The 144,179-nt window shown below is 36.0% G+C and overlaps 4 protein-coding genes across 7 annotated transcripts in view; 2 read left to right on the forward strand and 2 right to left on the reverse strand.

The window, feature by feature from the left end:
• Positions 1–5,371: 5,371 nt before the first annotated feature.
• Positions 5,372–75,582, forward strand: LOC126823850 (nitric oxide synthase, brain). The gene is made up of 27 exons (XM_050552881.2): positions 5,372–5,907; positions 30,636–32,090; positions 33,412–33,554; positions 35,355–35,517; positions 36,464–36,555; positions 37,366–37,507; positions 38,063–38,202; positions 38,441–38,615; positions 52,804–52,905; positions 53,750–53,944; positions 54,975–55,072; positions 55,667–55,811; positions 56,415–56,519; positions 56,906–56,958; positions 57,235–57,381; positions 61,719–61,893; positions 62,438–62,582; positions 63,181–63,259; positions 64,628–64,821; positions 65,027–65,196; positions 69,817–70,027; positions 70,507–70,594; positions 71,446–71,579; positions 72,167–72,324; positions 72,922–73,113; positions 73,732–73,902; positions 74,485–75,582. The coding sequence occupies exons 2-27, from the start codon at positions 30,894–30,896 to the stop codon at positions 74,566–74,568; spliced, it is 4,698 nt and encodes a 1,565-aa protein (XP_050408838.1). The 5' UTR covers positions 5,372–5,907; positions 30,636–30,893; the 3' UTR covers positions 74,569–75,582.
• Positions 75,583–81,625: 6,043 nt separating this feature from the next.
• On the reverse strand, positions 81,626–92,994 carry LOC126823863 (1,5-anhydro-D-fructose reductase). Its single transcript, XM_050552917.2, has 9 exons — positions 92,786–92,994; positions 90,756–90,920; positions 90,264–90,380; positions 88,645–88,722; positions 87,430–87,546; positions 85,927–86,033; positions 85,197–85,272; positions 84,235–84,401; positions 81,626–82,628 (listed from the first exon to the last, which is right to left on the reverse strand). Exons 1-9 carry the CDS (start codon positions 92,870–92,872, stop codon positions 82,586–82,588), a joined length of 957 nt encoding a protein of 318 aa, XP_050408874.1. The 5' UTR covers positions 92,873–92,994; the 3' UTR covers positions 81,626–82,585.
• A 6,685-nt stretch (positions 92,995–99,679) lies between these two features.
• Positions 99,680–114,140, forward strand: LOC126823853 (uncharacterized). Its single transcript, XM_050552887.2, has 8 exons — positions 99,680–100,000; positions 106,006–106,052; positions 107,115–108,071; positions 108,939–109,092; positions 109,831–109,941; positions 110,424–110,561; positions 111,839–111,994; positions 112,607–114,140. Exons 1-8 carry the CDS (start codon positions 99,913–99,915, stop codon positions 112,765–112,767), a joined length of 1,812 nt encoding a protein of 603 aa, XP_050408844.1. The 5' UTR covers positions 99,680–99,912; the 3' UTR covers positions 112,768–114,140.
• A 610-nt stretch (positions 114,141–114,750) lies between these two features.
• The window catches only part of LOC126823849 (protein BCL9 homolog), a 123,853-nt gene continuing 94,424 nt past the window's right edge, over positions 114,751–144,179 (reverse strand). For all 4 annotated transcript variants that reach the window (XM_050552877.1, XM_050552878.1, XM_050552879.1 and 1 more), the window contains 5 exons: positions 124,641–124,828; positions 123,926–124,184; positions 122,280–122,342; positions 121,347–121,597; positions 114,751–120,457 (listed from right to left, as the gene is read on the reverse strand). In XM_050552877.1, coding sequence (XP_050408834.1) covers positions 116,969–120,457; positions 121,347–121,597; positions 122,280–122,342; positions 123,926–124,184; positions 124,641–124,828 — 4,250 coding nt within the window. In that variant the 3' untranslated portion in view covers positions 114,751–116,968. The remainder of the gene's footprint in view (positions 120,458–121,346; positions 121,598–122,279; positions 122,343–123,925; positions 124,185–124,640; positions 124,829–144,179) is intronic.

Genomic DNA, 144,179 nt, shown 5'->3' on the forward strand with positions numbered 1-144,179 from the left:
CGACAATCTTCAATTTATTGTCGTTCTACAAGTACCAATTACCAAAATACCATGATATGATGATGACAGAGCAAAAAATGGAAAGAAACTACCTTTAACAGGGAACTAACAATTAGAAAGGTTATGATGGATTTTCTCCGCCTTTTAGTTGTCAGTTCCGGGCGTTTCATAGTGAACGGATATAACGAAGCTAATAAATAATACATCAAATGTGAACACGGATGTAAAATATAGATTTTAAATTCGTACGAATTTATGAAATGGCTTCACTCTTAACCCTTTAGGCCAATTTTTTTAAGTTACTTCATTAAAATGAAATTTAAAAAAATTATAATTGTCACGAAAACCAAAGAGAAATTAGTTCCACGTTTCAAATGACGTAATGGTGTTAAAGCGATGACATAGTCAATAAGGCGCTGTGTCGCGAGATAAGAAGGTACGGACGATGTTGGCCGAACGTTTCCAGCGCCAGTATCATTTAACACAAAGTAGTACGCTGAGAGCAGATGGGCAGGAGTTATTTTAAACACCAACAGAAAGCACTTTCATTTTAGTGTTATCAATAATAATTATACATATTTATATATACAACTGTTAGATATTTGTGAAATGAATTTGGGTTCAGCGCCCTACATTCTTTTGCCCTCAATTAGGCTAATGAAAGCAGAATCTATGAACAGCTCAATCAAATATAAAGGAAGTGACTACACGACGCGGCATACTTAAGGCTGTGGAATTCATCAACTAGAAGATGCGTAACTAGGACAATGTCAAAATACAAAACGGTTGTTTGTGATTCTAAATAACGAGATACCGTACCCCTACATCGGCTCAGATACAATTGGGTTGAACACATTCTTCAGCATAAAAAACAAAAATACAAAACGGTTGTTAGGGACCCTAAATAACGGGGTAACGTTTCCCTTCGGTACAAATATAATCGGGTTGAACCCAATCTTCAGGAACAAATAAAAATACAAAACGGCTGTTGGTGACCCTAAATATTCAGATCACTACCTCGGCCCGGATACAATTGGCGTGAACCCAATGGCATCTTTATGAAAAAACAAAAACACAAAGCAGTTGTTAGCGACCCTAAATAACGTAGCGTATCCCTCCCTACCTCGCCGGGTGGTTGGATGGCTTAGTGGTTAGCACGTGCACGATGTATCATTAAGTCTGTCATTGAGTCAACTGGCGTGGTTTCCAATCCCCGGTTGTACGTGACAAGGAGTAGGGTCGCCTGTCCAACCTCGTGGGTTTTCTCCGGGTCCTCCGATTTCCTCCCACTGCTAAAGACCCCTACGCGCAAGCGAATTATGGAAATAAAATGGAACCATATGTTAGTCCCGAAATGACCTAGTTTGTGTCGAGTGGACGTTAAACCCCATTTCTCTCTCTCTCTCTCTCTCTCTCTCTCCCTACCTCGCCACACATGCAATCGGTTTGTTTCCTGAAAAAGAAAACAATGATCGGATTTACCGAATTCGTCAGATACAACTGTTTGTTGCTTTAATTGGCTTGATGAATTACAATTAGACTGTTCTTCTGATGTAAGTTTCTCGGGAGATTAATATTGATATACTGTCATTTTGCATGTTTTAACCAATTGATTATATCTGTATCTTCTATCCTCGGGTTAAATAGGTTAGTTCGCAAATGAAAAAAACAAACAATATTTCTTCAATATCTTTAGTAAATCTAGATGATGTTCTTGGATATCTTCATTTAACCTTGATGATGTTTATTCGGGACGTGGGGTTTTTTTTGGTCTTTTATTTGTCACTGTCGATCTATATCCATTTACGTGAAACAAGTATTATAATTTTCGATACATCTTTACTCTTGTACATCTTTATTTTTTCATATCTTCTGTATCTATTTACTCGTTTACTCATTTACTAGATATTTATTTACACATAATAATATAGTATGTATATACTTATATATTCGGTATATATTTACTCATTTATTCGGTGTCTATTTACTAATTAACTCGATATTTATTTACTTATAAACTCGATATTTATTTACTCATTAACTTGATATTTATTTACTCATATATTCAGTATCTATCTATTCATACATCCCATATTAATTTACTCAGAAACTTGATATTTATTTACTCATATACTCGATATTTATTTACTCATTAACTCATATGTTCGATATTTATTTACCCATTTACTCATATATTCGATATCAATTTACTCATATATTCGGTATTTATTTACTAATATTATATTTAATCATAAATTCGATATCTATTTACTCATATATTCGGTATTTATTTACTTATATTTAATCATAAATTCGATAGCCATTTACTCATATATTCGGTATTTGTTTACTTATGTTATATTTTGTATCTATTAACTCATATATTCGGTATTTATATACTCATATATTTGGTATTTATTTACTCATATACTCGATATTTAGAACTCATTTATTCATGTTCATGATATTCATTTACTCATATATTCGATATTAATTTACTCATACACTTGCTATTTATTTACTCACTTACACGATATTTTCGTATTCTCCGTATCGACCTAAAACAACTGCATTACAAGCGATATTGGAGAGAAAAACGGGGTTTAACAAACGGTAAAGTTTATTTCAATAATTCACGTGCGCGTAGGGGTCTTTTAGCAATGAGAGGAAACCGGAGGACATGAAGAAAATCCGTGGGGTTGGCCATGCGAACCTACAAAGATACGATTGGGATCGAAACTACGCCACTTGCCTCAGTGACATACCTTACTATTTTTTTTAAAAAGCGCGCGCGTTAGACCACTAGATCTATATTAACCCGATTGAGGTAGGACGTTACACCCAGTTTCATTTTAACCTAGAAATGAATGTGTAAAGTATCTGGTCTATTAGAAATACGCATGAATAGTAAGTAGACCATGATTTTTAATTGATAGGATATTCACATGCGATGTCCTTGGGTGCCATTATCAACTTCCGTGTGAAAGTATTCGCTTTAATTGGACGATAGTCATATCATCTATGCAGCGATATGAGATATTGTCATACATCATAAATACGATGTGATAGTGCCCTTTGGTTTGGCCTCCCCCATCATCGTAGAATGCGAAGGTGGGATTATTTAGCGATTTGCCGTCCATCTCCTATTAATTCAAGATAACCATCTGTGATGTACTTTTTTTTTTTTTTTTTTTGAAAATTAAGTTTTGTTTTATTATTTGATAGGTTTTTTGGGTCTTGCATTGTGGGGGTGTATTGAGTTGATTTTTTTTCCTTTTTGTTTCGGTTTTTTTTTGTGGGGTGGGGGTGGGGGAGGGGGGATTCATTTCATTTTCTGCATTTCTGTATTAAGATTTATTTATGTACGTGTTGGGTTGTTTTATTTTATTTTACATCTTTTGTTTTGGGTTTTTTTTTTTACTATTCATTTAGCGTCAACTAAATGATCTCAAGGAATTAGCCCGGGGACCTGTGATCAGTCAAAATAACATGCAATGACATATATCTGTTGCAATTACTTTATTAATTAATACTAGATTTTGTACTCAACATGCAATGACACAACCATCCATATTTCATCGTTTTATATATCAATAAATGAAATTACTTTTGCCATTGATATGCGGAGTGGTTTCGATCCCAAGATCGTACGTTAAAGGGATAGGGTAGACTCACTAGACTGCACACATGATTTTATATGGTTCGCTCCTACTTCTATAGATCCCTACGAGCATGCGAATTATTGAAATAAAATTGTACCATATGTTAGTCCTAGTTTGTATAGAGTGGACGTCTCTCTGCAATTGATATAATCCAATAAAAGAATTTACCTGTTCGTGCTACTGTTTCATTTGATCTCTCTTGTAAAACTAAAAAAACGTATATTATAGCAATAGTGATAACACAACCGGGGCCACGGTGGCTCGGTGAGTAAACCACTGGTTCACTAACTATTAGGCCACGGGTTCGATCCTGGTGTTGGCCGAGAGAATTCCTCGGGATTTTCCAGTCTGAGTTTCCCTTGTAAGTGGTTAAGGACGGAGAGAGAGAGAGAGAGAGAGAGAGAGATGGGTTTTAAAGTCCAATCGACACATTGGGGTCTTTAGCTGTGGGAGGAAACCGGAGCACCCGGAAAAACCCCACGAGGTTGGGCAAACGACCCTACTCCTTGCCACGTACAAACAGGAAATCAAAACCACTCCACCTGACTCAATGACAGACCTAGCAATCTAACACGCATGCATTAACCATTAGGCCACCCAATCCCCCATTTAGGACGGAGGTTCTGGTAAAGAACATCATCTAGTCGTTTTGACAATTGAAGAATGGGTGAAGACGCCACTGTCTGAGAAACTTTCCGTCAGAGCACATTGCATAGTGTATATGCCCGTCTTCAATAGCTCTAGATGATGGATATGTTACACAGTTATTGGTTATTTGTTAATGTATAGTAAAATACCTAGTTAGCTGACCCTGTATGCCAGGGCTTCTTCGAGTTATAGTGTTAAATTTCATGATAGAAAAGATGCTTTAGATTACCAATTATTATCGTTATTAATGTACACTAAAATACATAGTTGGTTGACCTGATACACGACAGCGTGTAAACAAACTTTATAATGTCTTTATAGCTGCTGTTAACCTGTTATGTCCTGCTTGAACTTATGAAATACGGCTGCATTGAAGAACGGTTTTTATAGTAATTCCTTATTCTATTCTATAATGGCGGGTGCTGTAATCCTGGCAGTGTGTACTTTATTACGCCACATGCACGGGGTTAATACAAGCTTTCTATTTTTAGTTCGGCCCGTCATGGTCTGTTTCTAATTTCTGTTTTGCATGAACGCGTCATCATTTATTGCATTTCCTTCAAATTGACCACATCCCTACGTCAGTGAATATGTATATCCGAGAACGAGGTTACGGGAGTGTTTATTTTATCGTGATTAAAATCATTAAATAACAACGCAGTCCATTTAAATAAACTATTTCCTCTACTTGATATAAAGTAGCATTTCCTATTTCAATCTCAGATTCTCTCAAGTTGGGTTCGAGAAAGAAGTCGTCAATGATCGGCTTAAACGTGTATGCTTTAAGTATTCAATTTTATTTTTGTAATGTTTATTAAAAAAAAAATCGTGAAAGTCCTTGAAAAGTTTTATATTTACTTTGGTCGGAGGAGCTTGATTATTTTATCGTCGATGGTCGTGTAAAGCTTTCTTGGTAAAGTTGGGTTGCAGAAAGAAATCGTCATTTTGTTTTTGAAATGTTAATAAAAAACAATAGTGAAAAGTTTTATGTTAACTAATGTTAACTATGGTCGCAGGAGCTGAGTATTTGCTTGACTATTTTATCGTTGATGGTCGTGTAAAGTTTTGTTTGTAAAGTGTTTGCTCGACTTAATACGTGTGTGTTCGTCTCTCTATAACTCTAGTATGAAATCTAGTGGACTATTTGTAGTACTTGTGTTTTGTAAGTTGTGATAATCGTATGGCTATTGTCGACTTGTTCTCCTAGCAATCAATGGTAAAACCCCATCGACGGCTACCAGCCTATTGTAGACTCGTTCAACGTCATTGATCAGCGGAACCACTAATTGAATGAGCGAAGAGGCGGATAAATTGTTATTACCATCTCCAAGTCAGTGTACAACAGTCGCTCATACGACTTCGGCAATGGATAGCCCGCCGTAGGGGGAATTAATGAAAACTTTTTAACAAGTTTATGCAACACTTTATCTATTCTCGGGATGTGAAACTAACTGTTGATACAAAGTCCACCAGAGTTTCTAAGGACGCTTTTAGCCATCTTCTATTGACTAATTTAACTTACTACAAAGAAAACGGAAAACTCGATATAGTCTTTATTGAATTTACTTGCGCTATTATCAGGAACTGCTCAAACAAGGTAGGTATTTATTATAACAATATACTATAATCTAAGGCATTGTCTTTTCATAGTCATTGTACTATAGTTTGTCAAAAGATAAGATCTATTGGGCTGATTTTTTTTCTAAACAATGTCTTAGTGTTGTTTTAGGAAACCGATAAACGCCTTCACTCTGACAATAAAATAGTCTACAGAGATATTAAACAAATACACCCAGTCGGATATTTAGAAATTATTTTTTTACACTTGTAATTATTTATAAGAAAAATATTTTGTCAGGGGTCTTCCTGGTTTCGTTGATGTATATATGAAGACTCGTGTATTTGTGAAATTGATTCCGATGTGGATATTAAAACATACGATTATATGTTTCCGATATGTTGTCACACTTGTCCACATTGATTCTGTATTTTTATATGTTTGAACAGAGGTGTCAAATGGTTATTCTTTTTATGTTCTTCGCCTTTAAGAAGATGATCGAACGTTATGTCTGGTTGCATGGGTTTGATCATTCTGTACATATAGCTGCATTTTTATCTTTGGAAGCACATGTATTCTCATTGATTTTTAGGAATATTATCATGCGATATGGCAATTTACAAGTGAATGTTCTTTGTCTCAATATGTCATATCCGATGATAACAAAACGGGTCTTATTGTCCTTTTTGGGGGGGTTAATCCCCTTGTATAATTCGGTATATTTATATCTATACTTCAGAAAAAGTTGGCGAAGATAGGAAACCCTATGTTCATTTTTAACAATTAGTTATTTTAAACGATGAAAGCGCCAGATAGTAAAACAATATTTGTATAATTATATAGGATATTTTCATATTAGATTGTTGGCTATGCAAAACTTGAGACAAATTGGCCGGATCATTCTTGAGATTAACCCGTTTTAACTTTCACTGCTTGAGTCATACATATACTCTAGTAGTTTTCACGGGGTTTGGCGAACGCTGATCCAAAATACAATACTTTAAGTAACACGGTGTTTGATTATGAATATTCTAGGAGAGTCTATGGTTATCTGAAATATGATATTAATCATAATTGATTATATTTATTTTCTTGGCGATAGTCATAATTCCACTTTAAAATTTTCGAATGTTGAATTAAAGTCCATGAACGTGCGGAGTTTGTTTCTTTATAATATATTTTGTGTATGACATAAACTAAGAATAGTGACGATCGCCAAAAAATACCCTTAAATCCTGAATCCCGTAGCTGGTTACGGTTTTCAGCGAGAGAAAGTAATGCCTCTTTCAGATTTGCCAAAGAGCTAAAACAAAGTCCACGAATTTCTATTTTTCGCTATATAATATCTTTAGTGTGTTACACATCAGTGACGATTTCTAAAGGAACTAAATCCTAAATCTGTTAAAGGGACAATAACACTCTTGCTGGCTTGACAGCTCCAGAAAATAAAAAATGGCCTTATTCTAAGTACTAGATGTGTTCGTGTCCTGCCTGTTGTGTAAATTATCTATTAAATCCTATTTTACTTGTCCAAAGGGTTCAAAAACATTGTTAAATCCAAGTCACATTTGAAAAGCTTTACGTCAAGCTTTTCAAATCATTTAGTTGAATTTTTCCAATTTTTTAAATTAGGTGCGTTAAGATGAAATTTGTATCATCAATTAATTAGAATATTGTAAAATAGTACACTTTGTTGACCAGAATAGAGCTGGGACATATTATTTAGTTACAACAAGGGTGGTATTGGGTATTTAACTGTTTATACTTTCCACTGAGGGATTGATAATGTTTCCTTAACATTTCTAATGACTGAAAACAAGGTTTGCACAATCTAAGAATCGTGACGACGCCCGAAGAAACTAAATGAATCTTTTAGTTATTTATGGTTTGCGATGATAAGAAACAATTTACTATTTGTGGAATATGTAAACTAAGTGACTTTTATATACTCCAGTTATTATTAGAATAAGGTTTTATCTAATTATGGTTATTTAATTTTGGAGCTAATACTTTCTGAATCTTTTGTTTTATTGGATTGTAGATGCTCTGGAAGCAAAGAGACGTCCACAGTGACTATAGGAATAGTTTTGCCTAATTATGATTATTTATTGCACTATTATGGAAATGTATTTCTTTTTTTACCCGAAGTCATCGCTTTAAAAACTTCATAAACTATTTTAGTATTGATTAATTGATCTTTTCATATTAATTTTTAGATTACAGTAACCTTTGCATTAAGTCCTCAATTCAACAAAGTATTAAGTATTAGATTTACTATTTGCTGAATGGATATATTATAAAATAAAAAAAAAAGTTTAATTCTGATTGAATTCAGCTATTTATTTCATTTTGTATATTAAACTGATATCACTTTTTTAATATCTTTATTTGAAATTGTGTCCAAAACACGTGTTTTTATACATGAAGATTAGCAATATTTCCATAATGGATTACTTTTCTAGATAAAACACGTTCTGTACAAAACGAGTAGAATAATTCACGGAGGTTATACAGTGTTTTACGGATTTTTTCCAATTAAATCAATATATAATTAACTAAGTCGAATATCATATGTACATGTGTTTAGGTTAGTTACATAGAGAGAGAGAGTAATGGGGTTTAACGTCCATTCGACATAAACCAGGTCATTTCTGGACTAACATATGGTTCAATTTTATTTCAATAATTCACTTGCGCGCATGGGTCTTTAGCAGTAAGGGGATGACCAGGAGAAAACCCACGAAGTTGGACAGGCAACCCTACTCCTTGTCACGTACAACCGGGGAATCAAAACCACGCCAGTTGACTTAATGACAGACCTTACGATACAGCGCACACGCGTTAAACATTCGGCCATCCAACCCCCCCGTGTTTTGATTAAGCGTGACTAATGTTTTCAAATGGATAAAACCAAGAGAGGTTTTCTTGGTTGTTTTTTATAACAATATTGTATTCAGAATTATATCTGAATTGGGATTGGGAAAAGGCTTTATTGTCTCTTATGGGTTAGATGATTTGAATGTGATGTCATATCCAGTCACCCAAGAATGTACTAGAGCCTCCGATAGACCGAAAGGGACACAGAAGGAAATCATTTTGTTTCCTCGTCAAAAGTACTGAAATAAATATTTTGTGGTTCAAAGATAACACGATGACTTAGTCAAGTTTGAAACCATGGAAACTCAAAAAATATTAACTCCAGAAATTTCGAATTAGTTCACAAAGTTTCCTAAAGATATCTTAAATGCTTATTTGGGATATATCCAATTGTCTCTTTAATTTGATAAATAAAAACAAAAACATCTTGATATAATAGCGACACCGAATTTATATTTCAAGTAGGCAGAAATGTACATATCCAATTAGTAAACAGTGAATTGGATAGTACCCGGAACGAATATTAACTATACTGCACACAGTGTGTGGCTATAAGTTATTCTATGGAGGTATCCATAGTAAAGTTTTAATTATCGAGCGTGTGCGACGGTTAACTAGTAATCTACACGAACCTACCCACAACTTACAGATGTCACTAATATAAATGAGCAACGTTAAAGATCAAACATTCCTACGAACAAATCAATTTGGTCAAGCTTACAATATTTCTTTTTCTCATTTCCCTCAAGACGGAATCTCAAAATGATAAACAAGGCGGAAATCGCAAAACAATCCGAATGAATAAAATGACAGTCGTTTCATTTATTTTCTAAATTTAGTTCACTTTATTCAAATTAATCTGACCCAAGACTTATTAAAACTTCACGATTACTATTCATTATAAGTTTCGATTTGTATAAGAAGAAATAATGATCCGGAATTGATATCTAAATCGAGTACTTTTATACAAGAAAGGTAACTCTGGTCAAAAATCATGTGACAAGTTTATAAGGGGATATTCCATGATGCCGAATCGGCAAGATTTACATTAACAGATTAATCAGAAATAGCATCTGAAAAGAATCACAATTCCCAAAGCATTTATTATAGTTAGTGGACCATATTATGCTCATATATAAAATGATATGAAATGAAATGGGATTTGACGTCCTACTTTTCTAAAGATAGGAATACGCTTTTAGGGTTCTATGATTGGAATTTTACCCAGACAGCGGCGCTACGATTTACTCTTATTCCGAACTCCAAATGCCAAGGGTTCTTTTACGCGCATATCAATGTGTACACAGTTTTCGTCCCATCAGAAACCTCGACGGAAAGTCTCGAGCAACTTTCTTGGCCAACACCGGAAGCGAATCCGAGACTTCCCGGTTAGCGAGCCAGTGGTTAACTCCCTGACCCACCATGGCTCCCGTTTATCTATAAACATATTGCAGCTGTATATTTTGAGTAGGTGGTATCAATATGTATTATTCAACCCGTGTAACTGTACCAGCTAAACTCATGTGATTGATTTAATATCAATTTTCTAAAAAAAAATTGTATCCACCTTTTCTTTTATGTAAATTTTTTATCGACGTAGTAAAAATATCTCAGCTGTCATTATTTTTTGGACATCGAGGGCTACGATCTGTAATTACATTTCACACTAATATTTCGCGTGGGCCAGTTTGGACTAACATGTGGAAATTTAATACCAATTTAAAAAAGAAAATGTATCCACTCCTTTTATGTAAATTTTTTTATCGACGTAGTAAAGATACTTCTGTTGCCATTGTTTTTGGACATCGGGCTGGCAGCGACGGAAAGATCTATGCGCGAATCTATATGAGCTGGTCAATACCCATTGTAACATGAATGTAGTATGGAGTAGAATACGCGTGGTTTAATATAGAATATAGCTCATTTAGGGGATGGGGGGATTGTGCCCTGGTAGCGACAGGGAGATCTATATATGCATCAATAGTATAGTAAGCTGGTCAATACTCATTATTACATGAATGTAGTATGAAGTAGAATACATGTGTTTTAATATAACTTATTTCATTGAACCTTTCGTTAATCGAAGATCCAATAAGTAGAGTACTTGTTGCATTGACTGTATATAACATTGCATCATGAGTAAATATGTATTTTTTTATTAAAAGAAAAAGTTTCCACTTCATAAGAGTTCATCTAGAATTAACAAACACATTTCTATATATTACCAAACATATTAAGAAAACATCAATATTGGATGTTGGTAAAGTGTGGTTGGGTGCAGATGTGTTAAATTTTAGTTGCGTATTAAACAGACCATGTGCTAAAATGAAAGTTAAAGGAAAATCTTTCCAGAATGAACGGAAGTTATGTCCAGTCATATCTCAGATTAGTTGCTATGGTTTCATGTTTGCCTCTGATGAGCATCTGAATTAATTTTAAATTCTGCCCCTTAAACATACATTATGCAAGAGCTAAATCTGTCTATTGCAGGTCTTTCTTTAGGCCTGAAATGTTATATAAACTATTAATCAGACATTAATTAACGTATCCAGACCATAATCAACTCTCGATGTCAACGCTAGCCTGCGATAATTGTTGGATTATGATCCGATTTGCTGCATAACTTTCCTTCTCGATTTAACGATTAAATGGATAATCGAGACTATGATTTTTGTCGTACCGACTTTAGTAATGATGACCGAGGCTATGCAGAACTTTCGATCGCTTATTTCTCGGTTCATAGTGGATCAATTAAATTGCCTTTACATCATCTAGTTTTTAACTATTATAGTGAGAACTGCCAACTCGTTATCTAATCTCCCATAATGTATCTTTAATATAGAAGCTATGACATGATAATGAGTTTAATGAATTCAATGGTTTAACCGGAAGTGATACTTTAATTCACCAGTTTAGTTATTTGGTTGATAACATGTGTATTCTCTTGTTGTAGTTGTACGCAAACATGGCTGTTGGCAAATTAAAATTTAAAGCTTGTGTACCCGACATTAACAAACATTATTATACGCTACATCACCTGGCACACATACGGTAGCCTCATTTTAATGGCTGTACAGATCAAATTTGTCACGATTATATGATAATGGAGAAGGTGTATGATGCAATGACGAATTGTCTATTCTGTTACGTACATACAAACATACATATAACAGGTGTTTTAAAACGATATAGCATACCCTGTTTCGTGCACGGCACCTGATAATTCCTATATAATAACAGAGAAATGACTGTTCTGTTACGTACATACACATTTACATACAATATTTTGTTAGCTACGTCCGCCCATGGGATAACAGGTGTTCTAGAATGATAAGTATATCCTGCTTCATGCACACACAACACCTTATAACTCCTATATGATAACGTAGAAGTTGTATGATGAAATGACTGTTCTGTTTACATACATTTTGTTAGCTGGGTTTTTGGGAGGTTTTTTTTTGGGGGGGGGGTGACCTGGATTTTATTTCTATGTTAAAATCCGCAGGATTTAAAGTCCACGCTAAAAACCTATATTAAAGGAGCTAAATCGCTATTCTTTGGCACCTAGAAATGGAAACAAATGGGACGCACTGCATATAATAATGTAATATGAATGTATATAAACCGATTTACATTCAATCTTTTTTTTTGCTTTTACTGTAATTTCTAATCAGTTATGTTCGGCGGAATACAAAACGAGTCCAACTTGAATGGCAGTCTTTAGCTTCTGGTTGTTCCAGTCTACACTGCTAGTATTCTCCCGTTGGTTATCTTAAGCCCCGTTCATCGAAACGCTTCATTCCCAATGGCGCTTGAAAGTATTCTGGCATGCGATTCGTGTACAAATTTTAAAATTTCCATTTTGTCTTTAATATTGGATAGAATCCCATCTTTTCACGGTAAGATAACAACGTCAATATTGCTTTATATTGATCAACAAGTCGTGTTTGCAATGTCGAAGACTCTAGATGATATTAAGTTAGAGATTTGGCACCTTTAATCGCTTACTATTTTGGTACTTTAACATAACACAATGGGGAATGGGTAGCCGAGTGGCCTAACGTGTGCGCTTTAGATCAAAAGACCTTGTCATTGAGTCAAAAGGTGTGGTTTCGATTCCCAACTTATACGTGACAACTAATCGGTTCGCCTGTCCAACACAACATAATGTGAAATATGTTTTTAGTATTACATATTTTGATCTTTACAAATGGGCGAATTTTATTACCTTCATCAATCATTGAAAAAAATAGACAAAACAAGTCAGAAAAGAATTTGAACAATTCTGCAGGTCAATATGGTTTGTCAATAGAGCACCATTCATAACGGTATAATGTAAGGGTACATTCGACATCTTGTAATGGATGACAATGGCGAGTATTGAACACTAATTGACTATATCCATCATTCCCTTTTACACCCTGAACTTTAACCCAGAGTGATCTTTGTCTTTTTGTATGTTTCACAAGTAGCCACCCGATCAGCTCGGCAACAATTAATTAAGTCTCTCAATCAAATAGCCTATTAGATGAAATGATGCCTGTATTTATTGGGTATTAAGTGTTGATCAAGTCGTTAAGAAGCGAAGACAGCCACAGAAAAGATTTCTTTTTTAATCTTTACTGATTTGTGATTAAATGAAAGACGTATTAATTGACCCATTAGAATTCTGGGCAAGGATCTGATGTAACCTCGTCGCTAATTATAATCAAATACCGTTTGGTCTCTGTGTCGCAACTAAGGAATTTAATGAATAGCAAATCGGCGCTTTATACCCTCAAAGCATAACAGTCGTCCGCCTATATTTTCAAAGAAAATCCTTGTTGGTGATAATAAATCGATGAAACATTTAATATCGGGTGGGTGGAATTAAATTCGTAACCCCGTGATCGAGTCCGAAAGACATAATAGCAGAAATCGGGGGAGTTGGACGCATCGATACAAAAACTATCCAGACAATACCTGATTGTGAAAAGGAAGTTGAACTTGTCTTTGTATCTAGCGTTTACGGTTTATTGGCAGTTTTGATTAAACCAGCATCTTTACACGGTTGATTTTTTTTCAAAGCCATAGAGATTTCATTAATACTATATTTTATATTTTTGTGGTATGTTACCCATCAGATATCTTATCTGATTTCAATTTTGATTAATCGGTTTGTCAAACCATTACACATAAAATACACATTTAAAATATTCGACTTCAACTTGTAAATTGAGTCATGAGTGTAGGTTGTTGGGTGCTCTCTGAAAAAGTGTAATTTTAAAATGTATAAAAAATCTGATATCACAAAAAACCAACTAGCATTGATAATATCCTTGACGTCTGACATTATGATCAGACTGATGAAAGAAACGGAAGAATGACTGTTTGAATCATGGTTAGCTATTTTATGGTAAGTCGTCAGAAGGCTACTACGTATCCTCGGAACTTAACCATAAATATACTCCATCTTAAAATGCAAAGACATTGATATTTAGCATCTGGTATGAATGTATGACTTTATTTTACAGACAAATAAAAATATCATACCTCCATGTTTTTATAATGTGTATAAAACATGTTGATCTATAAATATTTGAATATAAGATCATTTCAATGTCACGTGGACCATAATTATGGTCAAATTCAAGGTTAAAGTAAAAGTCAAAAGGTTAAAGTAAAAGTCAAAAGGTCATCAAAAATCCCCATGGAATTGACCAATCGGTTTCTGGGCTATGATCATATGAATATTGGCGCCTATGCCCATATTGGTCGAAAAGACCCAAATCGAATGGGCCATATATAATCAGTAACCGTTAGTCCGATTTAGCTAATACTTGGAATATCAGCACTATCTACCAACGCAACATATAAACACAATTTCATCCATGGGGTACGGTTTATCTCGTTGTGTGATTTGAGACGGATGACTAATTACTTAATCGATACGTTGTATTTATCTCAAAGGCTTTTAACAACCACATTAGTTTGTAACATCATCTTTGGTTTTAAAAACTCACCAAAATTTGTGAAAATTTATTAAAAACGTATAATTATAAATTACGGGAAGCTTTATAATTAGCTTATAGTCTGATACCGAGTATAGGTATCATTCTATAGACAATATTGAATAAAGTTACAGATATAAGCTACATGGTAGGGGAAGTGAATCCTATTCTTAATGGAATTCAGTTCATCAAAACTGTCTATCAAAGACGTGTGCTTTTAAAGAAAGGATACTGAAAATTTATACGTGAGATTTGATGTAGACACAGGTGTAGTGATATTCTAATAAGTAAATCATGGATCACGAGCTCTAAGAAAATTATTTTGCCCAAGTTTCCGAATTAGGTGACTTTGCTGATATACTTTGGACTCAAACCGGAATCAAAGCACGATGTGTTTACTCTTCCCAGATCATCTGATACACGTCATTTGTCTTCCTGTATCAAGCTAGTCACAAACCAGGAGATTATGGGTTCGATCGCAGTGTTGGCCCTTCTTAATATTTCAGCATGGTGCCCTAGTCGTTGGGATCGTGCGTAAAACCGAGGTCTCATTGGCAGCAGGTTTTATACTATCTGATAGTTGGAAATCGCAATAAGAGTATAGGCAGTCGATCGGATGTCAAGCTCAATTCAACCAACTGAGTACCATTCCAATGACTATTATTCTACTTTTGTGAGGGGGGGGGGATGGCTAAATGGTTAGCGTGTGCGTGTCTATATGATGAAGTCTGTCATTGAGTCAACTGGCGTGGTTTCGAATCCCCGGTTGTACGTGACAAGGAGTAGGGTCGCCTGTCCAACCTCGTGGGTTTTCTCCGGGTCCTCCGGTTTCCTCCCACTGCTAAAGGCCCCTACGCGCAAGCGAATTATTGAAATAAAATTAAACCATACGTTAGTCCCGAAATGACCTAGTTTGTGTCGAGTGGACGTTAAACCCCATTTCTCTCTCTCTCTACTTTTGTGCTGTACTCTATAACAGCTTCAATACAAGGAACCAATATGGTAATATTCCTAGAATAACAGCAGGAGCTGGCGGAATGGATCTATGATTCGTCCTAATACCCCAACGTCTATCCTTCTAGCAACTAGTTAGAGAGATGAGTCTAATGAATTGAAAGACGTCTGTCAAGGCGCTAATATCATCAATATGACATCCCTACAATCATCATTAGGACATACAACACAATCATACAATACACACCAAACACCAACTAAATCCTGACAAATTGAGCTTTAATACAGACCAACTTCTGGTTCCATACAGAGCTACTTCAGCTCAATGGCTTTAAAATGACTGCTTCTTTAAGTAGGTTCACTAACTGACGAAGGGTTTAGAGCGTATCACGTCAGCTTAATGTCGATTGGTCGTGTACCATCACAAGCCTAACATTTGTCAAAATTCTTTTGACATAAATCAAGATCATTAAGAAAAGAGATTCTGTTTTTATAAGCTTTCTTTTTATAACCCCATTGTTCACTGATATTATTGAGTACCGTAAAAATGAAATGAAATATGATTCAGCATGTTACGTTTTCTATACTAATGGGGCTAAATAAGACCGGTATTGTTCTATCGGGGAACCTTACGCCCGATAACGGCGTTGCTGTCTATTCTTTATCGAATTCCAACTGTCGGTGGTTCTTTTATGTGCACGCCAAAGACTACACGATCCAATCGACAATATCCCTTCCATTCTACACCAAGGATAAAGCCAGACACGAGGAACATTCCCGGACAACACCGAGATCGTACTTGGGACCCCTGGTTAAAGATCCATTGCCCTACTGAGCCACTGTGGCTTCCAGAAACTGTTTTCGTTATGAAGTATAACTGTTTAACAAGAACCCTAGTTCAGTACACAAGCGAGTCGATCGCCATTGAGTTAAAAGAAACGTTTGTCCATCGTTTACCATGTTTTTGCTCAAGTCGATGATCGTCTTTACATTTTCGGATAAATTCTAACCTTTGACGACTTAATAACCCTAAGATTGGTTTGGATTCAATTAGAATAAAACGAGGCCCATCAATATATTCTAACGAAGATCATCGGTGGCTTGTTTTGGCCATGACGTATGCCGAATGCTGACAAATTTTCACTTTATCTTATTAAATACTGAATTCAATTAAACCATTTTAAAAGAGATTTAAATCGCCTAAAGGCGGGGGGGGGGGCGGAGAGAGAGAGAGAGAGAAATGGGCTTTAACGTCCACTCGACACAAACTAGGTAATTTCGGGACTAACATATGGTTCAATTTTATTTCAATAAATCGCTAGCGCTTAGGGATCTTTAGCAGTGGGGGGGGGGACCGCAGGACACGGAGAAAACCCAATAGGTTGGACAGGCCACCCTTCTCCTTGTCACGTACTATCGGGGAATCAAAACCACTCCTTTTGACTCAATCAATAACCATTCGGTCACCCAACGCCAATTCCCTTATTGATGATCAGAGACTATAAGGCATCGATGATGGGATTCTTTGTTCATCTAAATTTCCGTGTCATACCAGTATAGAGAATATATGTGCGGCGTTATGGCTAATTTTTGTACTTTTGTTCTAGGTTATTTATGTACGAACCCAACTCAGTTAAGCACATTATGTCTGTCAATGCTTCATTTGGTAGACAAAAAGAATCTGTTTAAGAAATTATTTTACAAAAAGCCATATAATTTCTATTTTTAAAACCGAAATATCTGTACACCGCTTCTTATTTATTTTCTGTTTTGTAAATATAAACAAAATGGCCGATAATGATATGATACCATTTATAATCTATTTGGAATAAAATATAATACGAGCTATCCTACAGGGTAAATAATTTCGAATTAAATTATGTTCTAGGAGAGGCATTTTTGCCAGGATAGCGGCACTACCGTCTACTCTTATTCCGAATTCCATCTGCCGTGTTCTTTTACGTACACGTCAATGTGTACACAGGACCTCGTTTTTTCGGCTCATCCGAACGACAAGACACATTCCTTGTGAAGCCAACTGTACTGCACCACTGACAAGGGGAAACTGTACCAGAAAATCCCAAGGTACTTTCTCGGCCAACACCGGCAGGAAACCGGAGGCGGCCTTGTTAGCGAGAGTGTCTTACATATTGAACCACCGCGGCCACACAACTGGTGCAGTTGTAGCAAGTATTCCGGGAAGTCTAAGCATACTCTGCCTTAGTTTCAATTTTCCATAAGCTTTTATAACCATACATTTTTGTCGTCAAAAATAAAATAAAATATACAGTAATTTTTATTTCATTATTAATAACTATACAATTCCAAATTTCCCCATGAAATGATCAGCCAGACGAGAACAACTGGTAGTCTTTGAACAGTTGCGTGTAGACATATCTTTTTAAAATTTGACATTCTTCTGTTATCGGATGTTGAAGAAAACTTAATTTTTCGTCACAACCCATGGCATAATGTCCCCGTGCACGACAACCACTGCAACTATTTATGTTCATATAACAGGGAACTTGGGATTTATTTAATAGTTCGAACTTTCACGTACATTTTGTTGTATTTTTGTATTTGCACTGCTTTGCGACCATCTCCCATTTATCATCTATTCCAAATTAGCTAAAATTAGAGATGGGTGTCGCACACGAGGCGCTGTATGCTTACTGGGACGTCTGTTATCACTTCATATTCATGCCTGGGTATACTTACTCTTTCTAGAGTAAGGGACAGTATATAGTCGTTCGGGTGGGACGAAAAACGTGGTCGTTTGTACATATTGGAAGTTGCAATTCGATATAAGAGTAGACCGTAACGCCACTGTGTGGGTAAAATTTCCGTCGTAGCAAACCGTATGTCCGTTTTTATTAGCCCAGTCGGGACGGAACAGTCAGACTTTAAACCCCGTTTGATTTCATTTACTCTTTCTAGAACACCTGATACCACTTCTAACTTATGTGGGAAGTTCACTTAGGTAACATTATTTGCTGCACTTAAATATTATAGGAAGTAAAAATATTATTGACTTTCTATGTGCCATGTCGTCAAACAGGTACTAGAGGGTGGATGTGGATGACCGAATGGTTAGCGCGTGCGCGCTGTATCATAAGGTCGATCATTGAGTCAACTGGCGTGGTCTCGATTCCCCGGTTGTACGTGACAAGGAGTAGGGTCGCCTGTCCAACCTCGTTGGTTTTCCCCGGGTCCTCCGGTTTCCTCCCACTGCAAAAGAGCCCTACACACAAGAGAATTATTGAAATAAAATTGAACCATATGTTAGTCTCGAAACGACCTAGTTTGTATCGAGTGGACGTTAAACCTCTCTCTCTCTCTCTCTCTTTCTCTCTCAAACAGGTACTGTGTAATTTCTAGGTCGTAACTAGATCAGTAATTGAATGGCACTCTACCATTATGCGTGTATTGTGTTTCTTATTGCGGCTTAATTTCAGCCGTTATATGGACACATGCTGCAATGATTTGTTGTCTTTCATAACATATTGATAATTAGAGTAGGCTTTTCTACTAGATTTGTCTTTAGATGAAAGTCGTCTCTGTAATCCAATAGCTCAGAAATATATATATATATATATAGAGAGAGAGAGAGAGAGAGGGAGAGAGAGAGTGAGAGAGATGGGGTTTAACGTCCACTCGACACAAACTAGGTCATTTCGGGACTAACATATGGTTTAATTTCTTTTTATTTCAATAATTCGCTTGCGCGTAAGGGTCTTTAGCAGTGGGAGGAAACCGGAGGACCCGGGGAAAACCCACGAGGTTGGACAGGCGACCTTACTCCTTGTCACGTACAACCGGGGAATCGAAACCCCGCCAGCTGACTCAATGACAGACCGTATGATACAGCGTGCGCGTGCTAACCATTCGGCCATCCAACCCCCCCCCCCCCCCTCAGAAATATATCGCTGTCATTCTGTTCAGGCAGTATGTTAATATGTGGCAGTCATTGTTAGCAAAGTAACAGAAAGGAGATGAAATTTAATGGAATTTAAAGTTTTACTTTCCTGTAGTAGCCGGTCATGCAGTGTGCAATGGGGGAAACGTTTGTCCTGAATTCCAACTTTTGGATTATTGTCCCATCCGAACGATGAGATGATTTTCAATGCCTGTAAACTGACAAAGGCAAACATGTTGGAAAATTCTTGGTTAACACCAAAATCAAACCTTGTGGGCCAGATTGTGGGCCAGCACCATACTAACCCAGCCAGCACCATACTCGCCAAGCCAGCACCATACTCGCCCAGCCACGACGTCTCCCCAATGAAAATAAATCAGGCATCCAACATAATGTCAGTTTGAGATTTGTGTGAATCGTCATATCTTTAAATTACGAATTATTTTACGAAGAGGTGACTCAGTGAGTAAGAATTTGGTTCGATCACGGAGAAAGTTCATCGGAATTTTCCGGCGTGGTTCCACCTTGTCAGTGAAGCAGAACGGAGGGACGAAAAACCAAGGTCCGTTGTACACATTGTTGTGCATGTAAAATAACCTTTGACGGTTGGATTTCGAAATAAGAATAGGTCTCAGTGTCGCTGCTTGGGTGAAATGTCCCTCATATCACACCGTAAGGCGTATACCCGTCTTCATTAGCCCAGTCGGGGCAGATCAGTGGGACGTTATACCCCATTTCTTGGGATGCTACATTGTGTTGTTCAGGTCAGTCAACTTTGTCCATCCAACAGAGCAGTGGTTCTCAACCTTTTTTAGTCAACGGCACACCTCGGAACACATGAATAAATAGCGGCACACCTGTTTTTGCAAAATAAAAACATGGCAAGTCATAGACGGCATACAGCCGTACACTCAGACTAGTCATACACACATAGAATGGCTCAAACTAACTAAAGAAAAACACAGCGATGAACTTACTTTATTGCAGTGTTTCGAATTTCATCATTCAAATAGTTGGCTTTTTTAGTGAAAAATTTTCTTAGTGTGCCGTTCAAAATTTCGCGGCACAATAGAGCAATAAAAGATTTTTAATATAAAGTAACATTATTACTAAGAACCCATTGATACATAAAATAAAGGGCGTGTTTCCGTTATAGTACAATTATTATCCAACATGTGTTCATTGTTATTATATTGACTTGTTCATTTTACTTAAAAGATTATTTTTTGTCATTGTCTTTTGATTGAGTTATTAATGTCGATTTATTGTTTAAGAGGGTAAATTAACAGTGTCTTTTGTGTAAATAATGTTTTAAGAGACGACATCTTCAAACATTAATCTATATCGCTGAGGTTATTAAGTGAAAATGAAAAGTTAGTATAAACATAAATTCTACCAAATGAAACAGTAATTGTAACATCGAAAAAGTATGAATGAAATATAATACTAAGGAAAACGCAATCGAGATTGTCAAAATTGAGTGTGAATATTTAATTTACAATATATTTTGGTCATTTGTCTTATGTTTCTTTAGATTTGTTATTGACTTTGACTTTAAATAAAGTGTTTTATTTCAAAGAGTAATTGTTTTATTAATGAATCTGTTGTTCAAATTTCCAATTAAGAGAAAATGGTAGCATGATTACCTGGAGTGTGTATAGCTAACTTTTTAATTATTGTTTAACCAGCGTAGTTCTCGTGTGTCCTTGATTATATACTAACTCCATTTGGACTAACAAAGCCCCCATTCTATGTCCAATGAATGATGTATGATGTATTGTAATTAATGTAGATGTCTAAAGATCAAAGGACTCGCTCACGAAGAAGACAAATAGAAACAGGTTCGTGAAATGATCTTTCGGGAAGCTTCTGTTTTGTGTCAATGAACGGGCGCTGTTCAACTATGATTAGTCAAAGTTTTGACGAAACACAATGCGGTCGTGTTTAATTTCAATAAAGATGACAAAATGTATTTTTAGATAGCCATATTAATCACGTAAACCACACACATCATTTATATATTAAAGACGACGTTCAGTCGTTAACGTTTGTTTCTAATCGTTTCGATATTCATTTTTTTTTTTAAAAAATGCTGATCATTGTGTTCTCCTTTAACACTGTTATTAAGAGATGGTGTCAAAGGTCAGTATAAATTGCTGTGTCTCATGGAATAATTGATAATCAGAATTAAACATGGAAGTAGAACAATCAATAAGATGTGGTTTGATCATAGCTCCACTTTTTTATATACAAATTAATTTATTCACATTATACTTTATGATTAAATTAAGTTTGAAATTAAACCTCTGGGCCGGTTGCTCTAAACTAAGTTATTTTAACGATCCGTTAACGGATCGTTATTTTCCTAACATACCGTTTGTTAACGGTCCGTTAAATTTATGTTGGGATGGGCAGTGAGGATAATGGTCGAAATATGAACTAACCATAATTTATTTATTTGCACCTCAATTTGTTCTCTATGTGAAATCCACTAAGGCATCAGGTATTTAAGTCCGACTAAGCATACCCTGTCTGAGTCACAACACCAGACATTACTTATCGCCAAATTAATCAGGGTGTAATCCACGCCCTACTTTATCTGTGTTAATGTCAGTACTTATATAAAGAGATAATCAAACAGATGATGTAAATATCACCATCTCGTCTAGACTGTATACTGCATGCAATAGATTAAGTAATGAAAGTGATGATATTGACATCTAAAGAAATGTCATGTGTTCTCATGTACCACTCTGTCCATGTATTAAACTATTTATCTGTATACATACAGAAAGCTATTTACTGCAGCCACGTGTTGATGTGTCTATTTACACGATGACGTCATTGTTGCTCAAATTTAAAGGGACATACAATGTTATTATGATGGGTTTTCCCTTTTATTTATAACATAATAATGAACGAGAAAAAAAGTCACACACCTGAAAAATAAATATCAATCAAGAAGGGGGGGGGGGGGTTCTAAATGCTTCACAAGTATTTAAGGTTGCTGGTAACCTAGTAACTTCAAAGGCGATGACGTAAATTTTGTACTGATCAGGATTCACCCACGAGGTCCAACGTCTGGTGCTACCAAATAATCTTGCATAATCGTGGAATACCTTAGTGTGAACATTTTGTTACCAGACAATGCATATACGCGCACCAACAGCATTTCTGAACGCAACTGGGTTTCCAGATGGATTCACCTTAGCGACGCGTCTGTAGCGGGGGCAAAAAACAAAAAATCTGAATTCCGTTAGCAAATTTGAAAATCCCAGCAACTTTGGAGAAAAAAAATCCTAATGCTGTGATCCGTAGAGAGTTGATAACTTAGCATAGAATCAATGTATGTATGTTGCCCTCGATGACTAATGACTAGTGAAAGAGCCACAGCGAGTTTGAAACAAAATCTTAAATGCTTTTACATGTAGACCGTTTGCAAGAAAAGGTTGGAGGATAAAACAACATTTTTTAAATCGATTTGTTTCATTAAAATATTAGGAAATTGAGTGTAAGCATATTTTAGCGAAATAAGCATAAATCTCAACACTATTTAAAGCGACACTAGTACTCGACCGTTTACTTGAGTAAATCTCGATGGCTAGTCTCTGTCGGGCTCCTTCCGTAATTGATCAATGCCAAATATGCAGAGCAATTAAAACCGCTGACACAGAAAATAGTCCTAAGTTTTTTTTAATGTTCTAAGGCACAATAATAGACCATGTCATTATTAGAGATAATTGATGTATCCCGCATGTAAGTACTTTTCAAATTCTCATAGTGATGATCATGCGCATGTGTAGACATGTTATAGTCTCATCTACTGTATGAACTCAAAGATAATCACATGACTAATTTATTGAGCGGACGTCTATCCTGGTTAACAGTTTTAAACGGCTTTACAACTGTCAGTATGACCTTATATATATCTACGCTTAACGGTTGTGTCACGGAAACTGTGAGGAATCCCGAGTTAGTAGAAATGATGCCATGCAGTGTGCTATGAGGGAAATTTTGCCTGGACAGCGGCGCTACGGCCCGCTCTTATATCGAATTCCAACTCTCATGACTTAACAGAACACAGTTTTTATGGAATACAATCACAAGTTTCATTCTAAATGCACGACGTTTCGACAAGAATCATCGTATCGTTATCAAGCACGACGTTTCGACAAGTATCATCTTATCGTTACCAGATGATGCTTGATAACGATAAGGTGATACTTGTCGAAACGTCGTGCTTGATAACGATACGATGATTCTTGTCGAAACGTCGTGCTTTTAGAATAAAACTAGTGATTGTAGCCCATAAAAACTGTGTTCTGTTAATGTGTTTCCCGATCGCTAAATGCCACTCAAAGATTATGTCATGACTTACTTTACGTGAATGCCAAGAGATCTTGCTTTTATATCCCATCTGATCAACTGTACTTTGTCATTGTCCATGCCCCCCCCCCCCCCCGCCCTCCATTAATGACAATTGGGAACCACGCCAGAAAATCCAGAGGAACTTTCTCGGCCATCACCGGGAGTGAACCCTTGACCTGCTGAGCCGCTCGCAGCTCCCAGTTCTTAGAAAAAATGAAATGAAATGAAATGGGTTTTAACGTCCTACTGTTCTGCTCCTATACTGGGCTAATGAGGACGGGCATACGCCATACAGTGTGCTATGAGGGAAATTTTGCCCGGGCAGCGGCACTATCGCCTTCTCTTATATCAAATTCCAACTACCAAGGGATCTTTTACGTGCATTCCAATGTATACACGGAACCTCGGTTTTCGTCTCATCCGAACGACTAGACAGCTGTCCTTGTCATGCCCTCCGCCCTGCATCACTGACAAGGTGGTACCACGCCGGAAAATCTTGATGAACTTTCTCGGCCAATGCAGGAATCGAACACCCTACCTCCAGGCTAGCGAGCCAGCGTCTTACCCACTTAGCCACGTGATCCCCAGTTCTTAGTATAATGACTATCAGAAATAACCGGACTATATAACAGTTAAATTATGTATTGTTAAATAGCTTAGTTCAACTTGCCTTGTGGCTACTGCATTAATTAATTTATTATTAGTGACATAGAGACAGTCAAACGATAGTATTCACTTGTGTCAACTTTCTTTTTGACAATATATGCCCCTTCATCCGCTTATTAATTAGTAAAACCTGTTGCCCGGAAATCTATAACTATTCCTTTCCTGTGTACGATTTTTAATCAAAGCTAAATTAATATCAAACTGCAAACACATTGAACCCGGAACCGTTCTGTAGAATTCATAGTATTTTAAGTGTTTATAAATATTTAATGTTTTATAAATGTGTGTTTTAATTTAGAAGTGGTCCCAAGTAATATAAATATACGCCAGGAGGAACTTGGGTTAAGTTTCGAACGCAATGTCTAGGATTGTGCTTATTTGGGCGGTAGCTTGAGAATCATATCTATACTAATATTTGTGACTGTCGTTTGTCTGTCTGTTCGGGGTTGGCGGCTACACTAGGTCTGCCCCGAGTCTGAAAATGTGGGTATAGGGGTAGCTCGGACCGGGAAGTAACATAGGCCAGGTGGCGTTAGTCTACCACTTCCCGTTTCGGGGTTATGACACCCGAGCGAAGCCGGGCATTCTTCTAGTATTTTATATTTTTAAAATTTTTCAACAATTGCATGCCTTTAATATGTCTTTTTTATGGTGTTATTGAAAATGTTTAATTTATTTAATCAAAAAATAATCATATCAAGGTTTTGTGTTGTAGGCATCCATACTCTCAAAGACCCCATAGGACTTCTTGTCCAAATTGTCCCTCTATAGCTGTGAGTACTAATAGGTCTTGTAAATAGCTGTTCTGTCTTTTGTAAATTGAAGGAAACGTCTTTGTCTTTTTAGCAGTTATCAAACATAATTTATCGACATTCAGTTTAGTTATCGGCATTTTAAGTCATTGATTTTAATCATCATTGCCAGGTCGGGATCCATAGTTTATACATTAGCTCCTTTTATTACTCAAGTTCATCAATTAATGTTATAAGTGTTACGTTTAACTTCAATATAAATCAATTAAAATGCTGTACATCAGATCCACCTCCACCAAGAATTCCAGTTTATTAGGGTTACTGTGTCATTCTACACATTATGTATTTGAACCCATTTAGTTTTATTCCTAAGTTGTTACCTTTAAACTTTTTAACGTTTTCCGAAATTCTATCCGGATTATGAAGCTTAGTATTGTTAAATGATTTGATGTTTTAATTTATGACGTCAATTGAATGATAGACTTTCATACATTCGGCGACCCTCCCTGCCCCCCAAAAAACCAACGAAAAACAATAGCAATATAATAGTAAGTGGACTTCCTGATAATGAGTTAAGAATACTCTGCCATGTGTACGGCATTCGTAAAAATGAAAACTCCCAGGTTTTACAATCCTATATACAATACGGGCGTATTGGATTGGATTTTATAAATGTTATAACTGTTTTACACCAACGAAGTATCGAATACAACATGTCCCATTAAAACTTCCAGACAAATTGAATGTGCCCATCAGTCTAGATAGAAATCAACAGAATTTGACGGCACATCATCACCTCGATCCATAAAATGTTACACAACCGACGAACCAGGAGTGTGTGTAAGCGGACGTTACAAACAATCTGATTAAAATACAGATTTATATTTCGTTTCGTTTTTTTATACTTTCGATGGCCTACACTACATGAAGATCTGAAAGATGTACTATAAGGTTGTGTCAGGAGTCGTACGAGCGGCTTTTGACCTATGACGTCAGACATTGATTAATCTATCAGCGTTGGCGTTTCTAGTGGTTTACCCACACTTCCGTGCATGGCACGCCAAGAAGTCGCCGTAACACACTGTTTTATTGGCTTATCCCTCCCTTCAACCAAAGCGCCGATAATATAACAACTCTTCCAGGTCCTAGTGTAGTAAAGACAAGTAAAACGAAATTTTGAACTATAAAAAACGAAACGAAATAGGATCTGTGTTTTAATCAGATTGACACACAAGAATCAGGAGAAACCCAACTTGGTTAGGTATATGACCCTTGTCACGCGCAGTTGTAAATACCAGACCCAAACACCATTTGATGACAGACATTTGGAGTCTACCATAACACATTTTAACTTACAAATTACATTCGCAAAGAATCTCATTGCATAATAATAGTTAAATATACACACTGTGTATTCTGTAAATATCTATTTTAATCACCTTTCTAGTATCAAGGGCGATTTGTGGACCTTACTTTTAATTTATACAAAGCATTCCGCATAAAGACAAATATCAGCTTAGGATGATTAATAGTTCAGAGAGGAATAATAATAATAATAATAATAAGATTGAGAAACCTTCAAAAGATTAAAGACAAGATAATAATGATAAGAGATTGTGGCATTTTGTAATATTAAATCCTGAATTATTAATACTATGTGCTGTGATATTGGAATAGTGGTATAAACTTGAACGGGTGAAAACTCCAGCAAGAACTCTTAAAGATGCAATGCTTCATTTAAGATGAAGTTTTAAGTTAATTAATGGTCTTGTTTAATCAATAAATAATAAGCATTTGATGTGGGAGGATCAGTGTAGTCTATATCAGGAGAATTGGTTAGATCTATTTGATAAGGCCAGCTTCAAGTGTGGTCAAAGGTCACGAGATGTAAACAGCGCTGGCGCTAATCTCAACCCTAACACCAACCCTGGACCTAGCCCTAACGCTTACCTTAACTCTAACCTACAATCACGCCAACAATCAGGTGCCCTAATCTTATTTACATCTTAGCGACCTTGACGAAAATTGGGCTGACCTTAACAAATAGATCTAGTCCACGAGAATCGGTCTTTGAGTTTAAAACAGGGAAGCATTGTTGAAAGGAGGTTGGGCACCGGGCTATGAAACCTGTGTCATTTTGGCATTACATCCCTCGTTAGGAATAGAAGAAAACCCGAAGTCCCATTGACACATTGGTGTGCACGTTAAAAAAAAACCTATAGCAGTTGAAATTCAAAATAAGAGTAGACTGTAGCACCGCCGCTGTCCAGTCAAAAGATCCCTCGGTATGCCCGTCTTCATTACCCAGTCTATACAGAAAAGTTGGACGTTAAACCTAATAAACATTATAAAATATAATAAACGTAATAAAGTGTTTATTTTTCATCATGTGCAGAATATAATGTTCATAAACAACTCAATTTGTCCATCTGCTCGAACTTTTTTGTATAAATATGCAGTGTGTTACAAAAAAATAAACACTTATTATATCAAGCAAAATAAATTTTTACACAAATAATAAAATTATTAAAATTATTTACCGTGTTTTAAAAATAAAAAAAAAACCAAGCGCAATAGGAATACTGATATATGTATTATGATTTAATAAGTTTCATATTTTCACGATATTGACTTTATTATCTGTCATTAACAAACTATTAATAATTAATTTGCTGCGCTTGGGGTGTTTTCTAACCGAAGGCAAATAAACAAATAGATCGTATATCGTGTAATGTGTATAATGTTATAGGACAAAGACAGACTTGGGAATTGTGCAGGTGTTAAGCAGCTACCTGTGGGTTCAAAGAAATATGATGATCTTAGAATTCTGTTTGTTAGACAAAACCTAAACAATCGGTTGGATAAACATATCGACCACATTCCTCCATCATGGTCTATTCTTAAGATTATAATCTAGTTTATTCATTTTGTTCAGTTTGCTTATATTTCAGGAATTACTTGTTCTACTCTTAAGATTGCAATCTGATTCATATTATTCTATCTAGTTATGGGGGGGGATTTATTACACATTCTGTACATTATGCTTGTATCTCAGGAACTACTAGAACGAAAAGTTCAGAACTTTTCTATTGTATCTGTAATGTGGACCTCACTAAGAGATCAGAGCTGTTTTTAAAGCTCTGCGAATATTCAAATTGTTCGAAATCACCGAATTTGTCTATTTGTTATATATTGTCGCCATTTTAGAAATATTATAGTAATTGATACAAACGATTAATACGTTTGTACAAACGTGGCTATTGCATTTTTATTTTTATTTTTGGTGAGTTTTGTGACGTTCGACAAATTGTGAAATTATAAGACATTATACATGGTGTTGGCAGGTGGAAATTGCATGTCGTATGCCCGTCTTCATTTGCGCAGTTGGTCCTGAAAAGTAGAACTTTAAACTCCATTTTATTTCATCGTTCTTGATATATATATCTTGACCTTTATCAAAATTTGTTGGGGTAATTTGACTAAAGTCATAATCATAAATCTCATTAAAAGGCTTGCAATCGTCAAAGGTTTGGACAGTTTTTATACAGACATGTTGTGGGGTTTGACTCTCAAAGTTCAATGCTATTAAAATTCACATTCACACATAATTGTTTGTAGAGTTATTATTAAGTTTAACAAGATGACTCGGCCATCAAGTTCTCTCACTCTCTCGTGTGTTTTAGAAGACATAGAGATATAATTTGTGTGTTATTGGTATTTCGAGCAGTGTGTACATAAAAACTATTTTGCAAATAGCGTGAAGAATCTCAATAATGTCATGTGTTTATGATTGACGTGGTTTGAGTTAGATTACAAGATATCAAAAGACAGAAAACATAACTGTCCAGTTCTGGATGTATGACTGCTGCAAGAAGTAAAATTGTTAATTAATTCACACGAAAGTTGTTAATAGACAAAATGCAAAACTACTATAACAGTATGATATACAAGCACACTGTCTTCCTAAAGATATTACGAATGGTACAAATTTGTTAACATGAAATCACATAAATTATTCGTATGATGTCAGTATTTAATAGTCAAAATGAAGCGGGACGATTTACCCATTGCTACCTAATACCACCCAGTGCTAACTAAATATTAACAAATCCCACCACATACTACTTCAATATTAAGAAAAACTAACAGAATACCTTAATTGTATCAAACAAAACTTGAGCTGATTTGTGAAAAAACTTGCAAAAATGTTACAGATAGGATCTAATCAACAAACTGCAATGTCACTAGAAACCACAGTTTACACATTAGCGTGCATGTAAAAGACTCATGATAGTTGGAATTCAAAATAAGAGTAGACCACAGTGCCGCTGTCTGGGCACAACACAATGTCCCTCGTAGCACACAGTATGGCGTAAGCTAGCATTTCTTCATTCGTCCTGTTGGTGTGGAAAAGTAGGACGGTGAACCCCATTTCATCCACCAATTCATTTTGACCTCATAAACTTCTCCAGAGGGAAGTCCTAACCACATATATCATCTGCTCTACGAGTGTCCCAAGCGGAATAAGTTTACAGTTACCTGGCTGGTCACTGCTATTGGGCGCCATTCAAACGAGACAAATAAGATGGGCCGATAATATCAGAAATGATAACGTACAAGATCGACTGGTCAAATAGGTCATGGTCCTTACAATATTACATCTATTGTTTCAAAGGTGATGTTTATTTTGTATATTAAAATAGAGATCATATTGTTATATTATATATCAATATCAATATTATGCAAATAAAATTATTAATGCCAATAAAGGGGCTAACCCTATAATATTCGAAATCGAAAACACAAATTCAATATGGATGTTGCTGTATTACCGTGAAAATATACAATGCTACTATCCAATATTTAAGACACATTGGACATTTTAAAATCAGTACACTGCGTCGTGTACTCTTAGACGTCGTGTACTGGTTTCGAGCGCCATGTGATATGAGCAAATAAAAACATATGCCATAAGACAATGTAGAAGTATTTAAAAATTGACTGTTTTACAAACGACAAAATAATGTAAAACACGTATTTCACGAAAAAAAATTAATTAGTAGAAATTATAATAAAATTTTCAAAAATGTAATGGAAGGCACATTAAATTTAATCGTGTGTGGTTTTAGACCCATTTCGTCTATACGCCCAATTGTCCATTTCATCAATTATTAACGCATTTTAATTTGTTTAATTGACAATTGTATTTAACGTATAATGAATGATGTATTTTCTTTTTTTCAGGACGACACCAGCGACATAGAAACAATATCAGCGCAACGTTTATTGGAAAATTTCCAAATTGTTTAAATTGTAAAGCAAAAAATATAAATAACTTCAAACCATGTAGACTTTCACGTACAAGACAGTAGAGTTTTAAAAAGCCTTTTGGATTAATGAACGCGACATGTGACAGTGGACATCTTCAAGTCTGTTATAAGGAATAGGCGTCAGCTTTCTTTTCATTCTTTTGTTAATTAGTTCGAATAACACCTTTTCAAAATGCCATCGAATTCCGATCAACACGCAAATACCATCCGTGTTAAGCTAATCAAGCAGGAAAATGGTGGACTCGGGTTCCTGGTTAAACAAAGAATGAACAAACCTTTTGTTGTGGTCGCGGACTTGGTATCAGGTGGCATTGCTGAAGAAAGCGGCCTGGTCCAAGTCGGAGATGTTATCTTAAGGATCAATGATATAGATCTAACTGATATGAGCTATGAAAGCTCGGTGGAAATATTAAAAGCTGTGCCTGTCAACGCACCCGTTGTGCTCTTGCTGCGCGGTCCAGAAGGATTCTCATCTCATCTGGAGACAACTTTTCTGGAAAATGGAATGCCTACGTCTGCACGAGTGACTAAACCTATTGATAATACAATTGTAGGTCGAATACGAAGGACATTGGCGTCAACACCTTCTCCATTATCGTCGCCTGTGCGAACATTGAAACAATTGTGTAACGGTGATGATTCTGGTGGGAAGGGAGGCAGGAAGAATTCGAAAAAGAAAGCACAAGTTACTGAAAGTGTAGGGAATGATACGGAATTCAACATTGACTCTCATCAAAGGGATGCAAACACACAGACACTGGAACAACAAAAGACCTCTCTGGTTAACGGTGATGTAGTTCGTGCAAAAAACGATGACAATTTTGAGGAGACTGTTTTAGATAATGGATGTCAGGGTTCACCTAAGATAATTCTCTCTAGCCCAACACTGCTGTCAAACGGACCTCTAAAGAAAAGGTTTAATTCTGAAAACGGTGATATTAAAGCTAAGTGTCAAAGCCCTTCGCGGCGCGCAATAGAAATAATACAAGATAATGACGAAATAACTGTAGTGGTGAAAGGTGATATTAAAATTAAGAATGATAGTGACAATGGCAGTTATGATAATACCCCTAAACGTGTAGTCATTGGTGGGTCCTCAACGCGGGAAATAGAAGGTTCATCTAATGGTCAGTCACCTGAAAACGGCGAAAGTATCCGACCCGCTAGTTGCGACCACGTAGACGTGTCCGACGACGAAGGAAAAAAAATGCCGTCAGAAAAGCGAAAGAATGGGTCTTTGACCAACACCCCAAGACGTGGTGGAGAAAGAAGAGCATCTGCTACACCAAGTCCAAAGAAATACACCAAACTGAGGAACTTACTTGATGATAAAACAGACATGGATGTTCTTCACCACAAATCTGCTGAGGTACGCTTATAAAATTCATTATGGTTTTGTTTTTATGCGTATTTTAATAATAACTCATACAAATAAACCCGTAAATTGTCAGTTAATAACTCTGGCACCCTACTCCTTGCCACGTACAGGCCTGAGATTAGAACACGACACATGACTGGCTGAAAGACCTTATGGTGTAAAATTTACGGGTTAGATCTCTCGGTCACCCAAATCCCCATTGAGCCTAAGAAGATGGAGACACACTTAAAAATGCATTATGTAAGAGCTAAATATGCCTATTGTACGACTTTTTCTAGCTTCAAACGTTAGATGAATTGTTATTATAGAAAGAACGGTCAGTTATTTATTTATCTAAATCTTACATAATGCATCTTTTGGGGTGTAAATAATCCCTCTTTTCTCTTTAAGTGATGTTTGCTGTCCTTTTACACACTTGTGTTACCATAACCAGGAATCATGAATTTCAAAGGTTTTTCTAAGGGGGTCTGACTCCCACTTTAACATTTGGTTTTTGCGGTTAAGGGTTCCAGTACTGTAAACCGTTGTCTATTTTATGTACATTTTGGTCCTTTAATTTATTACCCCGCTTAACTCTTTGACCATCAAGGTTCCTGTGGCAGTTAAAGCCTAGGCGCCCAACGTCTTGACGTAAACAAGGAAAGAGAATCGAATCTGGGTTATCTCCAATGTTCGACCCAGAGATTCCAGTCGTACTGACAGTTTATGAACACTACAACTTCACTGTCATTCTATTTTCAATCTTATACTTTTATTGTTAAGATGTCCAACCGATATGTCATTCACCAACCAATCTGATTAAAACACAAATCCTATTTTGTTTCGTTTTTTATAGTTTAAAATTTCGTTTTATTTGTCTGTAAAACACTAGGATCTGGAAGAGTTGTTATATAACATACGTACTGGATGGCGTGAGGTATTAGCCTATGAAACCATCTGTTACGGCGACCTCTTGGCGTGCCATGCACGGAACTGTGGGTAAACCACTAGAAACAAACAACAACGCTGATTGATTAATCAATGCCTGACGTCACAGGGTCAAAAGCTGCTCGTATGACCACTGACACTGACCTTCCACTACAACCGGCCAGATTTTCATGTAGTGCAGGCCATCGAAAGAATAAAAAAAACGAAACGAAATATAGATCTGTATTTTAATCAGATTGGTCATTCACATTACAGGGTATGAAAAGGTTCTTTCATTAAGGGTTCGACAATTATTGAGAAAAATAAATCCAAAAGAAGAACAAAATGTAGTTTTTTAGGTGCAGAACCACGTGCATTTAAAAAGATATTATTATTATTATTAAAGCCCACACAGTGTACTCCTGAACGATGTATGGGTTCCTTAATGGACATGGCATCAAAAAGACCTCCAGGTATTCCTAGATCCAAAGAAGAATTAATTACACAAGCCAAGAGTTTCATTGAACAATATTACGCCTCTATTAAAAGGTATATACGTTTGCTAGTACATGGTCCTTTATTTATATCAAATATATCAACATAAAAGGGAATTTAAATAAAAACAACTATTTTCTAGATGAGTATGTAACTTTATGTATCACCGACTGTCGATTAAGCCATATTTACAATAAACAAATGGTATAATAATCTTATTTGATGATAAAATGTAGTCAGAGAAATCAGCTATACACAAGATCCATAACAGTTCAGAATTACAGTTTTCCTGTTTCTATGGATTGAAATGTTGGTCAATTTGGATTCCTTTTCCTATAGTGTAACCGTTTTCTAAGGACACTGTGGTTATGATTCGATATGAAATGAAATGATATTTCGCGGCCTACTTTTTCGGTGTGAAATGAAATGATATTTCGCGGCATACTTTTTTTCTACAGCAACCTGGCTAATGAAGACGGAAATGCGCAATGCAGAGTGCTCTGAGGACAATTTTGCCCTGACAGTGGCGTTTCCGCCTGTCAAGGGATCTTTTCCGTGCACGCCAACGTGTACACAGGACCCCAACGACTAGACGTTCTTCTTTGCCAGACACCCCCAGGGCCCCCTCACTACAATACTGAAAAATGGAAATCACTCTGTAATTTACTAAAGACCAGGATTCATCCCAGAGTTTGTTGAGGCAGAATGGATAAGTCGCTTCCTGTATAGTATTTAATTTTGACCCCAAACCAGCAAATGGTTGTAACATGAATGTCATAATATTCGGCAAATAGACAGCAATGTTTTACTCTGAGATATTATGTTCAACATTCTTTGTACATCTTTAGAATACGTAAGCTAAACTAAATATGTTTGAAATTAAAAGGGTGTTAATTGAATAATCGTAAACACGATGTTTTAATCTCACATTCTGATATCAACATAAGTTCTTATTCGTTCACACGTGTTTCTATCATAAAAATCAAACTTAATGCACCTTGGCATTTAATTCAAAATTATTAAAAACTAATTTTTCCTTCATGAATCAAAATTTTTGTTTGTAAAATAAAGGATTAAGATATATATTTGAGGTATTTCATAAGGCGTGTCAGTGTAGTACAAACACCCGCGCGCTTTATTCCATTTAACACTGGATTAACACGGAGAAAAACAAATTTTAAATGAAACGTTATGGTATTTAACGTCGTACTTTTCTCCACCGACAAGGGTAATGAAGACGGGAACAATTTTAAAAAGGATATTGACCGTTTGACTTCCTCCAGCTCAAGAAAACGAACAAGTAAATTGTTAAACAAAACTCTACATTATTTATTTGATTTAATATTTCGGGATTAACATATACTTATGCGAGTATTTAGATAGCTTACATGTTCCAGAAGAAAGGTTATTTGGATTTTTGATCTGCGTTACTTACACTCTCCGGCGCTAAACCTCCATGGGAAGCCACGTGGTTCAGCCTTGTCAGTGATGCAGGGGGGGGGGGGTGGCAATGGGCCACATCCAGTCGTTCGGATGGGACGAAAAACCGATGTCCGGTGTACATATTGGCGTACACGTTAAAGATACCTTGGTAGTTGGAATTCGATAAAAGAGTATGTCATAGCGCCGCTGTCGCGACAAAATTCCCTCATAGCACACTGTATGGCGTATGTCTGTCTTTATTAGCCCAGTTGGAGCAGAACAGTGGGACGTTAAACCTCGTTTCATTTCATTTCATTTCTAATCTACAGGGAATTATTCACGAAATTAAAACAATGAAAGGGACACATACTTAAAATATTATAATTTAAGTTTTTATGAATAATGATTCATTGAATAAATGTTATTATTTAGAATAAATACACCATCGCATCAAAAAAGATCTCAGGAGGTGCTGAGTTCTATAGAAAAGTCAGGAAGCTATGATTTAACTACCAGTGAATTAACCTTTGGTGCCAAAACTGCCTGGAGAAATGCTGCAAGATGTATTGGTCGAATTCAGTGGACGAAATTACAGGTAAGAGTTTTGGCCTCAAGGCTTGGCTAATAATATTCAACTTACACTGAATCTTTCATAAACATAATATGTTGATTTAACTCAGATTTGTTTAAACTTTGTGTCATATTATATAGATGATAACAAAGGTTTAGAAATAAAGAAATCTGGTAGACATAAAAAAGTATCCAAATACTTTTGCTTTCACTCAAAATTGCACGTGTAAACCCACTGTCTACCATCGTTGACTTCGTTTATAACTGCTTCGTTATAAAAGACCATTTGTTATCAAAGACTGTGTCTATCATTTGTGTCTAACATTTGTTTCTAATGTCTAATTGCGTCTAATGTCTAACATTAAATTGTGTCTATCATTTGTTATTAAAGACTGTGCCTATTATTTGTTTTTAAAGACTGTACCTAACATATGTTATTAAAGACAGTGTATAGCATATGTTATTAAAGACTGTACCTATTATTTGTTTTTAAAGACTGTACCTAACATCTGTTATTAAAGACTGTGTCTAGTAATATACTGTCAATGGCTAGGTCACTTGATTTGATAGTATTTTTTATTGTTTATTACCTAAAATATTCATGTGTTATGGGAGTTGTGTGTCGTGTCCGTGGGTTTGTCTTCTGTTTTTCTGTTTGTTTATATGGGTGGCGTGGTTCTTCTGTATGTACTATAAACTCTATGGTACATTTCCTTTAAAACAATGTGCGATTAATTATTTTATAACCACAAAATGTTGAAAATTTGTGTCAATGATTATGTTTTATGTTAAATATACTGGCAAAAACAATGTGCGATTAATTATTTTATAACCCCAAAATGTTAAAAAATATTATGTTACATATACTAAACAAATTTAATAATGATATATTATAATATATATACTTTTTATAATGATTATTAGTATTATTGGCAGCTGTGTAAAAGAAATTTGTATGTTTTATTTTTTAGGTATTCGATGCACGGCATATTACCACCGCACGTGGTATGTTCGAGGCTATTTGTAACCATATTAAATATGCCACTAATAAGGGAAACATTAGGTAAATTCATTTGTTAATCTACTTATTAATTGGTATGTTAATTAAATTAACCCTCTCACACACATCTATCCACCTACTCGTGTAGAAGGGAAAAACAGGTGGTGCAAAGAGTTAATATACATGGTTCATTCTTATAGAAAAGTAGACCACTTTAACATTTTTTTAGTAGAATAACTTTCTCTTTTTTATGTTGTTAATTTTACGGCTTATTTGTGTAACTTTGTCTCGTTTAGTTATATTATTCCTTCTAGAGGAATGGCTACAGTAATCAAAATGCATCCGTAAATATATATTTTTTGGAGTAGGTCATCGATTAACACGCAAAACGTATTAAATGTGTACTAATATGCTACAACAATGTGATAAAACGGCCACAATTAACACGCAAAATGTATTAAGTGTGTACCTAAATAATACAACTATTTGATAAGACGCTCTGTATTAATAACAACTTGAGTCAAATTGATTACACACATAAACAGGCAAGCATATTTGAAATGAGGAAGGAATATGAAAAACGGTGGTTGTTTTTATAGAGGATTTCCTAACGATCGCAATTTGTAAAAATTGCAACTGGAGTCAAGAAAACAGTCAATAAGATTTGAAATCAGGCATACAATTCTCGCTGTTTTCTAAAGAATTTCATATTAATATTTCTGCTTTTTGTTTATTGTTTTACTATTTCAGTATTTCATCTCTTGTGTCGTATCAAATATTGTTCTTTTTATTACATTGTTATACACAATAATGATCTTAATCCGGTCCTTGGTTAAATATGACATAAAGGATCATTGACGCTTTATTTTACAGATCAGCAATAACTATTTTCCCACAGAGAACTGTTGAGAAGAAAGATTTTAGAGTATGGAATGCCCAGTTAGTAAGATATGCTGGTTATAAACAACCTGATGGTAGTGTTATAGGTGATCCTTCAAACGTCGAATTTACTGAGGTGACTCCGCATATTTATTTAAGGGGGGATGCCGGAATAGTTAGTGCGTGTGAGTTGTATCATAAGGTCTGTCATTGAGTCAACTGGCGTGGTTTCGATACCCCAGTTGTACGTGACAAGGAGTAGGGTCGCCTGTCCAAACTAGTGGGTTTTCTCCGGTTCCTCCGGTTCCCTTCCACTACTAAAGACCCCTACGCGCAAGCGAGTTTTAGAAATAAAATTGAACCATATGTTAGTCTCGAAATGACCTAGTTTGTGTCGAATGGACGTTACAATCTCTCTCTCTCTCTTCTCTCTCTCTCTCTCTCTCTCTCTCTCCCAAAGATCGTATTGTGATTCATGTTGATGAGTAAATGGGCTTTAATCATCTGTTTGAGTATACATTAGTTATTTTAGGAGAAAATAAAACTGCTAATATCAAAAGTTCCGGATATCATTTTTGTTTTTCGGAATCAAAAACCACTTCTGAAGTCGATTCTTTTATAAATAAAGTGAATTTTCTAAATCAACAATGATGTTGTTGAAAGTTTTAAAAAAGATCTTTGTTTTTTCTAGATTTGTATCAAGATGGGTTGGAAACCTAAAGGAGGCATGTTTGATATTGTTCCCCTAATTCTCTCAGCTGGAGGACATGATCCAGAGATGTTTGAAGTACCCCCAGAACTTATTCTTGAAGTACAAATCAAACACCCCAAGTAAGCATTTTTTTTATCATTCCTTAAATGGGTTGAAAGTTACTTCGGATATAGATGTCTCTACTTAATGACGCTCCAGATCAAGAGAAATAAATACATTCAAAGATTTCCCTTAAGATTTTTTAAAAAATTATAATTAACAATTGATTAATCTGCTCGTCATATAAATTTCACCTTGTATCTTACGATAATTACATGCGTTATTTTAATTTCTGACTATATATTCTTATGGTATCAGATACCCTTGGTTCAGCGAGATGGGATTAAAGTGGTACGCCCTGCCGGCTGTGTCTGCTATGTTATTTGACTGCGGTGGTTTAGAGTTTACAGCCTGTCCCTTTAATGGATGGTATATGGGTACTGAGATCGGGGCCAGAGATTTCTGTGACGTAAATAGATATAACATTATTGAGGTAAGACTCAGTTTACTTTTGCTTTGGTAGAAAATATTCGTCGTCGTGTTTGTCGTACATGTAGTTGGATTGCCCAGCTGGATATTCTGGAATACCAATTTAATAGAAATTCACACCTGGATATTCTGGAATATTAGATTAATAAATATTTACACCTGGATACTAAATTAACATATACTTATACCTTAATGTTCTGGAATGCCAGATTAACAGATATTTACTTGTAGATACTAAATAAAAAGGGGTGTACACCTGGGTGTTTTTGAATCCTAAATTAATAGAGATTTACATCTGGATATTCTGGAATATCAAATTAACAGATATTTATACCTGGATATTCTGGAATACCAAATTAACAGACATTTATTCATACCTGGATATTCTGGAATACCAAATTAACAGACAAAATCACAACACAATTTCTATGGAAAAATATTACTGGCTTGTACAAAAATAGCACGAAGCTTCGACAGATGTTCTCTTGTGCATGAAAACAACAAGTGAACACTTGTCGAAAACCAGATAGTTTTCCATATAAGTTTTGTTGTGTTTTTTACCGTGCTTATTCGCTAAATGCCACTCAAATACTAAATTAACAGACATGCACACATGATTTCTGGAATAACAAATTAACAGAAAATGCGGGAAAACTGAATAACCAAAACGACAAAAGACAAAGCCGAGAACCATCATCAATAGTTGGTACTCATAGTTCCTCCCGGGTGTAATTCCGATCGGAGATCAATACTGATGGTCATCCTCAGAAAACCCGATGTAAGAACCGAAAGGCCACGAGACCCTAGTCGTTAGTCATATGCTCACAACAATAAACTTGTTGTCTGATGATGACACTACATAGAACAGTCGTCTATCGCGTATTATCTCCAATAACCGCCATTTGATTTAATCTAGTAGTGTAAACTATGATAGCTATCGATCAAGATGACCACTGGCAGTAACACTGATGTTTGACCACCACCTTAAGCCGAAAGTCTGTCGTATCATACATGACGACATACAGAAGGACCGGATTATGACCACAGAAAAAGTTAGATATGTGAAATTCAAAATAAAAATGATACTTAAACAAAATCTTCGAAATGAAACAAATTACTTTAATTAAAATAGATTTGTTTTCTGATTAATGAAGGGATTAAAATATTATTTGTAAATTTATTGCGGAACCCATATTGGCGGCCCTATTTCAGCTATATGGTTTTACACCTTGGTTAATCTGGCAGTAAAAAAACTCGGGATGCACCCCACCCTCACCCAACCCTCCCCATGATACCCTAATCTCGAAGTTTTTTATTGGGAATTTTACATATATTATACGAGCACAGGGGGGGGGGGCAATTGATATATTTACCCCTTTGGCTTATTTTTGTATCCCATTCATAATGTAAATCTTCTAAATAAACACTGTTTAAAAGAGCTAAATCGCTAATATTTCGGACCTACAAATTGACACACATGGGTTTCCAAACGTATATAATAATGTAATATGAATGTAAATAAACTGATTTACATTCAATCGTTTCCGTTTTTACTCTAATTTCAAAGCAGTTTTGTCCAGCGAAATACGCCAGAAGTCTCAACCGAATGGTAATCTCTAGCGACTGATTATTTCAATCTATACCGATAGTATTTATTGCGCATGCTCCCCAGATAAGAATATGGGGTCACCGTTTGACATGACTTGTGCAATATGTCTAACCTCGTTCTTCGGGTCGCTTGTTATAAATTGCGCTGAAACGCATTATGGTACACGATTCGTGTACCAATCGTAAAATGTTTATTTTGTCTTAAATATTGGATATCAGAAGCCCATCTTTTCCCGGTAAGATCACCACACCAATGTTGTTTAAAATTTACAAATAATTCGTGTTTTCAATCAATGTTGAAGGTTTTGGATGATACTGAATTAGAGGCTTAGCTACTTTAAGTAAACACCAGTAAACAATAACCAAACCGTATATAAACCAAATCTCAGGTACAGAACTATAGTCTGACCTTTGACATTTTAATCGACTCCACCAGGGATGATAAAATCACGGCATCTAACCTAGATTTTCATAACAAAATTATTGCGATTTTTATCTATATACATATTATAGGCCAGGACGCTCTTTTTTCCCGATTTATCATAGAATTTGGATACAATATTGATGAACTTTCTACGATTTCGTGACGATAAGTTGTCTATACCAATTAACACCCCCGGTTGACTTTCCTACACTTATTAAAACACACTATTGGATCTGGTGTATAATAATTTATTCACGGTATCTCACACTCAATGTGAAATATGATATATTTTCTTCTGATGCGTTTCGTCATTCTAATAAAGTATAAATCTTTAAGAGCCGTTCTTGATGAAAATTCAGATTAGTACTCCTGATATTCACACGGTTTTTAAATTAAAAAGAAAATTTTGATACCTTTTGTCTCATGTGATATTTTGATTACGTTCCCCAAGGTACCATTTACGAGTAGTCTCAAGATTGTTCTATATTTTTTAAGTTCCTGTAAATCAGAACCTAGTTTCCGGAACAGTAAGAGGACTTCCTTTTAACGCGGTCATATATTCTATTACAATAATTGAACTTTAAAATTGTGATACCTATTGTCTCATGTGACATTTTGCATTACGTTCCCCGTGGTACCATTTACGAGTAGTCTCAAGATTGTTCTATATTTTTTAAGTTCCTGTAAATCAGAACCTATTTTCCGGAACAGTAAGAGGACTTCCTTTTAACGCGGTCATATATTCTATTACAATAATTGAACTTTAAAATTGTGATACCTATTGTCTCATGTGACATTTTGCATTACGTTCCCCAAGGTACCATTTACGAGTAGTCTCAAGATTGTTCTATATTTTTTAAGTTCCTGTAAATCAGAACCTAGTTTCCGGAACAGTAAGAGGACTTCCTTTTAACGCGGTCATATATTCTATTACAATAATTGAACTTTAAAATTGTGATACCTATTGTCTCATGTGACATTTTGCATTACGTTCCCCAAGGTACCATTTACGAGTAGTCTCAAGATTGTTCTATATTTTTTAAGTTCCTGTAAATCAGAACCTAGTTTCCGGAACAGTAAGAGGACTTCCTTTTAACGCGGTCATATATTCTATTACAATAATTGAACTTTAAAATTGTGATACCTATTGTCTCATGTGACATTTTGCATTACGTTCCCCGTGGTACCATTTACGAGTAGTCTCAAGATTGTTCTATATTTTTTAAGTTCCTGTAAATCAGAACCTATTTTCCGGAACAGTAAGAGGACTTCCTTTTAACGCGGTCATATATTCTATTACAATAATTGAACTTTAAAATTGTGATACCTATTGTCTCATGTGACATTTTGCATTACGTTCCCCAAGGTACCATTTACGAGTAGTCTCAAGATTGTTCTATATTTTTTAAGTTCCTGTAAATCAGAACCTAGTTTCCGGAACAGTAAGAGGACTTCCTTTTAACGCGGTCATATATTCTATTACAATAATTGAACTTTAAAATTGTGATACCTATTGTCTCATGTGACATTTTGCATTACGTTCCCCAAGGTACCATTTACGAGTAGTCTCAAGATTGTTCTATATTTTTTAAGTTCCTGTAAATCAGAACCTAGTTTCCGGAACAGTAAGAGGACTTCCTTTTAACGCGGTCATATATTCTATTACAATAATTGAACTTTAAAATTGTGATACCTATTGTCTCATGTGACATTTTGCATTACGTTCCCCGTGGTACCATTTACGAGTAGTCTCAAGATTGTTCTATATTTTTTAAGTTCCTGTAAATCAGAACCTATTTTCCGGAACAGTAAGAGGACTTCCTTTTAACGCGGTCATATATTCTATTACAATAATTGAACTTTAAAATTGTGATACCTATTGTCTCATGTGACATTTTGCATTACGTTCCCCAAGGTACCATTTACGAGTAGTCTCAAGATTGTTCTATATTTTTTAAGTTCCTGTAAATCAGAACCTAGTTTCCGGAACAGTAAGAGGACTTCCTTTTAACGCGGTCATATATTCTATTACAATAATTGAACTTTAAAATTGTGATACCTATTGTCTCATGTGACATTTTGCATTACGTTCCCCAAGGTACCATTTACGAGTAGTCCCAAGATTGTTCTATATATATTTTTTAAGTTTCTCTAAATCAGAACCTAATTTCCGGAACACTAAGAGGACTTTCTTGTAACGCGGTCATATTTTCTATTACAATAATTGAACTTTAAATAAGCTTTCCAGTTATATTTTTTTTTAGATCCTTTCTTGTTTTATCTTTATTTTTAAATTTCTGAAGTTATCTATAATTATTGGTTAGTTTTTAAATAAAACTAGATACTGAGTTCGTTCGCATGCACGTAAAAGACGCCTTGACAGTTCAGATGGTGCAAGACGCCGAGGGTATACTTTGTACTCGTTCGCATGCGCGTGAAAGGATCCTTGACAGTTCGCTTGGTACAAAACCCCGAGGGTCTCCTTTGTATACGTTCGCATGCACGTAAAAGAACCCTTGATTGTTGGAATTCGACTAAGATGTTGTTGTTGTTTATTACAAATTTAACGTCCAATACATGATGATATGATATTATCGAAAGGTTAAATTAAATTTACATATATATAAAAAAAGGAATGGGTAAAAACATAGAGAAAAGAAAAAATAAGTTCTTGTATATCAAAATGTTAGTCCCGAAATGACTTAGTTTGTGTCGAGTGGACGTTAAACCCCATTTCTCTCTCTCTCTCTGTATATCAAAATGACACTTTAAAACACAGTGTTACAAGTTCACACGTGCAGTGGGTGAGTTATCTTCTCCCTTTGTCATAATAAAAACAAGTTAAAACATGAAGTCCAGCTGACTGATGTTTGGTGTCATCAGAGCGGATTAAAAAAAAAAACTCCGTGGGGAAAAGAATCCGACGAAGAGTAGATGGAATGTAGAAGTATGTCCTGTTTCATTATCCCGGTTCGTATAAATAATTTAGACGTTAAACCCCACTTCATTTCAAGTAGTGATGAGCGTCGTACACGAGGTAAGGTATGATAACACATTGAAGAACGCGTGATAATAATTTTATATAATTAACAAATGCTGTTGTAATATTGTATCAGTTAAGACTTTAGTTCTACTATAGAGACACGAGACGCAGTTTTCGAAAAATTGATTTTCGTAAAAGTTGACAAATTATCAATATTCGTAACACTCGTAAAAGAAAGGAGAGAAAGTTGATTTAAAACAGCCAATCCATTAAATATTTATATAATCAAGATCATTGATTTTTCATATTCCGTGTTTTAAGCTAGAAAAAATAAAACTTATTACAAGCCAATCTGATGTTCATTTTTCAATAGCTTTATTAATATCGTGAAGTGTTCAATGGCGGGACAGACTAACTTTCACATATAAATAATACTCTCTCCTCAATAAACACGAAACCAATTAAATACTAAATATAATTTGTGTATTATGTTACATGAAATTCATAAGAGACTGGAGGATGGTTATTTTTGACACAGAGATTAAACAAAAATAGAAAATAGCTGAAATTATATATTTATATTTAGGGATTCGAAGTTTCCTATTTTGTCAACTTTATTATGTTAAGGGGTTGTTTACGGTTAAGCATTTTCATTTAAGGTTTTTATATTATTTATGTTAAGGGGTTGTTTAAGGTTAAGCATTTTCATTTAAGGTTTTTATATTATTTATGTTTTAAAGTGCGTGTTTATCGCTTTGTAGTTCAGGCTTTGCTATGACTTTGAATGAAAAGGAGTGGGGTTGTGGTAGATGAGCGTTAGAGGACTTGGCTTTTGGATTTGAATATCACGGAATCCAATTTGAGTGTGGACCGAATAGAACCATCGGTATTTTTAAGCCTGGTTCTAACCCGTCAAAGATGGTGCCTGCTGTGCTGACAACCAAACTGCGCCTTGTCGTCCGGATGAGACGAAAAAACAAGCTCGCTCCGCCCACAGCCATGTAAACAACCTTAGGCATTTGAAATGTGAATAAAAGAAGACGGAAATGCTGTTCTTCTAACAATCCCCCCACCCCCGCATTGCACGTGTAACCATAAAAATGATATTTATTGTGTTGACGAGACTTTAAAGCCTCATTCTATTCCCTTTTGAATTAAGTATTTTTGTATTTATGAAATGAAATTAAATGGGTTTAACGTCCTACTGTTCTGATCCGACTGGGCTAATGAAGACGGGCATGCGTCATACAGTGTGCGATCAGGGAAATGTTGCCCGGACACCGGCGCTACGTTCTACGCGTATATCGAATTACAACTGCCAAGAGCTCTTTTACGTGCACGCCAATGTTTACACGAGACCTCGGTCTTTCGTACCACCCGAACGACTAGACAGTATGTCCTTGTCAAGCCCTCTGGAAACCACGCCGGAAAATTCCGATGAACTTTCTCGGCCACCACCGGGATCGAACCAGCGACCCCCAGGCTAGCGAGCCAGCGCCGTACTCCCTTAGCCACCATGGCTCCCTTTTGTATTTATGGTTTTAGAATATATGGTTGTGTTTTTTAAAGATGCATTATGTAAAACTAAAATCTGCGTATTACAGTATTTTGTTTTCGCTTCAAATGTTATATAAATTGTTACTTAGACATTTATTCACATGACAGGCCTATAATCAACTCTCTAGGTTATCAGATTGTGGAGATTTAAACGAATCGAAATACGATCGCCATTTAATGGTTTAATTTAAAAGGTAGAAGTCTCGATTAACAAGTGACATTGTTACGATAATAAACAATCTATGTCACATCTTGTCAAAACTTCAAACAGTGATAACTTCGCTCAGAATAAAATAATGTCAATGAAATTTTCAATATTATTCATTCTGAAGTATCTATTCTGCAACTATTATAGCAAGAAATGCTAGCTGTTTTATCTAAATCTTACATTGTTTTGGTGGTTTTGTATTTATGAGTACTTTTAAATACGTTCAATTGCATTAAACTCATATTAGAATCGTTCCTTTAATTTAAAAATAAAATCGCTTGACACCAGACATAGCAGGTCGTTGTGTTTCTTCAAATTCAATAAACGGAAGAAGATGGCTATCATGTATGGTAATAGAGATCTTCCTGTATTCTGCTTCTTCAAATCCCATCCTCTATTGCAACAAATTACCAACTGACCTAATTCACGTCTTCGTCAATGGACATTTAACCGTCCAAAGCTATCTCCAATTACTGTATCGTCTGTCTGCCATAGTTGTATAATAAACTCTATTTATTTATTTCAATATCTGACAATAAGATGCGGATTATAATGAGTGGACATCAGTTTGGTTAACTACCAGAGGTCATGAGACTCACCTTTGTTCTCTTGTTAACCCTTTAATAGCCTACAGACTGGACATCATTTAATCGTGTTAACTGGACATTCCCAATATCTTATAACTCTAAACGCCTACGTGACAGATGGTTACATCTGCATCAATGCGCCATTATCATTGAATTTTTCCGAAACTACATTTATTTCCGAATCGACAGGGCCCAATGATGATGTATGTTGTAATATTTCCACTTAGCAAAGGCCTGGGCCACCCGTTTTACGATACACTTTTAGTTTTCTCCTCACCCTGATGTAATTAGCGTTTGGACAAATCAGTTTTGTTTAGAAAAATAAAAGTGTTTAACGTATGTTGTCTCCTTCTGCTGTACCGATAGAGAAACAAGTTTTTTCCCATGCAGTATTCAGAATCACTACCCCCTCCCTACACATCCCACACCTCCCACATACTTAAACGCACCTTAGGTATCGACTCTTCGTGGATGTCTCTGGAAACTCACTTGATAGGTTTGATAGTTTTTGCCAGGTTTAAATTATCAGACCTTTCGATGCAGTCAAAAGACTACTCAGTTTTGTGTAAACTGCAATATTCTTTACTGTGACCGTTTCAACAAGTATAAAACGTCTTTTTTAAATAGATTTAACAAGAGTCAATCTCAAATCTCTATTTAATGTGCCATAAATATATTGGAACAAATCAAGTATTTTTTGTCATGAATGGACTGTTCTCGCCATCTTAATGGATGTGTAACAAAGAAACCCTTTATCGATGACAGAGGTAGTTTTTTTTTATGAATATTCTGACCCAGTTCTAAGTTTCAATGGTAGTAGTTCATAGCTATTAAACAGTTCTTCTTCTGTCCCCAGAGGCCATTAATGCTATATTCGTCCATTAATATTTTTCGTCCCATCCAAACAACTAGACACCAGCCGTGCCAGGCACTTCATCCTGCACCACATAACGTATCGTAGCTCGGTTTTTCGTCTCATTCGTACGACTACACACTGGCTTTTCCAGACCCTTCTCCCTACACCACTGAACAGGCGGAATTACGCCGAAAAATCGCAGGTAACTTTCTCGGCCAATACCCGGAGCGAACCCGAGACGGCCCGGTTAGCGAGCCAGCCACCGCGGCCATCACTTGTCCGGCTAAATCATTGCGTATTAGGGCGTTGATTTATATTGCTCTGTTAAAACACCTTTTGATTAGTATTACCGATTACTAGTTATAACACATACTAATTACTAATATTCTTGTATTCTCTCAACGGTATTCATTAACTCTGTTAATGAAGAAATATATGTTAAACTTCATAATATTAAGATAATACTCCTCCTCGAATTGTCGCCTGTATTAATCAATAATTGTTCTTCCATAAGAATGTGTTAGGGGTTACGCTAAGAATTGGGAACTTTTGATATTTGTCAATAAAATGTTTTAAATAAGTATAGTTTATTTGCTGTTCATTTACTATATAAGTGTCTCTAAATGATAAGTAATATGGATGTTTTTTCGATTGTCCGGTGGTACATTTGGATAAGACATAAGAAACATTGGGAAGGTACGGAGGTACATTTAGGTGACAGATAAGAAACATTTGGAAGGTACGGTGGTACATTTGAGTCTGTATGCCATCTTCTCTTTTGAAAGACTCCTGAATGGAAGTCAAGCTAGTAAAATCTGAAGGGATGCACCAAGGGTGCCTAATGACATGACTACCTCTGTGACAAGGATCTGTTGAAGATTAGTGTGGACATTAAGCAAGACTATATAAATCTTAAAGTTAATTAGATGTTTCCGTTAGACTAAACAATATCCAATATCCTTCTCCATAGAGAAACCATAAAAAACACAACAGTAAAACACACTATAATCACTCAACGCTATCAGAATATAGTTTAACGTCTACTCGACACAAACTCGGGACTAACGTATGGTTAAATTGTATTTCAATAATTCGTTTGCCCGTATATGTCTTAAGCAATGGAAGGAAACCTGAGGAACTGGGGAAAACTTAAACTAAGATACAATCGAAATTTTAAGAAATACTGCAATTCGATTGGCTGACCAGTAAAATCAATTTGCATATATCCAATGAAGTTGCAGTATTTCTTAAAATTTCGGTTGTAACTTAGTTTAAGTTTTCGTGAATAAGGGCCCGGGAGAAACCCACGAGGTTGGACAGGCGATGCTACTCCTTGTCACAGACTCAATGACAGACCTTGTGATCTAAAGCACAGGTGGTAGACCATTCGACCACCGATACTAAAACATTTAGAATTTAATTTAAAATATCAAAATCAGATAGGATGTTTTGCTTCTTGATTTTAAAACCGTTTGAAGGGAGTAGGACATCTTGGATTTTGACCTTGCTGTAATTGATGGAAATTGATTGCCTTTGGGGTTGAACTCTTATTTAAGTTTAGTAAGCGGAAGTCTGCCGCTGTAAAATCTGTAATGTGGTCATCTCGCAAAACACATTCAGTTTCACACCTTCAGTTTCCAATCGAAGCAAAAGCATAAACCGACAAGAGTCTCTAATTTGCATAAAGTTACAGATTTGACAAAAGAAAATATTTCGTAATTAAGGCACGAACATAAAGAAATCAAAACCAATTTATTTTATTGTCAGGATACAAAGTAAAAGTAAATTTTTACCATCGTAATTGGTTTTATTCTAAAAGCTGTACTAGATTTCTTGTAAATCTATTTCAAATTTCCAGCATTCCAAATTACGAATTTTGGCGGAAGATGGTAATGATGCGGTTGGTTGGCTCCGTCTTTAAGGTAGAATACAAGGACCGTATAATTATATACAATTGTGGATTCCCTTCCTTAACTTAACATGTGGGGAAGGTAATTCATCAGCCTACTTCTTTAAGGTAAAAGACAAGGACAGTATAGTTCCATGTAAGTGTTGAGTCCCCTTTTTACGGTAAAATATTAGGATCGTACAAATCTAAACAATTGTGGGTCCCCTTCTTTAAGGTAACATAAAAGGAAGATAGTTCATGAGCCCCCTTCTTTAAGGTAACATATAAGGAAGGTACAGTTCATGTGGCCACTTCTTTAAGGTAAAATATAAGGAAGGTAGTTCATGGGGCCCGTTCTTTAAGGTAAAATATAAGGATCGTATAATTCCGTACAAGTAGGTGATAAATCTTTGTATTAAGTAACGAGTATTATAGTCCACGTTATTGAATTGTACCATCTGGTGAGAGGCTGACATTAGACGTCAACACACACACACAGGGTGGATCGATACTTCCAACTTTTATCTAATTAATTAGAGAGAAAAAAGTGGGCAATCTCTGCCAATTTATAACAATGATTTATTGTGTTAGTTTTCCACTTTTTATCGTGAAAAACACTTTGTCGTAGTTAAGTAGTCCGGTGCTACATATGGTTCTGCTAAGTCTAGCAAACAGGGGCTTGACAAATTGAAAGTTCCTGATAAATCCTGTTATGTCTTATGGCACCATTGCTTGTGTAAAATAGTTTTATGTCTGCTTCCACCGAAGTGATATCGCCTAGTATTTTAAAAAAAGCAAAACAGATCAATGTTTGTGATAACCATGCGTATATATAATATATAATAAGAGTGAAATAAAATAACATTTGCCTAGGTCTAGTGGATTGAATAGCAGGACGGCGCAACCCATCATTGGAGTTTTTTTGGTCACTCAGTAATCTGTTCTACTCTTCCTTCTATTTTGTCGGCTCGTATTTTAGTACCTGGTTTTTGTCCTTTGTTTGTTTGTCCATTTCTTTGTTGATGGTTCGCTGAAGGTATTTTTATCAGTAGATATACCACATAAGTGGTGACCAGTGTTTTAGAAAAGTAAAGCTTATCAATGGATGGACGAATGGTTAGCGCGTGTGCGCTGCATCATAAGGTCTGTCCTTGAGTCAACTGGCCTGGTTTCGATTCTCCGATTGTGCGTGACAAGGAGTAGGGTCGCCTGTCCAACCTCGTGTGTTTTCTCCGGGTCCTCTGGTTTCTTCTCACTGCTAAAGACCCCTACGTGCAATTTTATTTTGAAATAAAAATTGAACCATTTGTCAGTCCCGAAATGACCTAGTTTGTGTCGAGTGGGCGTTAAACCCTCCCTCTCTCTCTCTCTCTCTCTCTCTCTCTCGCTCTCTTTAATTGAAATGAATCACTTTTTTTGAACATGTATATCATAATTGTACCGCTATTGGATAGAAGACATCGTCCAACAACATATTCCTCCATTGGTTTAAATACAATAACAGGTTTTTAAATGTCTGAAGTCTCGGGAGTAGTGGTGTTAGGTGTTTATCACGAGTCGATCAATCAAAATCTGGCTCAGTGTATAAGGCGATGGCTTACTAATGTAGCGGATTCCAACCCGATTTCGGCCGAGAGAGTTGGTTAAGTAGATCGTGGATTTGGCAACGTCAGTCAATATGTGATATTCTAAAGTATACAACAAAATTTTAGCGAGATGATGCTGATAGAAAAGTATATAATATATATTTTTAAAAATATGAACCCTGTTATAACTAACACCTTTACTTAAGCCGTTTGAAAGTTTGTCTATGCGTGATGTTTTAAAGATAATTTTCTGAAATTAACTATTGGTCTTCACAAACCTATACAATACTCAAACGGCGTCTTCTACTGCCAAACTCGCCTTTGAACATTCAATTTCGACTATGTTATAAATTTGTGCGCTTAGAGCATCAAGGAGGAATGTAATGAATTATCTTTAAAACAGCATTGAGGCTTCCGCTTAAATGAATAACTTGCAATATCCGTCAGAGAAACGGCGGGAATTGCACATAAACCCCATGTATCGTGGAATAAAAGTCCATGTTGCCGATGCTAGATATTGCGTACCAACGAAGTAACATGCTGGGTGCTACAGGTCAATCAAGAAAACCTATATATCCCCACACGAGACGACATAACGACCTCTTTTTTTTACTAATAAATTTGTGACATTGACATTTCAAGAAAACTTCATTACGAAAAAACTGTTCTAATTCCGTCTATAATTTTAAACAGACTATAAGTAATGTTATCTTCCTGGTTTTAAGTGTGTTGACAACCAGGAGATTTGTTGACAAAAGATATTCATTGCGCGTGTTCTAATGGTGCCGTAATGTGTTTATGCTATCTACTGGGTCAAAATCAGAGCACCTGGATACCTGCCTCGATCATTATGAAATTAATTTGTAGAATGTAGGCCGAACCCATGTAATGTGAATTATTGGGAGTTTTGATATCTAGTACTTAAGTGTTAATAGTAACAAAAGATATTGGGGTTTTGGCATTGGGGTTTTTGGCCTTGTGGTTAGTCCTAATAAAATACATTGGGGTTTTGTTCTAATACAAGACATTATTGGAACTAGTGTTCTAATGCAAGACATTGAGATTCGGATCACTGACTTTTATTTTAATACAAGATAATGGAGTTTTGTTCTTGGGTATTGGTCATTGGGTTTTGTTCTAACACAAGACACTGAAGTCATTCGAATTTGTTCTCATACAATACATTGGGGGTTTGGTATTGGGTTTTGCCCAAATGCAATACATTGGGGGTTTGGTATTGGGTTTTGTCCTAATACAATACATTGGGGGTTTGGAAATTGTTTTTTTTATCCGTTTACGGTCGGGTTCTAAAGAAACAAATACCCGAATCACTAAACACGTAGCATTAATGGTATTAACTCTGTAATTACCACAGTTTGGCTTGATTATTTACAATATTAAACACAGTGCGATTTTCAACTTTTCAAAAAGTCAATATTTTCGCGACTATATTTTCACATTACTGCAATTTATTGGCGTTTACGTTGAACATGGCATTCACGTCATTGACAATAACTTGAACCTTTGCTCTCTTATAACCAGAATACAAAGTAGAATTGAATTAGATTTGTAAGTCTAATTAAGAATGCATATCTACGACACCGCATTTTCGCTGTTTTGATTTTCGTGTGGTGATTTGCAGGTTATTTGTGACATAAATAGCAGATTTTAAAAGGTAGAATCCAGAGTTCGATTTTGATATTCTAGAAAAAACTTGTTGTGGGTGTTCGTGTGAAGAACTTTAATATGAATGGTAACACTCTTAAGTGTGTACCTCCAGAAAGTGTTAGCGATGTGAATAACGAGAGGCGTTCGGGGGATGAATACCTCACACAACTCTTTATACTTTAGTAAATTAACACTGTTAATTTTTAAAATTCCGTTGTAAAGTGTAAGGTCTTCCTGGATAATCAGATATTTGGGATAAAATCGCAAACTTCGTCATTTAACAATGGTAAATCATTGCTAATTGTATCAAGGTCCTGGATAATCAGGTATCTGAGATAAGATTGAAGTTCGGGACAGTATACTTTTTTTTAAATTGCTTGCTTCCTAGTTTCAGTTAGCAATATTTTCGTATTGGGCAAACTTTTTATGGGAGTATGGGCCTAACATAAACAATTTTGATTTTTTATTTCATATAGAGATAAAATTACTCATCAATTTTCAGATGTAGTTAAAGGCTCTGATTGGCTGGATGGGTTCATTCAGTCGTGGAAGTTGACGTACGCTTCCACCTTTCCAGATATCGCAGACAAAAGTGTGTGCTACGGACTGACTTGCCCTTTGTACTCGATTTTTCGTGAAGGTCTTGAACCTTAAGAGACGTTTTAGGACTAAAGTACAACCTCACTTCGCATGACAACACGTGTCAGCCGAACTGGTTTTGTTTTTTTGGGTTTTATTGTTTGTTTTTTTATGGGTTTTATTGGGGTGTTTTTATGGGTTTTATTGGGGTTTTTTTTCTTATTATGTCTGTATTTCTATTGTTACAGAATGTTGCTAAACAGATGGGATTAGATACCAGAAAAAGTTCTTCACTGTGGAAAGATCGAGCTCTTGTAGAAGTTAATATTGCCGTCTTACACAGTTTTCAGGTAAAAAAAAAGATTCATTTGCTTTAATAGTCGTATATAAAAGAAAAGGAATTTGCTCTATCATGATGATAATAGATTAATCTTGAGCAAACTTTCAAAGTATATTTCAGCTTGAACTATAATAGAATAATCGCCAGTATAAAACATAATAACATATTATTTTAACTGGCACAATGTATGATAATATGAATAGAGTCATTGTTCATATTGTCTTATTCTACAAAATCAATAGACGTATTAACAAGACTGCTAATATTTATAAATCTCTCATTTTTCTGGGTAAATAATCATTGAATAATAACCATGTATAATAGGATTATAAAAGAAGCTATAGGATTAATGTCTCTAGCCATGTTCATAATAAACAACAGTCCAGACACAAAAGTAAATTCAGACATCCTTGTTGCAACTTTTATTAATCCGTTATTGTTCAGACAGAGATTAGGATAGAAACATGTGCTGACGTACATATGACCTTTACTTAATTATCAGATATGGACGAACATTCATTTAACTAAAAGATATTATCATTTATCGACTAAAGATAACCAGCAAATAAAGTCAAGTAAATTAATAAAAGATATAAAATATCATAATTTGGTTTAAATAACAATATCTGATATTACTTACCCAAAAAAATACCAACTAATACCATCGTTTGATATTACTTATTTAAATTAATACCAACTAATGCCAAGAAATATCAAGTAATTTAACAAGTAATTTGTGAAATATCAAGTAATTTATGATAGATTACTTCATTAGCAAAATATCAAGTAATTACTGAAATATTGAATAATATCAATTAATTGGTGAAATATCATGTAAAATATTATTTTTACAGACTTCAGGAGCAACTATAACAGATCACCACTCTGCATCAGAATCGTTCATGAAACATCTTGAGAATGAACAGCGACTACGTGGTGGTTGTCCTGCTGACTGGGTCTGGGTTGTTCCCCCAATGAGCGGATCACTTACTCAAGTTTTTCACCAAGAAATGCTACTTTACAAACTGAAACCTTCGTATGAATATCAGGTAATCTCAAAAGTGTATCATAATTCTGAAGAAAACTAGCAATCTTGTATCTTTGAGAATTGCTGATTGTATACCAGCCAACTCGTACGCCCGGCATCAAGGCAATATTTGCATTCCATCATCTAAATTGAAACATTAGTACTCAAAGCACAATTAGAAACTCACCTGTTCAAGCAAACGTTAAGCGTCTATATAATTACTTACTTTTGAAAGCGGAGGGTTGGGCGGCCGAATGGTTAACGCGTGCTGTTTGGATCATAAGTTCTGCCATTGAACTAAGTGGTGTGGTTTCAATTCCCCACTTGTAGGTGACAAGGAATTGGGTCGCCTGACCAACCTCAATGGTTTTTTCAAGGTCCTCCGCCCCCCTCCCACCCACCGCTAAAGACCTAGTTTGTGCCGAGTGTACGTTAAACCCATCTCTCTCTCTCTCTCTCTCTCTCTCTCTCTCTCTCTCTCTCTCTCTCTCTCTCCCTCCCTCTCCTTTTAAAAGCGCTGTGAGCTGGCCAAAGGATGAACGTCTTCATTACTGGCCAACTCCCAAAACGAGAAGTAGGCTATGAGGTATTCTAGGAATATTAAATAGGAAGATTTCATGCTTCATGGATACTGTAATTTTACTTGATATTAGACACTCGTACAAATCATATCAATCCATTAGACTGTTAACAAAATAAATGTATTTTTTGAGAAAAAGCTATGATTTGAACTAAATTGGTTTTAATTTGTAGTCAGAAGTTTTACAAGAAGACACCAGATAAATTGTTTATGGGGCATATAGTAACTGGATGAGAATAACACATGCCACAATTATATGGAATACAGGTTACTTAAAGAGTTTATTAAGCGACGTTTCGACGAGGGTTCTCCCGTCTTGCTGGATAAAGACGGGAGAACCCTCGTCAAAACGTCGCTTAATAAACTCTTCAAGTAACTTGTTTTCCATATAATTGTGTCATGTGTTATAATACACCAGATGTTTGATGTATTTTCTTTTTAATGCCTAATATCCTGTTTTTGTTTTAATTAGGAGGAAGCATGGAAGACACATATATGGAAGAAAGACCGGGATAAAACCAAATCTTCAGACAGACCTAAACGGAAATTTGGATTTAAAGAATTAGCTAGGTAAAAGAATAATTGAAATAATTATTGTATCATAAATTATAAACCTTGAGAAACATTTAGCAATTGATTTATGATATAATACTAGAACACATTTTATATGGATACAATCATTTGGTTTATTATACTGCAACGTTTCAACACGATTTCACAAGTTGTTTTCAAGCAAATACCTAATGTACACGATTTCACAAGTTGTTTTCAAGCAAATACCTAATGTACCTAGGTATTTGCTTGAAAACAACTTGTGAAATCGTCTTGAAACGTTGCAGTATAATAAACCAAGTGATTGTATCCATAATAAGTGTTCTAGAATTATATCATAAATTAGTATGTTGATGTTAACTTTGGACATCATCGCTACATTAACTGATTTTTCACGATAGCCTAACGCTACTGTAAAAAAGTAAATTTTTGATTTTCAGAATTCTAAAATTCATTGTTTTATTTGGAAATAGTGTAAAGTCTTTAACTTTCTGCTATATTTGAAAAGAGCGCTTAAAAAGATGTAAAGTTTTAATTATCCAGAATTGATGACTTGTGTGCTACATTTTAACGTTAATTGTGTATAAAATAAGTAAATTCTTAATTTTTCAGGGCTGTGAAATTCTCTGCTAAGTTAATGGGCAAGGCTTTAGCTAGAAGAGTCAAGTGTACCATTCTTTATGCTACAGAAACCGGTAAATCAGAAAGATTTGCTCGAACTCTCTGTGAAATTTTCAAACATGCATTTGATGCAAAGGTGAGTATGTAGATTAACTTAGCTTTAGTAGATGTCATGGTGAGAAATTATCTAATTAAGGTAGAAAAAAAAGGGAACAGCTGTATATTTGGATCTGAATCTTTAATTTATTAAAATAACAAGAGAACGCAGCCATCAATATCTACCGCCATTGTGTACCGGAAACTCAAAACATTATTAAATCCAAGAGATTACTGAGATGAAATGAAATGGGATTTAACGTCCTACTGTTTTGCTCCTACAGGGCTAATGAAGACGGGCATACGCCATACAGTGTACTATGAGGATTATTCCCAGGCAGCGGCACTATGGCCTACTCTTATATCGAATTCCAACTGGCAAGGGATCTTTTTCGCACACGCCAATGTATACACGGGACCTTGGTTTTTCGTCCCATCCGTACGACTAGACTGCAGTCCTTGTCAGGCCCTCCGTCCTGCACCACTGACAAGGGAGGAACCACGACGGAAAATGTCTTATATTAAATGAATGCATAACGACTTATAAATACTGTTATTTAAGTGTACGACTTATAAATAATGCTATGTATTAAGTGAATCTATAACGACTTATAAATAATGTTTTGTATTAATTGTATTGTAGGTCGTATGCATGGATGAATATGACGTCACTGTGTTAGAACATGAAAATTTAGTATTAATTATAACCAGTACTTTTGGTAATGGTGATCCCCCAGAAAATGGAGAGGTACGACTTCTTTATAGATTTTTCAATATATATCTTACCACTTTTCATTATGAGAATTGTGTCAAATATCCTACCATTTTTCATTATGTAAATTTTTCATGTGATTTTGCAGAATTGGTCTAGTGAAATTTAAACATTGGCTAGTGGGTAGACAAAATCCATTGCGCTTTCAAGACGATATATCACAATATACAATTTGCAAGACCTTTAAATTTGGATTCAATATAATAAGAAAGAAACAAGATGGTGTCATGTGCCATTGTCATAGAATTTTGCCAATTGACATCACACTGAGAACAATATTTATGTGCTCTGAGCATACTTTTGTTACGAATATAAATATCATTAATTGATTTGTGAGGGTTTTTTTTTTATTTTATTTACAGATTTTTGCTAAAAGTTTATTTGAAATCAAGACTCATGATGAGTCATCTGCTGAGTAAGTTTAATATGCCTTACTTCCTTATTCCTTTGTACTTGTCGTTCTATTTCATTTGCCAATTGGTCTTTATTTTGTTTACGGCATTTAAAATATTCATACTTAATAGACTGGCTCTTGGAAAACATATTACAGAACTAAATACCTACTATTTGTAGGCTTATTAGTCGCAAAATTAACCTAAATAAAGAGTCAGTCCGACCATTTAAACTTTTTAAATTAATTAAGGAGCTTCTAATGTGTATAATGGGTTTTTTTATTGGTTTTTTTTTATAGAAGTGACTTCAAGTCATCGTCGTACATCAGAATGAGTTCTTCAAGTGATAAGAGCATAAAAACGGCACATGATAATAAAGGAGTGGACGAGAAGCACGGCGAAGATGATAATCTATATATGGAAACGGGGCCATTAGCAAATGTTAGGTAAGTTAATAAAAGAATTACTAGTTGTTTTTATTAACAACTTTGTAGACTGTAGGTGGTGCAGTTTCAGATGTTCTGTGATTTCAATACATTATATATTAAATTAAATTGCATTACATTATATATTAAATTAAATTGCATTACATTACACATTAAAATGTATTACACATTACATTATACATTAAATTACATTGTATTACGCATTTAATTGCATTGCATATGATATTGCACATTACCATTATATTACACATTAAATTTGATATTAGATTATACATTACTTTGGAATATGGTTTGGGGATCACGTGGCTAAGTGGGTAAGACGCTAGCTCGCTAGCCTGGAGGTCGGGTGTTCGATCCCTGCATTGGCCGAGAAAGTTCATCCAGATTTTCCGGCGTGGTTCTCCCTTGTCAGTGATGCAGGACGGAGGGGCTGACAAGGAAAGCTGTCTAGTCGTTCGGATGGGACGAAAAACCGAGGTCCCGTGTACACATTGGCGTGCACGTAAAAGATCCCTTGGCAGTTGGAATTCGATATAAGAGTAGGCCGTAGTGCCGCTGTCCGGGCAAAATTTCCCTCATAGTACACTGTATGGCGTATGCCCGTCTTCATTAGCCCAGGTTAGGAGCAGAACAGTAGGACGTTAAACTCCATTTCATTTCATTTCATTTTGGAATATGGTTGATGTCAGTTTCCCAGAGTCTTTCTGAGAATTCGTTTCACTGTGTTTTTGCTCTTAATAAGTGTGTTGATGACAATTTGTTTCTTTACTGAAACAATATGTTTAATTGCCTTCTATTTGATATCGTTATGTGTGTTTGTGATACTTCGTATATTATATATTTTAAATGCCGAATCTGGTCTCCATCCTTCGTCATGTTTAAAAAATTGAATTTCAATAGCACACCCTCAACACCAATTGTGAGTACATGCGTATTCGTTCAAGTTGTGACTAATTTATAAAAGAGAAGCCTTTTTATGTGCTGTCACATTTGATATTTATTACAATTTACAGAACACTCTTTTAAACATTTTCCATTTTTGTATTTACACATAATTGAATATCTTTAGTCTAAGTTTCTCTAGATATAGTTTGTATAATAAAAAGTACAAAAACAGAAAATAATTGTTTGGATATTTCCATAATTACTGGTATTATATTTGTAATAAACATCTAATGGGGTGGATATCTGGAATAGGTGGCGCCAATAATCGTGCGTAGTTTTTGTATAGAGTTTTCAATGAACCAGCGGAGCATTACTGGAAACATGAAACTCGCATATTATTTGTGAAACGGCTTAAGTCTGTTCTGTTGAACGAGGTTTGATAATCGTGCACCAGTTTAATGGAGAGGGTACTAGTCTCGATCGCTCCAGGCTAAATATTGTAGAAGCGAGGGCTATTTGAACTGGGTAATCGGGGCGAAAGTTATTTAACCTTAGAGGGTTAGGGGGTTGGGGGGGGGGGGCAGTAAAAACAGATGAGCCCCCAGATCCATTCACTTTATTTGATATTTGTTGTTTATTTCTTCCAATATATATGTATTCTGTCTTGTCCGCAGGTTTATCTTGTCGATTTTGTTTTGCGTTTAGTGCGGTTTTCCTGCACTTACTATGAGAGATATTTTCATTTTAGGCTACACGTAACTTCATTTCTGAAAGTGCGTTCCAGAATATATTAAATCGATGATTCAAATTCGTCAACTCCGTGCAATAGTGCTCAATTGAAATATTCCAATATTCCAGTAGTACTCAGAACTCGGGCAAAGCAATCCACTATCTTTAACTCCGACCGTTTTCAATTTATAACGTGTCCAATGCTTTATTCGGTCAAGCTCGTCCTGTGAATGGAAACGCCACGCTATTTCTCTGTGCTGGGAAAGTAATCAGCGCGATCTCAATGAATTGTTAAACGAGGCCATTTATGTGGATCAGTAGAGAAGTAATAATTATTTTATTTTCCCCGAAGGAGTTTGTGGTTTTTGTGTCTTTCAATGCAATGTCCAAGGCCAATATTACTAGATTTGTCAATACTTTAAGTAGTGGATTAGAAATTTGGAGCATTTTACATAAATCACACTGAATCTCTGTTGATATGTCGTGTTTTTTCTTGTAACAAATACCATTTTGTTTTTGCAAACATTTGCTGTATAGTAATATAGGATATTTAAAGTTAGTCGAATTGAGTTGGGATTTTTTACGTTACAAAACCAATCTGGGGGATGACATGTGTTGATTATTTTGTACATGGCCGCTGATTTGCAGTACTGTAGAGTACTATAGTGTCACCACGGCTCAAAAGATTTATCTATATCAACCACATCAATGCCCTAAAACCAGCAATGTCGTTCTATGAAAAGGCGTGGGATTGGTGTATTATAATTTTGCGATATCATCGCATTATTACAATTTAACTAAAGTTTCACCACGATTCCAAGAATTATCAACCGTATGCCCGAACAGCAGTAGAGAATTTCTGTGAAAACGTGTGGGATTTAGGGTATTGTAATTTTGCGGCATCGTCGCATACATGACAGATAATAAATAGGTCGGAGGTATTTCGTTGCTAAGTAACTACGCCCTTTGGGTTACTAAGTCGGTGTATCCACATCAAATGCACATTAGTCAAGGCAGATACGTCACTCTTGATTTCTCAATGTTCCATAACATTATATTGGACATAATACACACACTTACGTCACCATAACTACTTTTTGTATAATGAATATTGAGAAATCAAATTAACAGTGTAAACCTCACATTTATTTTCCCATAATATGTATCCTAATATTTTCATTAACAACAAACTCTACATTTCCCGGGTAAATTGATATTCCCAGCAGAGAACACATATCTACATGGTAACAAAACAATTCTATACAGTTGGGTAGAATCTTACAATAATGCCAACTCGGTTAACTTTGTCGTTTTCAACTTCTTCCGGTGAACGACTTAATAGATTTCAAGCAAATTTGGTAGGTATGGTACTTATTGCCTGGTGGTGCTTATTCAGAATGTGTCAAAGAAGTCAGTCGAACTGATCTAGACGAGGGCTTTCAAAAAGAGAAAATTTAGACATCTCAACTCATTTTCAAAATCTACTCCGTTCTCGGCGGCAATGACGCAGTGGGTGCACATTAAAAGTGAAAATTTAGACTTGATCGCAAATTTAGTAGATTTTTGTTTGTTTGTCGGTCCTCATTCAGATTTATTCAAATAAATTTGATTGGTCCCATAGGGGCGGAGCAGTGGTACATTAAAAGGGGCAATTTTGCTGCTAATCCAAGAACAAGCAAATGTTGACAGAGAAATTATTAAGATATTGATAGTTTAATTCCATTCTGTGATGGTCGATTTAACTTACTTGGGCTATTATTTTACACCCATTTCTCAATGTCAGAATATTCGAATGGTGTAGTATGGTGTCAATCACTGGATTTTTTGTCTGTGATATTGATAGTCATTCGGGTGGGTCGAAAAACAGGTCCTGTATACACATAGGCACGCACGTAAATAAATGATCCCTTGATGGTTGGAATTCGATATAAGAGGGGGTCATAGCGCTGCTGTCCGGGCATAATGTGCCTCATAACACACTGTATGGCGTATGTCGGTCTTCATTAGCCCAGTTGGAGCTGAATAGCAGAGCAGTAGGCCATCAAACCTCATTTCATTTTATTTGACTATGATATTACCGTCAGTGGAAGAGGGTGTTAAAGGACAATATTGGTGTCAGTCATTATTACATATGTGATAGAACTGGTTAAATAAATTCCAAATATAATTTCAACACAGAGATCATTGCTATGGGAGATGTGTAACAAGCACGTGAAGAAACGGGAAGTGACGCCAAACATGAGACAAACACGAGTTATCCTTCTATATAACTTACTGAAGTAACGAGCGATAACAGACAAACGATCGAATTTCATTTCATTGATAGTTCCGTTTAAGATGAAAAGTTATTATATGGGACGGCGAGAGGGAGGTTATCTCACAATTCAAAAATAGAATTGGCTGTCACTAGATAAGGGAAAACGAGAAAAATAGAAAAATCCCGTGCATTCCCCCGTTTTTATTCATTCTGTTCTTAATAAAAAACATGGTAATGCACGGAATTTTTCTAATTTATTCGTTATCTCCCGCAGCAATGATCTCTGTGTTAAAATTATATTTAGGAAGTATTTAACCAATTCTATCACATATTTTATAATGACTTCACCAATATTGTCCTTTAACCCTGCGGCATGAATCAACCAACTTCAACTGACGCAAATTATTGTGATATTTAGCTATAAAGTCCTATTCAATTAATTGATATCTTCCTTTTCTGTTTGTAGATTTTCTGTGTTTGGGCTAGGGTCTAGAGCCTATCCTAACTTCTGTGCCTTTGCTAATTACATGGACAAAATGTTGAGTGAATTGGGATCAGAGCGCATTTATAAAATGGGAGAAGGTGATGAACTCTGTGGCCAGGAAGAATCTTTTAGAAACTGGGCTCAAGAAGTGTTCAAGGTAATATAAATATCATTTTGTTTTTCAGTCTTGTACCAAAAGGCTCACAGGAAAAGTTCCATTTATGAATTTTGTGGTTTTGATTTTTGGATAAAACTCCATTTATTAAAATATTTTTGGCTTTGACTTTTGGGATAAAGTTCCATTTTGTACTATATTTAGTTTTGATTTTGGGATTAAGAGTGTAATTTGTCAGTTCCGGGGAGATGGTGGAGATGTCAGCTTTTCATACCCACTGAAAGCTTGACGGATCCAAAAGAGATGAGCACGTAAAGCATATCATAATATAATAACCAATGAATTGGACTTTAAAATTGTCAGAAGAATAGGGGTTGAATAAATCCCGTTTCATTTTATTTTAGTTAGGATCGTAATAAAGAATAACAACATAAAAATCCATTGTCCTATGACTTCCTTTATTCTGTTCATTTAATCCGTTTGTCTTAGACAAATCACTTCTCTTATTCCCAATTAACAAAATTATTTACGAGTGCTTCTTTTAAATTACGTCACAGCCTAATGACATCTCTGTCTTATAATTTAGTCTGCGTGTGAAGTATTTTGTCTGGGTGATGACGTCAATATGTCCGAGGCTACAGGAGCCTTGTCCAGCACAGATCATACATGGCAACCTGATAAATTCCGATTGACTCCCATGGATAATGAGAAGGAAATCGATTTATGTGAAGGTAATTTGGTTTATAATCATTTATCCTTCAAAGAATGATGAGTATTTTGAGAAACCGATTAATGTAATTGTATGTCTCAACTACGTTCGTCGTTAAGTTGGACAGAAAAGCAATGACCACATAGTCCGATTTCTAAATTACCTCGTATTGTTTACTTCGACAAGATTTTGAATACATAAATACAAAAACATGTGTTAGCTTTATAAACTGATACTCCAAAAATAGATGTTAGCTTTATAAATTTTAAATTGATAATCCAAAAACACGTGGTAACTTTATTGGTTTCTAAAATTGATGCCCCAAAATAAAAATAAAACAGAAAACAGGTTTTAGCTTTTTAAACTTCTAAAATGATACTCAAAAACATGTTTTAACTTTTAATATGATACTCAAAAAAAACCAACATATTTTACCATTATAAACTTCTAAATGGATACTCATATAATGGTTTTAGCTTTATACCTTTATGATATTTAATTCCACAATGGCCTTATCTTCTCGTCCTTAATCCCAATTTAAATTTCGCTCCAAGAAAATCACCGGAAGATTACAATATTATATTACATAATTTAATCTGAGTTATTTCCATATATTGTAGCATTGTCTAAACTACATAGTAAAACTATTCTACCCTGTAAAATGATGGAAAGAAAACAATTACAGTCTACAGAATCTAAGTAAGTATACCTGTTAATAACCACGAAATTCTTGAACATCCAGCCCAAAATCATATTTAACACAACGGTGCATGTATACTTTATTTGCATTGAGTAAAACCCTACCTAGTAACTTTAATATCCACGTAATTCTTGAACATCCAGACCAGAAATACAGAAGTAAACATATGCATTTCTGAGCGTGGATGTGTCAATATAGCGATGCATGCATACTTAATTTTCTTAGAGTAAACTCATAACATACGTTTACCGACAATTGCTTAATGTACTCAGTAGACTAACGTATCTCTGTTAGTTAATGACCATGAATTTTTTTTACATCCAGAAATAAGCAGACATTATGCAGTGTAGACGTGAATATAAAAGTACATGCATACTTTATTTGCATAGCGTAAAACCATACTATACCACCACAAACAATACGTTACCGTATTATATGAACTCTTACATCTGGTGCTACTTAGAGATAAACAAGAGATATTATACGAGAGGGTTGCGTGTCACAGAGCTATAACAGTTGGTGTCATTAAAAGCTGAATGATAGCTACAAATTATTTAGACTTGAATAGCGGATTGCTACTTTCGCTTCAATGTGTAATTTAGAAATTGGCGTTATCATAAATAAGGGGTCGGGGTTATTTTCAAAATATAACCGCCCGAAGTGAAGCATCAATGTTCTTTTAATCATGGAATCATCTTTTCTTAAATCATAATCAGTAATTGTAGTGTTTCATCCTGATCGAGAAATCCTGCATGATAGTTTCCTTTATTATAGTCACTGATCGTCGTTTGATTTTTTTCGGACAATATCTAATTCTCCATGACACAATCCACCCCAAGATATACTCAGATTGATAATTCATTATTTATTTATTTAATGAAGAAAATAAGAATATCTACGATAGAGAATCGGGTTGAAAAAAAGACCACTAAATATTGTATCTATGTGGTACTGGCTTGTTGAAATTGTTTACAGAAGCTGCTGAATGCTGCACAATTTTCTGTTCATCATATCTTTGTAACGTTAGGTCTAAATATTAAGGCCAACTGTCAAAGGTCACGGGATGTAAACAGGGCTAGCGCTAACCCTAGCACTAACCCTAGCCCACAATCTCGTCAACAATCACGTGCCGTAAACCCTATTGACAACTCGCTACCTTGACGAAATCTGCAGTTGTCCTTAATATTTAGACCTGACCTTTGTAATTACTTTAAGAACTGAACCACTTTTGAACAGTTGTTCCCTTTAAAGTCTCCGCTTTAACAATACAGTAGTTTGCAAACCCAAAGGATCCAAAATCAATGGCTTTATTGACCACATTTAACAATTCTACATACTTTATTTATGATATAATTATTTAATTGTAGTCGTGAAACTATTCTACTAAAGATGGACACCCAAGGAGCATCAGAATTATTATACATGCCTGGTGACCATGCTGGTATATTTCCCGCCAACAACCCAGAACTGGTGGCCGCCATCTTAGCTCGACTACACAATTCACCCCCACCAGATCAGTTAATACGTCTAGAATTCTTGACAGAAAAAAACATGCCTTTAGGTAAAGTAAAGTATTAATGTGGTTTAAAATATAGAAACCTAGAAAAAATAATCAAGGAACACATGCAGATCCCTAATCTTCATAAAAAACGTAATCTTTATGTCTGACATGAATGTTTCCAGGGCATTTGTACAAAAATCTCTAGAATAATATTAATAAAGAGATCAATTTTTGCTTAATCCATTTCATTTTCTTTTTTTCTTAGGAACAATAAAGAGTTGGGGACCATATGAAAAGATGCCAGTTTGTACACTAAAGACTGCCTTCACGCGCTTCCTTGACGTCACCACGCCACCGTCACAGTCTCTCCTTCAATCATTGGCTGCACAAGCATCACGTGACACAGACAGGGAACAATTAGAACTATTAGCGACTGTAAGTTGAGATTGAGAAATAACATAAACTTATATCATTACCTTTGATACCGAAGATTTATTTATAGAATACCCAGAGAAGGTCTAAGAACACGAAATGAAATAAAATGGGGTCCTATATTTCTTCACTGACTGGGCTAATAAAGATGAGCAAACACCAGGCAGTGTACCACGAGAGAAATGTTGCCCAGGTAGCGGCGCTACGGGCTACGGCCTACTCTTATATCGTCAAGGATCCTTTTTACTTACACAACAATATGTACACGGATCTCCATTTCTATTCCCCGGCGTGGTTCCCCTTTGTCAGTGATGCAGGACGGAGGGCCTGACAAGGACAGCTGTCTAGTCCTTCGGATGAAACGAAAAACCGAGGTCCCGTGTATACATTGGAATGCACGTAAAAGATCCATTGGCAGTTGGAATTCGATATAAGAGTAGGCGATAGTGCCGCTGCCCGGGCAAAATTTCCCTCATAGCACACTGCATGGTGCATGCCCATCTTCATTAGCCCGGCATAGGAGCAGAACAGTAGGTCGTTAAACCCCATTTCATTTCATTTCATTTCCATTTCTATTCCGATCCGAACGACTATGAACTTTCTCGGCCAACACAGGGATCCAACATAAAGTTTTACTCACTAGCCCAGTCGGAGCAAAAAATAAAATAGAAAACTAAACTCCATTTCATTTCATGTCTTACTCACTGAGACACCGCGACTACCTTTGTTATGTGAAAGAAACGTCAATAATCTGTGATGTATCAATTCTATGTCCCAATGAATATACTTTTGATATATTCTGAGTTCGTAAAAACCTACAATAGAACCGATATAAGTAGGTCAGTTCTTAGTTAGGCTATTATGGTATTGATAGTTAAAATAGAAATAGGTCTAATTAAGATTAATCAAGAATTAAAGGAAATGAAATGAAAATGAAATGGGGTTTTACGTCCTACTGTTCTACTCCGACTGGTCTAATGAAGACGGGCATACGCCATACAGTGAGCTATGAGGGGCATTCCAACTGCCAATAGATCTTTTACGTACATGCCAATGTATACACGGGACCTCGGTTTTTTGTCCCACCACCCGAACGACTAGACAGCTGTCCTTGCAAGGCCCCCCGTCCTGCACCACTGACAAAGGGAAACCACGTCCGAAAATCCCTATGAACTTTCTCGGGAATGCAGGGATCGAACACCCGACCTCCAGGATAGCGAGCGAGCGTTTTAGCCACCGTGGCTCCCGACTCTTAAAGGAGCTAAACTTCGACAAAGACAAAGCTTTCCATAATTTTCGAAATTAAATACACGAATCTGAATTCAATACGGGTCCATTTAAATCAATGTTGATGTTGTTATCTTGCTGTGAAAATATGAGGTCGTAATATACAATATTTAAGACACTTTGAACATTTATGATCAATCCACCAGGCATGTGTACTCTATGGTTTTTGTAATGAACAAAGTAGTGATGGCTGATTCACAAACAACAAAATAATATCAAAAATAACTTATACGACTGCCGTTCGATTTGGACTGTTCACGTATTTCACCAAGCATAACTGATCAGAAATTACAATAAAAAATTGATATACAAATCACTTTATATACATTAATATTTCATTAAGATGTACCTTTAGACCCATTTTTGTCTATTTTAAGAATCCAAGCAATAGAACCATATGCCCTTTAAATACGATGGGTTTTTGTTTCAAAGAATTAGCTACATTATAATCCTCTGTTGCAGTTAACCAATAAAGTAACGATTTAAATAGGAACCCTATATTGGAATTAGCTTCATATAATCGTCTGTTTTTGTATTTGTATAGATGTTTATAATCTGACCAAGCTAATTGATGAAATTTGTCAATAAATTATATAAATTAGCCAAGAACGAAATGGGCTTCCTGGTAATTTTCTGAAATAATACGACATTAATTGTTTATATTTTTAACATTTATTACAAGGTTAACTATGTTATGTATGTTTGGATTTAAGACAAGACCACCCATAGTGGGGTTGGTCGGCAATGCTAACATAACATTCTAATTATAATATTATAACATTATAAGTATATTCTAATTATAATATACTATTCAAAAAAAGTAGGGGATATTTGATTTTTAAGTGTTATTAAAGTCACCTAATGAAACTGACGAAGAAACAAATGACAAAATGAACTGAAGTTCACATTCATCGATTTATTCCAAATGATCGTTAGACTAAGTAAGGCACAGACTGACCATTATAAGGGTAAAATGATACCCGGGGTCAAACAGCAAAGTTACCACAGCATCACAACCAAGTCAGTAACGGGTAAATCCTCCTCTGTTTGCCAAACAAGCATTGATCCGACGTGGCATACTCCTAATGAGACGTCTAAGGTCATTTTGGTCCAGATTGTCCCATTCCTGTTGCAACGCAGCAGCAAGTTCTTGGACATTGGCAGGACGTTGTTGACGTTGACGTAACCCCTGTCCAAGCATGTCCCAGACATGCTCGATGGGGGAGAGGTCGGGACTCAGTGCTGGCCAAGGTAATGTGGTGATGTTCTGTTGTTGGAGGTAACCTGTAACGATCCTGGCCCTGTGACATCTTGCGTTGTCATCCTGGAAGATGAAACGGCGGCCATGACGTCGTGCAAACGGCACAACATGGACTGCCAAGATGTTGTCCCGGTAGTACTGGCCTGTAACACGCCCTGCAACAACATGTAAAGCCGTTCTTCCAGCAACAGTGATGCCTCCCCACACCATAACAGAACCACCCCCAAATCGATCATGTCTGATGACGTTAACGTCTTGGAAGCGCTCGTTTCGACGACGCCACACCCTCCTACGTCTGTCCAAAAAATCAACAGTCAACCTTGACTCATCTGAAAACATCACATTGCTCCAGCGTCGATTATCCCAGTGTTGACGATCCCTACACCAACGACGTCTTGCCTGAATGTGATGATCTCTCAAACAAGGGATCACGCGAGGACGTCGGGCGCGAAAGTGACCCCTATGCAGTCGATTCCGAATCGTCTGGCCACTCACTCTCACACCAGTGTCTGTTTGAAGACGAGCGCTGATCTGATTTGCTGTGATGACACGATTTCTCAAGGCCAAGGTACGGATAAATCGATCCTGGGCTTGAGTTGTCGCCCTTGGTCGACCTGAGCGTGGTCTGTCCTGTACAGATTGTGTATCACGGTATCTGGACCATAGCCTGCTTATGACAGACTGAGAAACATTCATCGTCCGCGCCACAACCGCCTGTGTTGTGCCGATCTGTAGCATGCCAAGGGCACGTAACCTTTCATTTTGGGTAAGCCGACGCATATCAAAATTTGTTTTCTGGTCACTAAAACAATTAAACTGATGTTTCCACCCTGGAATTCAATGCCACAATGACTGTAACATTCAAAGTCAGAGTCGTGCAAATCTTGGGTTGGAGCTCATGATGATCCCAAGCATCACCTGCATTCCATGCGGTAGCTATTGGTGCATTTGGGCGTCACATGTAACTGGAAATGTTTCTTCTGTTAGGTTCTATAGTGACTTATTTCGTAATCATTTGCATATTTTAGTATTATGCCCCCAAAATCAAATATCCCCTACTTTTTTTGAATAGTATATTATAACATTATAACTATCTACTAATTATAATATTATAACATTATAACTATATTCTAATTATAATATTATAACATTATAAGTATATTCTAATTATAATATTATAACATTATAACTATATTCTAATTATAATATTATTATAACTATATACTAATTATAATATTATAACATTATAAGTATATTCTTATTATAATATTATAACTATATACTAATTATAATATTATTATAACTATATTATAATTATAATATTATAACATTAAAACTACATTCTAATTATAATATTTATTTTTTCATGTCTTAAACTTAATAACAATTTTTTTCCATGCCTAAACCATTTTTTGTATCGTAACTATTTATTTTTTGTGCCATAGCATAATAAAAAAAAAAATTTCGCGTCATAACCTTTGTTTTCGTGTCATAACATCATAACGTTTTTATCTCGTCATAAATTTGGTTTTCGGGTCATAACATCTTAACCATTTTATTTTTGTGTCATAACATGAAAACTACTCTTTTTTTTCGTTTCATAACAGCATAACTATTTTTTGTTTTTTAATTTCTCTAATTATCTTTTGTCGTGACTCAAAGGTCTGGATAAATAGATTAGTTCATCATTCAAACAAGGGTTTGTAAATGGAGTTAGACATAATGTTTTTTTATTTGAAAGCAAAAGGCAAAATTGTTTTATTTTTACTGAAATAGATGTTTAATAATCGGGGGGGGGGGGGGCTATAGTGGTCTAGAGTATCGCACTCCTAGCTCTAGTTGGCCGGTCACCTTTGACATGTGGTCGTGGTTTCCATCCCTAGTTTGAGCGTATGTGGCTTAGAGATAGGGGGCACATTCTCAACCCCGAGTGTATACTCCGGTTTCCTCCCATAGGAAAGAGCTATGCGCGCACTAAGATAATAAAAATAAGACAACTCGTCTGCGATATCACCCTCGGTGGAAGCGGATGTTAAACCCTAAGAACGACAACATTAATTTATGTTTATTTCCAGGAATCTAATGCTTACGAAGATTGGAAGTATGATAGAATGCCTAATCTCTTGGAAGTTCTTGAAGAGTTTCCGTCATTAAGAGTCCCTCCCTCGCTGCTTATGACTCAACTCCCAAACTTACAGCAAAGGTTTTACAGTATTAGTTCTTCACCTAAAGTATATCCCGGTGAAATACATGCTACTATCGCCGTTGTTACATACAGAACACAAGGTAATGCGACTTTTGCATTTTACTAATGGTTTCAAATGAATTACACATTTCACATGTACACTATATGCCGGTTGAAAGACAGAAAATGCAAATTAAACATAGCCTTTAGGCCTGAAATGTTATCTAAATTATTAATTAGACATTAATTAACATACCCAGACCATAAGCAACAAGCGATGTCAACGCTAGCCAGCGATAATTATTGGATAATCCAATCTTTACTGGTGCTTTACCTTTCAGTTACTTTCAAATTTGTCAATATTTCGAAGTTGTCGATATTCTAGTATAATAAAATATTGTTTCGTTCGTAAAATTAAAGGTAAGCCAAATATTTCATTTTCCTGAAAATTTGATGTTTAAGACTGAAAATGTTTCATTAAAGACCAAATATTAATGAAAACATTATCTATGATACATGTATATAGTCAAATATTATCAAAAACCGTCTATAAAGTTGGAATCCCTTGTCTTTTTTCCAGATGGCGCTGGTCCAGTGCATGAAGGTGTCTGTTCATCGTGGTTGAATAGATGTGAACAAGGGGAAGTAATCCCCTGTGCTGTTAGAGGGTAGGTAATATTAAATCCATGTTAGACAGTTATCTGAGTGTTAGATTTGGTTTATTACCGAATTCCTTTCCGTTGCTATGAGAACCACGGTGGGATTTATCAATCTGGTTTTCCCGTTCCCCAGGTTTGAAAGCATGGCAAGGAAAAACGTCTAGTCGTTCGGATGGATCGAAATACCCATGATTTCAATTGGCGACACGTTAAAGAACCTCTGACAGCTGAAAATCGAAATAAGAAAAGGCCTTAAAATGATGTATGCGCCTATCTTCAATAGCCCCATTGGTTTAGAAAGAAAGACATAAACCCCAATTTCGTATAAATTCTCCATTATTCTATAATGTCAAAAATCAAGGAATTTTTGCTGTAGTTAGACATTATACGTTGTTATTCACTTATTGGGACCTGTGGAAAGCATTATCAAATGTTATCCCTTGACAGACAATAATTATAGCCATATAAATAAGTCAAAAACAACATAGATGACGTGGCACTGTCGTGGAATAACGAGGTCAGTCACTAATGGCACAACGTCTGCCACCGTCTTTCTTCCGTGGAACAATCACTCGACCTCTTAAAGATTGTAACCTCATTTCCTAAATGTACTTACTTATATAGTAAAATAGAAAAGTAATATAATTAGACGGCCATTTGTATAACTTGTACGTTTGCTCCGTATCTAGACATATTTTCCCGTCACTTTGTGTAAAACCTTTCTTTTTTTCCCCCGTAAAGAACTTAAACAGTAATGGCCGTCCATTTTGTCGTTAATTGGCACAGCACAGAGACCACTTTACGTTCTAAAACTGAATATTATTGATCTTTGGTAACATAAAATTTAATGCATTTTACAGAGCGCCAAGCTTCCGATTACCAGACGACAATACGCTACCAATTGTAATGGTAGGTCCTGGAACAGGTATAGCACCATTTAGAAGCTTCTGGCAGCAACGGAAAATTGATAGGGAAATGGAGGATATACCATGTCGTAAGTACTGCGTGTTTGTTACCTTGACAACCATACCTATTGAAAGAAATAAGATATTATGAAAATAATGGCTACATATAATCAGACTTTTGAAAGTGACGCCATTAAACCAGTTATTTAGGGAATAAATATATCCCAGAAAATGAATGGGTTAACTCAAAAATTTCCGTTCTGTGGTCCGCGCTTTGATATCGAAATTCAACGACCGATTTAAAGCATTTTGGTTTGATATTTTGTTACTTTCAGTGTTCCATATCCTTTATCTATAGCCATCTCGGTAATTCGTGGGTTGAAATGAACCCGACTTGTCGGGAAAGTTGCACCGATGCAGGTGTTGTTTTTTTTGTATAAAAGTCCGACTTACCATCACCAGCAGTTGTATCGACTATTTTAATTAGTCAACCTGCGAAACTATTAGACCAATACAAACAATTACCCATGATCGACATAAAATGCTCTTTACCGTTGCTTCCGTATTAATATGAATCATGTTCGTGACCTATAGTAAAGCGATGGTTCAGATGAAGTTACCATTGCAGCAATGGTAACTTTTATGGTGATATTTTATTTATGATTGTATGTTTCAGATGGTGATAAGAAGGGTTGGGGAGAAATGGAACTTTATTTCGGATGTCGCAACTCTAAAATAGATAATATATATAGTGATGAACTAACTCAAATGAAAGCTGAAAAAGTGCTGAATAATTTCTACGTGGCCTTGTCTAGAGAACCAGATGTACCTAAGGTATGATGTGCATGCATTACAATCCTCATTATCACCATCACCATCATCATCATCATTATCATCATCATCATCTTCTTCATCATCATCATTATCATCATCATCATCTTCTTCTTCATTTTAGTAGTAATTTTGTGCTGATTTTTCTCCCGGTTTTTAATACAGTGATACTATACTGTCACATGAAATCTATTAATTTTGTTGAATTCATAAAAAAGTAAACCCTGACCAAGAGAGACTGTCTTGACTCGAGTGTGTCATGGTCAATTACAACATACAAAGGAGATTACCTTCTTAGCCTACTGACTCTAGTGTGTCCTTGTCGTTATGAACATACAAATTAGGAGCTGCACAGGAGAGACAACCTTACCTGCCTGCTGACTCTGGTGTATTCTGGTCATGAAAGGTATATAATGTAGGTCCCGCACAAGTATACCTTAACAACCTGTTGACTCTAGTATTCCCGTGTCATTAAGAAAATACGAAATAGGTTCTAAACAATAGAGACTACTTTATCAATCTGCAGACTCTAGTGTACCCTGGTCATTAAGGATATTGTTTAACAATGGGAAATTGACTACTGTGTTTTTTATATTTTAGACGTATGTTCAAGATGATTTAAAGGTTCATAGTGAAAAGGTGTATCGTGCCATAGTTAAAGAAGGGGGTCATTTTTACGTCTGTGGTGACGTTTCAATGGCGTCAGATGTTACCACTACTTTAGAGAAGATTTTACAAGAATGTGGCGGAATGAAATCCGAAGTTGCCAAGAACTTTATCTTAAAACTTAGAGTAAGTCTTTTCTTAATTATTGTGTTTATTAACATACTAGTGATCAGTATTATTAAAATTTTAAAATGGAAGAGACACTACTAGTTAAAGGTGTAGCCTCAGAAATATTTTAGTAAATAGAACTGATTAATTCTTGGTGTGAGAAGTGATTAATTCTTGGTGTGAGAGAGAGAGAGAGAGAGAGAGAGAGAGAGACACTACTAGTTAAAGGTGTAGCCTCAGAAATATTTTAGTAAATAGAACTGATTAATTCTTGGTGTGAGAACTGATTAATTCGTGGTGTGAGAGAGAGAGAGAGGGAGAGAGAGAGAGAGAGAGAGGGGGTAACGTCCACGCGACACAAACTAAGTCATTTCGGGACTAACATATTGTTCAACTTTATTTTAATAATTAGAAGTGGTAGGAAACCGGGGGTACCGAGAGAGAGAGAGAGAGAGGGGGGGGGGGGTAGGGTAACGAGCTAGGTTATATTAACTAACATATTAATCAATTTTATGTCAATAATTAGCAGTAGGGGGAAACCCACGAGATTGGACAGGCGATCCTATTCGTTATCACACACAACCACACGAGATCACTATTCGGCTATTAATAAGGTATATTTGGTACTGCTTTCAGGATGCAAATAGGTTCCATGAAGATATATTTGGTGTTAGTATACAGAAACGCAGTACAGAGAGTGATAAACCACGTGATCAGGGCCAAAGAGCGTGGAAGTATATAAGTTCTGCTGGTAAACCTAATAAACCAGATACAGTTAAAGAAATTGCAACTCCTATACCCGCACCGGTAAGATTTACCATTGCTATCACAATATATATAATATGCAGAATCCATAAGAAGATTACGTTCACGTGATTGTGATGGACACTCAACATAATGATCTAGGATAAATAGATTGAAATTTTAAGACTTTTTCCCCAACACATCTAAAAACTATCGCCAAAAATTATCGCAAAATCAAATTTTAATTGGCAATTTGTTTTTATTGCACATTGCGACCGACAATGTGGGCCCTGCGTTCAGGTGAAATCCAAAGGAATTTTGTGTTGGCATTTCCCAAAAACAAACCAACTCCAGATTTCGTCAAGGTCGCCTAGATGTAAATAAGGTTAGGGTACGTAATTGTTGACGAGATTGTTTGTTAGGGTTTGGGTAAGGGTTAGGGCTACAGTCCAGAGTTAGGGTTGGGATTGGGGTTAGCGCTAGCCCTGTTTACATCTCGTGACCTTTGAACAAATCTGGGGGTGGCCTTAAGAAATAGATCTAATCGTGATAGTGACTTAAGCTGTGACACTTCGAATAAGAGAATTGAGCAAATTATTGATACTTTACATACATCATTCTCAGGGTTTTTATTCTTATTTTCAGGCAAACAGAGCACCAACTACAAAACCAAAGGCACCGCCTAAAAACGTGTTTCAGAAAAATAACATTGATACTGATGTCACATAATCAAGAAAGCCCTTTGTTCAACAGTTTTCTCTTAAATTTCTTATTTCTGTTTTTAATGAAAGTTTGAATCGATGGTATGTTGATATATTCAGCTTTTTCACTTTTTATGTAAATAATATTTCTTATATTTAAATGGATTATTCAATAATTAAATTATTCTCTTTCTCACATTTTCTCATTGCTAAATCATCCATTTTTGTTGATTCCTCTGTTTCATCCACATTACATTTAATCAAAACTGATTATGTATCGTTTAATATTATTGGTTATTAATTATAGTCTTGCATTATGTCTCGTTTAATATCATTGGTTATTAATTGTAGTGTTGCATTATGTCTCGGTTAATATTATTGGTTACTATAGTGCTTCATTATGTCTCGTTTAATATGATTGGTTATTATAGTGCTGCATTATGTCTCGTTTAATATTATTGGTTACTATAGTGCTTCATTATGTCTCGTTTAATATTATTGGTTATTATAGTGCTTCATTATGTCTCGTTTAATATGATTGTTTACTATAGTGCTTCATTGTATTATTGGGATATAGTTATGTTGTTATCGTTGTCATTTTATTTATTAAATTCATTGTATAGGCTAGTATTATAACCATAAATATTTTATCTAGAAAGCAAGGCTTGGGTGTGATTACATAGGGCTGAAGCTTATATTTGAAAGACGTAATCCTATATATCATCTCCAAATCCCAGATTAGTATGTTGGAAACATAGTGCTAAATATATATGTAATATGCTGTGGAACAGAAACATCACTGAAATTTATTTTTTATCAAAACACCGACCGGTTTAAGATGATATTTTCTACATTTTCCTTCGAGACATGATGCCACGTTATAAAACCAATTTGAACCCTAAAGTGCTATTGTATTTTAATATTTTATATTAACGTCATACATGTTTAGCTGTTTTTATTATATGTTTAAACTAAATACGAATGCAAAAACTTGGTTTTTACGTGGTGAGGGTTCCAGTTAGGTTGTTTTGTTTTGGTTTTTTTTTTTTGGGGGGGGGGGATTTTATTCATGGAATTCTTATTATTATAATTGTTTTTTTTTACATTTCTGCAATTACAATCATATTAATTCCTCGAATACTAATTGCTTCTTTTCTTATGATTTCTGAAATTAGAATTGCTTTTCTTGATTCATTTGAATTTCTGGAATTACTATTCTAATTACTAAAATTATAATTGTTTTACGTGTAGATGATCAATTGTTATTAGTTTGTTCAATTTAAATTTTATATTCGTACTGTGCACCTAATTTTGAAAAATCACAATCAACCAATAAAGACCTACAAGCTAATAATGTAAATAAAAAGACTACTAGATATTGCTTAGACGATATAATAGATATACAGCACAAAATTTGCTGAGGCATATAAAGAATGGTGTCTGATTTGCGCCGCAGGGCAGCTTTACAAACTGGATTTTGACGCTATTCCAATTCAGTACATTTATTATATTACTTTTGTGATTTAAAGATTCATTATGTAAGATTTAGATAAAGAGATTACAGTCCTCGCTATAGTAGTTAAGAATAGATAATGAAAAGGGAATCTATTGAAAATTTTAGTCAAATTACTTCATTCTTGTCGGCCGTCTTCATTAGCCCAGTCGGAGCAGAACAGTAGGACGTTAAACACCATTTCATTTCATTTCATTTTGGGCGGAGTTATCATCGTTTGCAGAACAGTGTAATCTCGATTGTCATTACTACCGTTGTTACGATGATAAACAAAGTCTCGGTTATCTATTAACTGCCAGTCGTATTTACATTTGTTGAAAATCAAAACCATCCGAAGTTCTAGAGAGTTGATTATGGGCCTGGCATGTAAACAAATGTCTAACTAATGATTTGTGTAACTTTTAGGCCAAACGAAAGATCTGCATTGGGCAGAATTATCTCTTGAATAATGCATCTTTAAACGGCTTCGGACCGTTGTGTCAAGTCGTTTTTTGGGGGGCCTTAAATGAAAAATCGTGCAACGTTGAGCACCAAAATTTAGTTAGTAGTAGGGATATTAGCTCGCTCTTATTTCATAGCAAAACAAGCCGATTTTTCGATTTCGGGTCAGTGAGTCACGGTTGCCAGGGGGTTCTTTGTTCGATCCCGGTTGTAACTGAGAACGTTCCTCTGGATTTATCAGTCTGGGTTCGCCTTGTTATTTGCAAATTAAGATAACAGAGGCGCGTTCTTATTTCATAACGAAACAATCCAATGTTTTGATTTGGACTAAACAAAATAAGATCCAAAATGTGTTCTTTAGATAGGCCTGGTAATTAAACGATTTATTGTTGGGTTGTTTTGGGGGTGGGGGGGCGGGGCATGAACAGCGCCCCAACCACTGCTCATATTGTTCTTGTTGTTCTACTTCTTCTTTTTCTTGGGGGTGGCGCTCTTAAAAATACATAAGGGGTTGTCAATTCTAGCACAATCGACACGCAACGTGACATACTTGCTTTTTTGCACAATTGCGCATCGGTTGACGGACTTACGCCACAAGTCCAAAATGGTGGTTATGACGTCATGTTCAGTTCCTTAGACATAATACACTCGTGCTTGTTTCATACCATCTTGGCCTCGATGCTTGTGGATAGAAATGTGCGATCGCTCCGACGTCGACAGATTCACAAGAAATAAACTCAGTGAAAAGTAATGTGAACTTCAGATGAAATAATTTACGTTGCTCGCTTTAAATAATTTTGGGTGGTTATGTGTTAAAAATTCGACCGAGTAGTTTTCTTGTGGGAAAACAGCGCAATGAAAATGTAAACATTTGAAACGAAACAGAAGTATTGCTTAATGGCATGGTGGGTCCCTTGTATTAACGTTAAAATTAAATATTTGTATATGTACTTTAATTATTTATATGAAATCTCTGTTAACTTAATGCCCATTACTTGTTTATTATACATACAGTTTGGCAGTGTTTATATATATATATTACTATTATTCGCTAATTCATTGTACATATATATATGTGGACAATTTCTCTTTTAATTTTAGTACATGATTAATGGAATCTACTTTATTCATTACTTATGGCCATGGAAATTTTCTCTTTATTTGTTTTTGGATCAGTTTTCTTTTCGCCTGTAAATCTTGCCTTTCATTCATCTGGAGCCGTATTCACGAAAACTTAAACTAAAATATTATGAATGCAGCAATTTCATTGGTTGAAAGTTAAAACCCTAGTTCAAGCTTTAGCTCTTTGTCAATGAAAGGGCCGAATTCATGAAATATTTAGAGTTATCACGAATAAGGCCCCTGTAAACTTATTTTATGATTTTAATCTCTTTAAGTTACGGTTCTAATATGTGTAGGCTAGCGTCTTGTATCGGTGAAATTTAAATTTATCTTTAATCAAATATACAATTATTGACAACTTATGATTTTGTCTTTTCTCTATATATCTTAAATCGTTACTGTTATTTTTAACTGTTAACAATAAAAAAAATCTTTCTTTTTTCGACGATTTGTGTTTCTTTTCCAAGACTTTTTATCTGAGGGGAGCGGACAAAATGAAACGAAATTGGTATAACTTTCTGGTTTCTGTACCGACTGGGCTAAAGAAGACGGGCTTACGCCATACAGTGTGCTATGGCCTACTCTTGTATCGAATTCCAACTGTCAAGAAATCATTTGCGTGCACGACAATGTGTACACGAGACCTCGGGTTTTCGGTCCATCTGAACGATTAGATACTGTTCCTTCCCAGGCCTTCCGCCCTGCAACACTGACAAGGAAACCATGCCGGAAAATCCCGTGAAATCTTTTCCAGCCAACACAGCCTGGTTAGCGAGCCAGCGTCTTACTCACTGAGCCACCGCGACTCCCCTACCGGTTTAACTGTTATGTATTCCAAATCTACATTATTGAGTACGACACCTACATGTAGTGGTTTAACTAATCTAAATCTACACGCTTTTGAAAGAAAGAGTGTGGACTTTGTTAAAATGTGAATTTTCCAAAACTAGACCGGGGCTGGGAGCGAATCGATAGCACATGCGCGCTGTATCATAAGGTCTGGCGTGGTTTCCGCTTCCCCGGTTGCTCGGGGTTTGGAATTTACGTCGTTTTTTGATGAATTGATAGGCAAAGCTGTCCCAGGGGGTATTGTAGCCTACTTGGGAGAGGCCTATCTGTCTATATAAATAAAACCAAATATTGTGTATGTATGTCCGCCCATCACGCTTCGTCGCCGCAGTCCACCTGCATGTGGTATCAAATGAACCAACATGGCCCTATGAATGTTTGAAGTCACGATTTATGAAGGTCAAGATCATTTATAGTTTAACACAGCCAAAACTCAATGTTGAACTGTACCAGTTCAGCCGAACTGTTTTACTTCAGTTAACGGGAGGTAACTCTGTTTATCATAGTGGGATGCAAACCACCATTGTTAATTTCCCCATTGACTTTAATGTTAATTCTGGTCTCTTTGCCCGGCTCCAACTTTCGTTGGGCTGAATGCTTTTTACTACAAAGAAATGAATGGTCATGTCTTTGCACCAAAATGTGTAGGAGGTTGACCACCAAAATTTTGAGTTAAACAAACTTGAAGAAGCATAGTAAAAACATTTAACTGTTCGCCGTACATATTACCGTAACCAACCTGATAACTCTGTTATCCTTCCGCCTCTAAATAATGAATATTTACCAAAACCTGGCAGAAAATGTTAATTCAAACCCTCTTCGTCCATTCTACACCAAAAAATCAACAAAAATGGCCATGCAAAAGGGGAGAAATGAGACAGAGAGAATTGCTGAAATTTAATGGTGGTCTGCTTCCAGTAATTAAGTTTAATAATACATGTAGTAACAGATGATATGGCCACAGATCACTAAAGATTTGCCCATTGACTTTAATGTTAATTCTCGTATCTTAGACCGGTGTGATAGTTTGAGTTGACTCCTGGTGTGTGTTTTCTCCTGGGTACTTGCGCATGTCCGAAACTGATGTTTGCCTTAACAACGAAACTATACCTACCTCCTGCGGTGTGAGTTGGTTCCTGATCACTGGTCAGTACAGGAAAAAGTATATCATGTACTTGATTAGAGTTTTGTCATTAATAAACATACTTGCTATCGTGATTAGCTGTTGTTTTAGTGATCAGTAGTTACACGATCAACGGATCTAAGTTGATTGGCTTGAAATTGATACTTCTATCGTTCGTGATTTGTTGCCGTTGGGTTTTTTTTAGTGATTAGTCGTTCTACACACGTACGATCAGTGGAAATCATACAAATTGATGATTGGCTTGAAATTATCAATTAATTCACCTCCAAAGGAAGATTAAGGCCTTTGATATTTCGTGGCTTCATTTATCACAAATATAAAAGTATGGAATTTCTTATTCCGATTTCTTTAACATAAATATAGATTTATTATACCATCCCATACATTCAAACATGCATGTAGACTGCCCAAATACAAGAGAGAATGTTCGCATTGTGGACGGGTATATATACTAAATAATAATAATAAAGATCGTCAATTTGCATCCTCTCGTGGTGGTAATACTGTAAATATCGGTAGATAATAGTCTATGATTTGACCGTAAGAAAATCTTAGGGCAAATCCTATCACGAGGAGTCAATGCACACCGCGACTGTAACGGTGTGAGTTGACTCCTACAACTGCGCATGCGCCAAATGGTAATCACACACCAGGAACCATCTGAAACTGCCACACCGGCTCTAACTTGTTCCCAAATTTCCGTTGGATAGAACGCTCTCTACCACAGATGGAGCAACATGTGGCAACATCTTGCCCAAAAGCACGTATGATGTTCACCATGGAAAACTTGAGATACACAAGCTGAAAGTAGAGACAAAAAAAAATGCAACTTTGGACCCTACATTTCAACCTAACCAACCTCTCAACTCTTGGATTCTACACCAAAAAGTCAACAAAAAGGGGGCAAAAGGGAAAGGGAGAGAAAGACTAAAAATAACTTTCGCCGGTGACGGCGTAGAAATATTTGGTGAGCTGTGTCCATATAAGCTAACAGAAAGAGTGCAAGAAATGAAGATGGCGAGTAAGCCGATCCTGGGCAGTATTTATAGTTCTCCAAATAGAAATAGCTCGGTGGAGAGAACGCCTACTACCACAGTACACCTCTGCACTAATCAAACTGTTCAAGTGATCTAAATGTAGGCTCTATTTGGTGTTTTTTTTTATAGTTTTAAAGAGGGCTAGAGTTATCATACATACAGATATAAGTCAAGGGGTGCAGAATTCGTCCATTTAAAATAATGGTAAGCGTTACACGTTGTGACTAGCGAGGATAATTAGCTCGCTTGTACAGGTGCTTGGATTGTTGGCGATATCACTTAGGAAGTAGTGTACGTTAGATAAAGCTATTTCATACACCGGGCCCCGTTTCTCGAAATCTTAACTAAAGATAAAATCCAAATTTTACTAGATACTTCAATTTTGATTGGCTAAGCACTAAAATCAATCTAATATTATCCAATCAAATTACTAAAATTTGGATTTTATCATAGTTAAAATTTCGTGTCTGGATTATGGACCCACCCTAGATCTCTTCCTCCTTGTAAACGGGGATAGTTAATATTCAGCCCTATACATACAAATACAATCCACTGTATGATAATTTAGCTTTATTTATTAATTACCAACAAATGCTTAAATAGCCATCAATCAGATAATATCGTTTATAATGTATGTACATATAAGAGTAGAATCAATATAAACTATGGCACATTGAAATTGATTATGTTTCATTATGATTTATTAAAGTCATTATTGCCTTTTCCGCTACCAGCTTTAAGTCACATGTATTCAGGGGGGTGTCCAGAGACCCACGCCTTCCTGCTAGCCAAGGCATATTTGTTTCTCCTACATTTATCGAGAAATAACTTCGGACAAGCAAACGTGCGAAGCATATTGCCGTCGTTTTAGCCTCTCCCCACTTAATCTAATCCTGTATATGTAAGGACCTGAATGAGCAGAAATATTGTTTCAGATTTTCTAACTTTATTAAATTCCCTACCCTTGACGATTCCCCCCCCCCCCCCGACCGCCTCCTTACTAGAATTCCAGAATACATCCCATTTATTATTTACCTTTTTTGTTAATAAAATCTCTTATTACAATTTAAAAACAGTGGATCCATTCACTCCATTTGATAAACATTTGTTATTACTTGCTGTGTCTATGTAGTGTGTATATCTTGTCCTCGGGCTTGTCTTGTGGGGTTTTATGGTGTCTGGTGCAGTCATCCTGCACTTACAATTATTCAACTAACACTCGGTATTTACATTAATAAACACTCGGTATTTACATTAATAAACAAATTTAACAAATACTATACTGGCCAAAATATTTTTGTGACTGCTCTGTTGAACTTTTACTCACATTGCAATAACCTGTAGTCAGAAGTATCAAAGAAAAAAAAAGGTTTTAAAAAAGTAACAATTTCTCTTCTTCCTTTGGTCCACCCAGTACCAAACAAATATTATGTTTTATCACAGAGAGTGTTTACAATTTGAATAAAAACTGGACAACGCAGATGTATAAGATTAATGATAATTTTCTGAGCAATGTCCGATCTTTGTATTTCATAATTTATAAATAACTTTTCTGATAATAAAAAAATCCTCATTCCCTCAACACATAGCGCTTCAATTAACGAAAAACATTTAATTTAATAGGCAGCAGTTATCAAACCTCGGGTCATTGCTTATTTAATAGGCACCGGTAATCAAACCTCGTGGCATTGCTTATTTAATAGGCAGCGGTAATTAAACCTCACGGCATTGCTTATTTAATAGGCAGCGGTAATCAAACCTCGCGGAATTGCTTATTTAATAGGCAGCGGTAACCAAACCGCATTACATTGCTTTATTTAATAAAACCCATGACATTGCTTTATTTATAGATATATGATTTAAAAACATAATCTTAATGCTGACAATACAAACGTTAAATAATACCAATACACAGACTTGTCAATAACATATCGCCATTTTAAAACTCTTCGTGAAAAGGATAGTGTGGATGGTCCTTTGCGCTGAAATAAATAAATATCAATGCTATAATAAGCAGTGTTTAAAGCTAACTACCTAACAATCAATCTGATTACACTAGGATCTGGAAGAGTTGTTATATTACCGGCGTTTTGCTTGAAGTGAGGGATAAGCCAATGAAACAGTCTGTTACGGCAACTTCTTGATGTGTCATGCACGGAACTGTGGGAAAACCACTAGAAACGCCAACGCTGATTGATTAATCAAAGTCTGACGTCATAAGGTCAAACGCCGCTCGTACGACCCCTAACAGTATAACTTGTCAGATCTTCATGTAGTGTAGACCATCGAAAGTATAAAAAAACGAAACGAAATATAGATCAGGGCCCTTATTCACGAAAACTTAAACTAAGATACAATCGAAATTTTAAGAAATACTGCAATTCGATTGGCTGACCAATATGCAAATTGGATATATGCAAATTGATTTTCGTGAATAAGGGCCCTGTATTTTAATCAGATTGCCTAACAAGTAACCAACCTCAATAATATATAGAAATCTCAATAAACTATATAGAAATCTCAATTAACTATATAGAAATCTCAATAAACTATATAGAAATCTCAATTAACTATATAGAAATCTCAATTAACTATATAGAAATCTCAATTAACTATATAGAAATCTCAATAAAGAAATCTCAATAAACTAAATAGAAATCTCAATAAACTATATAGAAATCTCAATTAACTATATATCATATAATTCGCAGTTTACTGACGCCGACAAACTGAATGCATGGATGTTCATATGTTGGATAAGCTCTTATTTCAAATCCATAAGGTTAACAATAAGAGTAACATTCAGGCTACAGGCGCTACAGCAATAATTTCTAGTAGTAAACATACCATTGTCCAATACCCTCTAACATCCAGTACCATCACGATTATATATACTGGACAATCCGAGTCATGCTGTTTTGGGTTGCCAATAAATGGGCTTTTGGAGTTAGTCTTAGCATCATCTGGTCTCTTTTGAACATTGTTGGGAACTTGAGTTTACATTTTACACTCACAACGACTGTTTACACTCAATTACTACTTTAAGTTAAGTCCATACTGAAGATAACAAACTGCCAAACTCGTGAGCTGGAACATTGTCGTAAATGGTCGCCGAGGACATCTTTCACTTGGGGTTTATTTATTTGTTTATACCCGTTATCTAGAGCAACTGTGGCCATGTTAGCATTTGTCTTTTAGTCGAATATATGCTAGATAGGGTTTAACGTCCTACAATTCTGCGCCAATTGGGCTAATTAAGACCGGCTATGCCATACAGTGTGCTTTATGGACATTTTGACCGGACAGCGGTAATACGGCCTACTCTTATTTCCAGTTCCAACTGTCAAGTGTTTGCATGCCAATGTGTACACTATGCCCTGTTTTTCGCCCCATCCGAACGACTAGGTACTGTTCCTTGTCACACCCTACGTTCTGCCGCACTGACAATTGGAAACCACAACAGAAAATCCCGAGGAACTTTTCGGCCAACACTGTGAAAGAACCCGGGACCTCCTGTTTAGCGAGTCGGCGTCTTACTCACTGAGCCACTGCGGCTCCCTTGGTTAATAAAAATACCCCTGTACTTACAATTCATCTAAGTATGCTCTAACATTTTTATTTAAGGACACCAATTGTTGTTTATCACTGTCAGATAATGAGAAGTCAAACAGGTCAAAGTTTTCTCGTATTCTGGAAGCCGTGACACTTTTAGGCAGGACCCCGATACCTTGCTGTATTAAAAATCTTAATGCAACCTGTAAAATATGATATACAGAAATGAAATGAAATGTGGTTTAACGTCCTAGTTGGATCGCCTGAGATACATACAGATCGGTGGTCCATCATATTCCTGAAGCAATGGCCCGAGAAATCACTCTCTGGGCATTGCTGGATTTTCTTTCGATCCTTCAGTTTTGAGGGAGTGTGTCTATTCTTCTCGTTCAATCAAATCTATCCCAAGTACAGCAACATGACAGCCCTTCGTTTAATCCGGGGTCTTCCCTAAAACTTTGGACAGTGATTTAAGGTATTAAAAACGGTGGAAGTATTGTTCGTCTCCAAACAGTATTGTTTACATTGTATCCGTATTGATAGCCTCGTTTGTCACGCAATTAGTTTGTCTGCAATATTCTGTTATAGTGCATAATAAAATCGTGAGTCATGAAGTAACGTTATGTAAACATATTTGGTCCAATTTCGAGCCCTGTTTAAAACTTAATGATATTGTTACGCAGTTAGCTATTGGTTGCTAATCGGACTATTGACCAGTCATAATTTGGAACAAAAATTTGCTTCCTTTACAGCAGTGTTAAGTGGGATTAGCTCTAATCAAACGAAGCACTGCGAGGAGTATGGGGGTCCATAAATTGGGAACACTCAAAAATGAGAAATGTGCAGTAGAACCAAATAGCCACCTATCAATTGGTCCAGAGCAGAAATTCACAGCTGTGATTAACAATAATTTGGCCAGGAATAGCATCTGATTGCAAACTGAAAACAAAATTCTGTTACAAAACACACATACACTGTTAAACAAATATCTTACTTACTTGAGCCGGGGATTTTTTATATCTAGCAGCAATATCCAATAATACTGGATCTTTTAATAACGTTACATACCCTTCTCTGTAACATATAGAAATATTTATATTAATTAATTTAATACTTAAATATTAATACATTCTATACGGGTATAGGTTAAACGTTCATTATTTCTATAAAAACACTGGTGCAACCATGAAGAAAACAGTTTTGCCTCGAAATTATGCTTCATTCGCCCTTGGACTAGTGGTTCCGGGTGGTGTCGAAAATGAAACCTTAAAACTAAAAAGTTAACATGTAATGGTAGATTATCTTAAAAAACTGATATCGATATGGTTGCCTGGGTTATACTAAATATTTATGACTATTGTACTGTGAACTATTATTGTAGACCACGTTCAGAATTTGGAATTTAAGCAACATTCTTACACACAAACCTGGTTTCATAAAGCTGCCCCCCCCCCCCCACCCCAGGTCTTCATTAGCCCGTTTGGTGCAGTAAAGTAGAACGTTAAAGCCATCTAATTTCAACATTGTGACGAGATCAAAGAACGATTGATTTTGTTTATAATCTATAAATATGTGTTATATTATAACATTTACAGTAGCAATCTGATTTCTGGCTGCAAAAGACGTCTTTATTCAACTCAGGACTTGTGATTAGGACTGAGCAATAAAGTATTAGGATATCTCTGTTATATAATACGGTGCTGACTAGAGAGAAAGAAATACTCGTACCTGATATTTCCAGGAGAACCAAGAGGAGATGATGCTGTTACTACAATACCATTAGCTTTACAAAAATCTATTAGTTTTTTATTACTATTATATACATTTACCTCTGCCTGTAGAAAACATACACAAATATTAACAAACATATATAAAACATGAAAATATACACAATATTCACATATCAATATTTATTTAAATAATGTATATTCTGGATGAGTGGGTGGGTTTATTTACAACTGAATTCGATACTATCCTATCTGTATGTATTCAACTTTGCGTTTTCGAATGTATAAGTACTATTTGGGAAATTTTTCTCGGATAGCGGTGTTCCCAACAGATAAAAATTAATTTACGTACGCCAATGTGTACATGGGATGTCGGGGTATTTGGTATCATCCGAACGGTGAGACGCTATTCGTGGCTCTTTCTGGTCATGCCATCCATCCTACAACACTGGAAACAAGTGAAAACCACACTGGATTAGCGAGTCACCATGGCCCTACCACCTCTAGGAATACTTTCCTTATCATGCCAAAGGTGGGAACAACCGATGTTAACAAGATACTAGTATCAAGGTAGTAACTTACCCAGTTGTTAACCTAATGGTTGTTAACCGGTTTAATTCTAGCTATATATAATTTAACTTACCTGGTTAATAACGGGATTAATTCTATCTATATCTAATATTATCTGTAACAGGTTTAATTCTAGCTATTTATATGATAACTTAAATGGTTATTAACAGGTTTAATTTTATCTATATCTAATATAACTTACCTGTTAATTAAACCAGTTAACAACCATTAGGTTATAATTGATATAGCTAGAATTAAACCGGTTTAATTCTACCTATATATAATATAACTTACCTGGTTATACACGGGGTTAATTATATATATATATATATATATATATATATATATATAATATTATCTGTAACTGGTTTAATTCTAGCTATGTATAATATACCTTACCCGGTTATTAACCGTTTTAATTCTAACTTAATATAATATAACTTTTCTGGTTATTTCTAGCTATATCTAATATAATATATCTGGTTATTAACCCGTTTAATTCTAGCTATAATACAACTTACCTGGTTATTAACCGGTTTAATTCTAGCTATATATAATTTAACATACCTGGTTATTAACGAGGTTAATTCTTGCTATATCTAATATAACATAGCTGTTTATTAACAGGTTTAATTCGAGCTATATATAATATAACTTAAAAGGTTATTAACCGGTTTAATTCTAGTTATGAATAATATAACTTACATGGTTATTAACAGGTTTAATTCTAGCAATATCTATTATAACTTACATGGTTATTAACAGGTTTAATTCTAGCTATATCTATTATAACTTACCTGGTTATTAACAGGTTTAATTCTAGCTATGAATAATATAACTTACCTGGTTATTAACAGGTTTAATTCTATCAATATCTATAAAACTTACCTGGCTATTAACAGGTTTTATTCTAGCTATATCTAATATAACTTACCTGGTTATTAACTGGTTTCATTCTAGCTATATCTAATATTCTCTGTAACTGTTTACTATTAAAATTACTACATCCGATACTCATTGTTAACCCCAGATCAACACAGTCTTCTAATGCCTAAAATAACAAAACACATTATATACAATCTATAACCAAGAATAAAAAAATTGATGAGAACTTCTCTTCAATATAATATTTCGGTAATTGGTAGAATAACATATGGTAATTTTTCTATGGCCATGTGGTTTATTCCAGAAAGTTGGCAGTTGACCCCATCAGAAAATTATGGAAAAAAATATGTTATAGTACATACAAACTTATGTAAACCAGCAAAGTTATATAACTCTAGCATAAACATTCCCCGGACAGTGGCGTTTCGCTTATTTGTCAACGAATTCCAACTGTCAAGGGCACTGCAATGTGTTCACGTGTGGACTTTTTTTTGTCTCATCCGAACAACTAGGAAACACTGTCCTTGTCAGTCCCGTAGGCGTTACCCCTGAACAGTAACAAACGGGTTTGTCGGGAGTCCAACAAGGCAAACTACCTAACGGTTGATTTAAATAGATGTGTTTTTATACTTCACTCCGTCACCGGTTATCTTCGGAAGCGGGTTGTTTTACTTTCTGAATCATTAAACTTTTTGGGTCGTACACAAAACATTGTCCGTCAGCTTTATCCTGATGCTGAATCCAGAATACCGCCCCCAATGCCGATGGGATGGGAATCATGATGGTTAGATCATTTTATTTTTGTTATCCAAGGCTGTCCAACTCGCACTGACGCCAAAAGTTAGCTGTTACGCCTATTAGCAGCCTTTTAGCAGCATACATTTGACGAACGCGCGGTTCTAAATTGTCGACATCAATCATCATATAGTCGATATCAATACCCATATATAATCGATATTAATAACCATATATGGTCGATATCAATAACCATATATAATCGATACCAATAATCAAAGTGATATCAATAACCATAAATAGCCGATATCAATAACCATATATAGCCGATATCAATAACCATATATAGCCGATATCAATAACCATATATGGCCGATATCTAACCATATATAGTATAGCCGATATCAATAAACATAATTATAATCGATATCAATAATCATATCAATAACCATATATGGTAGATATCTATAGCCATGTGTAGTCGATATAATATCAATTGTCTATGATTACAGTGGCCTAACTCACTTACCTTCCAAGTATCTACATAATCTACATCTGAATATAAAACTTTACCATTTGCATCTTTTGGTATCATATCACCGCCTTCCTTTATATAAAAAACAAACGTCATACTATTATCCACAATACAATTTACATTATAGAATACTAGTGGGTCTCCATTGTATATAAGGGAGGTTGGGTGGTCGAATGGTTAGCACGTGCGCGCTGTATCATACGGCCTGTCATTGAGTGAACTGGCGTGGTTTCGATTCCTCGGCTGTACGTGACAAGGAGTAGGGTTGCATGTCTAGCCTCGTGGGTTTTCTCTGGGTCCTCTGGTTTCCTCCCACTGCTAAAGACCCCTAAGCGCAAACGAATAATGAAAAAAAAATTGAACCGTGTGTTAGTCCCGAAATGACCTAGTTTGGGTCGAGTGGACGTTAAACCCTATTACTCACTGTCCCTTTGTATATCAGTAAGTAAAGTTATGGCTTACTAAACAGGAGGTCCGGGGTTCTATCCCAGGGTTCGCCAAGAAAGTTCGCCGGGATTTCTCAGCGTGGTTTCTCGATTATCAGTGGGGGTCCTAACAAGGAAAAGCGTACAGTCCTTGGGGTGGGATGAAAAACCGATGTGCCGTGTACACGTTGGCGTGCATGTAAAAGAACCCTCGACAAATATAATTCAATTGCTGACGGTCATAATTTCCCTCATGATGTATGGCCAACTTCGTTCGCCCGGTAGGACGTTAAACCCCATTTCATTCATCCATTCATTCCTGTCTATAAAACTACTAAACAGTACATAATTCACTTAAAATTTAAAATTAATTACAAAGTAGTTAAAATCCATATAAAAATGGATGATATTGTTATAACCTTTTACCTCCTTCGCCTAAAGTTTATGTTCTTGCCGACTTGATGTAAATCGTGTTCTTTATTTGGGAAATATTTGTTTGTAAACGTTCACGTCACGTCATATATGTATAACAAGCGGTTGACACGGCGTAGCACGGGTATAGCCATGAACTGGAAGTAGCATAACTCCGAACCCGGAAGTGGTAGTCCATCGCCACAAGGCCTATGTTACTCCCAGGTCCGAGCAGCTTCAATAGAAGACTTGATGTCGCTTTAACTCCGTACATCTTATCAAGCCCTTACGTAATACCCTGCATATTTCGGCACTAATTTCGATTGGGTGCAAGTCCAGCTTGAGAGCCTATCAAATTCCTCGATCATCGCGAATACCAGGTCTCGCGCTTTCCAGCTAAAATGTCTACATGTGATAATTGAGTTAGAAAGTTCAAGGTACATTCAATATCAAGGTTTCCGTGGAGTACGCTTCGTTAGATTTGAGTGTGTTTGTATAACAACCTCTGATTGGACGCTGCTGTTCACTTATCTTCGGTCAAGGTAGATAATGTACCTATAAGGTCGGGAATTTCTGAGTACTCCAGCAACGGATAGATGCTGTAAAACTCACGCTCGTTGCTTTAGGAACACGAGGTCCGAGCTACCCCTATACACCAAATTTCATCCCTAGTGTACTCACCAAAACTGAACAGACAGGCAGACAAATAGACAGACAGCCAGACTGACAAACAGGCGACAGTCACAAATATTAGTATAGATATAAGGTCATACTAACCTTGAAAGCCATAGGCCAGTGAATAAGATATAAATCTACATATTCCAGTCCTAAATCTTCCAAGGATTTTCTAAGGTTGACTTCTACTATATCTGGTCTGTGACAAGTATTCCATAACTTAAATTAAAATAACATAAACAAATATCTAAACAAAAAACAAGTAAAGTACGGTAGGCAATAAAAAGTCCGCCATTTTTTTATATTTTTTTTTGCTGATAAATAGACTGATGAATGTGACAGCTGACGGGTGGTGATAAGACGTGAATAAAAATTGACTTATGACGTACATGGTGAAGTTGCCAGAATTATCAAGTGAAATCGGACCTTCCAGATAGCCAGGTTTATAATAACGGGGTTGAACTGCAGGCCTATTTACATATCGCTACTTTGTATACACGATAGAATTTTAAGATCCGAATCTGACGCATAAATGATTTTCACTTTTTTACTAAAAATATCATAAGACAAATTATTTTGATTTTTTTTCTTTACCTTACTAGTGACAAATAGATCTTCTCTTTTAACAACATCTTCTACAATAAGTTGTTTAATGGCGTGTCCAACTGCTCTCTCATTTCTATATATAGCCGCACAGTCTATATGTCTATAACCAGCTCGTACAGCTAATTTAACAGCAGCAATAACAGCATCGTCATCCTTTACAAAAATACAAGTTATAATTAATGGAGTGTCGGATTTGTTATCATTATATGATTAATACAGTGCCGGATTTGGATTTAGATGAAGATAGACTCTAGGCCAATCTCCCAAGCAGAGTTGTCTTCCCATGGAGTTCATAGCGAGACGTGTGTGGAGAATGGAGAGTGGCTCTAGGCTATTCACCTTCTAGTGTGCCTCCCAATCCCCCACCCTCACGATCTAGAGGAAGGTGAAGCGCGTTTTAAACACAAAGCCGCGGATGATGAACAGTGCGTTTAAGAAAGGCTTCTGACAGTGTGAAAAACATTATACACCTTGGCCGGAGGCTCGCTATATCTTGACGTCCTAGCCTTCAACCTACCAAGCTTACCGGATACATCCGGTACTGAATATAGAAGATTAATTTACAAGGCAAAGCAAACCGTGGAAATGTTCTTGACAACTATAAACCAGACAATTGCTTTCAGAATATGATTTATCCGGCCCTGCCCAGGATACAAGAAAATAGACCGGTGACCCTTAATGTTACACCCACGTACACCCCAAAGCTACCGATGCAAATCTCCCAGGAAAATGAGAATCTAATTGGCAGTTCCGAAGGGGTTGATTTCCTATCACATAGTGCAAGGTATAAGGGAGATAACTCGTTTCTATGAACCTTTCAGTTTTAGACGTTGTTTACAACAGATTGCTTTTAAAATTATACTTATTTTTTTAAATAGAAATTCATATCGTTATCTCATTTTTAAAAAAAAACAACACATCATGGGATACGGGCAAAGTTCACGTAGATGGTGAACTATTATTTTAATACAATTTCTTACACCCCTCGATGCCCGCTGTATCATAGTTCATATTTTATACGGTCTGTCATCGAGTCAACTGGCGTGGTTTCGATTTCCCGGTTGTACGTCGCCTGTCCAATCTCGTGGGGTTTTCCGGGTTCTCCGGTTTCATCCCACTGCTACAGACCCCTACGCGCAAGCGAATCATTTAAATAGAATTAAACCATATGTTAGTCCCGAAATTTGTGTCGAGTGGACCTTAACCCTCTCTCTCTCTCTCTTTCTCTCTCTACGCCCCTTGACCCACAACCAACATATGCAGCCTTGACCAGGGCATAAATAAAAGTGAGGCGTCCGACAGTATAAAGTAGGATCCATATAAATATGATCCGCATAGGTCTAATGGACTATCTCTTTCTCACATTTTGGGTATAGCATGCATGGGCCACATGAAGGCTCTTGTGGATTTAAAGGTCCACCCAGTACTTTTTTGTAAGGGTGTTTGTTTTAAGGCGGATTTCTTCGTTCAATTTTACTATTTTAAGCATAAATGAAGCACTGTGTTTTCCCACTTGAACAAAAAAGCAAACATTGGACAAATGTTTCACTGTAAATTATGGTATTTAATAGTAAGGAAAAAACTGAATCGGGTTGTTATACAGAATAACAACCTCATGCAGGGTTATTATTAATAATAATAAAGACCCTACACATCTGAAATAGCGTTATTATACGGATTGAATAACCTCTATTGGTCGAACGAATAGGCGATATCGATTTATATTCACAAGTAATGAAGAAAAACAGATTTATCTCCCCTATTACGGCTTAGAAAGAAAATGTATGATTCGACCCTTCTGAACTAAAGTTCAATAGCCAAAAGAGTCACTGAATCGCCGATACCCCCTCTTCTCTTCTTTTCATTTTCGGCGATGCAATCTCCAAAACACATAATGCAACAAAATTAGCGGGTTATATTTGTATTCTTCTCTAATTTACACGTCTGGAACGCGTGACTCAACAGAACACGCCGCTCACCTACTTTTTAAATAGCGATAATGTTTGACAAATACTTACTTGTTTTGGAGCGTAAGTGCCCAAACCAACTGATGGCATTGTGCGTCCATTATTCAGAGTCAAAACCGTACAATTTTTATCCGCCATCTTTTCATTAACACTGTTAATTGTTCTGTAATTGAGCCAAACCGATCTCTTTCACTGGGGCAGACTCAACTAAACACAAGCACTATGTAGGTCAGGGTCACAGAGCCAAGTCAGTCTTTGTTTGGCCCAGCTGATAACAGGAGCAAACTTACAAACTATTCAACCAAGCTTAAGATAAAATGCCACTTGTAAAAACTATTTTTATTTCTATCGCATTACAACCAACAACTGTCATAACCGTGTCTCATATTTTTCGTTATACTTCCAGGAATTCCTGAATGTGCCTATCTAGAAAACGTCCTCTTCCATCTTGGTTTCATGCATATCAAATGCAACAGAGAATTCAGTTGTCGAAGCCAGTTTCGGGGACAAATTAAGAAATGTTAAGTGTACATATTATAGAAGGGGTTGACGCAGGCACAAAACCTTAGGATTTATTTCATGTTATTTGACAGTTTCTTTTTAATCTTCATCTCCAAGCAATACGCCTACAAAGATGAATCACAGATTGGAATCTGCTGGGAGGACCTGACCTCTTTTGTAATTCTGTAAGTCTTGTTCTTCCAGTGTGTTCGTTGTTTTCTTTTACTTATAAAATAGTGCCCCACCCCATCTCGGCCGGGGGGGTTGGATGGCTGAATGGTTAGCGTGTGCGCGCTGTATCATACAGTCTGTCATTGAGTCTACTGGCGTGGTTTCGAATCCCCGGTTGTACGTGGCAAGGAGTAGGGTCGCCTGTCCAACCTCGTGGGTTTTCTCCGGGTCCTCCGGTTTCCTCCCACTGCTAAAGACCCCTACGCGCAAGCGAATTATGTAAATAAAATTAAACCATATGTTAGTCCCGAAATGACCTAGTTTGTGTCGAGTGGACGTTAAACCCCATTTCTCTCTCTCTCTCTCTCTCCCATCTCGGCCGAGATATGCTATAATAACACAATGTCAAATTAAAGTAATCTATATAATAAAGTTTATCATCTTATCAGACATGCATACTTGATATCATCTGTACTACTTCTGTACCAAAAGTACATAGTGTACAATCTAGAAATAAATAAGGGTAGGCCTACAGTTTTATTACAAACTGAAGAATGGCTTTGTCATGACATGAAATGAATTGAAATAAAATGAAATGGGATTAAACGTCCTACTGAGAGTTCCGACTGGGATAATGAAAACAGGCATACGCCATGTAGTGTGCTATGAGGAAAATTGTTGTATTCAGACAGCGGCGTTACGGCCGATTCTTACTTCGAATTCCAGTATAAGGGTTATTTTACGTGCATGTAAATATGTACACGGGACCCCGGTTTTTTGTTCCATCCCAACGATTATACGTTGTCCCTTGCAAGCCCCACGTCCTCTACACCACAGACAAGGGGAAACCACACTGGAAGACCCCGATGAACTTTCTCGGCAAACACGGACCCTCCAGGTTAGCGATCCAACGTCTTACTAACTGAGCCACCGTAGCTCCCACTCTGTCATGACAGTGTCGGTACGAATCTAATCGCTCGAAACCTAAATAATAGCTAGCAATCTCAATAAGCAGCAGGTCTAATCGTTCAGGGCCCTGTTTCACGAAATTTTAACTAAAGATAAAATCCAAATTTTAGTAGATACTACAATTGGCTAAGCACTAAAACCAATCTAATATTAGCCAATCAAATTACTAAAATTTGGATTTTATCTTAGATAAAATTTCGTGAAACAGGCCCCAGAAAAGGCAGTGTCTTCTCCAGCCCCCCCCCCCCCCCCGTCTCATTAAATTACAATCCTGGGCCCTGTTTCTCGAAATCTTAACTAAAGATAAAATTCAATTTAAGTAGATACTTCAATTTTGATTGGCTAAGCACTAAATATCAATCTAATATTATGTAATACTTTTAGTAGAATTTTTGCTCGAGAAATAACATATTCGCATAATATGTGATATGTACTTAAAATACTTAAATCAACTTAGTCTGTAATTGATAGTTGACACATAAAAAAAGAGCGATTTATCGAAAACATATGTCACTCATTTACCACCGAATTACACGTGAGTGGAATTATTCTAATTGCATCATTTGATTTAAAGTAACCAATCATTTTGTTAATTACACAAGTTCAGGGCCATGATCACGCGTTATTGTCCATGATATTCACTTACCTTTAAAAGAAACCGGGAACCCTGTAAGTCAGACTTGCATTAGATTCCAGAGATCGAGGGTACATCTGAGTTCCTAGACAGCCGAGAGGCTGGATAGGGTGGAGAAGTGGTTTTAGCTATATAGTATTGTAATTTGTGCTATGCTTGTATACCTGTATTCAGTTATATGCTATATAAAATGTAGAAGCGAACTATGCATTATTATTCCTGGTAAGACAGACGTCTTAAGAAACTGTGAGAAATACACAACGTGAAGCAGAAGTAAAGACAGCTAGAGACAAATTCTAGACGATCACAAGGCTACAGAAATATGTAGTAAGAAAAGATGCATGGGTTGTATGTAGGATGTGGCGACCGGTTTCCCATAGACGCTCTCCACGTCAGACAGAAGACTCATGGTGCTACAATTATCCAATCAAATTACTAAAATTTGGATTTTATCATAGTTAAAATTTCGTGAAACAGGCCCTTGTTTCCTGATCGTGTTAGATAAATAATAATATAGGTTTATACCCTCATACTACGAATTTTCATCAAATAGCCTTTTCAGTGAATGCAAACTCCACGTTTAACCAGGATGTCCCTTGACAGATGGAATTCGATAAAGATTATGGCGGAAACGCTACTGTCTGGGCCAAAATTACCTCATAGCATATATATATAATAGATACTGCCCGTCTTCATTAGCCCCTGTCTGTCGGAGCAGAACAATAGGACGTTAAACTCCATTTCATTTCATTTCATTTCAATAGCCAGGTTGGTGCAGAAGAGTAGAACGTTAAAGTAGCTAAGTCTCTAACTCAATATCATCAAAAATCTTCGACATTGAAAACACGAATTATTTTTCAATTCAAATCAACATTGGTCTTGTGATCTTACAGGGAAAAGATGGGCTTCTGATATCCAATATTCAAAACAAAATAAACATTTTACCATCGGTACACGAATCGTGTACCATAGTGCGTTTCAGCGCCATTTGGAACAAGGGACTCAAAGAACAGGGCTAGACATATTCCACAAGTCACGTCAAATGGTGACGCTATATTCTTATCTGGAGAGCATGCGCAGTAAATACCATCGGTGTAGACTGGAAAAACCAGACGCTAAAGATTGCCATTCACATGAGACTTCTGGCGTATTTCGCCGAACATAACTGATTAGAAATTACAGTAAAAACAGAAACGATTGAATGTAAATCAGTTTATATACATTCATGTTACATTATTATATGCGTTGCGACCCATTTTTGTCAATTTCTAGGTCCATAATATTAGCAATTTAGCTCCTTTAAATCCCCATTTCATTTCATTTTAATAGTTAAGTCAAGAAGTTAGATCTAGAGATCTTGTCCAGTTGTCGTTATATAAATAGTATAGATATTGACGTTTCGTAGACGATGGTATTTATACATCCCCTGTACAAAAGCTTGCATTTGGAAATAGATTTTATCAACCCCAGACCTTCAGTAAAGCTGGCTGTGGGAACATTTTATTCCCTTCTACGTGGAACCACGTATTCTTCCTGTGGTTCCATTTTGTCGATCCTATGGCAAAATACACCTTATGTTTGAACACAGTCACTTGGTGAGCAGGGCATTGACTATGCCCAAATGTCACACTTATCGGTTGTGAATGATTGATTGAATGCGAAGAAGCTTCATTTCATTTTGTCTCAGTGCCCTTTACGATGAAGATTTTTAATGAATCTATTACCTACTTTTATAACCTGGAATGAACTGAAATGAACTGAGATTTTTATACTCGTCTAAGGCAAGCCAAAAATCTAAGATTTACTCGCGCCCCCCCCCCCCCCAACTCCATTTGACACAGTGCTTCAGAATTTTTAAAATGTCCTCCACAAACGCCTTACCCCATGGGCGACCGTTGCTCCACCAGGTATATAAAGAATAAAGAGACGAATATAATAAGAACCGTAATATTTGACGATCCATTTATAGTAATGTCGAATATGTAGTTATTGTATCGGTAGATCCTGCAGCGTGAGAACGTTTTGGTGCACCATAATGCCCCTCAATTGTGAAGCAAAGTCGAAGTAGGTTGTCATCTGAACGGCGCAATTGCTAACCCTCTGTTACCTGTATAATTCTACTGATTAGTAGGCGTGTAAAATAAACACACCTGCTAATCAGTAAATCACTATCTGCTGCGTGAACAAGTAATTTATTATCAACATTATCTACCCAGATTAATTACATCTAATCACCATCGGGGAGTCGCGGTGGCTCAGTGAGTAATACATTGGCTCACTAACCAGAAGTTTTCGGATTCGTTCCCGATGTTCCTTGACGATTTTCCGGCGTGGTCTACTCTTGTCAGTGATGCATGGTCTGACAAAGAATAGTGTCTAGTCGTTCGGATGGGACGAAAAAAGCGGTATCGTGTACACATTGACGTGTCGGTTGGAATTAAAAATAAGAATAGGCCTTCGTGCGGCTGTCCGGATAAAATTTCCCTCATAGCACACAGTATGGCATATGTCCGTGTTCATTAGCACAGTGGGTGCAGAAAATTGGACGTTAATCCCCATTTTATATCGTATCAACTTTAAATTACCTACTTCGAAACTAAATAGTTACCCCTCTTGCTACCCAATCCTAATATATATGGCTTACCCAATCTGATTAAAACACAGATCCTATTTCGTTTTTTTTTTTATAGTTTAAAATTTCGTTTTACTAGTCTTTACTACACTAGGATCTGGAAGAGTTGTTATTAACCCCGAGTCCTGGATGAGGGATTAGCCAATGAAACGGTCTGTTACGGCTAGTTTTTGGCGTGAGGTGCACGGAACTTTGGGTAAACCACTAGAAACGCCAACACTGATTGATTAATTAATGTCTGACGTCATAAGGTCAAAAGCCGCTCGTATGACACCTGACGTGACCTTCCACTACAACTCGTCAGATTATGTAGGTAAACTATCGAAAGTATCAAAAAACGAAACGAAATATAGATCTGTATTTTAATCAGATTGTGGCTTAGCATAAACTTAGTTTTATTTATATATTTATATATTCATTTGTGAACAGTAGGACGTTAAACTCCATTTCATTTCATTTCAGTTTCTTGTTTGTATGTTTGTTGTAATACTTTGATTTATAATGTAAATGCATGCTACCCCCCATGAGCGTCTTTATGCAATATGTTATCTTATCGTCTTTATTCATAGGGTTATCGACACCGTTATGTTGCAATTATTAGGCTGATGAAGTTAAAGCTGTGTTCACACTGGGATTATTATCCACATGATGCATGTGGACGCAAATACTTCTGGTTCTGATAAATCCACGTGTTAAATCTATGTTAGGTGTTGCGCTGTTTTTTTTGTTTTTTTTTTGGGGGGGGGGGGGTAATAGATTTTGCTGACTCAGTATTGCAATGCTGCCGAGGGGCGGGGTGGGCTGGAGCGCATTGAATCACGTGACGCGGTGTGAACCCTAATCTTGTACGTGACAAGGAGTAGTGTCGCCTGCCTAACCTCGTGGATTTTCTCTGTGGCCTTTGATCCCCCCACCCCTTACCGCCAAAGTCCTCTACGGGCCTACGCACAAGGGGATTATTGAAATATAACTGTACCATTGTAATCCCAAAATGACATAGTCTGTGTCGAGTGAACATTAAACCCAATCGCACTCTCATTGCTGCCATTTATCTAATTGGTGATCTTGACATTTTGCCGCGCCAGCAGACGGACTAATCCTTTTTCGTCTACTTGAGGAAATTCTAACCTTGTCTGTGTGACAAACGTTGATCCGACCCTAATTTGCTTCTGGTAATATCTCTCTTTAATGTAGCCTTAGCCATAATAAGATCTTACAGTTTTAGGCCCAGTCTTAGACCATGGCTCTCATTTCTGATGTCAATTATTGTATTTAGCAAACCAATTATTTGGCTGACTAAATCTGAATTTATTTATTAATATCATGGTATCATTGGTAAATACGGGAATAAAACAGTTCCATTTTGAGTATTTTAACTTAGCACAAACAAGGGGGTGGGGTCAAAATAGGGACGATGTTCTCATATCGATTGGGGGGGGGGGGATAACACGTGCACTTTAGATCATAAGGTCTGACACTGCGTCAGGTCGCGTGGGGTCGATCCAACATTAGTAAGTGACATAGATTTTGTAGGGCCCCTCCGGTTTCCTCACACTGCTTAAGACCCCTCTGCGCAAGGGAAATATTGAAATTCAATTATACCATATTATGTTAATCCTGAAATGGTATAGTGTGTGATGAGGGGACGTTAAACCCGGTTTCCCTCTCTCGTCTAAATCTTTAAAGCAGGTGCAACCTTTGACCTGTTTGACAATAAACCCCTGTTAATTAGCTGATATAAAGTCGTAGATTGATGGCAATAGACAGGTACCAATCTCTAACTAGAGGCTAATCTGTAACCGTGAAGGCAACATAGATAACAAGAGCGGTCCACTACACCAACACACTGGCAACTAGTCAAACATTCAGATACAGGATCTGGTCTGAAAAAAACTAGCAACTTCATTCATTCATCCTTAGCTTTAATTGGTTCTCGCTCAAAGAAAATATTTATTTAGTGGTGGTATGATTTATGCTTCTATAGGGTCCAAATCATGGTAAAGTATTTAACGCTGTCTGCAACCTGATCCTACATATACCCACTTCTATGTTGGAATGAGGGCGCAATTCACACTTGTTTTAAACACACACCGTGAACATAGAATGCTTCTTGTTTAGCAATGCCTTTAACATAAGTGAATAATACTTATTACTCTGATTTCTGGATACTTAAGGATTTGGTGCTGTAGATAATCCGTGTTAATTTAACTAGTTTGAGTGTTTTAATTAAGATTTTCTTTTTTGAGGGATTTTAAAAGGAAATAGACCAAAATGTATCTATCCGTTGTATATTTAGGATTAGCCGTTTTAATTGAGGGTTCGTTTGGAGAGGCTATAGAAGAATACAGAACAGAGGAAGGTAAAATCTTTAAGGCCAACGATCTATTTGCTATTGTTGTTGAGATAAATGTTTCTTTATATTATCAGATCATTTATACAGATGTTCGTGCATTCATTAATGGTGTCAAAATACGGGTGACAGGTTTCGTATCAGGGGTTTTACAAAAAAGCGCGCGCGCGAGAGAGAGTGAGAGAGAGAGGGAGAGGGGGGATGTGTGTGTTAATGTCCACTCGACACAAACTAGGTTATTTCAGGACTAGCATATGGTTCAATTTTATTTCAATAATTCACTTCCGCGTCTAGTGGTCTTTAGCAGTGGGAGGAAACCGGAGGACCCGAAGAAAACCCACGAGGTTGGACAGGCGACCCTAGCTACTCCTTGTCACATACAGCCGGGGAATCGAAACCACACCAGTTGCCTCAATGCCAGACCTTATGATACAACACGCACGCGCTAATCATTTGGCCATTCAAATTTGAGCCAATGAAGATTACATTGCGCCGAAAGTCTTGGTTGTCTTTTTGTAAAACAAATTGGTTACAGGAACTGTTTTCTGCCAAACTAATACCGCCTCTAGTTTCTGTAAGCTTAATGGACATTCTATTTCACCGTCACGCCTGGTTGTCCTTTCGCAAAGGGGTTATGTTCACTATAAAAAGGGCGAGTTGGGACCTATCTCTAGCCCCTTTGAGCTAAAGGACATCCCATTGCACAGAGTTTTTTTATAAATCAAAGCGGTTACAACACACATATATATATTTTTAGCCCTAAAACGCCGAATATAGACCCGTGTCTATAGTTTCTTTGAACTAAAAGATATGGAAAAATAATTATCGCCATTATATAAATATAAACAGAAAAGAGTTAAATATAGTTAAAATATCAAATATTACCATCTGTAACTGTGTTATTACAGTATTATGTTGAAACAGGATATTATACTTGATTGACTACATTGGAATATATCATATTATATGTTTGTTTTCCCGCCACCCTTGTTTCTAAAGATTATAATTCTACAGTCTGCTTATTTTTATTTTTAGGATAGAGTAAACAATTAAATAAGTAAAGTGCTTCTACATTACTCTATAGGAGTTATTTGTTCTGTTTAGAAACACTGAGAGAGCTAGTTATTTGAGAAAATCTGGTAGCAGTCAGTAACGTTTTGTTTTGCGTGTAGTGCGGTCCTACTTACACATACATTATGCAAGAGCTAAATCTGCCAATTGCACGTCTTTCTTTAGACCTGAAATGTTATCTAAATTAATAATTAGACATTAATTAACTTATCCAAACATAATCAACTCTGGATGTCATCGCTAGCCTGCGATATTTTCTGGATTAGTATCCTATCTGCTGCCTAACACTCATTGATAATTAAATTAAATAATTGGATAATCGAGACTATGGGTTTTTTTATCGTACCGACTTTAGTAATGATGATCGAGGCTAGGCCCAATATTCAATCGCTAAACACTCGGTTCAGGGTGGATCAATTTGACTGAAATTTTCAGCAAATTCCCTTTACATTATCTAGCCTTTAACTATTATAGTGAGAACTACCAGCTCTTTTACAATCTAATCACACATAATGTATCTTTAACAGTGTAATGTCACATTGATCAGCAGTCAATATTCGCTAGACCGCTTTAGCAAAACCTCTGTGAAACTGATTGGTATAATGTGTCATTTCTCTAAATCGCTCAATCGAAAATGAAAAAAAAATATTCAATTTTAACATCGGTGGTAAATGTTCTGTTAAATGTTGACCCCACCCCCATCACCCCCACCCCCACCCCCACAAGTTGTGGACTCTCAGCAAGCGCGCGGTTCGCACACCCCTAAGGCCACCGACACTGTATAGTCGGTAAGAAATCTAGACAAAACATGTTCTTATCAGTTATCAGTAAGCCAACGTTTAAATAAAGTCTTAAAGCCAGCCATAAACTGATATAGTCGATAATATTATCGTGTCATCAACTTAGAGTAAAATTTGTCAGGATTTAAAATAAACATACGTTACTAGATAATTTACACGAACAAACATTTTATCATTTCAAAAACGTATGCGCTTAAGAGCACTGTGAGTGGATATGAGGGGACGCTCAGAATTAAACAGAAACAAGATTATTTTATGCAGAATTATTGCCCTTGCCACCGAAAAGCCAGTTTTTGCCAATTTTCGCATTGATAAAAGTCATAGCATGCAACCAATTATTAAACATTGCAAAACAGACAAATTGCTATTCAAAATTATCACACTCGATACTGTATTGATTCGGATGTCGGTTTTAAAAGGCGTTGAATCCTGTGAGTAAACGCTAAAAGTTGTGTGGTAGGAGGGGGTAGGGGGTGTACACCACAGAATTAAAAAGGCAAATTTCACCAAGGAATTTCGGCCTATCGATAGTATGTATTTTGTCTTGGGTTTCCCCTGGCATATTTGAACACAGTACAATACTATACCCGTTTGACCTGCAGTTAGGATAAATAGGTGAATTTGGAAATAACCTACCTAGCTACCTGGTCTGACCTACTTTACATCCGGGGGGTCTTAAAATAGATCTCACCAAAGGCAAACCCCTTTTAGCTGTACCACGAAATGTAAATTCTCTTCGTGGAGGCGCGAGATTCGGGTGAAATTGATGGTAATTCTAAAGCTGAAGAGATTGGTACCCTTTTACATTATAAAATCACCGATAGGATTCAGATTAACAGAATAACGACTATCTGTATTAACAATTAATGTGTTGGACGATTAGATCTATTTCTTAAGGCTATCCCCAGATTTGGTCAAAAGTCACAATATGTAAACCTAGCGCTAACCCCAACTCTAACCCTTGACCTAGCCGTAACCCTTTGTATATAAATCTAATGTATTGTATGTATTTTTAATAAAACTAGGAAATATCACGAACTAATTTTTCATCATCCTAGGTCAGTGCTTATGTGGAGACTTAACCTCTCCCCCAAATTCTTAAACCTAACCCACAATCTCGTCAACAATCACGTGCCCTAACCTTATTTACATCTTAGCGAACATGACGAAATCTGGAGGTGGTCTTAAGAAATAGATCTAGCCCACTATCAAACATATCCTTCTTGCTATAGTCGCAATTTTAAAATACCTGACGAGATAAAAAACATAAACATATGGACACAATCCATCTTTAAAATTCCTCTTTCGCAATTTGTCCAACCTCGTGGGTTTTCTCCGGGACCTCGGGTTTCCTCCCACTGCTGAAGACCCCTATACGCGCAGGCGAATTATTGTATTAGTCCCAAAATCACCTAGTTTGTGTTGAGTGGACGTTAAACCCCATTTGTATCAACAGTGTAGCATGTTGATTTTTTGTTACAAACGCAAAATTTGATATGGACTGGGCAGTTCATTGATACTACTGATCCATTGTAACATGACGACTCACGCCATCGCTTAAGAATCACGGTGTGTCGTGATTATTGAGCAAGCTCACTGGCCGTGTGATTCCAGGCTCGAATGCGGTGTTAGCCGATAACATACCCCGGGATTTCCAAGCCCCCCCCCCCACACACACACACACACCTATCTGCAATGCAGGGCGGTGGTGGAGTTGGAGAATGTAGTGACAGCACGTTAGAGATAGTTTGACAGAAACCTAAAAATAAGAGTAGTCCATAGTATAACCGTGCAGGTTATAGTATAATTTAAATCTTGAATATTTAAGTTAATGCATTATTAATTTTAAAAGTGAAAGCCTTCAGATTGAATTTATTTAAACTCTCGGGACAATAACTTTTCTATTCCTTTAAAACAATAATTGTACGTGTGCTATTAAAAGGTGACTAGCCAAGGGTGAAATGTTATGTAATCCTAATGACATGTTAATTTATTATAATCCCTTATTGTTTATAAAACTGTTATAGATAGAAAGTAACTGACAATATGGCCTGCCTGGTGAACATGCCAATCGTATGATTAATCTATTAATTGTTTTATTTACCATTGTTTTATTTCTTATATTGTACATTATTACATCAATGCTTATTTATGTCAACACTTCATCTAGCCAAGTGATTAGAAATAATTCCATATAAATATGTGATTGTACTTGATACGTCAGTCATTTAGGTCTATCCGACTTAGTAGCATAAGGTACTAGTCGGTTATCCGCGGTCCTGTAAGTGTATGTAGATAATTGTTATTATAAGTTTCCAGTATTAAAGATTTGAAGAACCATTCCAGACTCTTGTAATATCTGACGGACCTCACGGTCACAATAGCACCACTTTTCTGACAAAATTGCTTTCATTGGACACCGTATGGCGTACATTCTTCTTCGTTATCCCTGTCAGTGCAGACAAGTAAGGCGTTAAACTCCAGTTCATTTCATTTTATGTTGTCAAGGCCTAGTCGCCTAGTTTTCCGCTGGAAAGCTTTGGATCGCTGATCCGTTATTATCTTTTTAAAAAACACTTTAAATGGAAAAACAATATGTACCCGATGTATTATGTGCGATTCACACGGATTAATATCACCCCATCATCATTCTGTTGCCGTTCATTGACACCATATTGCGCCACAACCCTGTAATTAAATGCCTATCTCCCACGCAATGGTCGTTAAGGAATCCGTTGAACTTTTAAGGAATATGCGAGGCTAATCAATCATTGTGCATGTTTAACATTCTGGAAGTTCTAGAAGTAGTTATAATTGAAACACTAGTCGAAATAATTTGTCAATGTTTCAAATCCATGACATGAATGAATAGAATGAGACAAGCTGAACTCATAATCTGTAGCTTAAATTAGACATTGAAAGTCAAGATAGGTCAGAACAATGAAAAAAATGATTTCAAACTATTTTAAATTGTTAATCACGACATTAAAGGGGCTAAATCGCTATTCATTGGCACCTAAAGTGGACACAAATGGGTCCATCGCATTTAATAATGGCATATTAATGTAAATAATCTGATTTACATCTAATCGTTCTTATACGCCCACATTGAAATGTGGTCGTATATTGGTGTCGCCCCCGGGCGTCCGTCCGTCTGTCCGGCGTCCACAATTGCTCTATAGACTAAAATTAATATCCGATTGACTTTAAATTTATACACAGTGTTTGAGGTCACGAGACGGAGAAGCCTATTGATTTTCAGCAATTTCCGACAATTACTGCAAGAGTTCTGGCCCTTGATCACACAGTGTTTATGGTCATGAGACAAAGAATCCTATGGATTTTCAACGATTTCCAATAATTACTGTCAAAGTTATGGCCCTTGATCACTTTGTGACACTCTAAAGTCTAAAGTTATCATCCGATTGATTTCAGATTGATACACGGAGTTTAAGGTCTTGAGACGAACAAGTATATTGATTTTCAATGAATCTTTATGACTTGAACTACTAAATCCATGGTTTTTAAAAGTTTCGTATACGAAACGTTAGCATGGGGCAGAACTTTATAAAAAACCAAACAAATTCTAATGGTTTTCTGATAATTACTTAATGAGTTGTAACTCTTAATCAGATTTAAATGTATTATAAATGTTTTATTAGCGAAAAAAGTAAAAATATGCGACAACTCTTGTTGACTTCTCGGACGATATAGCTGCTGTGGGCGTATGTTTCGTTGCCTGGCAACCTATCTTAGTTTTTACTGTAAGTTCTAATCAGTTATATTCGGCGAAATACGCGAAGAGTGCAAATTTAATAGCAGTTTTTGGTGTCTGTTTATTCCAATATACACCTGCAGTGTTCTCCTGTGGGGTATGTTTATAGCCTCGTTCTTCTAGTCGCTTCATTAGAAATGGCACTCAAAAGCATTCTGGCACGCGATTCGTGTGTCAATTTTAAAATTTTCATTGTGTCTTTAATATCGGATATTTCACGATAAGATAACAACATCAATGTTGATTTAAATTGACCAGTAAGTCGTGTTTGCAATGAAGACTGTGGATCATACTGAGTTAGCGACTTACCTCCTTTGATGTATTTTAAAAAATAATGTTAAATATATTCCTTTGTTTTTATTTTCTAGGTGGTATATTATTGAAACATATTTTACAAAAGCGAGACGTTATGAGGGTAAGCTATCAGATTTAACAAGATACGGCAATATTGATCATCTTGATTCACCAGGGTATAAGCCCACTTTATTTGTCATGGGACTTACCATTACCATTACGTGTCCTAGATATATAGAGCAAGATTAACGGTCTTGATAATTCATGGTATAGCCTTCTTTATTTGTTTTGGGGCTTACTCATTCTGCACACAGTGATCCATCTACTTCATACTTCGAGAATAGATCTCTGTCCTGAATGGCTGCCATATCCAAAAAGTAGTATATTGTTTTGTAATGCGGTTCTAGACATTATCACATCTGGCATACACACAAAGGCTAAATAAAACCCACTCAATTTCATTAAATGGGCGCAAAATAGATACTTCTCAAAATTCTCGAAGTTAGTGTTTTCGATTAAAATCGTCAATTTAGTACTTAAAATGTCGATCAACTAGCTTAGTGTCTGTTCTCAATCGGAGCTAACTGTAGACAGGTAACCTAAGTTTAGTATGGGGGCTAACCATATATATCGATGAGCTAATCACTGGGCTACATGGGTGTCGGTCATGTAGAACAAGATTAATCCTATTGATAATTCAGGACATAGACTACTTTATTTGTCATGGGTCTTCGGGCGTGTCCTACATTTACGGAATAATGAAAAGGAAGAGTTGTTACTCCTGCAGAAAATAGAAGTGTCCAGTAAACATATACAATAGATATATTTTAATTTTGAAGACCGAAAGGAGTCATGTGCACCCACCGATGAATCCCATCATATCCCACATGCACTATTAGATATTGTCTGGTAATAAAACCATCTCCAGAATATTCAGATTTGTGTATGAGCACCCCAATCTGATTAAAACACATATCCTATTTCGTTACGTTTTTTATGTGGTATAGGCCATTGCAAGTATAAAAAAACGAAACGAAATATAGATCTGTATTTTAATCAGTTGGTGAGCACCCCGGAATCATCATATGTTAATTTGACTCACAAGCCATCACAAGCTATATCTGTCTGCAAAATGAGTCCGATGATAATCTCTTATTAACTTTGTATAATTATATATCGACAGCCTTTACCATACACACATGGCGACGCACCACTTCCTGTGACAAGCGACATGGAAGAGTCATCTGATCAAGAAGACACTTCTGCAAGAGGTACCTATTATCGTTCTCCGGAAACTGTACAGTCACATCTTAACGCTAGAGTAGGTGTTGTTCCACAGGCAGACAGCGATGATAGTCAGGACTACGAGAGGCAAAGGCGTGAACGGGAACGGGAAGAATATGAAAGAAGACGCAGAGAACGTATTGCTGAGGTTGAAAGAAGAAACCAAGAGATAGCTGAGGCAAACCGGCGTAATCAGGCCAGAATAGAGAGTCGACGACAAGCAAGCAGGACTAATCCATCCACTGAAGATCCGGGTTCATCATCATCTTCATCAACTGGTGATTCTTCTTCGTCTTCTTCTTCTTCTAGAAGACAATACACAAGTACCAGCCAAGGACAATATCCACGTACCGGGCAACGACAACGTTACACTGTGTCTACCACTGGATCTAACACCGGACAAGGACAGGGCCAAAGAACATATTACACCCCAACTGTCCAAGGATCTGAAACAGGTCAGTCATATCCTGTGTATGGTTACAACGGCCAGCAAGGCTCTGTAAGGCCCGGGCAAGGTGTGTATAGTCGTGGTTACCAACCACGGGGGGGCTATGTTCCAAGTAGCGGAAGCTATGTTCCAAGTAGCGGAAGCTATGTTCCCAGCAGTGGAAGCTATGTTCCCACCAGCGGGCGTTATGTCCCAAGCAGTGGAAGCTATGTTCCCAGCAGTGGAAGCTATGTTCCCAGTAGTGGAAGTTATGTTCCCAGCAGTGGACGTTATGTTCCTAGCAGTGGAAGTTATGTACCTAGCAGTGGAAGTTATGTGCCCAGTGGTGGAAGTTATGTGCCAAGTGGTGGATCATACGTTCCTCAATCTAGTGTACCAGCATATACACCAAATCCGTTATATGATTCAGTAAGTGATATTTTTATTATTTTATGCATGTATTTCACAAGTTAGTCACTAAGTCGTATTAATTCGACGGAATGTAAGCATGATTTGATTGAGTCTCTAGAATACAGCCATCCAAGATTATTGTTATAAATTGATGTAAGAAAGCGAATTGGACTGGTGTATTTCACAAGTTAGTCACTAAGTCGTATTAATTCGACGGGACGTAAGCATGATTTGATTGAGTCTCTAGAATACGGCCATTCAAGAATATTGTTATAAATTGATGTAAGAAAACAAATTGGATTGGTGTATTAATGAATTAGCCCCTGAAGTATGGTCCGTCCCTGAATATCAGTTTATTTGTGGTAAGATTGGAGATGTTTAACTTGATGATCAGAGAGTATTACTGTACGTCTTTTCGTCTTAATTAAGATAAATACTACTTTCCCAGCTTGGCTATTAGGTAATCAAATCGTTATAGCTAATGAAGATGTCAAGCTTTTTTGTTTAAATCCCCTACATTGAGAAATCTATTGATTTATGGGTTATAACCATATCTGTCAATCAACATTGTTCATAACGGGATCCGAATCTGCGATCCCCGGGATTTGGGGATGGAGAAATCGCCACGATCGCTGAAACAAGGAGTAAAGAAAGAGGGGTATTCGGATTCTGGTGTAAATGTCGCAACTAATTTAGTTTCAGGTGTATTGGTTATAGATGAATTAAAATTGTTGATAACGGGGTCCGAGGGATTTGGGGATGGAGAAATCGCCACGATCGCTGAAACAAGGAGTAAAGAAAAAAGGGTATTCAGAGTCTGGTGTAAATGCGGCACCTCATTTAGTTTCTGGTGTATTGATTATAAATGAATTATTTTATTACCAGGTTTGTCCATCGACCGGTGTTCGTCTGAGAATAAATGGATTAGAATGTACCGAAGCTATTAATCAATATGGTTCCTCAATTTGTTACCGCCATGAGTTCACCTCCAGAGAATGTTGTGATAGATGTCAACCACTGAAAAACCCTGGAAAACTAGGTGTGTTGATCCAATATATTGACATTTATGAATATAATAACTCCTCGAAGCCAATAGTTTAAGTATCTCCTACCTCCCTTTAATCCTACTTGAACCCAGACATCTGTTTGAACATCCCGATCATCTAAATATGTATAACCACAAAGAGCCCAATATCTGTTTATAATATTGAAGGGTGTTAATTATCTAGATTTTTGCTACGCCTGGTCAAAGCAATCTATAGGCTGTGACATCCTTTTTCTATGCCTGGTCAAAGCAATCTATAGGCCGTGACATCCTTTTCGTGTGTTATTTCATTAATTCATGTCTGTTTACATTTTGATCATGAATATTCACCCAAACCTGGCAGAAAATAGAAATCAAACACCCTTCTTCGACCAAAAAGTCCACAGAAATTGCCATTGCAATTAGGGGAAGCAGTTAATTGTCTTAACCCATTCCCTCGCAGTTACGATGTGACTTTCTCCTCTAAATGTATAGTACTATATTAAACGGGGTGTTGGGGCGGGGTTGTATTGACTTACTCAGAAGGTTCTTATTCCCAGCACAAACAAACTCGATTATGCTTTTGATAATGACATGTTGCTATCATTATGATGAGTAACCATGCAGTAGTATTACGTTTGTGTCGGTTGTATACAGGCCAGGTGGTAATAAGTTGCGTCTTAAGTTAATTCCATTTTGACCGCTAAGAGCCAAGGGAGGCCAGTTATATTAATCAGCTCTCTTTTGTTGTAGGCTGTGAATATGGCGACCATTCTTATCAATGTCGACAGATGCAGAGATTTGATTGCTATGATCTTCGCCAGAGTCAAAGATGTTGTGAATCCTGTGAAAGATTCAGGACAGGTAATGACTTGGGCCTCTACGTGGTAGTCAAATTCTTCTCGATTAGTCCGTACACATACAGTGTTTATGTTTATGAGATGAAGAATCCTATTGCTTTTCGATGATTTCTGGTAATTAATTTCAAAGTTATTGTCCTTGACCACTTTGAAAAATCTATAAGCTAAAGTTGGTCTTGAAATTTATATATTCATCAGACGAAGAATCCTATTGATTTTGAAATTTAACAAGTTTTACATGCTTTGTGTATGTTCTATAGAGCTTGGAAGCGGTCGTGTTCCTGACAATTACCCTACAGATTGTTGCCCTTGGTCAGTTTTTACTGTCCTGTAAAAGCTCCCGTCACCTACAAAAGAATGAACACACGACAAACTTATGGACTGATCGGTCGATTTATCTGTTGTGGGTGTGTTTCGTTGCCTGGCAATCAATCTTTCTGAGTATCGAGTATGTTTTTATTATAAATGTAACTGTCCGTTTCCCAGGTGAACCCGGTTGTGAATATGGTGATATGACCCCCAGATGTCAACAGATTAGAGATAACCCTAGCTTATGTTATGTACCAGATAATGCCAGATTCTGTTGTTCTACCTGTAAAACTATTAGGGACAACAATAATCAAGGTATGTTTAGAATATATATGTCTAGGGGTCTTTCGGGTGGGATAAAAAGCCGAGGTCCCGTGTATACATTGGCAGTTGGAATTCGGTGTACGGGTAGGCCATAGTGCCGCGGTCCGGGCAAAATTTCCTTCATAGAAGACTAGGCCGTATGCCGTCTTCATTAGCCCAGTCGGAGCAGAACAGTAGGACGTTAAACCCCCATTTCATTTCATTTTCTATTCTTCGGAACCTTAAAATAGACGAAAATGGGTCTAAAAAACACATAAATGTATATAAATAATTGTAATTTCTAATCATGTTCGTTGAAATACGTGAACTGTCCAAATTTAACAACAGTCGTTTATGCCTGCTTAGTTCATTCTACACGTTTTTTTAATATTCTTTTGTCGTTTGTGAATCGTGTCTTGCAGGATAATTTGTATTTGTTCATAACAAATGGCACAAAAAACCATAGCCAACACGTGTAGTGATCTTAAAATGTTCATTGTGCCTTAAATATTGGACATTGGGATCAAATAATTTAACGGCAAGTTAACAACACGGATATTGATTGAAATGGAACAATATTGAATTTTTATTCTAATTTTGAATATTTTGGGATTTTCCAGCCATTCTCGAGCAATGCAGCTATAATTGTGTTCTATGGAATGTCTTGTACATAATATATTAACATATTTTAGAATCCCGTGAGCGGGTTTGAAATATCAGTAATTATGGATCGATATGTTCATCTATCTTTACAGTCAAACATGTAAAGCTCCCACTTAGGTTATACAATATAGAAGGGTTTACCTTGTGTCCAGGCAATGTCGTAGTCGGCTACCTCCCAATTCGATTAAAATACAGATCTATATTTCGTTTCGTTTTTTATTATACTTTCGATGGCCTACACTACATGAAGATCTGACAAGTTGTACTGGAAGGTCGTGTTAGGTATCGTACGAGCGACTTTTGACCCTATGACGTCAGACATTGATTAATCAACCAGCGTTGGCGTTTCTAGTGGTTTACCCACAGTTCCGTGCATGACACGCCAAGAAGTCGCCGTACACACGTAACAGACTGTTGCATTGGCTTATCCCTGCTTTCAACCAAAACGCCAATACTATAACAACGCTTCCAGATAATAGTGTTGTAAAGACATGTAAAACGAAATTTTAAACTATAAAAAAAACGAAACGAAATAGGATCTGTGTTTTAATCAGATTGGTTACCTTCCTCTCGTTAATATACTTGGGCTAATGACGGACTTAAATATATTGTATACTCAATTTTAGAATGTCCGTGGGGTGACCACAACAGTAATTTATGTCATCGATACGGTCCTAGTGGTGAGGTAATGGTCAACTGTTATTCTGATCCTATTAAAAGATTATGTTGTCAAACCTGTGAAAGAATAAAAAGTCGTTATTCTGGACAATATTCGACTCCAGGTTAGTCCCATTTTATAGTGTATTCTATTCTAATGCGATGGTGACAGGAATCGAACCCGCGACCCCAGGAATGTAATCCATACATCACTATTGCAAGGCGTATTAATTACAGTGTTTGTTGCAGAAAAGTAAGGTATTAAACCAAATTTCATTTTCATGTATTGTGTTGATCGTGACAACGCATCTTGAGCTGCGTTTGAAGACACCAGGGGCCTGTTTCACCAAATTTTAACGAAGATAAAATCCCAATTTTAGTAATTTGATTGGATAATATTAGATTGATTTTAGTGCTTGGCCACTCAAAATTGAAGTATCTACTAAAATTTGGATTTTATCTTTAGTTAAAATTTCGTGAAACAGGCCCCTGGGCTAATTTCATGGGGTGATATTTTTGTTCCGAAAAACTGACTAGTGAGGGTGGGGACGAGGGGTACTGAATGGATGTGAACCGTTTTGAACGGATATTCCTTATAGAGATTCAACTGTGACACCATTGTAGTCTTTACAAAGGATTAAAAAAAAGTGTAGTCAATCACAAAATCGATAAATTATCAATGTATATATTAAATAATGCTGAATGTATGAATAATCAAGTAAATTCCATTTTTCCAGGTTGTGAGTATGGTGACCGTCCAGTTGTTTTTAATACTGGACGATTTGGTAGTCTGAACTGTACGTCTTTTATTCGTCAGTTCTCCATGGAACAATGTCAGTCTAATCCTGCTGTAGCTGAAAATTGCTGTTTTACGTGTCGCCGTTATCAACAGGGTTAACCACTCTACCATATTATATTTCTATATGATACATTATTATGTATATATTATATAGGCTATAATATTGAATTTGACGCTTTGTAAATACTATATGGCCATAGATATCTTTTCATGACACCTGTAATCATTGTTTTAATACCTATATTAGCCTACTCATGGTGGTTCATATATCGGATTAGGAGCTTAAGTTTTAATACATGTACAGAATTGAGCTCAACTGAACTATTTCTGGATATGATTAATATATTTTCTACATATAATACAATGTACACCTTCGAAGGCTGTGGTCAAATAGACTTCCATATGACTTCTTGCAGCACCCTAACCGCTTCGTCTTAACACAAGAATTGACTATAATTGGTTATACGTCAATTACCATAGTCTCGGTTCCGTGAATGTCAAAGACTAATCACGAGTTTTGGATTTAAAAGGCACGATCGGGGGCATCAATTAATCAGGAACCATTACAACTAACCAGTTCTTTAAACTTTTAAGAGTGCATACTGAGAAATGGGGCACTTATGTCGAATTAGCGAAGAGTACCGAATTACAATTTTTTCATCCGTTATTGAATATTCACAACCAAATTTGTATTAGACTAAGCCGGTTTACCATTGTGCTTTTTCTCGGATAATATTCACAATTAATCACGTGCAAACAACGCCATAAATTATTGACCTTGCCCTTTAAATCGGCTAATTCCTATCAAGAGGAAATAGATATAGTGTTTCAGCAGACGAGACAAAGTTTAGTTTCGGCCATCCAGAACCTCCAAGACTTCAACGGAGGGTCTGGTCTGGGTCGGTTGTCAACATTTGGCGAAATTTACTGGATAAACAACCACATTAAAAAAAACCACTCCCGGTTACGCATGGGCAATGGAACTTTTTAGCTAAAGTCATGGTGACGACGAATTATGGGATTAATAAAAAAAAACATAGACATGGTGCTTGAAGAGAGAAATTTTACAATAAAAAAAATAAGAGTGTTCGATATTGAACAGGCATTATAAATAGATTTTTCAGATACGACAATTCTTAGATTAATTTCACGGGCGTCGACATCTTGTTTTAGAGCTAGTTACCTCCCTTATATTTTGTTCATGATAATGTAAAAGACCGGATAATCTAGCCAATGACCTAGTTATTCTCAAATGTTGACCATCCAACTCTACGAATATTAATCTGAATGATCGAGATTAGACAAAGTTGAAACAACTCAACATTGGAAATTCGCACTTCATATTCACATACAAGAATACGGTGTTGTTTGTCTTCAGAGTTTGCATATTCATAATTCGGAAAGCTTATATTATTTAGTTGTAAATATTTTTGTATATTAGGTTTAATAAAAAAAAATTACTAACCTAAAAATTGTCTGCTTTATTTTATTTTCGGAGACAGGAACTGATCCTCAAGTGCTACCCAACATGTTCTTGTTGTTTTAAGGGACAACGCTCTTCGGAAAAAAAAGCCTACTGCTCCGCCATTTTCATGCACGATCGACATTAAACTTGGCATGCTTGTCCCTTGGACAATTGCAAACTAATGGAGGAAATGCGACTGAGATATGCCGTCAGAATTACAAGATGGCTGCGATGACGTCAGTCATTTCCTGGTCAAGAGTTAGTGATATCACGAAAGAGACAGTGTGGATTTTCTTGATAAATCGGTGTTTGGTTGTCACAACTAATAGTCATTGTCGTATATATCACTAGAGTACTGCTTATATGAGAAGACGACCCTATAGTGATGGGTGGGGTTGGACCGGTTCTGCATTACATGGTCAAGTTAATAACTGGTGAAACGGGGTGAGTTTGGTGATGAATGGGGCATGACCAGCTCAGAACTAAATGGTCAATGTGTGATGAGTAGGGCGAGGCCAGTTTCTGCACTACATGGTGAGATTTGTGATGGGTGGGGCGCGACAGTCCTGCATTTCATGATGGAGTTTCTCAAAGCAAATAATAACAAGAACGATAACTGCAACTTCATTTTTCTATTGAGAATTATTTTATCTACAATCAGCCGACAGACAATGTCAGACCGTGTCATTAGATTAATAAGGCATTCCATTATAAAAAAAAATTCCTGTACATTTTTACACTGTTCTTATAACATTCTCTATATAGTAATAACTCACACGTCTAGCGGTCAGCAACATTATTATAAAATATATCAAAAATAAACTCTGTATTAAACATGTACAGTATTACTACGCCGTGTAGCTATCTAGCTTACAATTTATGATTTCTGTACAAAATCGGGGCCCGTATACAAATAGTTCTACAGAAACTTAAAGTTGACATGAATTAAAATAAAAAGTTAACTCCGATCAAAAAGTTATATTTCATTGTATTGAACGAGCGGCGAACTTTCTTTTTTTTCACCATGTTTAAAAATTTCGGTGATAATACATTTTTTTTTCAACTTCATGTCAGCTTTAATGTCGTTAAATCGTGTGTTGAAAATTCCATGAATGATTTAAACTAAGTTAAATTAAAGGGGAGTGGAATCATGTGAATGTTTGAATCAGGACCCATTAAGGTACATGTACTACTTTTAAATAGTAAACAGCGCAGAGAAGACAGAACTCCCTACAAATTGATTGTTAAAGAATATACATAATAGTTACTGAAGGCCAGGTTGCGTAATGTTTTAACTTTGTCAATATACATGTTAAATATATACACTGTCATTTCATATCCTTATTCCTTTTACAATTTTATTGCACAGTTCTTTCATATCAACAATATTCCATCTTTCCATGCACCAATTAGTGCAAAACATAAAGGAAAAAAACAAACAAAATTATGCCAATTAATATCTTTTGAGCTGGGTAGCATTTAACACCGGGCGAAATGAGGGGTCCCGGCCAATATCCAACAATGCATAATTATTCCATTCGGAATATGTACTGCCCCTTTCACTTCGTTGACCATATGATCCTACTTTTTAACACCAGCCACATGTCTTGCTACCAACAGTCTGCTGATTTTATTTATAATAAATGGACTCCAAGCAATAACATTTAAATAAATTTACTAACGAATCCCATTTAACTCGTGGTCACGTAAAAAGGGTATAAATAATATGATTATTCACCCAATTGTCGATTGAACTCTTTTTCTTTTCTGATTTCACGTGCACTATGTTTTTCTTAACAATGGCCAAAGCTACGTTCAGGTAATCGTTAATACCTGTTCAGGTAATCGTTAATACATGTTCAAGAGAATATCAGGTTGATGAAGGCCATTAAATTGATATGTAAAGTGAGTAGACATGTCAAGTCAAGAGCACTGCTTAAAGGAACATTTTAGTTGCCCAAAAATATTTCAACGCATAACAAAGCATCCTAATCTCTAAATCAAATCAAACCAGTTTTATAGTCATGCCCCTTCCAACTTAACATGCAGCATTTGACAACATATATATATATATATATATATTTAGAGGTTCTGGGTTAAAATAATAAATGAATGTAGGTATCTTCCATTCAAAAAAACTATTTTCTTACGAAAAAGCGAAACGAAATTCACGAGGTCCATAATATAACACCTTAAAATTTCGCGTTCGGCTATATGATTCAAATCCACATACTTTGAAATGAACTTTAAAAAGTTCTAGTAATCTAGTAATTCGTCGAATTGTCATCTTCTACGTAAGTTGGAAGAGATCAGTCGGTTTTGAGCAAAAATTATAAGTTGATATATATATATATATTTAATATACTATATACATGTATATAGATCTGGATATGAAATCAGTTTTGATTTGACCTTTGATATAAGTCAACACCTTTGAGGTATTAATTAATTAATCAAATATAACGATACATGATTTTTTTAATTTTATATTACAAATAAGATCTGGCTTTGACTTTTATCATTCATCCGAGATTAGTCCAATATTTTAGTTCAATGTTTCACAAAACTCGACCTTTTATTAGTTTATTCAAAACACGTAGGTGATGAGGTCACATTGTTAGTTGTTCTAGTAAGATGTGATGTAACAAGTTCTTGTGTATCACATGATGTATATCAGAAACTAAGCAAACGCTAGTGTAGCACAAAATCCTTTCACTGATCACACATTTCAACACAAATTCATAAAAATCACTCACAAGAAAAAAGACTTGTGTATCACAAACACTCTATGGCGAACCGATTCGAAAGTAATACATTCAATTTCCATTAGTTATGTCACGTGGGACCGGGCATGTTTGACATCATGCCCAGATATGGTTGCCCAGGATTTCCCATCATACCCATAGGCGACATTTGCGGTTGACGAGGTTGATTATACATATGTTGAGGATACATCTGTTGTGGACCTGGTCCTGGACCATACGCTGGATTGTTTGGCATCATTCCTGACATTCCCATCCCTGGGTTGGATGGTCTCATCCCTGGTGGCATGTTACCCATCGACCTCTGACCCTGCATTTGCATGTGTTGGGATTGCATCATGGACGCTCTCATCATGTCCTGTCCATTGTTCACCATTCCTGGATTGACTTGACGACCATTACCCATCACATTAACCATTGGAGACATACCTCCCATGTTAGCCATAGAACTGCCCATACTCATGCCCATTCCAGCCATGATCGATTCCGGCATGCTACTCATTCCTCCAGGACCATTAGACATTGGATTCATTGAGCCTGGCATATCCATTCCTTGCATAGGACCGGACTGCATACCAACGGGTGCACCCATTGGGAATTCTGGTGTACTACTAGTTCTCATCATCATAGACTGCTGCATGGCTATCTGTTGCTGGTGCTGTTGCTGCTGGCTTGAGAAAGGAGACCCTACACCGGGAGGTCGCATTTGTGGATTCTGATTTGGTGGGAAGTAATTGAGATTAGAAGAAGGGCCTTTGCCATCCATGTACTGCTGCATAAATTCAAGTTCAGGTGGCCTTTTTGAAGGGCCCCCTCCATTAGGTTGATTATTTGGTGGATGAGCAGGTAGATACTGAATGGTGTTTGGAGCTTTGGCCTGAATCTGAACATTAGCATTTCCTACAGAATTCGGTGGATAGTTTGGTGAACTCATGCGATTACCCTGTTGCATCATAGGATTGTTATTAGGTCCTCCTCCTGCTCCCATAGCACTGTGTGGTGGACTTGAGAATCCTGGAGACTTTCCCATTGGCCTTGATCCTGGTCCCATTCCACTGTTGACCATAATGGATTGTGACTGGGACATAGAGGCTGCGATTGTCATGGCAGGCCCAGGAAGAGGACCTGAACCACCTGAAAAGGGTCCTGAATTACCTGGATGGGACATGGAAACTGGACTTGGGCCACCAGGCATTATTCTACCATGAGGCATTGGCCCCCCATGGCCATGCATGTGTCCAGGATGTCCTTGTGATGAAGGTAAATCGTGAGGTAATGGACCCATGCTTGACATCATGGAAGATGATTGTGACATTGATGCTTGATTCTGTATTGATGAAGGCACATTATGGGGACCATTATGTGGACCATTATGTGGGCCATTATGGGGACCATTAGGTGCACCTGGCGGCATATTTGACATACCATTGTTCATTTGTTGCACTTGCATGGATGGGTTATATCCCGAACCCGGTCCCTGTCCATTTGGAGCATTGACACTTTGTATATTTAACTGTTGTATAGACATTGTAGCATTCACATAGGTATTATTAACACTGGGCGTACTCTGAGTTTGTGGGACACTTGAAACACTAGATGATGTGGTTGGTTGTCCAACCTGTGATGATGAATTAACGCTATTATTATTATTGGTGTTATTATTACCACTGTTATTAGTACCGCAATTACTACCGTTATTATTGTTATTGTTCATTTGACCCTGAACTTGAATACTGTGGAAAGGGCCACCTTGCATCATATTTTGTTGCATTTTATTCGATAAATGTTCCACACCTTTTGCAAGGTTCACTATACTTGATGAGGTAATATGTGACATGGATGAATTAGCTGTAGGAGTTGTGGGAGCACTTGATATATTATTACTGGAAGGAGGATCAAAATGGGATAATCTCATATTAGCACCAGATATACCACCAGGACCCATCATGTTTGGTTGACCTGGCAATGGTCCAGGACTACCTAGAGGTCCAGCACTAGAGTTCTGACTTGAGTTTGATAAAGGACCTTTGTTATTAATACCAGGAGCATGCATGGGAGAGTTCACTTGATTTTGTAAGAAACCTGAATGAGGGTCACCAGGCATGCCTGGTTCGTGATATGCTGTGTTGGCCTGTTTAGTTATAGTCAGTTCCTGGCCCTCAAATTGGTTTAAGTAATTAAGTTGTTGAGGGGAGGGTGTTGGCTGTAAATTTTTGTAGATGTCTTCCATGTCATCTCTCTTACGCTTTTGTGCCTGTGCATATGTAGGCGGTGGCTTGTTGCTCATTCCATTCACATTACGCGGTGGTGCATCAGGACAAAATTGTTCAGGATTTCCAGCACGAAACAAACTAACATTATTTGAGTTTTTACCCCGCCTACTTGGTGGTAGCATTGTTGCCATATTTCGTCCTCCAGGCATATTGGGCATCATATGTTGATCAAATCCAGGGCCATGAGGTGGCATACCACCATTAAAATTAGGACTAATAGCACCTTGCATCGGATCCATAGGTCTCCTCATGGGTCCTGGAGGAAAGTTTCCCATATCTGGCTCCATGCCTGGACCCGGGCCCTGAATGTGAGGTCTGTTCATGTTTGGTGAGGTAGGTCCACCCATTCCTTTTTGCTCCATAGGATTATAATAAGGTGGAGGAGGTGGTCCATTACCCCCACCAGGGTCCATTCCCAAGCGCTGATGTTTGTATTTAGAATTATAAAACTCTTGTTGTAATCGATGCCATTCGCGTTGTGAGGGTGTCATATTTTGCATGTTTTGAGGGGGGTGAGGTCCAAACTGAGACATGTTCTGTTGTTGAGACATTAAAAATTGTTGTTGTTGATTTGACATCATTCCATGTTGGTTTCCCAACATACCTTGTTGTGACATGATACTTTGTCCCATCATGCCATGTTGTTGTGACATCATATTTTGTTGAAACATCCCATCAGGCATCATACCTGGGTGGTTTGGATTCTGACCCGGGGTTGGTCCAGGTCCACCAGGCCCGATGGGCCCACCTGGCCCAATGGGTCCACCTGGACCATCCATAAACACATCATCACGTTGTTCCGGAAATAACATTTCTTGAAATTTCCTTAGTTTCGCTAAGGAAGCACCACGTCTTTGCAATTGTTCCGGTGTTAAGTTTTCATTGGGCACTTTACTTTGTAGTAAGTTCATATTATTTGTATTATTCATACCACCTAAATGAAAGTCCTGATCAAAATCAAAATTAGGTGGTAATTGGTTCATTGATAACTGAGGCATATTTCCCTGCTGATTCATTTGATTCCAGTTCATCATTCGCGGATTATTATTAGGAGGAAATGGTGGGCCGTTTGGATGGAGGGGATTATTGTTCATGATCCCTTGTTCTTCCAGATGCGCGTTTTGTTGCTGCACCCATTGAGCTACACTGTTGTTACCCGGCACCATACCAGGTGGCATACCCTGGCCCTGGTTTTTCATCGCGTGCGGATTCGTATTGCGAATATTTCCAAACTGCTGCATACCACCAGGTGCTGTTGGACGGTTCATGTTGGGTTTCATAGGATTACGCTGGAAAATAAAGAAGAAAGTGTATAAGTTATGGTTATATTCTTTGAATGGCATTTAGTAATTGGAACATAATCAAAAACACACTTTTATGGATAACAATTACTATGGTTTATTTCACTGCGACGTTTCAACAAGGTTTCACAAGTCGTTATCAAGCATATATACAAATAGATAAAAAATGAGAAAGATATGAATATAAATACAAACATCAGTGTGAACTATCCAATGGAATGCAAGGTGAGTGAGCATGATTAATCCCCTGTTTCATCTTTTAATTGTACAATAAGCCCACTATAATATATACGATTATGCACCTTTGTTACATCAATAGCTTGTTATAGCTAATCATGCATGGGATCGAAACCACACATTCCACTCAATGACAGAACCCAATAATATTTACCAATTTAAGTGACTAAAGTCACCTGTATCAAAGTTAAGAATAAAATACTGCAAAAATGTATTTTTATGACATTCCATTCAACCACCAAGTGTTAGTGAAAGAGGGTGTCACTAAAGGTAACTAATTATATTCCCTGATTTCAACAATGGGGAGGAAATTACTGGTCTGAATCCATGTATAAAATAGAGTTATGTCCCTTTAATCAAACCAAGTTCAATTATAGTTATTGTAGCATTGCTTTGGAAACTTGTTTATACAGAATGTGTAAACATAGCATATCAAATCATTCCTCATATCAGGGCCCTGTTTCTCGAAATCTTAACTAAAAATAAAATCCAAATTTTAGTAGATACTTCAATTTTGATTGGCTAATCACTAAAATCAATCTAACATTATCCAATCAAATTATTAAAATTTGGATTTTATCTTAGTTAAAATTTTGTGAAACATGCCCCAGGGCCTTATATAATAAAATATAACACACACCTGAAGAAACTCTTTAGTTTTTGGGTTACCCATATGGAACTCTATAATATTTTTACATTGACCCTGAAGAACCATTTCAGCTGCCCTGTTGGCAAAATCGGTAGGAAAGACAAAAATCTGGCTGTGTTGCTGCATAAAAGGTGGATCATTGGTCATCTGAGCTAAAGCATTCATGGGACCACTCTGTGCCCCTGGCGTAGTTTTTCTAGGATAATCACTACTCGAAACTGGGGCAAATGGTTCATCTTTCACTGAAAAAATAACAAAAACATTTTATTTATATAGCAGTGATAGGAAAATACAATGGACAAATCTAAAATGTAATGGATTCTATTTTCAGTACATTTTTTCAGTGGTAGCTCCATCAACATCTAAATAAAATCCCAAGAAGCTTTCTCGGAATGAACCCAGTCAGTGGTTGGTGGGCCACTGAATTGAAATGGGGTTTAACATCCTACTGTTCTGCTCCTATACTGGGCTAATGAACACGGGCATACGCCATACAGTGAGCTATGAGGGAAATTTTGCTCGGGCAGCGGCACTATGGCCTACTCTTATATTGAATTCCAACTGTCAAGGGATCTTTTACGTCCACACCAATGTATACTCAGGACCTCGTTTTTTTGTACCATTCGAACAACTAAACAGCCGCCTTGTCAGGCCCTTCGTCCTGCATCACTGACAAGGGGGAAACCACATAGGAAAATCCTGATGAACTTTTTCGGCTAATGGAGGGATCGAACATGCAACCTCCAGGCTAGCGAGCCAGCGTCTTACCCACTTAGCCACCGTGGGCCACTGTGTCTCCTGCTAGATGTTATGAATATGTGTACATAGAAGACTGGTACTCATATCTTATCTTACGAGAGAGTTGTTTATTAGGATTCCAAAAACGTTTTTAAATGAATAAAATCAAATAAACATTATAAATACCTTGATTAGTCAGTTTTTCATTTGGTTTGACATTCTTATTATCTTCTGTTTTAATTGTGACATCTAATAACAAAACGAAACAAAACACATTTATTTCAGATAATACTCCTAACTAACATCACAATGATCCTGCTACAACCCTGAAGGCCGTGAAAATTTGCAAAAACAGGTTCCAAGAGTAAATAATACCGGCAGACTCCCCTCATTCCTCTTTTTTGAATCTACAACTTGGCAATTGATGTCTGGTATTTTATGAATTTTACCCAAATAATTAGTTTATTCAAGATTCTTGCTATAATATTTTAGCACCGCAGAGCAGTAATCTTTACTGGAATGCAGGCGTTCTATAAATTCATTATATTATTATATTAATAAAATAGATAATGAAAAAAGAACATATTGACAATTTCTGTCAAATTACATTATTTTGTGCTAAGTTAACAAGGTTTTGAAATTTTGACCAAACGTAGCATCAACTGATTGTTATCATAGGAGCAGTAGTTGAAAGATAGGTTGCCAGGCAATGAAACATACGCCCACAGCAGCTAAATCGTCCAGGCAGTCAACAAGTGTTGTCGCATATTTTTACTTTTTTCGGTAAAGAAACATTGATAATACACTAAAACTTTTTCAAAGTGATCAAGGGCCATAACTTTGGCAGTAATTAATCGGAAATCTTTGAAAATGAATAGACTTCTTCGTCTCATGACCTTAAACACTGTGTATAAATTTAAAGTCAATTGGATATTAACTTTAGCCTCTAGAGCTTCCACAAGATTTTTTGAAGTGATCAAGGGCAATAACTCTGGCAGTAATTATCGGAAATCGCTGAAAATCAATAGGCTTCTTCGCCTCCTGACCTTAAACACTGTGTATAAATTTAAAGTCAATCGGATATTAACTTTAGCCTCTAGAGAGTCCACAAGATTTTTTGAAGTGATCAATGGCCATAACTGTGGCAGTAATTATCGGAAATCGCTGAAAATCAATAGGCTTCTTCATCTCATGGCCTTAAACACTGTATATAAATTTAAAGTCAATCGGATATTAACTTTAGCCTCTAGAGCGTCCACAAGTAATTGTGGACGCCGGCCGGACGGACGGACTGACGGGGGCGACGACAATATACGACCACATTTCAATGTGGGCGTATAAAAATGAGACCGAGTCTCGTTTATCCATTTTATTGTTAACTACATATAACATTTGAAGCTAAGAAAAGGACCTGCAATAGGCATATTTAGGGAAAACCCATAAGGTTAGAGGAGGGGGGGGGGCTCAATGGTCTATCATTGAGTCAAGTGGTGTGATTTTGATTCACTGCTTCTACGTGACAAAGAGTTGGGTGGACTGTCCAACACCGTGGGTTTTCTCCGGGTACCCCGGTTTCCTCCTACAGCTAAATACCCCTACAAGCTAGCGAGTTATTGAAGTGGAGTCGAACCATATGTTGGTCCCGAAATGACCTGGTTTGTGTCAAGTGGATGTTAAACCCTATTTCTCTCTCTCATAAGATTTAGACAGCGACTACTATGCCGCTTGACTCAATGACTGGTATTATGATTTAAAGCGCATGATGGGGTTTTGGAGCTGGATCATTCCAGGTCTCTAACAACACGACCACTATATATATATTACTACAGTACCTGCTTCTCCATTCGTAATCTTCCCCATCGGTACTGGTGTTTTATTTTTATTTCTGTCACTGCTCGGAGGGGTGGGATCGTCACTCAATATTTCCTTGAGTTCAGGGTTGGCTTCTGGAGTAATGTTTGGGCTAATAACCTCGTGATTATTCATATTGTCAGAAGAGTCTTTTAACATAGCTGCCAACTCGAATTCTTCTTTAAGTAACACTTCTTTCTTGAGAATGTCCAGGGATTTCTTGTCACTCTCCCGGTTATTCTGAAAAATAAAAGCAGTAAAATTACATTACACCATATTAGAAGTAATGAAATAGGGTTTAACATCCTACTTTTCTGCACTAAGCATGCACCAAGCAGACAGGTGTAAATGAAGACAGGTGTATATGCCATGCAGTGTGTTGTGAGGGAAATTTTTGCCCATACATCTGCACTTCTGTCTGCTCCAAGTCAATGGATCTTTTACATGCCTACCACCAATTTTATGAGTGGAACTTGTTTTTTGTCCCATCCAAATGACAAGACATTTTCCTTGCCAGGCCCTCCATCCTGCACCACTGACAATGAAAAACTAGACTGGACAATCCTGAGGAACTAACTTGACTACCGTAAAATTATTTCCCACTCGCCCCTATCCAGGGAATGTGGTAGTTACCCCATTGCCGTTTATATCATTTTTGACGCAATATTTCTGATCTAAGTTAATAAAATGACCTACCTCCAACTGAACCTCTACTAAAGGCAATAGTTGTTCAGTTAAATATCTGTAGAGATCCCTTTCTGGTAGATTGGTAGTTTTTCGAAACTGTTTTATAAATATCTGCCAATCGGATAAGCTTACACAAACCGTTTCCCATACTTTCTTTCCACATTTCTTATTCGCATGTTCTCGATAAAGTCGGAGATCTGGAAAATATAAAAAGAACACAATAAATATTTTTTGAATGATAAGGGTTATATTTTGATATATACTAATTTTACATATAATTTGAATAGGTTGGGTTGTCGAGTGGTCTAATGCGTAAACTTTAGATCATAAGGTCTGTCACTGAATCAAATGGCTTGGTTTGGATGCCAAGCTTGTATGTGATAAAGAGTAAAAGCACCAGCCCAACATCATGGTTTTTCTCCTGGTTATCCGTGATACAACTGTATCATAGTTCGTTAAACCCCATTCTCCTCTCTAATTTTGATGATTAAATGACGTTATGTTTCATAAATAATAAATATGTTTCGGATAATTTTGGATGTAAAAAAAGGATTTATTTGGATATAAACACCATACGCTATACTAATTCTACACATGATTTATTAAAATTAATTAATTTTTATGTCCAACCGTTGTATGTTTCACTAAACCATGATGATTAAATGACTTAATATGTTTCATAAATATTAAATATATCTCTGATAACAATAGAAACGTTAACAATGCAACCGTATATCTATGTTTTACTTAATAAAAAATTTATTGATTCAACTCATGTCAGCGAGTTTATTATTAATCAAATATCATGTAACTTTCATTTAATAAGTGAAATACAATGTGCGATCACCGACTCCCAATGACAGTTATCAGCAACTGTTGGTATGTTGATTATAGTTGAATGTCATTGGCTGTATTATCATACCAATGAAATGAAATGGGGTTCAACGTCTTAAAGAAGGACATGGGCATTGAGCTATGAGGGAAATTTTGCCCTCACAGTGGCTTTTCTGCATACCCTTCAATGAATTCCAACTGGTTTTGACATGCATACCAACAAGTACTGGGGTCAACCTCAGTTTAGCGACTACCAGGTCTTTCACCCTGGGAAACCAGACCGGAAAACTCCCAAGGAACTTTCTAGGCTAAAACCATGGACCTCCTTGTCAGTAAGCTAGCACCATACCCAATGAGTCTCTGTACTTTCCATTATCATAAAACACCAGACCTCATTTTGCATTCATGAATAACATTTGTAAATGAATCAGAATTGCAGTTTCAGAAAATATACAATAACTATATAACAAAAAGAGAGTGAGAGAAATCTAGTTTAACATCCACTTGACACAAACTTGGTCATTTTGGGACTAACACATGGTTTAATTTTATTTAAATAATTTGCTTGCACATAGGGATAGGGGTCTTTAGCAGCATAGAGGTCTTTAGCAGTGGGAGGAAACTGGAGGACCCGGAGAAAACCCACAAGGTTGGACGGGAGACCCTACTCTTTGTCACATACAACCGGGGAAACGAAACCACGCCAGTTGACTCAATGACAGACCTTATGATACAGCGTGCACACGCTAACCATTCTGCCACACAACCCCCCTATATAACAAAGAAATCCATTGATAAAATTTACAAAATTTGGACTTTGATACAATAAAAGTAACAAAGAAATCCATTGATAAAATTTACAAAATTTGGACTTTGATACAATAAAAGAACAAACTCAAAAAATAAAGTTTTAATAATACAACTTTTGGGCTTGGTTTCAGTGCAATCAAGCTATTTAACAGAACAATCTTTAAGCCGTATTGCATATAAATCTTACTAAGAATAATCGTAGCTATTACAACAAACATGACGAAGGCAATCATAATTGCGTTTGAATGTCGACTTTACGTTAACATACTTTGAGCTTTTGTGATCAAAAGATTAAGGATCATTTTGAAAAAGATAATTTGAACATATGTTTGTTTACTGTTCAATACAAATACAGTTCTCATTCACAGATCTAAAAAACTTTAAATTCTTGTGTTATTTATCTAAGATAAGTGGGCCGAGATAACGGCAAAAATCTTTAAATATTGTTTAAATCTTGTCTGGGCTGTCGCTATTTCTATCTCTGAGAAGAAAAGATAGTTTTCTAGGCATAATAGATTTATGATCGGCAACTGTTTGGGACGCGGTGTAATAATGAGTAAAATTATATGAAAGAAAAGAATGAAGTATTGATTCGCCAGATACTATTATAACATATTAAGTTGAATCTTTTGTCTCTGGAAACAGACGAAAAAGCAGAAGAAACCAACAAAACAATAATGTAATTGGTGGGAGACCATTGCCGACGGTTTCCACAAACAAGTAATGGTGTCATTGACTTGAAAGCTTTCCTATAGATTCCATTAAACACAGGGTAGTCGTAGTCTGGTGCTTGATATACATTGATTGTACATATCTGATATCAGAATTCCTCTACGACTATCATGGAGACCAATCATTATGTCTGACTACTTCCAACACCAACTCGATCAATTCATATCGCAATCAGACCCAAACAGAATCTCTTTTTTGTTTTAAATCAGTCTCTGTATCTTAAATGACAATCAAAGCCCACTTCTATTCCTCCAATATACTCTTGATTTAAAAAAAAAAAATCAGCATCTATAAAACACAGTGATCACCATTTGCATTTTTCAGACAAGATCTAATTTTTTACAGCTTAATCCGTGCTAAAATGTACTGAAATTGATTATTTAAGATCTAATTAAGAAAAACAAAAACAAAATATCAATGATAAATAACCTCCCAGCTTGTATTTCATTGGATTAGACAGACTACTAATGACATTATATCGTCTTCAAAATGCTGAATGCTGCAAAATTTTCAATTCACCCTTTGTAAATACTGAACAGAAATTAACGATTTTTGGACTGATCTTCCATTTAGAGATTCAATTTTCACAATATCGCAGCTTGTAAGAGATTCAAATTCCCACAAATGATGGTCAGTGGCTTCAAAGCATTTGTCAATTTTTGGTGTAACTTGTGTGAAGACTCACATAGATGTAGACTCTTTTGTAGAGGTCTGCCAATGACACTGACAATAAAAGCAATTATTGATACAAAACTTATTTTGTAATTTACAGCTAAAGGTCATCCAGTATATAAAACCCACACAAATCTGTAATACATCTGTTAACATTTTTATTGTTCACAATAATTCTAAATAAAACATTCAGCAACTTCTTTTTCCATTTCAAATGTTCACCCAGAGTTCAATTTCATCAACTAGGCATATTCAAATATACACTACCCACTCTAATAATATTCAGACAATATTATACCCAACTTGTTTTCTCAATTCTCAAGTTTTTCACTGATTATTTAAAATGATATTATTGTAGTTTTCTCACACTTTTGTAAATTTATTCTTTGAAACATTTAAAGCACTGTGTAGAAATCATCTCCCACCCACACTGATCTCTTGACCATATGGAATTAGTCAGATATGGGATGTTCTTTTCAAATCGTTACAATCCCAAATTCAAGTACTTCTATCAAATTATAACAATTTTTTTTAAATTCAAATTTGTAAATAATTGGAGTAAAGTGGTGCAATGTTTGAAGACAAGTGGATAAATGAATGTTTTTATATAGAGAGAAATGATACAAGGATACATCTCGTCCTTTTATTTACATACCCTAAACCACCTCATATTATATACATCCACCCAAACCATCTCATATTATATACATCATCCAACCAAACCCTATACCTACTCTAGTAGTAGTATACTACTGTATATCATATTACATACATCCAACCAAATCCTACTCTAGTATACATATACTACTGTATATCATATTATATACATCCACCCAAACTCTATACCTACTCTAAATACATATTATACTATTGTATATCATATTATATACATCCAACCAAACCCTATACCTACTCTAGTATACATATACTACTGTATATCATATTATATATATCCAGCCAAACTCTATACCTACTCTAATATACATATACTACTGTATATCATATCAAATACATCCACCCAAACTCTATACCTACTCTAATATACATATTATACTACTGTATATCATATCATATATATCCCCCCAAACTCTATACCTACTCTAATATACATATACTACTGTATATCATATCAAATACATCCACCCAAACTCTATACCTACTCTAATATACATATACTACTGTATATCATATTCTAGTATACTACTGTATCATGTACCTACAATAGTATTATGTACCTACACTGCTGTATTAGTGAGTACAAGGAGACCCCGCATTACACATAAACCATTACAGAAGACGGTCCTACAAACAATATACAGACACCACAAACAACAATTACACATATCAGATCAAGTGAATGGATACAGGGGTTAGCCATAAGCGTCAACTGAACTAGACAAACTCTATGCACCTACCTAGAGAGTCTCAGAAACTACAGACTAAGTAAATCATTTGTGGTGTAAGTATCCTACCTAGAAACTAAGTACATCATTTGTGGTGTAAGTATCCTACCTAGAAACTAAGTACATTATTTGTGGTGTAAGTATCCTACCTAGAGACTAAGTACATCATTTGTTGTATAAGTATCCTACCTAGAAACTAAGTACAGTTGTTCTAGTGTCAGTATCCAACCTAGAAACTCAGTACATCATTTGTGGTGTAAGTATCCTACCTAGAGACTAAGTACAGTTGTTCTAGTGTCAGTATCCTACCTAGAAACTAAATATCCTACATCTTTGCTGGTGTAAACATCCTACCCAGTACTATGTACACTTTTTCTGGTATAAGTATCCTCTGATTTATAATCACTGATAACATAAATCAATTTAAAAGTAATTAATGTTTTTAATATGATTGTGATTCATCCATAATGAAGTCATTAGATGACCTTACAGGTATTTATAGGTATTCAGTAAGTAAGATAATAAAGTACCTATGTAATAATATGAAAAGTGATTAGTCTATGAGTAATACCTGTATCACTACTTAAAATATGCGTAGACATGAATTTTAAATTTAGAACATTTTATTGACTTTTGATATTCATCTTTTCGGAAACTGTTAAATACTTTGTGTACCATATATAGAATGAACTTATATAGTAAGTGCAGAAGGACCACACTACACGCAAAACAAAACCTACAAGATAAACCTGTGGACAAGACAGAATACATGAACATTGCCAGAAATGAACAACAAATATCAAATCAAGTGAATGGATCTGGGGATCATCTGAAACCGTCCACTGCGCTGTACAGTCCTGAGCCTGTAATGATACAGGATTCACTCAAAATGAACAACAAATATCAAATCAAGTGAATGGATCTGGGGATCATCTGAAACCGTCCACTGCGCTGTACAGTCCTGAGCCTGTAATGATACAGGATTCACTCAAAATGAACAAAAAAAAAAAAATTTACAACAGAGATGTAACAGAAATAATGCGACAGTGGTCATCTCTTGAATGGCAATAGTCTGCCAGTTGATGTCATAAGTTAGCATCAACTGGGCTTATAAAAATGGGGATACGCCATGCAGTGTGCTATGAGAGAAACTTGTCCAGATAGTGGCATTTCTGCCAAACCATCTTTGAATTTCAATTGTCAAGGGTTCTTTTACATGCAAGCCAATCCATCCGATTTATTTGCCAAACTGAATCAATCAACATTATACACTGATCAAAAGCATACTTATTATCCTTTCTAAATTTACATGATAGGGAGACGGTGTAGGATTCTTTACAAAACAATACCAGCTATATCGCACGGCTACAAATTGGTTAGAAACACTAACATTTCGAAAGAAGAGCTCCTATGGCCTGCCCGTAATGAACTTGTAAGTGGAAATCACAGTTTTTATGGTATCTGTGAAATAAAAATTTGCTTAAATCCCACATTTCTCTGTGTCCAATGACAACAAAACATCAAAATGTAATGAACTTATAAGTGTAAATCACAGTTTTTATGGTGTCTGTGAAAAAACATTTTTGCTTAAATCCCACATTTCTCTGTGTCCCATAACAACAAAACATCAAAATGTAAAGAAAGTGACCATTTATCCTGTCTGAAAGTTCCAGAGTTCCAGTTTAAAGTATTGAGCCTTTTGGAAATGATCGCCAATGCAGTTTCTTGTGGTTATGCTACCCTTTTAGAGCAATGGTCGTTGTTTCTACTTTGACATGGGGGGGGGGGTTGGATGGCCGAATGGTTAGCATGTGCGCGCTGTATCATAAGGTCTGTCATTGAGTCAACTGGCGTGGTTTCGAATCCCCAGTTGTACGTGACAAGGAGTAGGGTCGCCTCTCCAACCTCGTGGGTTTTCTCCGGGTCCTCAGGTTTCCTCCCACTGCTAAAGACCCTTATGCGTAAGCGAATTATTGAAATAAAATTGAACCATATGTTAGTCCCGAAATGACCTAGGTTGTGTCAAGTGGACGTTAAACTCTCTCTCTCTCTCTCTCTCTCTTGACATGATAAACATAAACAATGTTGTAACTGATCAATGATAATCAAAACACAGCAACTACCAGGACAATTCTGTTGCTTGTGGAAAACAAAAGTATCTGGTAAAATGTAACCCCACACACGTTTAAATTATAGATAGATTTGTCCAGTCACAAAGTAACTGATCTAATCTACCGAACAAATGGACATTGACGTTTCTTTACTTGGGTCTAGGATAAAAGATCCTATGAGCTCTACATACAGAATTAACCAGTTTTATTCCCCGAAATATTTCTGGGACTTCTCTTAATATGGTGGAATAATATGTAACACAAAAAAAAGTTATTTTCTAAATTTAAATACAATTTTCAAAATGTGTCTAAATCAATTATTTTTTTTCTGGTTTCAATTATATAATGTAGACTATTAGACACCTATGTCAGGGAATGACATTTAAATAATAAGAAGGTTATTTCTTGACAACAGAAAAAAATTGTCCTTTTCAATCAATGTAGCTCTACATTAGATGATTATCCAAAATTCCACAGACATCCATCATAGCCAAAAGTTATAATTTGCCAAATGTTTTACAAAAATACATATATTAGCTATAACAGGTGGTATCTGATGTTCTAGAAAGTGTCAGACTCGACAATAGATGAGTATCCAAAGATACATTGTTATCACATGTCAACTACTAAATTATAGGTGGATGCCGAGGGAGAGAGAGAAATTGGGTTTAACATCCACTCAACACAAAATTAGATCATTTTGGGACTAACATATGGTTTAATATTATTTCAATAATTCTCTAGTGCGTATGGGTCTTTAGCAGTGGGAGGGAACTCAAGGTCCCGGAAAACCCCCACAAAGTTGGACAGGCGACCCTACTCCTTGTCACTTGTTACGTACAAGCAGGGAATAAAAACCACGCCACTTGACTCAATGACAGATCTTATGATCAAACGTGCATGAGTTGACCATTCGGCCCCCCGACCCGACCCCCCACCCCCCAATAGATTCAGAGGATGCCAAATGTTCCATCTTATCTTTAAAACAAAATTAAATGATTTTAGGACTAATGTTCCTTTATGCATTTCAGAATCCCTTAAATACAATCAACGGCTACAATTATGTCTTATTTTTTAGTACCATTTTCTTATCCATCTTTCAATATTCAAATAAGGGCATTCCATTAATCCATTTTTTTCACCTGGGTTCCTCTTCTAAACATCCATACAATAAAATATGAAAAAATCATTCCATCATAACTTAGCCTAAATGTATCTACAGAAAGTTCTAACAGAAATCCACAAAACATTAATTCTTAAACCAATATTTACCTTTTTATACGATTCTGTATTTACCCTACAACATCAATATATCAACACCATATTTCTACTAGACTACTATAATCATTGTTCTTCACTAAATAGTCCGACTAATTCCGATGGTAATGTCTCAAGATGATCTACTACACTTCAACATTAAAAATCAATTCTAGCTCTTTACAACAAGGAGTATGACAACATACTCTGTCACATATAATTCACACTAATTAACATTCAATTCCACCCAAACTTGTTTCCTCGAGAGAGTATCATTCTTATTTATTATTTCACTGAAGCGGCTAGCTAGAATAACGCAGCACTTGTTCAGGATCCTGAGAGCTTTTCTTGCGCATCTTGCCTGTCTCTTCAGGTAAATTGTATATTAATTACGGAGAGAAATGAACAACACATTATCTTCTGAGCTTATAGACATGTCCAGGATATGGACAATTTTCTATTATGTTGATCCACGCATTCAGCCAATATGATTGTGAATCTGTAGGAGTGACAGACTTGAGAAGTAATGAATCTATTGATCACAAGGCCAACACGAACAAGTGCATTTCTTAACTCCAAAACAAATATGACCTGCTTATCTTTATTAATCTCCATCGTCTGGTGATCGTGATCCACATGGCTTATCAAAAGTGAAAATTATTCATTCTTGTTAGTTCTGTGGTATTTCATGCAGAACCGGCTTCAGGACGAACAGAAAAGAACCAGCCTGTCTTCAAATCTTCGCATCGCTTCAATTTATTTTGAATGGATTTTGTAACAATATGAAAAAATAGTTATCTTTTTGGGTGGTTTCTTTTTTTAAATGTTTTAAGTTTTCAACTTGATCATCATTTGAGGATTTCAAATCCTTTGTAATCATCAATATTGTTAAAATTATTTTAAAACTTTTAATGAGCCTCTTTTTAATCTGATTAAATCAGAGAAGGGAGATATTATGATGTTTCCTTAATTCAATATTAAATAATCAATCTGATTACATTTTAGCCTTAATTCAATATTAAATTATCAATCTGATTACATTTTAGCCTTAATTCAATATCAAATAATAAATCTGATTACATTATGGCCATGAAAAATTTGATTACGTCTGAAAAATGCAAATGGTAATCAGTGACTTTAATACTATGCTTTAAATCAAGCGGCATGGTTTTGAATTGCAGGTTTTATGTGATCAGGAGTAGGGTTTTCTCTGTGCCCCCCCCCTCCTGTTTTCCTCTCAATGCTAAAGACCCCTACGTAAAAGCAAATTATTCAAATAAAATTAAAAACAGAAAAATATGCATTTAAATGAAAATCATAATGATAAAGAAGAACTTATTCGAAACACAGCTGTTAAAATTTTTCAACTTTAAACAAATCGAAAAGATATGGTTAATTAAAGATACTTACAATAAGACCGTATGAACCATATAATATATAATAATAGGTATGAAGACTTTAAACAACTTTATATATGTATATGATATATCAGTTCTATTTCAAGTTCTCTTGCCATGTTTCACATATTTTCAATCTGTCGGTATTCCGACTTTTGGCACATTCTACCATCAGGTCTGTAATATTAGTTTTATTCTCGGCTACAAATCAACATTTTGGTTATGTCTTAATAATAAATCAGACCAAGTCAAGGATCTTCTATACCTTCTTACAGAATTTTTGCTTTTTTTTTTTTTTTTTTTTTTTTTAAACAGCACATCAATATGTGCCATTTTTCTAAATGAATATAAATGTTCCAATCCAGTATTTTTAAATTAGGGCAATAAAACTAAAGTCTAACAACAGGGAACTGAATTAAAATGTAATTATAAATCAGTTGTCAGCTACAGATTCTCGTTAAAATTATAAACTATGGTTGTCATTTGCCTTTCCTTGAGAAATGTATTATTCTTGAAGGATTGTTTCCCATTTCGATGCATTCCCACCTCTACATTCTCTGAAAAATTCCAAAGGAGACACCCCCCCCCCCCCAACACCCGCGATGCCATAACACACTTCAAATAAATCTTCTCTGATCACCGTTTAACAATTTATATAGAATCTTAGGCTGAACCTACACTTCAATATATATGTATAAAAACAATTAAATTTGACTAAAATGGGATTAACAAATGGAATGTACTGTTTTCAATTAATTATAGGTTACAATCTTTACACGTGTTATACATATTTCACCAGGGTAAATGATTGAACAATATTGATCTAAAAACCCACATGATTGGATAAAATACTGTGATGTATATATGAGTATATATAGACACACTATATCACAGGATTAAGACAAATATGATGATTATATACATGAGTTTGGATACGTTCAATATGACTATATAAAGATAATAATACCTTCATGAATAAAAATCACCAAATAAAAGGATTTTTGAAAAGCTTACACAGGTATTGACCTAGTAAAGTTATCCGCCTTGTAACATTATCTAAGGTGAGTATGATTACAACACAAAGAACATATATAAGTCCTATTAGAAAGCTTCACTGACTGTGTAGTATGGTAACATTGTAAAGCTCCATAGCACAGCCCGATATAAAATGTATACTGAATGCCCTCCTGACCTATATCTGCTATTATACAGAATGAAAGAATGCCAAGGTGTATCTTAAAATAAATTAAACTGAGAGAGCTTACTAGTGTGAAATCCACTTACAAAATAATCATTGTGCATATATTAATGGGCCTTTTTTATACTCATTGTAAAGTGACAACCAGCTGAAAATCAATATTATCTTTAAGAGGGAAAGTTTTTAAATACGATTTTGTAAGTTTGCAATCTCTTATGTGACCTTACAAAGTGACAGCTGGTTAATGATGTAAGGGGCACAGGCTAAATTTATCTCTGAAAATGGGGTTTAATATCCTAGTTTTCCGCAAAAACTTGGCTAATTTATCAAGCTGTCTATCTAGTATTGTGGTAGTCTAAAAATGCTAATTTTTGTATAATTTCTTTCAAACTTTTTATAAATAATGATCAATTAAATTCAACTTATTCAGAAAATATGGACTTATTTATCCCATCGTTTTACTCTGTCAACAAGGACTAAGAACACAAGATCAAATTTGGACTTTTTATGGCTGGTCTGCCAGCCTACTGACAAATTATTATTACTAATATGTTTCAATCTTATATTCAAAATTATTTATCATGTCATAGAAATTCCAATCTACCAATCAGAGTTCTATATTGTAAGTCACAGTACAACTTATTCAGCTTGTATAATACAGTTCTTATTATTGTTAACTGAGAGTCACTTTAAAAAGGCTGATAAGAAATAAATATTCTTTATCAAGTACAAATCAGTTTATAAAATATGTATTAACACCTGACAAACAGTGTATGGTGTTGTCATTATCTGTACCAAGTAACTTTATATTGAAAGGTAATCGCATGGAAAAGTTCTACACTTAATAAACTTTTCCTCTAACCGTATAATACTCCTCTTGTTACAGTCAGCCTTATTGAGATGCCATCTTTAAATTTACAAATCTATTAATCTTGTTCCATTGTTATTAGTTCTAAATCAGGAAGCAACATTGAGTGTTCCTGATTTCTCTTACTGATTGAGAGAGAGAGAGAGAGAGAGAGTGAGTGACCAACACATGGTTCAATTTTATTTCAATTATTTGCTTGTGCGTAGGAGTCTTTAGCAGTGGGAGGACACTGGATGACACAGAGAAAACCCATGAGGTTGGACAGGCAACCCTACTCCTCGTCACATACAAACAGGGATTCAAAACCACACCAATGACACACCTTATGATACAGCGCGCACATGCTAACCATTCTGCCACCCAACTCCAACCTGGCTAATTGACCAAGCTATGTTTCAATGCTTATTATTTTCTATTTGACAGAATCAGGCATTAACTGATGCAAAATGATTCCACAATCCTTATTGTTATTAAGGTATTCAGTGTAATTTTCAACAAACATAATCTGTTGCATAATTCATTTTTTTTGTCAATAAATATATATAGTTCAGTGAATTTTTCTTTCAAACATCAATGTGACTTGGGTGGAAATTCTCAGTGTTTGTTATACATATAAAAATAATAAATACAGGTAGTGCAATCAGGACATTGTAACAAAAAGTTCAGTCATCTGTAGGGATATAAGCACTAAGTTATGAAAGAGGAACACTATAGGTGGTGTACACATGACTTAAAGGGAGGGTATTTTGGTGACCAAAATTCAGGCATTCATTGCACTTCTGTCTATTATGGAAGGTAAGCCCTATAAATAGTGAATGCAACCTGGGAGAGGGGGGGGGGGCAGGATGGAAAGTTGGCTAAGAATCTTCATGATAGGCATGGAAGAAGGCTAAGTGCCCCCACCCCCTCTCACAAATTACCAGTTTGAGTGACTAAAAATTCAGGTAATGACTGCACTTCTATTAATTCCAGTAGGGTCAAATTCAAACAAGAATCTGCAAGATTAATGGTAAAATCTATATCACAACCAGGAATCACAGTAATTTTATCAATATTGGTAATGTTTCATATACTTGATATAAAATGTGAAAGCTGCTTTTTAGTTTGAGAATATTTGTCTAAATCAGTGTCTGGTGATATTTGGTCAATAATAGAGAAATTTGGACACCTGATTCTGGTCTTCTCCACCCTATTCCCCAAAAACTAAAAAATTTCCATACACCTATGACCACTCTATCGAATCTACAATCTTTCAATATTGGTTATGATTATAGGAGAACATCAAACCCGACAGCGACTAGTAATCTTTGAAATATCTAGGAGAAATTGAAGATGTAGAGAGATAAATATTAAAGAGCAAAATGCCAACAACTAGCAATAAAGTGTGAACACCAATATAGTCAATAGTTTTAACACAATAACACAATCTATTTAATTAGCACAAGTCTAACACTAATCATATAATCATTGTTAGAAAACGGTAGGAAAAATGTTAACACACTAACGCGATATTTACTGACAGTGTATTTGCTTATTCTCACAATCTCTCAACAGTAGGAAATAAATATTGACCAATTAGCTGGTTTCATGTAAATTCACCCACAGTTGAAGTGAAATAAGATCCAGAAGCAAAAATAATTTCCAATACCACATTGTATTGATTGGATGACGGGAGTTTAGAATCAATGAGTAACGCTATCAGACGTCGACCGATGGCACTAGCTACCATTACTTCATTTAGTTACTTAGAAATCATAAATCAAACAACCATCTTACAAACACACTCCCTGCTTCGAACTTAAATCTTACATTAAAGATGTATTATTTAAGAGCTAAATCTGCCTACTGCATGTATTTTTTTGGCTTCAAGTGTTATATAAATTATTATTTAGACATTTATTAACATGACAAGCCCATAATTAACTAGCCGAGATATTAAATAGATTAAAAAACCTGTTTCATTTAATAATTCAACATTAAAATGGATAATGAGAGAGAGAGAGAGAGAGAGAGAGATGGGGTTTAACGTCCACTCGACACAAACTAGGTCATTTCGGGACTAACATACGGTTTTTAATTTTATTTCAATAATTGGCTTGCGTATAGGGGTCTTTAGCAGTGGGAGGAAACCGGAGGACCCGGAGAAAACCCACGAGGTTGGACAGGCGACCCTACTCCTTGTCACGTACAACCGGGGATTTGAAACCACGCCAGTCGACTCAATGACAGCGCGCGCACGCTAACCATTCAGCCATCCAACCCCCCGGATAATGAAGACTGTTTATTATCATAGTGAGGTACTTGACAATCAAGATTAGTCAAACCTTCAAACACAATCTATATCGTAGAATAATCAAAGTGATCAAGGACCATCAGACGTGATAATCAGAAATTGCTGAAATTCAATCCACTATTATCACTTAGAATTTCAGATTAAAAAACTGCATCTTTTTTGAAAACGAAAAAAGGGTTAACTTGAATTTACATGTAGTATATGTTAAAACAAAAATGAAATGGGGGTTTAACGTCCTACTTTTTTGCACCAACTGGGCTAATAGTGTGCTATGAGGGAAATTTTGCCTGGACAGCAGCACTGCGGCCTACTCTTATTTCGAATTCAAACTGTCAAGGGTCCTTTACATGCACTACAATGTGTACACAGGACCCAGTATTAATATTTGCTTGGACAGCAGCAATACGGCCGACTCTTATTTTGAATTCAAACTTTCAAGGGTCCTTTTACATGCACGCCAATGTGTACATGAGACCTAGTATTAAAACGATCTGTGTGATTAAGGACACAGAAGAAATGTGAACATCCAAGAATAACTTAAGATCGAAGACATTTTGATTCCTGCAAAGCATTGATCAATGTGCTGCGATCAGTAGGCATTAATATTCAGCGACGGTCTCAATATGCAGACAATATCTATCTCAAGGTTATATAGCAAAATAATTCAATAATTGATAAGCTTACGCAACATCAATAACATTCTATAGAAACAATAGTAGATGAATGGCAAAACATGTGCATACTAAAGCAATTGATATAATTAATTTATAAACTAAACAATCTCTTTAGAAATCTATGGAACAATGTTAAGAGCTACAAGAACACACATTAATGTGAAATCTGTCCCAGATCTCGACACAACTTCATTCCATATGGTGTTGAATATCTTTTGTTTCCTGTGAAAATAACCTATAACAAATGTGCATTCTTGAGCATTTCAATATGTAATATGAAACTCTGCACAATACAGCAGCAATTGCCAACGAAACATCCTGAAAAAAAAATAGTGGAACTCTATGTAGGACTCAAGATTATACGAGGCAGCAATTGTATCTACTCCCGAGACAATTTTTCTCTAGATCAGATTTATAAGGCAGCCATTCTAAGGTTTTATTGTGTAAATTGTGTGTGAATCTTCCATATCAATTATAGTTAAAGAAAAGTGAGGAAGAGTTGGCCAAAGTAAATATGGAAGGAAGATCTTACATTCCATATTGATTTAACTCCTTGAGCTTTTCAACTACTGTCTGTAAAATGTTCAAATGGTCATACAATAGACATGCAGAACGAAACTTGGAGCAGATATTAAAACAGCCTCAACTATAAATCTTTGTGTTCATTAAAGCATAGAAATTCAATATGATCAAAATTGGGCGGTGAAGGTTAAAAACCATATTTATTAGTTTTGTCTTCATTTGTAGCTCATGGAGCTAGCACCATACTGAGACCAAGAGCCGATAACAGTCGCTGAAATCAGCTGTTTATGACCACAACTTGAAGAAGCTTGCTGGAAACCACAAGCTTGTTCTAGACAACGTCAAACTTGTTTTCAGACAATAAGTGCTAACCATATTTAACCATGCATGAACACTTAAGAATGAACTGAACTACCGCTAAATCCTTTAAGGGAGTAGTCCCACATTTCTCTGTGTCTCAGTAAAAAGGCTTATTATAATCCCTTATCATGTGAATATTGACTCCTCTGGTACCTGGAGTCATATTTCATACCGGTACATCTCTGAACAGACCAAAACCACTGTTCCTTTGACTTATTAGTTGCTGGTTATCAGCAACAAAAATAAATAAAGTATAGTGGAAAATTGTCACTCCACATGCATTTGAGTTATGAACAAGGTGATTGTTCATCAAAAAGCTCCTCTTCACCAGAAAATTACATATTTGTATTTTGTTCAAAACATATCACAGAATTTCAGATTGTTGCTTGGGACATGAATAAAGGATTCTTAAAGTCTTTAATCAGTTTTATTCACTGAAAAGGTGGTTGGTGATCGTAAGATCTGTCATTGAGTCAAATGGCATGGTTTTGATCGATTGCCTGCTTGTATGTGACATTAGGAGTAGAGTCACCTGTCCAACATTGTGGGTTTTCTTCGGTTTCCTCCCACCGGTAAAGACTCCTACACGTAAATAAATTATTGAAAAAAAAAACAATTTAACCACACTAAATCCCAAAATGACTTAGTTTGTGTCTAGTAGACATTAAACCCCATTTTTCTTTCTCTCTTTAGCCACTGAATATATCTGAAGATTCACAATAAACTAAAACAAATTTCTAAAGATAGTATTGTATATAAAAAAATCACATAGAATGTTAAGAAAATTAATGTAATTTTCATGTTGAGTGGTTCTGTCCTTTTAGTTATTTTTGTGTCTCTTTTGCTTCACCCAAATAATAAATTAAACATTCTATTTGCGAAGATTAATATGGACTTCTTATACCTATAACAATGTTTACGCGAATTTACATCATCTAAATCCTCGACACTTCCAGACAAAACGCTATAAAAGACACGCCAAGTAATTAGTCAAACATCATTTTATCAACTCGTATTTCAACATTATTTTTAGCCAACTTTTCTTCTATTACATTTATATCCACCTACACAATAAACCATGTTTTTTACAATTCGAAACTAAATAAGGAAGGAATAAATCAAAAGTAGTTCCATAAATAAGTGAGACCGGATAGTTGTGTAATAACAGTAACATTTCTCCAGTTAAAATAACAGATTTTTTTACCAGTATCTGCCATAGTCTTGAATATGAATGTATAAATCCTTGAGCTATATCATTTACAAAAAAACCCAACTAAATTAGTTAAACTCTATCTTACAATAAAACAAATACTGCCATCAACAAAATATTTTTAACTTTAACTGAAAATTGTCAGTATCTTATTATTTTCAGAAATAAGTATTCTGAAAAATAAAAACAATGAGACAGAGAGAGAGAGAGAGAGAGAGAGAGAGAGGGAGAGAGAGAGTTTAACATCCATACAACACAATTTTAGGAGTAGTCAATGGCTAAGGGACCCTGCGTATACCAATGAGAGTACAGCAGATGACCTTAATTGTTGTCACGTACAAGTCTGGTATTAAAACCATTAACACATATTGTACAACTGCGCCACCTAAGCCTAAACCTCTCATAACCTTTAGAATTCCACAGATGGTAGCAAGATAATTATAGAAACAATACATCTAACCTTTATGTGTGTGAATACGAAAATAGATTTTGTTCCAATTTACTAATGATTTAAAACAGTGACGTGCAGAGATTTTGTGATGCCCAAGGCGAACTCCTTGATCCTATACCCCAAAGACTGGAGTAAAGGGTCTAATATTGAGAAAAGTGAGAATGGAAGACATTTTTAATAACATCAAAAAGCAGAGAGAGAGAGAGAGAGAGAGAGAGAGATCCATGACACAAACTAGGTCATTTCGGGACTAACATATGGTTCAATTTTATTTCAATAATTGGCTTGCGTGTAGGGGTCTTTAGCAGTGGGAGGAAACCGGGGGACCCGAAAAAAAAAAACATGAGGCTGGAAGGCAACCCTACTCCTTGTTAGGTACATAAAGGGCATCGAAACCCTGCCAGTTGACACAATGACAGACCTTATGATGTAGCATGCACGCACTAACCATTCGGCCATCCAACCTGCCAGATCAGATTAAAATTTTATTCAAATTAAGTAAGGAAAAGAAATGAAATGGGGTGTGAATGTCCTACTCCGACTGGGCTAATGAAGACAGGTATACGCCATAAAGTGTGCCATGAGGGAAATTTTGCCTGGGCAGCGGCACTATGCCCTACTCTTATATCGAATTCCAACTGCCAAGTGATCTTTTTTGTGCACGCCAATGTATACACAGGACCTCGTTTTTCCATCCCATTCAAATGACTAGACAGCTGCCCTTGTCAGCAAATTAAGTAGGTAAGCTTGTGCCACAAAGTTAACAGCAATAATTTGTAATTTTGATTGGATGTCAACTCTGAAATGGATGCCTGAGGCCAACGCCCCGCTGCACGCTACCGGTACCAGTCTTGAATTCACATCATATATTATTAGAGCTAAAATCTGAATCATAATTCTTTTCCGAAACTTTGCTTAATTACACATTAATGAAATAAAAGTTTAGGATTTCAAAAATATGGCAATAAATCACTTTATGCCTGTCAATTAGTAAATGAAATAAAGTGTCCATTTATTCCTCAAATCATGACATCAAGTCATTTAGCAATAAAAATTAATTGTACAGCAAGAGATTAGATGCCTAGAGCTTAACGCATTATAGATCTACATTGTCAATAATGGATATCAAAAATCCTTTTTGTAAAAATGATCTTCTCATATTAAAGAGCATATTAAAGTATTGATGATTTTATGAAATAGAACCATTTTCCGCCATAAGGTAATAAAACTTATGTTTTAATATCAACAGATTTCACAATGAGTGGCATACATAACAACATAGGTCAATCGAACATATGCCAGCTTGCCAGTCTAATATACACGCCTAACGTGCAAGGTCTCGCAAACAAATAACAGGCTATTAATCAACTATGTGACAAAATGCATCTAGAGGCAATGCTACAGGTATTATTCTAACATCAATGAACAGAAATAACAGACATAATGACAGGCTAAAGGGAAGGAAGAGTTTTCATTGACTGTCTTTTTGAGGCAAAATCAGATCTTTAAAAGCTTCATTGTTAGTGCAATTCAAAATAAAATAAAAACTTAAGCTCATTTTTATTTTTTTCATCTCTCTGGGTCTGCAGGTGCAAGCTAAAGATAATGTGTTTCTGTTTACTTAGATCAGGCCTATTTTCATACAATATACACCATTTTATATTCTTTGACTAGCATCTCAATACAGATATTGTAATAGAAATATCAGTGAAAATATTCAAATAGTAAATAAACATCCTTTTCTTGGTCTATTTATCACAAAATATAAAAAAAACCCCATTTTCTATTAACTCAGATATGAAAAGATGTCAAATATTTCGGGTAAATAGATCAATTCTATGCTTAATTTTTAACTAAAGACATTAATAAAAAAAAATCTACACAAATACTAAAGATAACATTTTCTATATGATATATATAAAGGACAGCGCTCATTTTCATGACAAATCATTGTAATCTATTCTTTCATCTCAATATTAAATAGCAGTCAATATATGCATCTGATTATTATTTTTGCAATATGTTAAATAGTAAATTGATAGTCATCTTATATATTGTAACAATAAACACCATTGAATGTTATTTTGTATTTATTTTCGACAATATCGAATTTTTCAATAACCCACGACACAATTATATTGAATACAAGTTACTTAAAAGTTTATTTTTGATGACGTTTCGACAAGGGTTCTCTCGTCTTTCAAGTAACTTGTATTTCATATAATTGTGTCCCGTGATATTGAAAAATAGGATATTATATGGAATACAAGTTTCTTAAAAGTTTATTTCTGGTGACCTTACGACAAGGGCTCTATCATCTTTCAAGCAACTAGCATTCCATATAATTTTGTCATGGTTATTCTATTCAATTAATAAATGACATTTAATAAAGAAATCAATTTATCACTGCTTTAATACCTGCTGAAATGTATACAAATTAATTATTTAATATACAATATCAACAGCAGATAATCTCCCAGGTTGGATTTAATCGGATTAAAGAGTCCCAGCAAAACAGTTTACGCACATCGTGATATCTGTGAAAATACTGAACGGAAATGAATCCCTTTTGGACTGATATTCCTTTTAGAGATTCGACTTGCAAATTCCCTAAAAACATTGATTTTTGGCTTTAATAATGAAACTGAACAAATCACTAAACAAGTGTGAAAAATATATCAAGTTCATTTTAGCTTAGCAAAAGAAAGATAGGTTGCCAAGTAACTGAACATTTCATCACGGCAGGTATGTTTGCC

The sequence above is a fragment of the Patella vulgata genome, chromosome 6 (genome assembly GCF_932274485.2).
Source record: "Patella vulgata chromosome 6, xgPatVulg1.2, whole genome shotgun sequence".
In the NCBI taxonomy this organism is placed as follows: domain Eukaryota; kingdom Metazoa; phylum Mollusca; class Gastropoda; family Patellidae; genus Patella; species Patella vulgata.

What these genes read in the sequence shown, in the direction of transcription:
- LOC126823853 (XM_050552887.2), top strand. Translation starts at nt 99,913, where the DNA reads ATGTATCTATCCGTTGTATATTTAGGATTAGCCGTTTTAATTGAGGGT. An exon ending in CAAATCCGTTATATGATTCA is followed by an intron (nt 108,072 to 108,938) that starts GTAAGTGATATT and finishes TTTTATTACCAG; the next exon opens with GTTTGTCCATCGACCGGTGT. An exon ending in TAGGGACAACAATAATCAAG is followed by an intron (nt 110,562 to 111,838) that starts GTATGTTTAGAA and finishes ACTCAATTTTAG; the next exon opens with AATGTCCGTGGGGTGACCAC.
- LOC126823850 (XM_050552881.2), top strand. Translation starts at nt 30,894, where the DNA reads ATGCCATCGAATTCCGATCAACACGCAAATACCATCCGTGTTAAGCTA. An exon ending in ATAGATATAACATTATTGAG is followed by an intron (nt 38,616 to 52,803) that starts GTAAGACTCAGT and finishes CTATTGTTACAG; the next exon opens with AATGTTGCTAAACAGATGGG. An exon ending in AACATGCATTTGATGCAAAG is followed by an intron (nt 55,812 to 56,414) that starts GTGAGTATGTAG and finishes ATTGTATTGTAG; the next exon opens with GTCGTATGCATGGATGAATA.
- LOC126823863 (XM_050552917.2), bottom strand. Translation starts at nt 92,872, where the DNA reads ATGGCGGATAAAAATTGTACGGTTTTGACTCTGAATAATGGACGCACA. An exon ending in TGAAACCAGTTAATAACCAG is followed by an intron (nt 86,034 to 87,429) that starts GTAAGTTATATT and finishes TGTTTTCTACAG; the next exon opens with GCAGAGGTAAATGTATATAA. An exon ending in ATAAAAAATCCCCGGCTCAA is followed by an intron (nt 84,402 to 85,196) that starts GTAAGTAAGATA and finishes CATATTTTACAG; the next exon opens with GTTGCATTAAGATTTTTAAT.